The sequence below is a fragment of the Orbicella faveolata genome, unplaced genomic scaffold (genome assembly GCF_042242905.1).
Source record: "Orbicella faveolata isolate gen_17 unplaced genomic scaffold, um_ofav_v1 contig_35, whole genome shotgun sequence".
Classification (NCBI taxonomy): Eukaryota; Metazoa; Cnidaria; class Anthozoa; order Scleractinia; family Merulinidae; genus Orbicella; species Orbicella faveolata.
The window spans coordinates 2087285-2209180 of record NW_028301564.1 but is presented as its reverse complement, the minus strand read 5'-3'; the positions used below and the strand labels follow the sequence as shown (position 1 = coordinate 2209180).

General features: G+C 38.7%; 13 protein-coding genes across 23 annotated transcripts; 7 read left to right on the top strand and 6 right to left on the bottom strand.

Moving 5' to 3' along the window:
• Positions 1-1142: 1142 nt before the first annotated feature.
• On the bottom strand, positions 1143-20758 carry LOC110048432 (uncharacterized). Of its 2 annotated transcripts, none has more exons than XM_089274359.1 (24): positions 20651-20758; positions 19426-19543; positions 18880-19064; positions 18094-18181; positions 17506-17613; positions 16735-16943; positions 15972-16256; positions 14924-15548; positions 11444-14405; positions 10767-10939; positions 9734-10031; positions 9324-9510; positions 8759-8865; positions 8106-8131; positions 7864-7985; positions 6735-6842; positions 6472-6515; positions 6191-6245; positions 6011-6070; positions 4991-5080; positions 4506-4622; positions 4163-4200; positions 4030-4078; positions 1143-2922 (listed from the first exon to the last, which is right to left on the bottom strand). In XM_089274359.1, the coding sequence occupies exons 1-24, from the start codon at positions 20702-20704 to the stop codon at positions 2773-2775; spliced, it is 6258 nt and encodes a 2085-aa protein (XP_089130485.1). In that variant the 5' UTR covers positions 20705-20758; the 3' UTR covers positions 1143-2772. The 2 variants fall into 2 exon arrangements, with proteins under 2 accessions (XP_089130485.1, XP_089130486.1); XM_089274360.1 differs by having other exon boundaries at positions 7864-7973.
• A 1-nt stretch (position 20759) lies between these two features.
• LOC110048350 (zinc finger MYND domain-containing protein 10-like) lies at positions 20760-30763 on the top strand. Of its 2 annotated transcripts, none has more exons than XM_089274361.1 (16): positions 20760-20883; positions 21136-21178; positions 21590-21655; positions 21970-22083; positions 22537-22590; positions 23149-23228; positions 24309-24360; positions 24745-24833; positions 24930-24970; positions 25561-25620; positions 25820-25902; positions 26599-26688; positions 26812-26937; positions 27357-27478; positions 27761-27886; positions 29037-30763. In XM_089274361.1, exons 1-16 carry the CDS (start codon positions 20774-20776, stop codon positions 29104-29106), a joined length of 1326 nt encoding a protein of 441 aa, XP_089130487.1. In that variant the 5' UTR covers positions 20760-20773; the 3' UTR covers positions 29107-30763. The 2 variants fall into 2 exon arrangements, with proteins under 2 accessions (XP_089130487.1, XP_089130489.1); XM_089274363.1 differs by having other exon boundaries at positions 23149-23250; positions 24319-24360.
• A 2595-nt stretch (positions 30764-33358) lies between these two features.
• LOC110048435 (uncharacterized) lies at positions 33359-39581 on the top strand. 2 transcript variants are annotated; one of them, XM_020754234.2, is made up of 5 exons: positions 33359-33572; positions 34092-34417; positions 35482-35724; positions 37590-37752; positions 38433-39581. In XM_020754234.2, exons 1-5 carry the CDS (start codon positions 33374-33376, stop codon positions 38486-38488), a joined length of 987 nt encoding a protein of 328 aa, XP_020609893.2. In that variant the 5' UTR covers positions 33359-33373; the 3' UTR covers positions 38489-39581. The 2 variants fall into 2 exon arrangements, with proteins under 2 accessions (XP_020609893.2, XP_020609892.2); XM_020754233.2 differs by having other exon boundaries at positions 34089-34417.
• Positions 39582-41718: 2137 nt separating this feature from the next.
• On the bottom strand, positions 41719-42775 carry LOC110048437 (protein BTG1-like). The gene has a single exon (XM_020754236.2). The coding sequence runs from the start codon at positions 42485-42487 to the stop codon at positions 41996-41998; it is 492 nt and encodes a 163-aa protein (XP_020609895.1). The 5' UTR covers positions 42488-42775; the 3' UTR covers positions 41719-41995.
• A 5464-nt stretch (positions 42776-48239) lies between these two features.
• On the top strand, positions 48240-53915 carry LOC110048442 (uncharacterized). 2 transcript variants are annotated; one of them, XR_016201787.1, is made up of 2 exons: positions 48240-49023; positions 52969-53083. XR_016201787.1 is itself a non-coding variant. In XM_089272639.1 (2 exons), the coding sequence occupies exons 1-2, from the start codon at positions 51770-51772 to the stop codon at positions 53321-53323; spliced, it is 432 nt and encodes a 143-aa protein (XP_089128765.1). In that variant the 5' UTR covers positions 50705-51769; the 3' UTR covers positions 53324-53915. The 2 variants fall into 2 exon arrangements, 1 of the variants encoding a protein (XP_089128765.1); XM_089272639.1 differs by lacking the exon at positions 48240-49023 and adding an exon at positions 50705-51846 and having other exon boundaries at positions 52969-53915.
• On the bottom strand, positions 53733-65929 carry LOC110048433 (uncharacterized). 2 transcript variants are annotated; one of them, XM_089272637.1, is made up of 18 exons: positions 65632-65929; positions 63941-64545; positions 62684-63064; positions 61721-61897; positions 61092-61391; positions 59925-60239; positions 59238-59309; positions 59054-59124; positions 58882-58948; positions 58138-58286; positions 57604-57639; positions 56775-56926; positions 56392-56462; positions 55962-56020; positions 55610-55706; positions 55357-55470; positions 55212-55271; positions 53733-54429 (listed from the first exon to the last, which is right to left on the bottom strand). In XM_089272637.1, the coding sequence occupies exons 1-18, from the start codon at positions 65725-65727 to the stop codon at positions 54249-54251; spliced, it is 3003 nt and encodes a 1000-aa protein (XP_089128763.1). In that variant the 5' UTR covers positions 65728-65929; the 3' UTR covers positions 53733-54248. The 2 variants fall into 2 exon arrangements, with proteins under 2 accessions (XP_089128763.1, XP_089128764.1); XM_089272638.1 differs by having other exon boundaries at positions 61721-61894.
• Positions 65926-72010, top strand: LOC110048367 (4-hydroxybenzoate polyprenyltransferase, mitochondrial-like). The gene is made up of 6 exons (XM_020754155.2): positions 65926-66537; positions 67959-68080; positions 68933-69018; positions 69614-69747; positions 70445-70633; positions 71000-72010. Exons 1-6 carry the CDS (start codon positions 65947-65949, stop codon positions 71162-71164), a joined length of 1287 nt encoding a protein of 428 aa, XP_020609814.2. The 5' UTR covers positions 65926-65946; the 3' UTR covers positions 71165-72010.
• An 876-nt stretch (positions 72011-72886) lies between these two features.
• LOC110048365 (ubinuclein-2-like) lies at positions 72887-89343 on the bottom strand. Of its 3 annotated transcripts, none has more exons than XM_020754152.2 (24): positions 89037-89343; positions 88800-88898; positions 88608-88646; positions 86288-86350; positions 85525-85625; positions 85314-85365; positions 84962-85065; positions 84096-84632; positions 83758-83800; positions 83169-83255; positions 83035-83074; positions 81904-81988; positions 81287-81326; positions 80990-81070; positions 80643-80716; positions 80238-80325; positions 79635-79690; positions 79422-79472; positions 79292-79311; positions 78705-78751; positions 77639-78525; positions 77061-77362; positions 76154-76246; positions 72887-75321 (listed from the first exon to the last, which is right to left on the bottom strand). In XM_020754152.2, the coding sequence occupies exons 1-24, from the start codon at positions 89190-89192 to the stop codon at positions 75260-75262; spliced, it is 3207 nt and encodes a 1068-aa protein (XP_020609811.1). In that variant the 5' UTR covers positions 89193-89343; the 3' UTR covers positions 72887-75259. The 3 variants fall into 3 exon arrangements, with proteins under 3 accessions (XP_020609811.1, XP_089128761.1, XP_020609812.1); XM_089272635.1 differs by having other exon boundaries at positions 88800-88889; XM_020754153.2 differs by lacking the exon at positions 76154-76246.
• Positions 89344-89961: 618 nt separating this feature from the next.
• Positions 89962-93101, top strand: LOC110048366 (uncharacterized). The gene is made up of 3 exons (XM_020754154.2): positions 89962-90186; positions 91251-91772; positions 92832-93101. The coding sequence occupies exons 1-3, from the start codon at positions 90022-90024 to the stop codon at positions 93084-93086; spliced, it is 942 nt and encodes a 313-aa protein (XP_020609813.2). The 5' UTR covers positions 89962-90021; the 3' UTR covers positions 93087-93101.
• Positions 93102-94536: 1435 nt separating this feature from the next.
• Positions 94537-118428, bottom strand: LOC110048361 (uncharacterized). 4 transcript variants are annotated; one of them, XM_089272593.1, is made up of 9 exons: positions 118124-118428; positions 116626-116857; positions 112979-113260; positions 112057-112359; positions 111356-111643; positions 98087-98137; positions 97355-97450; positions 96588-96719; positions 94537-96178 (listed from the first exon to the last, which is right to left on the bottom strand). In XM_089272593.1, the coding sequence occupies exons 2-9, from the start codon at positions 116708-116710 to the stop codon at positions 95361-95363; spliced, it is 2055 nt and encodes a 684-aa protein (XP_089128719.1). In that variant the 5' UTR covers positions 116711-116857; positions 118124-118428; the 3' UTR covers positions 94537-95360. The 4 variants fall into 4 exon arrangements, with proteins under 4 accessions (XP_089128719.1, XP_089128718.1, XP_089128721.1 ...); XM_089272592.1 differs by having other exon boundaries at positions 116626-116836; XM_089272595.1 differs by having other exon boundaries at positions 118137-118428.
• On the top strand, positions 104192-105882 carry LOC149102628 (uncharacterized). The gene is made up of 2 exons (XM_089272597.1): positions 104192-104593; positions 105609-105882. Exons 1-2 carry the CDS (start codon positions 104345-104347, stop codon positions 105843-105845), a joined length of 486 nt encoding a protein of 161 aa, XP_089128723.1. The 5' UTR covers positions 104192-104344; the 3' UTR covers positions 105846-105882.
• Positions 107229-109416, bottom strand: LOC149102627 (uncharacterized). The gene is made up of 2 exons (XM_089272596.1): positions 109292-109416; positions 107229-108892 (listed from the first exon to the last, which is right to left on the bottom strand). The coding sequence occupies exons 1-2, from the start codon at positions 109344-109346 to the stop codon at positions 108051-108053; spliced, it is 897 nt and encodes a 298-aa protein (XP_089128722.1). The 5' UTR covers positions 109347-109416; the 3' UTR covers positions 107229-108050.
• A 552-nt stretch (positions 118429-118980) lies between the features above and the next one.
• Positions 118981-120822, top strand: LOC110048362 (tumor suppressor candidate 2-like). The gene is made up of 2 exons (XM_020754150.2): positions 118981-119426; positions 120036-120822. Exons 1-2 carry the CDS (start codon positions 119296-119298, stop codon positions 120223-120225), a joined length of 321 nt encoding a protein of 106 aa, XP_020609809.1. The 5' UTR covers positions 118981-119295; the 3' UTR covers positions 120226-120822.
• Positions 120823-121896: the final 1074 nt, after the last annotated feature.

The following is a 121896-nucleotide window of genomic DNA, read 5'->3' as shown; positions in this document are numbered from 1 at the left end:
CTCAGTGGGCTTATAGCTTAAGAAACTTTCAGTTAATTTGATAAAAAATTAAAATAAATCATTGCTGGAGTGAAGCAATATAATTAATGGTTTATAACTTAACTGTATGATATTCGGGATAACGTAGTTGGGGGATTAGCTCAAATGGTAGAGCGCCCGCTTTGCATGCGGGAAGTACCGGGATCGATACCCGGATTCTCCAAATGATGTTTTCTTTTTTTTTCAATTCAATTCTTTATTTACACAAAAAGGTCATTTATATACATTTTATACGGTATAGTAACGAAAATAATGGAAATTAAGAAACATGAAGCCGTAAGGAAATAAAATTCATATGTAAGCAGTGGCCAAAATAGCGAGAGCTTTCTGATTGGACACCGCCATGGTCAAATAAATGGCAGCATAAAATAATTAATTCAGCTAAGCTAGACCTACATATACTACATTACAACATAAATTCACTACATTCACACTTATATAGCAACAAAATCAAACAGCAAAGTAAGACATAGCAGCAGCAAAATCAAGTTTGATTATTCAAAAGGTGGGTTTTTTATTACATAATTTTGGGGCGTAAATATTATCCTCTTTGAAAAGAACTCTGAAAAGAAATTTTTCGGAAGGAATAAGGATATAGCTAAAAGAGTGCGAAGATGCAAATTATGACCCCCGAAAACAACGATTCGAGGAACTTTTTGAGTCAATGTCGCTTAGAATTGCGTGATTTTCCCATAAATTATATATTACATTGTTCCAAGTGCCCGAGACTTTCTACCTACCAAGAATTTTTTCTCGACGATTTTTTTAGTAGCTTTAATAACCTTTTCTTCCAGCTACCGCAATGATGAAATAAAGCGCATAGTAAGGCATAAATGGGGTACGATTGGCCCGTCATCTCTCTTAATCGTACATGGCGACTTATCCTTTTCATTGAATTTTTCAAAACAGTGTTTGGTAGGGAACATTCAAGGAAAGTTTCAAAAAAATTATTCGACAACTTTTATCCCTGAAGAATCACCTTAATGCGATTTGCTGTTAAATTATGGACACTAAAAATATGATATAAACAAGCGGCCGAGCGAGTGAAACTAATCACACTACATTGAATACTTAGCGGGGAACAGTAAATGTCTCACTTCAAATTCTACTGGATAAAACAGCCATTTTTATTGAAATCTGGGTAGAATTACTTACAAAGCAAAAATTACAGGAAAATCCTATTACCTTTCTTTTTTTCCAATTTCCTGTCCTTACCATTTAGTAATAAATTAGTTGAAATCTTAAGTTCTTAAAATTCTATAAATTAAAATTAATACTTTGGCCCTGCTTGATTATGGATCACAGTGTTTCAGCAAGAACAAAGGAGAAAACATGAATACACACGCTTATACTGTTTCCTTCTATCACGTTGAAACAACTGTATGTATAAGTATTTGTTTGTGCACCCGTCTGCCCGAATAAATATTTCTCACACGGTGATCAAGATGTACATACAGACAACAAATTTAACAGTTTTGTTATCCGTTATCGTGTAACACTATTCCATTTACACATGTACCTGGATGTGCCAGCATTTGTTGGTTGTTGACAACGAGGAGATACGTACAAATGTAAATATATTGTAATCTGACGTACAGTATTGATGCATTTTTTGAAGTACCCCATGAATTTCAGGCCCCATCCACACCCTACCCGAGAAATTTGAAAACGCAGTTTTATTTCTACGGTTAGGCTTACCGCCCACACTAATCCGTCACGAAAACGGAGCTTTTCGAAAACGCTCTTGAAACCGGCTTTGCGTTTTTGTGTGGACCGAAAACATTTCGAAAATGATGACTTCATGTTAATCGTGTGATTTCCCCGCCGAGTTTTCCTCGAACACAAGTTCGAAATGACAAAATTTCTCCAGTGTGGTGTGGACAGAAAACATCTGAAGCGTTTTCAGATTGAAAACACCGTTTATTAAATTCCTCCGACAACATGCGGACAGGGCCTCCGGCTCACACGCTACGGAAATATTTTTGAATAACTGCACCAGCAACTGGATTTGGATTTCTCTGTCGAATGTGATTGTGCGACATAAAAGTCATTGTACCAAGCGCGTCATACAGCGCGTTATCTATAATACTGAATTGTCTATCTATTTATCTAAAATCATTCTGTCTATTAATTATTAATTCATTCATTCATTCTTCAGTCCTGCACTTTGTCCATCTGATGAACATGCGTCTGAAAGTCTCACTCTGGATGCCTTAAGCGTTACTTGCTTCGTCACGCAACGCGTCTCTCCTCTGAGTGGAAAGACCTATGTATGTGCGTACTGTAGTCTGTGTCTAATAAATGATTAGTATCACCCAACTAGTGGACTAATGCAAATCCTGCATTTTGATTGGTTACGCTACTAGGGGACTATTAGTAATAGTCATCGAGTAGCGAAATTGGCGCCATCGAGCGTGACGCTTTCTTTCGTTTTATTCCCAAATAAATATTTCTCCAACTTGCTTTTGCTAACTTTATTACTACCTTTTCTGTCCGACTAGCTGGATGATACTAAAACAATTAGACCCTTCGCCCTCAAGGGCCACGGGTCAATAGCCCATTCGGCTTCGCCTCATGGGCTATTGACCTGCAGCCCTTGCGGGCTACGGGTCTAATTGTTAATTAGTCCGTTACGCAAAGCTCGTTCATAATGCATTGCGTGACACCAAAATAGCCGATTTCGAAGGAGACTACCATTAAAGAGCTTAGTTTGGTGTGTGATGGCAGGATCCTCTAGTCATTGCCCTCCAACATGTCCTTAACCGTTCGGTAAGTGCATCTATCCATCTCCGGTCCAATTTCTCTCAATACCTCGTCAACCAAAGCGCGTTGCTTGGGCTGCTGAGAAATGATCAGTTCACCAAACAGGTAAATTCCCATTCCCTGCAAACATGGGTAAAAGGAACAAGAATAAATTACAAAGAAAACCTTACGTGTGAACTAACTCTTGTTCCCTATATCAAAGGTTGCACCGGGGAGGCAAGGATCCCGGGGGAGGGGGGGAGGAACTTCCACATGAAAAGGTCGGGGATGCTCGTCGTAAAATTTGAATTGAATCCCTCAAGAAGACCAATATCACAATCGAGCCTTATTTCACCCGGAACATGTACCACTTTAACCTTTAATGACAGGGTTTTTATTGTTAGTCCTTCGAGTACACCCTGAAAGATACTTTGACGGTTACAAAATGTGGCATTCCTTCCTGAACATCCTAAGTGATTAATCTGTGATTAACGAGCATCTCCGACTTTTCATACGGGAGGTCCCCCCCCCCGCCGGGGGGAAGGTTTAGGAATCGCGCAAAGGTGAGGGCGGTTGTCACCCGGCGTCGTATGAGGGTCGAGTTTGTTTTTCCCTGCCTGGTTCCACTAATCCTATGATTATTCCAGGCAGCCAGAACTCTATTCAACAAATAGAAAACATTTACCGTATTTTTATCAAGAAATATAAAGTACGCTTCGATAAGAATGAGAGCAAATAAAGTTTGTTGTTGTTGGTTGCTCTCGTTCTTGCTGCCAGGGTTTTCCTCGCAGTTCTTAGGTATTCTTCCCTTCACAAAACTAACGTTTCTAATCGGCCACAGGCCGCAGGTTCGTCAAGACTGTTATGTGCCGGCTTTGTTAATTTTCATTTATTGATTTACTTTTTTTTTTTTTCATCTTATGAACACGTATGGTATCTAGAAATCATTAGCCTCTTCCAGACGTTTAGTCAGTTGGGGCGTAGCGCGAGAAACGGCGGGGAAAAATAATTTAATGTTTCCGCTCGCCGTTTTTTGCGCTGCGCCCCAACGAAATAAACGCCTGGAAAAGGCAAAGAAATCATAAGTAGAAAACGCATTAGCTTGGAGCAATCAACGTCTTATTTTGCTATTAACTGTTAAGAGAACAAACGTACAAGAGTGAAGAAAATCAGTAATTTAACACGTCACCAAATTCTCTGAACTATAGTGGAAAGAAATGTAAAGCAACAAGTAAGGAGAATTCATACCTGATCCTCCACCAAAAATCTGTGGACTTCTTGGAGCGCTGGAGTGTAACTATATTGGAAGCAAAGAAAACGTTACATTTTCAATCTCTCCGTGAAACAACACAGGAGTATTAAGTGATGGAATGGTACTTACTTGTGTTTTACAACCAGTTCACACCAGCGATGTCGAATCTGCAAAATAAAATTCACCTTCAGTAACCTTCTAGTAGGCAATGTGTTTCGTTTGTGAGAATCGCTATGTCACGCAATATAAGGAGCTTTATCACGCAATATATAGTCATGTCATGTCACGTTATACCGGGATGTGCGGCGTTATATTTGCGGCTATTTCAGGGCATCTTTACAAAGTTACAAATAGATTCTCTCAATTAGAAATCTTTACAACAGTTGATACAAACGGCAAAACACAGAAACAGATCAATCTCAAAATATCAAAATATATCAAATATCAAAACAGGCGGGGAAAATATACCAACCTCTGCATTTCCATTTGATAAGTTGTAGCACTTCTCTAATTGACGCAATGTGCTGTGGGATATCGTCTCTCGCTCCAAAAGCTTTTCCAGCAACAAAACAACTTGTTCAGCGACATCCTATAATTTAATTAAAAAAAACCCCGCAATTTATTTATAGAGATTATTTTACTTAGTTTTCCACGACACACAACGCGAACCAAGACCGATTGACCGCGGCGAAATATCGAGGCCTAAGAACTAGGCGTTTGATCAATTCAGTGCGCACAGAACCGCACTGGACATGCGTGTCAACGGAATGCTACCGAATAACGTCATCGGCATTTTTCGGGTCGAATCGTGTCAGTCTGAAAAGTGCCGACGATCTTATAACACTTAAAGTATCAAGTAGTTGTTTGCAACCATTAAACTTTCTCTTTTTCTTCTTCTTGAATTAAGGACAAAATAATTTAAGACTGTTTGAGGCAAAATAATTTTTAACCACTCACCAATGTACTGTTTGGAGGTTTCTTCCTCTTTCTAACTTTGAGTGTCTTGTTCCGTTTGTTAACAGAGTCCTGTTTCTTCCACGTTTGAAACTGTAACAATTTGAACGCTTATTTACATACAAACCTACTTAAATGACTCAAATATGAAAACAGTAATACACCATTTTGCTCCAGTCCCTTGTGGGGGCAAAATTTGATCTATTTAATGAATTAATGAAGCCATTTTTGGCCGAGTGATCACTTCTTGTTTCCACAAGGGAATGCAACTAGCAAATATTTGCATTAGCAAAATGGTCTATTCAGTGACCGAGCGCTTAAGTGCAAATCACGTCTTTGCACTGTTTCTTTTTTTGGTGCTTACAAAACTATATATAATTGATTCAAAAACCACGTGTAACATGCCCTAGCCAATCCGAGCAAACATGCTGATTTTTCAGCCAATCAGCAGCCACCAACCATGACTTGACTGACGCGTGTTTTCCCGCGCTCCGCACTCGTTGCATGTCAAAGTATCAGTATTGTTCGCGCGAAGATATAACACATAAGAACATACTAAACACTGTCACCGGGGAACTCCACAGATGCGTGTATTTCGCCGGTTTTACTTGTCAACGCTCGCCAGCTCAAGTTATTAAGCGCTTTTATGCTATTTACAGCAAACCCTGACCACGTTATAATTTCACCAAAACATTCAATGAAATGTTAATTTTAGTTCACACTTGTACAGCAAGCGCCAACAAAACGCAAGAAAACATATTTTATTTTCTTTCTACAGTTTGTGGCTCTGCTCCGTTTTCTCATTAGCTTTCAAATTTAGTGCCAGCGTCCCGCATGTGTCGCTGAATTCTGGGCGACCCCCTTGATTTATAATTCCAGATTAAGCATCGACACAGAATTCGTTTCAACAAACCGTTTTAACAGAAAAAAAAGTTTCAATCAAAATGATGCTTACTTCTCACAAGTAGGAGTTGACCAGATTAACGAATTAGCGTGCATCGCTGGTCAGCAGTTACCACCTACCTCGTTTTCTACTTGCGAGACAAGTTCATTGTCGGGGCTTTCAAACTTCTTCGGGAAGGACTGGGCACAAATAAAAAGAGGTATGAATGAATTAATAGTTATCGAATATACCGGAAACAAACAAACAAACAAACAAACAAACGTCTTTAAAGGATGTAAAATCAAACACTACCCGCTTACTTTTGGCATTCCAGCTCTTTCCAGCCATTCACGAAAAAAATTGTCTGTTGTTTCCCTGTGGAAATAAAAAAGATGAATTACAACAGCTGTCGGCAAGAAAGGAGGGTTCGAAATCAAAACAACCAACGAGCTTCTGTTCAGCGCCGGCTCCCTGTATAGCCTGACCGAATGTTTCAGTTTGATGTGGCATATGCCCACCACGTGATAATGCATATCACGTGGTATGTGAAAATCACGTGACATGTGCATATCACGTGACAGAAGGTTCTAATTTCCCTTACCTTGGCACGTTGGAGAAACTTTCCATAAAGAATTCAAAGAAGTCCTAGAAAACACAAGATACCCAGCAACAAGTTAGACTTGAAACTTTCAGACGGATTACAGTAATGATTAAATCATTGATAGATAGCAAACTGTGCAATATTACACTGACACTTGTTCAGTGTCAAGGTTCACGTTTACAGTCACCCGGGTTCAAAAAATTAATTAGCTCTTCAGGGGCTAACTTGAATCCAAACGGTATAAATCGACAGAAACGACTCACCTCCGATGCAACAAGTTGTCCTTTGAAATGCTGGACATAGTTAAAAAGAAACTCATCAAATTCGTCAAGACCCACCATGCTGGCCAAACGGTGAAGGAGAAAGTACCCCTGAAAAAAAAAAAAGATACCAGGCTAAGGAAAATATTCTGGCGGGGTTATTTCTAAGATCTAGTGCAACCGAGACTACACTGGACATTCACTGCATTGGCTGGGTTCTTACCAGCCGTTGTTCGGCAATCCTTCCCTATTCGGAGAGAAACGAAGACTGGGCTCGAGAAAGCGGCAGAAATTGAGGCTTGGCCTTGCCCTTCAAATAAAATTTTCGAGTTCCCTCAGACAAAACCCATTGCTGAATTTGTCATATTTGTAAGGTGCAACTTAACTTCACGCGATCTGACAAGCTTACGTCTTTTAACGAGAATAAATTAAAAAAATCAAACCCGGCTAAAACTTCACAAGCAAGTTGTAGGTTTGGTTTACAGGAAACAATTTATGCCGTACAGTCGTCGTAAGAAGTAAACTCGTCACCACAGCACGTTTCACGAGGCAAAGCAATAACGCCAGATCAGTCCGTGTGGTCCCGTATGTAATTTTCATGAAACGGAACTAGGAGCCCAACCTTGAGATCAAACTAAATTTTCGGTTTTTCTGAATGAAGGACATTTGAAACGATTCGCTCAACGGATAGAAAACACGAATGATCAAAGTCTCCTAAAGCCGCCCGCCATTTTTATTCTAAACGCCTGAACTGATTGTGGAAGCAATAAACAAAGAAGGCGACGGGAACCGAGGAATTCTGACTACAGACTACAAACTAATAACCTTTATCTACTCTTGGCAGTATGTATAGCACAAAGGCTAGTGGGGCCGAGCAAACAACTGAAGCAAATAATTCAAATTGAACATAACATGGTTAAGTATCCCAATTGGCCGGAGGTAAACCAGTTGGCTATTTACAAGCGTGGCCGAGGATTTGAACTCGGGACTACCGAGAAACAAATCCAGGTAGTGGTCGGAGCGGACCTCGAATCCGGAATCCACTGGATTGCGAGTCCGACGCCCTGACCACTTGGCCGCGCTGACACTTGCTTCCAAGAGTAAAACTGTACATTTTTCAGAAGAGGCAAACCTTGAGGTAGTGAATTTGTGACCATTTTCTAGAGCAGATTTGACCAAACTGTACCACCGTGTGAGGTTTCATGGTTTCTGCTTGACCAGAGTTCCTCTTAACCGCTTCAGCTGTGGAAAGAGCTGCGCAAGATGAAGAAAACAAAGTTTGATCAGTAGAGTACAAATATAACTTTGATACGAGGAAACGAATCACAAACACACACAAAAAACACGTTTTAATAAGGAAAAAAAGATTCTGACCTGATGCGGGTTTAACTGATTTGGGCCTGTATTGAAAAGAACAAAAAAATATTACAATGTTTGCTTGCAGCTTGGTGCTTAAGCATATTATTGTTCTGGTAACGTAGGACTCACTGGTACGAAACCCGTTAAGCTGTTCAATTTTCTCTGCGCTTTGTTTACAACTGCTAGAGTCAATTGACGATTGCAAAGATCTCTTAAACTTGATCGTGTCGTTTAACAGAATTCGCACATAAGATTTCTTTCAGTGACTGCAGCAACCTAAAAACCAGTTAATAAATCAATTGATCGATCAATCATTCGAGCGATCCATTTTACTTCGTTGCTAGCCACATCATCATTTAAATCATAGATAAGGATAAAGAAACCCTTTTACAAGTTTACGCACACCCTCCCCCGCTACGCACAACCCCTACCCCCCTCTTTAGGTAGCTACATATTTTCTTTACAGCCAGGTATGTCCGTACGCTTTAATCGTAACAATTTGGAAGAATAACTAAGCTTGTAAATTGGGCAATTTTGCGTTGATTTTCCATCAAATTCTCAGCACTGAACATTTAAAGAAATGTGCGATTATTATTAACGAGAATTTGCATTCCAATCTCGGAACCGAAAGGTTCATACAGGTATTTTGATGACGCATCTCTCCTTACCTCAAGCATTTTAGATTGTCATCGCACTCTCTAATCTCAGACAACAAACATCTGTGTCTGAGAATTTGCCTGATTTCCCGAAAAAACCTGTCTTTATCCTTGGACCACTGAAAAGAGACACAGTATCAGCAAGCAGTCAAATCAGACAAGTACACCGGGCGCTCGGAGCGTATTAAGTTTAGCCTAAGTTTTTCAAGTTCGTCGTTTGTAATCCGTGTCAATCTTCTCCATCCTTAACCATCCTTGGTCCTTTAAAGATTATTGTTATCTCTTTGGTGTTTTTCTTTCTTAGAAAACTATTATTTGAAGGTTTCGTCCAATTGAAAGGTTTTGTACGTGGGTAAAATAACTCAAAATATACATGCAAGTTCTGGGGCGTAGCAAAATGACAATTCGCAATTTCTGTTGGTTCAATTTTATTTCTCGCCAGAGTTCCTTTCTTTTTGCATTTGAGCACTTTAACTTTCTTTGACGTCCCTCTTCCATGTGCGTTCTTCATTCCTTCCAAAAACACACGAGTTATTATTCTCTATTCATTTGTAACAAAAGTAAAATGTCCACAAACCCGCTCAGCCTTGGATTGAATCTTCTCCTCTATGAATGTCGCAAAGCCTTCAGACAGCCATTCTTCGCTCCAGTCCTTCGCGCCAACCAGCAAACCGAACCAAGCGTGTGAGATCTCATGTGCCAGGCGCACCCGCATACTGGCGTCACCGGAGAGAAGGGACTGGGACAGAAACACCAGGTTGGGACTAAATTTCCACCAAAACAAAAGCAGAAACAAAACGTTCAACACCAGAGCAACGGCTAACGCCAGCACAGAAAGATAACTGACATTCTAAGCTCGTTAATCCACAAAACGCGAACGTGAAGTACGCGATCTTTACGAATTTACTACCAAATTCTCATAACCACCATTCAAACAAATGCACAGTTATCGAAATGGAGAATTAATTTTTCAATCTGTAGACCAACCTTTTGAGTCCCATACAAGCGAAGCACTTGGGCAAAACCAACATATCCAAGCGTCTAAAGGGATAAGGGCCCAACACCTCACACGACGCCTCCAAAAACTTTGGTGCGTATCCTAGCAACTCGTTCGCCGCCGCATCAATCAAACTGGGCGGGGCGAACAAACGACACGTGACAGGCAGGTCAGGGCTGCTGCCATTTTTGGTTTCAGCGTTCCTGGACTGTCGGCATTGCCACCAACCTACTGCCACGGCCAGAGTGGAACAAGGCAGTGGACAGTCCATCTCATAATGGTAGGTCACTGAAAGAGAAAAAATAACGTGCTGGCTACTATATTTAAAGTCTTCTGAACCCACACCACTCCAGTTGCTATACAAAGTAAAGCCTTTTAAGCCATGCCACAATAAGTTTGATTGTTTAGTACATGAAAAGTTACCAATTAGAGACTTGTCATCATCTCTCAATGACCAATCAGACTCAATCCTGGCAAAACTATTTACGTAACATTGCATATTACTTAATTATTTATTATGTTAATCTCTTTCTGACAGTTTATTTCTTATCTTTTTGAATATTAACTTGAAAATGGTGTCATTCGAAACGTGTCGCGTTTATCGTTCGCTTTTATCGTTAATTTTTACTTCCTTTTAAGCCCAATGGCTTAACTTCGAATTCTTGGCTTGAAGTAGCTAGGAGTATTGCTTCACTCCCCCTCCTTTGGATGGGATGCTTGTCCATCGTAAGTAACGCCCCAGCATTCTGTCAGGTTGCCACAACAATTCACCGGTACCCATTTATACACCTGGGTTGAGAGAGGCACTGTGAAAGTAAAGTGTCTTGCCCAAGAACACAACACAATGTCCACAGCCAGGGCTCCAACTCGGAACACTCAGTCCGGAATCCAGCCCACTTCCTGGTTCAGCAATCCCATAATAACTAGTCCTGTCTGTGTACCTTCTTTCAAAGGAAAAGTGCAGCCAGTATCGTCTAGATTCCGCGACCAGGTGATAATTACCAAGCAAACATTAGAGCTTACCTTGATCGTCACTTCCGGTCGTTTTGCCGACAAATTCGTTCCCACTCATGAGTACAACACAGCCCTCAGGCACGTGAATAGACGCCTGCCAGGTTGACATGGCAACAGGAGGCTCCTGACAGGGCATCAGAGATCGATTGTTGATGTAAGCACCGGGCGAGAATACAGAGGGTCTGGTACAGAGAAGAGAAATAATCAATCAATTGATTAACTAATCAATCAATCAATCAATCAATCAATCAAGCAAGCAAGCAATCAATCAATCAATCAATCAATCAATCAATCACATGTCACTTAATTCTCAAGATGTATCAACATCTAGTAACCTCGTCCCCAGTCGTCCGCGCCACAGAAAATGAACTGGGGAAGATGGAAGGGAGAGAAGAAGTCTCCTTCCCATCACTCCCCGCTCACGTTCTGCGCTCGTTTCTAGTTCATCCTGATCGCGCTCCAAGCTCGGCTCCCTTTTGCCGATCGCGCTCCACGCTCAGGAAAAGTCTCTGAAGGAGGGAGATGTATTGGCGTGGGATCCCTCACCATTTGCTATTGTACTCGAATAAAACTGCGACCAGTGACGGTGAATCCTAGGATACCAACTGCGCACAAAGACAAACTCATAAGGTGAATAGCGCTGGGTTAGGCTAGATACACTGATTTTGAATGATTTTCTTACTTACTTGCCATCTTGGTCAGTAGCCCATGTCAGGGAAGTGCCTTTTGGGCTCGTCTGGTACTTAATCCACACACACCTGGGCCAAGCCTTGCCGGTTGCATCAGGTTTCCAAATTTGCACACACCACCCGTACACAGAATACGACAGACCCTTAAACGGCAAAGGAGTATGGGACTTATCACCGAGGATGTTACCAAGGAAACCGTTGTGTACCCCGGATGAAGATGTGTCTTGTGTCAAAGGGGTGTTTTGTTTGTGGCCACAAAATGTCACTTTATAGTCTTCTGGCAGGGCCACTTCACTGACTGACTCAATATCCACCAGTGAACTATCTAAAGTCATTTGAAATTGCTTCTTGGTCACTTCCTCGTTACGAGGTTCAAGAAATAACACTATATTTCCCTTCATAATTTTTTTGTTAAATTTGACGGACAAGTCTAAGATGTAATGATGGACAAGAACTTCATCAACATTAGCCATTAATGGCAAGTCGTCGCTTTTGTCCCAGTTTATGTCAAGAGGTCTTTCAATTCTCTCCTTGCATTCAGAATCAGATTCGTTCCTAAGCTTCTTCACTGAAGGTTGCTCTACATCACCAGAATTATCGATCAACAAAGACCTCTTTTCGGCATAAGCGTCTTCAGAATCAATCTCCATGTCACTGTTTTCCCAAGTGCTAAGTGCATTTTTACTCACAGATTGATCGTCTTTTACATTATCAATTCCCTGTTTCTTACCATCCATAACTTCAAACACATTCAACCCATTTAGAACAGATTCTGTACTATTCAACGAATCAGATGCCAATACAATTTCTTCTTTGTCAGAACTGCCCATGTGACCACCGGTTGAGTCTTCGTAAATTAATTCTGACATGCTTGGGTACACAGTTGCTGATGGAACACAATCAGTTTCCATGGCAATCTGGATCTCAGTTGATGTATTACAACTTTCTAAGTTTCCCGGCATAGATTCTTTTCGAACCTTTTTCTTACGACCTTTCTTTCCCCTGTAGTTACCAGGAGCACCTTCGGAATTCGAGTCTTCAAAGCTACTTTCGTTTGTCTCCGTCTGTTTCTGTTCGACCGCATTTTGTTTTTTACAGAACGTTGTGAAGTTCTGGAGCCAAGTTTGAAGAGGCGAGTCCACTTTAACATCGGATTTAGTCGCTGTTGTCTTTTTACTGATCTTCGTCTTGATCCTTTTTTGGGGTGAGGGTGCATCTGTTGTAACTGTGCCATAAGTCGAAAATTGTTGATCCTCAACAGGCTTATCTTCATCATGAGCTAGCTGCATCACATTTCCTTCCACCATTGATGTGCTTGCACCTGTTAAAATGGCGCTGGTAGTTAAGGATGGGTTCTCGTGATACATTTCATGACCAGACTTCTCAAACCCATCCGCTTCAGTGACCAGGTTTGTTGAACTTCCTTGTTCCGCTGACAAGACTGCACCTGTTGAGATAGATGAACATGGCTTCTCGTCACACAAGACATCATTTTCCTGCTCACCCAGTCGATCTTCATCATCAACAAGACTTATTGCCCTTCTTTGCACTTTTGGCGGAATTGCAACATCCCCAACTGGACTTATGGCAGAAGGCTTGTCCTGAGAAGTTAGGCAATTTGGCTCCTCGCTAAGCCTATCTACCTCATCTGCTAGTCTGTCGGCTTCGTTTGGTAGCAGGTTTGCCTCTTCCTGAATTGGGTCCATCATTGAAGAAGGATTCTCCTGGAAAGATACATGACTACGGAGGACACTGATCCCATTTTCGTCATGGACAAGGTTTGTAGTGCATTCTTCTATCTCCGGCAAGCCTGCATCACGTCTCACGGAGCCGTCGGCTAAACATGGGTTGATGGTTGAAGATGGCTTCTCTTGGAAGAGCATATGACCAGCCAGGACGCCAATCCCATTTTCATCACTGACCAGGTTTTCAGTGCATTCATCTAGCTCCAGCAAGCCTGCGTCTTTCCTCACTGAACTGACAGATGAATATGAGTTGATGGTTGAAGATAGCCTCTCTTGGAAGGTTATCTGATGACCAGGCAGCCTACTGAGAACATTTCCATCTTCAACCAGTTTTGTAGTGCTTTCGTCACGCTCCTGCAAACTAACATGATTCTGCAGTGGGCTGGTAGCTGATGGCGGACCGAAGATTATAGATGACTTCTCATAACTCATTACACGATCTAGCCCTTCATCAACCTCATCTTCATTATCAGTCACTTTCATTCTACCTCCTTCCTCCCGAGGTGTGATTGAAACTTTCCCAAATGGACTGATAGCTGACGATGGGCTAACAGATGTGACATCCAACATTGATGCATCGTTGTTCCCAGTCTCCACAGAAGAGCTTGTAACAGCCATAACTGTATTGATAGTTGAAAGTGACATCTCCTGACATATTGCACCACCTGACACCTCATTGTCTGTCAACCGTCTACAATCAGAACCAGACACTTGATTGTTTCTATCTCCCTCTGAAAAGCTTGTATTCGTGATATCTGCAGTGCTGCTTGAAGATTGCTTGTCTCGGCACATGACACTGAAAGGCTCCTCATTTTCTGTAACGAGTTTGTAATTAAATGCGTCAATGTTTTCATCATCCCTTCGGAATAATTCAAGTGAATTTCCACCACTCATAACTTCGCATTCCTTTATTGGAAATGTTAAGTGATAGGATGGATCTGCTGGCTCCTGAGGCGGGCCACAAGCGGACAGGAGAGCGTCGCTTCCTTCCTTCCGAGCTGATTCTAATGCACTTGGTTCATCTGAACTTGCAAGAACTCCTCTTGGATATGTGCTGGTTGTTGAAGTGGTCTGTACAGGGTTTGATGCCGAAGACAGCAAATGAAGTCCACACTTTCTACTCAAACCCGACAGCACGTGGCAAGTCTCCATGTACACTTCTTCCAATGTCCACGAGGACATGCCGTGACCGACTGGTTTTTTGCTGTACACAGCTGAAAAGAAAACACGATTAACTTAGAAGGAAAGAGTGAGTGTTCCGCTTGATTTAAGTCTGCATTTGTTGCACGATAACACGAGTACAAGGATACTAATCAATAGATACATGCAATACACTCACTTCAAGAACCTCAGTCATGATATTTTAAGTTATTTTGGCCGCATATAGAAATTCCTTTAAACTGAAAGACACTTTTAAATAATCATTTACTAAGATAGAAAAACTCTAAAGAGATAATAATAAACCATAAAGGAACAAGGATGGTTAAGGATGGCGAAGATTAACACGGATTACAAACGACGAACTTAAGAAAGGCTAAATTTTTCAAGATGCTCAAACCGTGACTGAGCTCCTTTAAAAAGGTGATCATTCACAACCAATTTAACGAAAAACATTCCAAGACATTTTAAATAAGAGGATCGGACACATCTGTAAAATATCAAATCATGTAAAATGGATGGCGTATTGAACCTCCATTACAAGAATCCAAATGCGAGATGGTTGGTCATTTACCTGAAGGAATTCCTTTTCCAGCTAATCTGTTGCCGTTCTCACCAACAGCGAGATGGATCATGTAAAGCAACACAGGAAATGAGGCACCACAGTTCCTGTTGTCATTTTCAGTCAGTCCAGTCACTGCAAGATGACTGCTTCGAGTTATCTTTTCCACGTTACTTCCGGGAACTTCAGAACCCTGTATCTCTTTGAGCCTGTTCTTAATGGCATAGGCCTGCATCGCTGTCACATGCTGGAAGTGTATTCCATAACAGATATCACCAGTTCTTTGATCGTTCCATTCCTTTATGAGCTTGATAAGCTCCAAGTTAGGTCTGGAAAACATCGGTCCTAGTGCTATGAACAGAACTTTGTACGTATCGCAAAGCAATAGGTCTAGATGGTTCCTCATGGACTCTTGGACCAGACTGGTTTCACCATGCTTTATCCGTAGAATCATGAACTCAAATTTCACATCTGAGGCCTTGCGCATTTGAAGATTCGCCACCAAAGCGTCAGCGAGGGCAACGTACGAACCAGAATGCTTGGAATTGTCAGGCTCTTGAGATGGCGTACCAGGAAATTCATCTTCCACAAGAAAAACAACCCGCATTGACGACATGACCAAGCCAGGTGGAGTGACCTGAACAAAGTAAAATAAAACCCAGAAGTCAGCACGTAAATAACCTGGCTGTGTCACTGCACAGAGACTACTACGGTGAAACGCTCCACGATAAGGACAATTGAACTGTGAACACTCGACATTTTTTGCACATTTTGTTTTGTTTCAGAACGAAGGCTCTTCATATAATGTACAAGATCAGCGATTTTACAGAGTAACAACGCTTAATACTCTTGTTAATATGAAGAGCTCTCATTCTATGGTCACCAAAAAAATGTAAAAAAAAATGTCAAGTGGTTACAGTTTGAGTGTCATCACTGTAAAAGTCTTAAATTGATCTTTCATTTTCATTGCCGAATTATACACAATTAACAAATCCCTTTTGAGTGCTGTGAACTTAAATCAAAGTTGCCTTAACACCCATTTACACTGTTTGTTATGTACCTCATCCTCTTTGCCTTCTGTTGAAAGCCTTTCATCCACATTATCACTGCCCAGGAATCCCAAACCCATCTCCCTAGCCAGGTCTGGGAACCCTTCAGAGCATGCTCTGTTCACTGCATCCCTCAATCTTGTACCACATGTGCCAGTAGTTATGCTGGGGATCATGGTCGAGAGCATCAAATGCAGATCAGCAACCTGGGAACCAGTCTCATAAACTTCTTTTGTACTGCCACATAGAACAGAGTGCAGTCTTGTCTTCAACCAGTCAGCGTCAACTGGCCAGTCCTGATCAAAAGAAAAGCTTTGTTTTGGACACATTTTTCTTTGCTTCTACATGATCATTACACACAAAGTCACGACAAAGATGTAGGCTACAAAAACAAAAATGTGTTCCAGACATCTTGTAGTCAATTTTTTCTACTTTATAATAATTATTCTACACATTATTTTATGTTAAATGTAGAAATAGCATCAACTCAGAAACGTTCATAGGTTCAGATCTCATCTGGAACTCAGATTTTTTTTCGAGTTGATGCTATTTCTATATGTAACATTCTTTATATTTCTCCCTTTGGAGCATTATTATAAAACTCAGAAAATTTCTTCATTGTGAATGGCTGAGACTAGGCCAGTTTATCATTACTTTTCAATTTGCACTCACCTAAAGGCTTGTGCAAATTTGAGAGGATTTTCAAAATTTATCACTTGAATTCTTGATTACACTTGTATTCATACATTACCTGTAATAACAAGAAAAACTTACTGCATGAGAACAGTCTAGTTTCAAAGTGAAACATGATGAGATGTGGGTAGCCATTAGCACATCCTTCAGCACACTCTGACAGGCCATCACAAAGTCATGTAGTGAACAAAACTCTTCAAATCCAGACTGCTTCCCAATGGCAAATGGAGTGCATGAGAAAACTTGACCCTGACAGCTTGAGTGACAGCTCAACACGATGACGACTTCAACTGTCGTAAATGAACAGACATTAATTACCAATTATTATTGAATGATTATTGCAGCAGATACAACATCTTATACAAGGTTCGTACTCTTTTGAGCTCTTCAAATTCCATGACTTTCCATGACCTTTTCCATTTTTCCATGACCTGAAGTTTAGCTGCCACTTTCGAAAATTTTTAAAACTATCCTTGTTTTAGGGTCAAATTTGCAATTTTTTTGTAATCTCTGAGGTTCACCAAAATGCATGTCGTTCAAATTACCCTAAAAGCGTCTGCATGGGAGGCTAATTGTCTTGTTTTGACATGTAGTCAGTAATGAATGTAAACTGTTATTTGACTTTCCATGTCCAACAATTAAATTCCATGACTTTCCAGGCCTGGAAAATGAAATTCGTGAATTCCATGACTTTCCAGGGTTTCAATGACCTGTACAAACCCTGCAATGTCATCGTCAATTCATCATCCCCATTACATTTTATTTTCTGTTTCAGATAGCATGAGGAACTGAGTTTCTTACTGGCATTTGAACTGCTAAGATAACATGCTAAGAACTTATCAAAATATATACCTGTCGGCCTGTGACTGTTTAGAAACTTCAACTTTGCAATGCATTCCATCAGTTCCCGACGACTTACAAAGTTTTGAGTGATGACTATGCAGTCACTTTGTTGCGTCCCTGCATATTTCAGAAAAAAAATAGAATTTATGATTGTCAAGAATGTTTTAATTTCAGATTAAGTTTGAGCTAATGATTCTTGGCCAGTAAAAGCATGGGTTATTTGTGAGCATGTGTTGTTTATTTAATTCTTTTGTTATCTTCAAAGATCATCAAGGTTCTCATTGGATCCTGCAACAATCCTGCAAAGATCCTCAAAAATCTTCAGAAAGGATCTTGCAAAACAGCTCATGCAAACAATTTACTCAAAAATCCTAGTGAAATCCTCATCTTAACCTTGCAGATATTGAAGGATCTTTGTCAAGATCTCTGTAACATGCTCATTGTATCGGGGCTTTTCTATGACCTTCTGAAGATCCTTAAAGGATACTAGTCTTATTCCAGGCTCTTATCTTTCAGGATATTTGGCATGTCATGCAGGGTAAATTTATCCTGAGGGTAACATATAAAAATCTGCTTTTAAAATCACCATCTTAATACCTTCAGCCATAAAGGCAGCTTTGAAAAACAAGGACATCCAGTCACCAAACTGAGATTGTGGGTCTTTGAGGTTGAATACTGCAAGAACCTGGAACCACAACATAAACAATTTAGGAATAACAATTCAAAACCCAGGAATAACAAATTCGAAACCCTCAACCAGGAATAAAGCAACATTTTCAAAGGGTTGTTAACATTGAAATGTTATTTGATGAATTTCAGTTCCTGATTTACAAATAATGTAGGTTAGGTAAAGTCTGTATACGAGCCAAGTGGCCAATCAGGCCAGAGCTTATCCTGGTTCCTGCAGCATGAAATGACTAGGAGTACTTCCAGAGCTGTCATTAAGTTTTAATTCACCTGTAGCCTTGATCTTCACACTCGTAGCAAACTCGTTACTTTATGAGGGAATGGTATAAACAATAGGTCAGTTCACCCGTAACATCAAGGGCCCATTAAACAAACTCAGCTGTAACAGGTGTTACGGGTTACGGCCCTTATTGACAGCCCTGACTTCTACTACCCCTTGGAAGGGATGTTGGTCTATCGCAGGGTTACCCCAGAATTAAATTCGCCAGTACCCATTTATACACCTGGGGGGAGAGAGGCACTGTGACAGTAAAGTGTCTTGTTCAAGAACACAATACAATGTCCCTGGCCAGGACTCTAACCAGGACAGCTTGATCTGGAGTCGAACCTACTAACCATGAGGCCACTGTGCCTCCCACCAATGTAGGTAAAGGCTAATTATTGAATGGATACACTGTAAAAAAATAAATGTGATACCTTTCTAGTTCCTTCTGGCAGCAGTTGCTTTTCAAGAAGACCTTGACTTTCAACATAATGAGGGCTGACCACTTGATCGTCCCTTCCAGAATCTTTTTCTTTCACATAATCATGGACTTCTTTACCAACATGTCTCTCAAGAACTTTTACATTCTTCACGGTATTAAGAAGCCAGCAACGTTTCCCTGAAAAAAATCAATGGAAAGTTATTTTACATACTATTAGATAAGATTTACAAAATGATCAGTGTATGTTACTCCTATATAATGAAACTTCATTTTTTTCGGAAAAGTTATATGTACCATCTGTCCAATCATTTTGTAAATCTATCTTTAATGTTTATAATGGCTGATGATGGTGCTTGAAACATCGAGAAATGTTCCGAAAATCTAAAAGTGTCACTGTGTTTTTAAAGAAACTTTAATTTATATTTATAATGCAGCATCCCTAGCATCTCCCTTTCATCTCCCCAAACCTGTTTGGATGTATTGAGCACTCATGAGCTCCTGTGTACAATATGAAGACAGGTCAAACGTAAGACAATACCTTGCAAGGCCTCAGCATGTTGCTTGCACTGCGGAAAGTCACATCTAATATATCTTGTGTCTCCAGAGGTGTCGAATGCAAACACAGTACTGGAGTACCGTGCAAGAAGTTCCTGGGCCTGAGTAGAGAAAAAAAAATTCATATTTAGATCATCAGTCTGATGTCCAAATAATAAGAGCAGAAAAATGCTAGCTCTAGGCATTTTGGTCTGTCCCATCGCCTCTTTTTCACTGACGTTTATAACTATTTCCTGAGACCTCTTAATCGCCTCTCAAAAATATATGCCAAAAAATTCAGCTAATTCACAAAGCACCTAATATTTTAGAAGAAGATTTGATATCAAATTTTTTCTCACATGAGTATTCTGTCAAAAAAAAAAAACTGATTTGTAAATATTGAGTGACCTGGTCAAAAATGGCAAGAAACTAGAGCCCAGGACAAGGTACAGCTTAGGAATAATAGTTTTTCAAATTGAGTTTATCTACATTATATATTTCACCACACAAAAAAAAATAATGGGACAAGGAAAGAATTCTCTGGATATGAAATAGGCAGTCTCCATCCAGCTTAGATTTTTAAACTCAGTTTTCCGCATGTTTAGTAATCGATTTAAGTTAGTGCTCCTTTAGTAAGCTTAAGGTTATTCTCCCCCCCCCCCCCCCCCCCCTCACCCCCTCAACCCCGCCTGGGGAGAAGTTGATATGTAACACAGAGCTTCTCTTACAGGGGAAATTTTCAGGTCAGATTGTGTTCAGGAACTGTGTATTTATGAGAATAAAACGACAAAAAACAGCAGCGAGACACCTAATAAGAAAAGCCTGTTGCATCACGCCTGTCCTTGAAACAGACGTAGTTGGAATCAGCTGACTACAAGCAGGCAATGTGGAAAAATATAATGTCAAGTTATGCAAATTAAAGATTGAGCTGGAGAAGTGTCCAGAATAAGACATAAAAAGGGAGAGTTATAACTGAAGACTTGTAATAAAATTCCAGATGCTCTTCAAAAAAAAAAAATAAAACAACATGATCTATAACTTTCAAAGGTTTCTTCGCCAATTGCATGTGACACCTCAACTCAGCTGACGTCACCTGATAATTAATGCCACTCGGAGAGAGAATATAAACCCACACAAGTGAAGTGGAAAACCGTGAATTTCAGTTTTTAGGAAGCAAGGAAAAATAAACAATGTTTTCTACACTCAAAAAGAACCTGGGTTATCCCAACCTTTGCACAAACGCCGTCGTGTTCTTCTCTCCTTGTCTTTGTTTGGTCCGCCATGTTGGACCATGTTTGGTGCCCGCGTTCCGATGTTCAGCGTTATCTCCTTGACTGCAGTTTTCAAACAAAATGGCGGGCGACTCGAACGGAGAAGTAAAACAGGTTCTGCTAGCAACAGAAGCAGAATTGTACATCGAGGAGTTAAAAACGTATCCGCTGAAGGAAATAGGCAGTCCAAAGTAAGTTTCTGTCGCTTTATGATACAGCTATTTTATGTAGTTGTGGTAAAGGGGTCTGTAAACAAAACTTTCTACGTAACAACTTTCAAATTATGGAAAATAATTTCTAATTTTTTGCACGCCTGAAGTTGAGCTTATATTTTGCAGGTGTTTTAACTTAAGCTTTCTTTTCTTTAGCCATTAAAATTTTCTATTTTTTCGACTTTTACCGAAATTTTAAGAAATAAATGGTTCTCTTCCCCATTTTCACAGATGGATGAGTCAACATGAGTTTATCGAAAAACTTAACATGCAAGTAAGCTTTAAATTTAATATCTTTAAAATAACTGATGACCAGCAATTTAAACTGACATTAAATATGATCCAACCAAAAGTGAGAACCCCACCGGGGTTTGTGGTACTCAAGGGAACTTGTCAATGATTCTCCAACCTTCCCCCGCCCCCACCCCCTACCCCCCACACCCCCAACCCACCCACCCCACACACACACACACAACCTCTCCCCACGCCAGCATTGACTGATTGTAAATGTAAATTAAGTTTAGAACTGGGAGTCATCTTTTAACTCACTGGATGGTACTATTTAGTAATTAATAAGTATGAAAATTACATCGGTTGGAACCCAAGTTTGAGATATTTGTTTCATTGGGTAGGTAACAACAACAACAAGTAAACAAGCAACATTTTATGACTGTTAATTTAACAGGCCATCATTAGTGCATCATCACAGGCAGATGAGTTTATCAAGGAGCTGCTTATAACTTTGGAAAAGGTATTGATTGACTGGTCATTAATTAAGTAGCTATACAGATATGCAATAAAATAGATATCATCAAAATTATTAACTAGGCTTTCAATGTAAATTTACATCTTCTTTCTCACGAATTCACTCTTCCCTTTGATAAGATTTCCTCTTGAAAGAATACAAACAGTAGTATTGTTTAATGTTCGCAAACTTGATTTCACAGTAAAAAACCAGAAAATGAATATGCAACTAGAAAAACACAAATTGATGGAAATAATTTCCATCAAGTTACTCAACTGATTTTACAGAGCTATTTTTTATGTGTGACTTTCTTTCTGTAGATCCCTATACTGATTCATGAGTTGCTTGCTGTGGAACTTTGGAAAGACAAGGTGTTTCCAAAAATACTAGAGTCAGGTTATGACCCTCAAACAACCTTACCTGTTTATTTTGTGGTAAGTATAATAATAAGAATATTTATCTTCACCTGATGTTGTTTTGACTGATGATATACTGTACATCTGGTTCATAAAATGTCAGTTTTAACTTACTGTGTATGAAAAACAACAATAGTTATCATTTATTATTGGGGGTCATTTTAGTATCATTTTTTAAAATAGATATGGCAGTTGGCATTTTCATACCAGCTTGAGTCTATACTAAGCACAACAGTATCTACTGTATGGTATACCGACGTTATGTTGTGTCATTCTCTCAGTGAGCTGGGGGTTAGCAAAAAAGAGGGTCCTACTGAACAAAAGCTTGGAACAGGCAGAATGTCACTTTGTATACATACATGACAAATTATTAATTTTTAACTGGCCAGGGATTACTTAATTTCATGTGAACCACTTGCAGTAAGGTACAAAAGTGAATGTTTTTTTTTTCATACGATATATTTTCAACAGTTGTTCCATGAAGCTACAGTAATCAGTCTACTGGAAACTATTCTGTATCATAAGGTAAATTCAAAAGTATTCAAGTTGTATTTAATAGGCAGAGTAGTCTAATGGTTGGCAGGCTGATCTCTTGATCAAGTGATCCAGGTTTGAGCCCTGGCCAGGATCATTGCCTGGTGTCCTTGGGCAAGACACTTTAATCTCACAGTATCTCTCTCCACCCAGTGTATAAATGTATTTTTATGCTGGACTACTCTAGGGTAACCCTGCAATTGATGAGGATCCCATCTAGGGGAGAGTAGAAATACTCTGGCCACTTTGGCGGGACACAGACTTTACCTACCTTTGTATCATTAAATACATTCATATTTGAAACTGTCAGACAAGAAGAGGTAAATTATGTTTACTTATAATTATTTTCAGTAAGGCAACTAAGCTTGGACCCAGTGAGTCCTGGCAACATGCTAATCATTGGGCCACTAGAATATACCGAAAGGCATGGTTAGTGATAGAGGGGGTAGGGGAGCACTGATTATGAGAAATTAGGTTTTGTCATGTATGTAATTATCCACGAAAATATATATTCTACACTTATAATGGAATAGTATTTTAATTTCTTAGGAAGCATGTGAAGCTGCCGGTGATTGCATTCTTGATCTTGCTGACTATTGCCTCAGAAGAATATCACTTCTTTTTGCACGGTACATATCTGCAATGCTATCGGTAGTGGTTTCAAATTACTTGACTGTTTATGAATAATATTTTATTTTATAAGTGATAAAGCTTCAATAATAATTAATAATAAATAATTTAATTGTATGTGGCACTAGTTTCATTACTGACTGATAATAGTGCAAAGTTATGAACGGATAAACAAACTGTTAGATAAATGGTAAAAATGTAAGTTAAGCTCTTTGACTCTTAATGTCACTATTCCGTTATTCAAACTAAGAGTAGATGTAATGCAACCAGGTAAAAGGTAACACAACAAAATACGCAAACAACAATATGGCGTAATTGAGGGGGACACAGCCCTGTGGCAAGATTGACGTGACTTCATGGTAGGTCCACAAACAAAAAGCCTCACTTATTCCCTTACTAACGTGGGTCGAATAGAACAAGAGTATTGGCAGAGCCTTTCTAATCTCCCCAGCACAGCATAGCCTGGATCGGACAAGATAAAGGCTAGGATATAAGATGCCAAGACACAAACAACACCAAAGCTTGGGGGAAGTCACCATGCAGACTTAACTGAACATTAAGGAGTGACCCCAGTTTATTAGCAAATAACAAATAAAAGCCCTTCTCCAAGGGAGGGAGGGTTGGAAATTTAGAGCTTAATTGTTACAAACTGTGTACTCTCGTGCAAGCTGCCACGATAATGCCCTCTGACAGCGCATTGAGATTTAAATAGCAAGACAGTGTCTCAAAGTTCAACCAATAGGTACAGCTGTACTATGAACTAAATAGACGCAATGTGGCAAGCTTGTTAGCAATAAATGGAGCTAACAAATATATGGGCCAATCTAGGAGAAACTAAGATATTTTGCTAGATTATACCACGAGATAGCAGCTAAAATACAGACATGAATTGTGTTTGTGCTAACTACTAGGATAAGGGAATGTTCTCTCATGAATTGAGCACTCAGTATTGTACTATTGTTTATCCTACTGGATTGCTTGACGAAAGTAAACAGCCTAACCCACAAGGGGTGTCGGGTTCCATTAACTGCGTTTTACTGACCGGTAAAAGCAGTATGAAATATTCAATGTTATTGCAGACAAGAAGAGGATCAATCAACAAATGGTAGTGATAACCCCTCAAGCATAGAGGTATTAGTTAGTTGAATAATTAATTAGTTCAATTCGGTAATTATTGAAAGATTTGTAACAAGCTAAGCTGGTCACAATGCCAATTTATTAACTAAATATTTAATTTTAGTTAAGTTCATTATATTACAAAAATATTCAGTTGTCAGTTTGTTGACAGGGTATTTTTTGTGTTTTTCGTCTGTTTACAGTTATTTACATGTAATTTTAGCAATCAAGTAAAGGCTGTCAATTGTCATTCTCCAACTTCATGAATTTTTTTATGCTACCAAGCCTAGGGTAACTGAATGTTGAATGGCCTTCACAACGGCATGACCATGAACATTAATAATTTTATTTCACAAATTTCCCATACAAGATGCTGATTTGTAATCTAACTCCTTTCAGGAGCTGAAAAAGCAAGAGAGAACAATATTCTTTACAGTTTGTGTCAAGTCTGTTTCAATTCTTCGTTACATCACAGATTCTTTAGCTAGGTAAGAGCAAAGCACTTCTCACTCCATTCCATTCCATGTAACTCAGTACATTTCTGACAGGCCTTTTTAAACTAAACCTCTACCTTTTCTTTGTAGTTTACCCTTGAGTGTCATGACACGACTTCTAAACACACACAGTAAGTATCTGACTGTTTCTAGAGTGTACATCTTTTCTCAATAGATTAAATAGAGTGATTTCACTTGAGTGTCGAGAAATAGATTGTTTTGTAGTATGTACTATGCCCGGATTTCCTTAAAAACACTGACACAACTTTTTCATCAATTAGAAGTAAAGCCAAAAACAAACGTGTTTCACTTACACATGTTTTCCCACACTTCGCATCAGCCACATGCATTTCCTTCGCATTTGGATTGGTTCATTGGATTGCCTGTATCCTTTGTGATTGGTCAGAGTGATTAAATGATTTTGGCTTTATGATACTCAATTGAAGACTGCTCTATTATATACCTGCAGGTCATCTATGATTTGTTGACAGAATATTTTGTGAATTATTAGACGTATTTTATAATAAGATAGAAGTCTTTCTTCAGCCTTCGATGATTTACTAAGTTTAATTTTACTTTTACTTGGATGATTTACTAAATTACTGATTTTCAACATTTAACTCTGCTAAGCTTAAGCACAAAGTGACTGGAGGGTAAACAGACAAAATAGAACAGAGGTTTCTGATGATGTTTGATTGTAGTTGCCCTGTTTCACTTGCAGACACTCCCGTGGTACTCGTTCAGTTGGTGGAAAGTCCACCGTGGATAAAAAGAGATGGTGGTGAGTTTATACATCGATATTATAATTCTGTTTAAATACATGACTTGTATGCACATTTGTAGTGGTATGCAGCTGCAGCACAACATGACTTCATATCTTCTGTTTGCCATCTGATCTACATCATGGAATTTTGAGCATTTATGTTTAATATTGGTTTTACAATTAGTGTTGCATCTGACTTGTCATTCTGTAAATTAAGGAAAATTGATGAAATTTATTGATAACACATGGAAAGAGATATCAGAAAGAGGAAGACTACAACTCAGTAAAACAGAGGGTCAGGTAAGTTAAAAATGACATTGATTTATGGTAAATAATTTAAAACAATATTATTAAAATAATTATTAAAGTAATTATGACTACTTAGGAACGTCCATGAAAAAGGTATGACTGAGGCAATGTGTATCCCATGGTTAAATTCTCCTCTTATATAACAAGTAGAATATTCTACTTGTTAGTATAAATATTATAAAATTAAAAATGATTTCAATTATTGTTATCAAAAATAGTAGATAGAACACAGCCAATCTGAGGGGCATTTTTCCTTTGTGACATTTGTGAGTTTTATGGCTCCTCCCCAACAATTGGGGTTAAGTATTTAGGGTGTATATGATGACTATAAACAACAAAAACAAAAAAAATGACTGAGCCAAGTGCCCTGGTTTGCCTGTTACTAGTTACAGCCCTGTTGTACGTATTCAGCGTGGTTGCCCCGATGGGTTCGAATCCTGCTTGGGAAACAAAGTTTTTCTTTCATTTCAGAGATGTGCCAAAAGCTGCTTGTAAGTTATTTAGGTCTTTTTATCATTAATGTTTATACTAGATTAGAATTTAACATTGCATCAAAAGGAATACGGAACTGTATTTAATTGAACATTTTAGAAAGGCTGCATTGCAGAGTCCTCTCCAGTCATCAGCATGTTAACATGTTGCTGGACAGTTTATTGAAGCTGTATAATTTGTATGTTTCATGTTTAGGTATGGCTTGCTGTCTATCAACTCCTTATGAACGAGGATTGTCAGAGAAAGTACGAACTTAACTCTTATAGCAAGGAACAAATTTTAAAGGTATCTAAAATTTGGTTACTTTTTGTTACTTACCGAGGCAATTTTGGCAGAATTTTTTTTACAAAGTGTAATTTGTGAGGTTTCATCCAGTTCTCAGTGGAAAGATTTGATTATTTTTTTCAGCTAAGAGGTTTTATGAATGAGGTACTTCTAGACCAGATTCCCAGCTTAATAGATCTACAAAGATACCTTGAACAATTATCTATCATGGAACCACCGGCTATGAAAAAAGATATTATTCTGGAACAGGTAAATGATCGTTGTTTGTTTAAATCACTAAAGGGTTGTTTGGGGTAGATTTGGGGGGGGGGGGGGGGGGGAGGGGTTTGTGGGGGTTCAGTTGAACCCCTAAATTATAAAAAATGAGACATTATAACACACTGACTTGGCCTCAGAATGCAGGAAGTCCGATTTCCAAAGACCTCCATTTTAAAAATATTCCACTGGAAGATGCCCCTGGACACCCCTACAGGGGACCACTTTCAACGGTCTGTATCTTGAGCCCCTTTCTCCGCCTTGGGTTGCTTTCTTTGATAAACTTCATAAGCTATTGTTTTTCTTGTCTAAGCTTTTGCAATGCTGCTTCATCCTATAAAATATGCTAGGCAAATAGAGCTATACTTGTTTAATATTCACACAATATTTCTACTCCTTAAAATATCATGTAGGTTCCAGAAATTAGAGAGAAACTTGTGAAAGAAAACCAGGGCAAATGGGATAAGATTGCTAAATATCAGAAGAAAGCTTTCTTTTCGCCTACAGCAGAGGACATTAAAAAACAAGCTAAAATGTGAGTATCAAAATTGTTGACAGTTATTTTTTGTTACAGGTCTTTAAATGTTATTCTCTGATCCCATTTTATAATCATTTACACCCTGAGCTGTGCAAACCAAAGTCATTTTGATGATGTTTCAAAACTTCTTTGGTAACATAATGTTTCTGGCATGTAAGTCAAAAACGAAAACTTCTGAGATGTTTCATTCAGATGTAAAAACTCATCCATATTTGAATGCAAGGACTACTAGACTATTCTTTGTGTGTACCCTGGAACTTTTATACCTGTGTCTTTTAGGTGGGCAGACACATATAATTTGGATATGCTTGAGGAACTTGTCAATGAACCTCCAAAATGTGCCATGTGTGGCCAACCAGCAACTAAACGATGCTCAAGATGTCAAACAGAGTGGTACTGTAAAAGGTATTAAATACTTTTTAAATGAGTGTGAAAGCAGATTTGTCATTCTGTTTGTTGGTTTACCAGTGGCTTTGGGTCACTATGGTTAGCACCCAAATTGCATTGTCAAGGTCATTTATGGCATAGAATAAACACTGAAAAGTAGAAGGAGCTATGCAAACCTAAGCTGCCTAACTGAAAGTGAAGTTAACATGAAAATAATAGTTTACAACAACAAAGAATGACAAGGGCAGTTGAGAATGGTTGAAGCCCCATCCACACTAAGACAGAGGAATTTCAAAATGAAGGTTTCTCTCTGTAAATGCATCAGATGTTTTCCATCCACACTACACTGAAGGAATTTAAAAACATAACAATCACCAGTCATTTTGGATTTGTGTTTGACAAAAACTCGGGCAGGGAAATCACATGATTACTGGGAGGTGATCATTTTCAAAAAGCTCTGTTTTCAAAATGTTTTCCATCCACACAGAAACAAAAAGCCGGCACTTTAAAATTCCTTTTCTTGATGGAGTAGTTTACACGATAGGCCTAACTGTAGAAATCCCGGGGGGGGGGGGGGTACTTTGGAAATTTCAAGGTGGGGATGTGCTGCTGAGACCCTGGAACCCTTAGCCTATACCAGAGCTAGTTCAGCTGAATTTTGCTAACCAATACTAGAGTAAACTCCCCAAATTCCCCATCTTTCGACACTGTTGAGGCTGATTTGCATAAATTTAAACTTGCCAATTTGATTTTTTTATATTTTTGAGTGGCAATTCCTGGTTTTCTTACTCTGGATAAAATCTTCAACCAACCGGTCAGTTTTGTGAAAAATGACACCCTATTCTAGACCCAAATGCTCTGATTTATATACCCTGTCCTAGAGTAAACTGCTTGAAAACCATACCCTTCACAGCGGCACATACCTATATAGCCCATATATGGCAGTGCCCCCCCCCCCCGGGGTAGAAATAAAGCTGCGTTTTCAAATTCCTTTGGCGTAGTGTGGACACTGCCTAAGATTTAGATGGATTTCAGACAACAAACTCTTTCTTCACACCGTAATTTAAAAACTTGCTCTTTATCAAACTTTGTTACAAAATCCCTTTGATCAAATTTTACTGTGGTTGAGCCGTTTAGACTGATATCTTTTACCTCATTCTCCTTCCAGGGAATGCCAAGTCAAACACTGGAGAAAACACAAGCCTACTTGCAATCTGATAGTGGAATCTAAAACATAATGATACAATCACCCGGTTGTTAGATGTTTACAAATTTTGGTTGAAAGGTTGCCCATATTTGCCAGAGTGTACCCAGTGGAATATCAAAGTGACTCAGAGGCACAAAGGATTTTGAGGGGTACAAAGAGGGGTGGCAAAAAGTTGTTGAGGTGTCTGGGTATTCAAGGTTTCTGTAGTCATAGCTTCATTTGCACTTCTGTGTCTCTTTTTACCTTGACTTCCCCTCCTGGTTGGGGGTGTGGCAGCCTGTTAATGTGTTGTTCCAGAAAATGTCCATACCCCTAGAGGAGGGTAGAGGGTTTTTGGATTGACCCACCCCCTCCCTATCCCTCTGGAAATACCAGTTTTGGTTAATAGTTTCCCTTAAGAATTTTGGCTTTTGAGGCCCCCCTCCCCTGTGGAATTCCCAAAAGCCTTTTTTCAGGGTGATTTTGGATATTTTCTGGAACCTCACAAAACAGCAATGTCTTATCATGTCCCTGATGTGATGTTATTGGATGAGAACTGGTTGAATAGGCTGTTCTCGATATATTAAAACTTCAGCTTGGCAGTGAGGCCTAGAGGATGCAAACAAAGGGAATTGAATGACCATGTTTATTCATTTCTTTTGTTTGCGTCCTCTTGAACACAAACAAGCTGAATTTTAATATGTCAAAAGTGACCTATTTGCAGATTAGAATTATTGTCAGTAAATATTTATTTTAACCTTGTACATTAGCTAAATATTCCTAGAATTAAGAAAGGAGGAAGTCAGGAACTCAAATGCTATTTAAAGAGCAAAATATCAGAAAACTGTAAGCACTAGAATTGTTTTGGGAATTGTTATTGTGCTGTGAGGGAAACCAATCGTGCCTGTGGTAAAGACACAAACATGTCAAAGTCAAAATAAGACCAGAAGTGTCCATGCTTTCGCTTGTGCACAGTAACCATAGAATAGCTGTAGATCCTTTATTAACCAAGTTTGTTCGATCAAAATGGATGGATAATGCAGATAATGGCCTCGTTTTTTTGCGTGTTTATGGTCGTGACCCATAAACACGCAAAAAAAGAACTTGGCCAATATCCAGCTATCTTGACCTCACGCTTGGTCAACAACCCATATACGTATTTTGTTTTGAAACTCAACGGTCCAAAGAAGTTCTGCCGGATGTTTCCCTTGGATCGTATCCGCGTAATAATTTCCCGCCATTTGCAGCCTGTGTAGCTGGTGGAATCTGTTTTTCTGTCAGCTCCATTCATGACGTCATGTCTCTACAACTGGCTAGTTTCTGTATTTTAGAGAGGCCGCGAAAGACAGTTGTATTTTAAACATTAAAATTTTAAAGTGAACGTAGAAAGAAAAAAGTATCGAAAAGTGTCCTCTTGTGAGAAGTCAGCGTAACATGTTGGGCATAGCCCTTCATCAGTACATTTTTGGGAAGATAGCGTCTGCTACAGTTACTAGTAGCAAAATTAAGCTTATACTCAGTAAAACCTAGCCTGTGAACACAGACGGATTTCCGGCTTAAAGCTGGCTTAATTTGAGCTATCAGAAGGATCCATAAATCGAGATTCCACTGTACCAGAATGCAGTGCATGGACCTGAATTTTGATCCAAAAAATTCTCTTTTCCTTCATACAGTTGTATATAGACCTAATAAACGCGTTTAAAACGTCACCTGTTGTCTTGTTTCTCCTAGGAGGTTTCCGAAAGTCGTTGTGAGTGAGTTTCTTTTCAATGGTCGAACTGTAGCGTATTGTACAAACGCTTCAGCAGAAGTTTTGACGCAGGGTTAGCTAGGGTTCTCAGAGGGCCCATTAGGAGGTGAGGGGGGGGGGGGGTGACGTTTGAGTATCCTACAAGCCGTTAACTTTTGACCCATATATCGCGTACCTGGTTAATTCTAGTTACAAAAATTAACGATTTTCCTGCTCAATATCCTGTTTTATCTGATCTTGATATCCCATATTCCATTAATTCCCTCCCCCCCTCCGCCCACCAAGTATCGTACACCTTTAATTTATTTTTACCCAAATATCCCTTACTCCGAATACTCCTAATAGGGCCTCTTCTTATGGTGCTGGAATGACCATAGTATTGGGAAAAATAGTTTTCAGCGATTTCTCAGCTACCAGTAAACGTTTCATTCCATTTCTGAGTTATCGGTCAATTTTGCAGATCTTGGATCTCGGCTATCAGTTAAAAAACGCGTCATTTCCAGAATAACAGTTTAAAGTTTTAACCAATTCGTAGCCATCAGTTAACCCATCCAGACCCTCGTCTTAGCGTAGCTTAATAAGTGTGTATAAACTCTTGGTATTTGGCCATCGTAGCTTGATTAAAAATATAACACAAACAGCGGTGATAAACATTTTAAAAACATGCATTTTATGAACTTGACGTTTCGTATGCTAGTCAACATTTTAAATAACTTTTCAAAAAATAATTTAACGGTTATACTTTTAAAATGTACGTTGACTAGCATACGAAACGTCAAGTTCATGAAAATGCATGTTTTTAAAATGTACACCGCTGTTTGTGTTATATTTTTGATAAAGTGTGTATGTGTGTAAGGGTTCAGATATGTTGCGTTTACGCAGTCTTGTGAGGGTTACTTGATACCCTTCAAACACATACACTTCAAACAGCTTCCTTAAACTGATTCTTAGTTTATTTGTTTAAATGGCTTTCTAGGGTCGCATACGGACAGGACATATCATCGAAGGTTGTTGCGGAAGACTGTAATGCCCAACAAGAAAAGCCACTAGTTCATAGACTCTTTCTTGAAGGCTACCAAGGAGCCAAACTTTTTTCTTAGTCCTTCGTGTGTCGCGCGGTTTCTCGCGCGTGTTCTTTCGTGTGGCCCTCGAAGGAGCTGCTCGCACTAGCTCGTAGTCAATGTTCTTGCCGGTTGCATTTGGTTGGCGCGTAACTGCCGGCCCCGAACATGGGTTAACGGACAACCTTACTCGAACTTCCTTTTAGAGATTATTTAACGGATTCTTCTGGCAAGAAAAGAAAAAAAACAATCCCCTACAGTGAAATCTGCATTAAGCGGACACCCTTGGGACCCTCACTACTGTCCGCTTTATACAGGGTGTCCGCTCTAAGCAGGTTGTAACATATTGTGCAATAATAGTTAACTGTTAACCCTTTTGCAACTCAGTGTAACACAGTGTAAGATCGAAGACTGCTCATAGCACAATGTCTGCATCAATCTGGAATAATCTACAAAGCTTTGAAACGATATCGCTGAACAGTGTTAAAGGAGTCTGAGCTGAGCTTTTAAAAGAAAGCCCTTGAAGTGTTCGCTTATTGTGCAACAAAATGGCTTAATATTGGTGTCGTCGTCCGCCTGACAGAGGTGTCCGCTGAATGCAGGTTTATTTTACAGTTAATGTGGGAAGAAAATTTTGGGACTCAAGCTGGTGTCCACATAATAGAGAGTGTCCGCTTAAAATGGGGTCCGCTTAATACAGATTTAACTGTATGTTACTGCTATTGTACTCATTTCTGAAAAAGATTGATGTTTGATAAAGATTATTTCTTTGACAGCAGACTGAGGCTTAGAGTGTCTAATCAGTTAACTAGGCTGCCAACAGACGTGTTTTGATCTGTTCTAGAAAAATCGGGGGTGGGGGAGTGGGGGAGGAAAGTCGTTCAGCAAAGTACCTGGATCATGTGTAGAGTGCTGTTTTCCTTTAAGTAACTTGCAGTTGAGCCAAAAATCATAAACAATAGCCTCCATTTTTCGCGATACTTCCCAGTTCAGCTGGGAAATAGACCAATCTCAAGCGAAAATATTTGCTAGATTATAAGGTCAGTGTTTTCGCAGTGATGTCTCGACAGCGGGGCCGGTGTTGTTTTGCTCAAAAATACTAAAATAACTGAAAAATAATATTTCAAAGCGTCGACTTGTTTGTTTTGCGATCGTTTCGGACCGGATTTTGCAAGTTGCTTATGAATTCAATTCATTTCAATTTATTCAAACTTTAGTCACCTCATTGTTTTTCAGTTCCCTGGTGTAGTAAGGTAGTCTTTTCAAAAAAACAACAAATTAACCTTGGAAGAAAACACCAACAGTAACAGCAAAAAAACCACTCCACATAGCGAGCTGAGAGGAACGGGTTGAAAAGGCGGGAAAGACAGTTTGAATAAATTTTAAGACGGGATAAAAGAGAAAATCCTTTGATAGACAAGGTTTTGTTCAGGAAAAAATAATAGACACTCCTTTAACGCAATATGACGCGCGACCAATGGAACTGACGTCTAGCCTGGTACTTACGCATGCGCAGTAGTAAGCGTCAGGCCAGCCTCGTGTTTGTCTTCATACAAGCGTCTCTTCCCTTGTGCTCTTATACTGAGAGAAGCAGAGAGCTTGTGAAAAAGACCTTGGCGGATCGAGCTTTCCTTCGGCGCAAAGTCGACAAGAGCAAGAAAACAAGTCATTCCACATCTGAAAAGCGCAAATCCGGCGAGATGGAAGGTAATTCTGAGATTTCGATGCATTACGGCAGTTTTATTTTTAAATCTCAGTCAAACTCTTTATATGAGCGCCTCCATGAATTGTTCTCCCTTGTTGTCTTATATTTCCTACTAGCCTCATACGAGGCCTTATAAAGCCTATAGGACATATGGAAGTGTGCACCACCGAAGTCAGCTCCGAAATTTCTTCGGTTCAATCGACAATTTAAGCTCTGATATCCTCTAGTTTTGTAATATAGACATCTCTACCTCGACTAAACGGCAAAAAATGTCCGCTGCGAGTAATTTCGAAGCGCTTCGCTCGAAGTTTCTTTATTTCAATTCGCGCTAAGAGAATATATAGGGAAGTATAAATTATGCCTCGGGGACCTACTGATCTCTAACACTAACCTAAAGTTTCGATTTTTGCGTCCAAAATATCGCGGCAAAGGGCTTTAATTTTCGCACAAACGATCCTTAAGCTGTCGTTTTGACCTCCAAGTTGCGAAGAGATGATGTTGTTCTTCTTTACTCGAAGCAGCGAAGTCTAAGAAACGATCCGCGGACACAGCGCTTCACAAGTCCAGGTCTCCCAAGAAATCCAAGACTGGCAAAGAAGGCAAAAGAGGGAAAAAAGCATCGAAAGGCGACGGACCACACGTAAAAAGAGCTTCCTCGGCCTACATTCACTTCACGACTGATTTCCGAAAGAAACTCAAAGAGAAATGCGAGAAGAAAGGCGATCCACTACCCAAAGCAAACGAAGTCGCGAAGATGGCGGGTGAAGCGTGGAAGAGTCTCTCGGACGAAGACAAAACGCCATACAACATCAAAGCCCAGGAAGACAAAGATCGCTATATGAGAGAGGTAAGCAAGAATTCTGCGCCAAACCAAGCTGAAATGCGGAGTTAAATTACTCCTTTTTGAGCAGTTCATCATGGCTGCCACTCTCAACCGTTCCGTGTCAGGAGCCAATGTGATGTCACGTGATATTTTTCTCCTGGGGAAGGAAAATTTTGTTTCGAGAGTATTTAAATTATTTCAACCACTGTGATTTTAAAGTCCAAATAAATTTTTATTCAAGTTTATGGGGAAAAATATTTTTGAACTTTCATTTTTCAAAAGAATGCATATTTTTCAAAATCTCTTATATATGCGATTAAAACTAAACTTTATGAAAAAGTACACTGTTTTAAAATTTGATGACTGCGTTGTGTATTTCTCCTCTTAATCTTTCTAAAAAAAAGGGATTTTTGCATTACATGTGAGCTTTGCATGTTGAAAGCAGAAAAAAGGAAATCTTTTTCATGTGCTGTTTTAGTGCTAAAGGACAAACTTGAAAGATGTCTTAAATTAATATAGTTTTTTCAAAAGCTACAGAGAAAACTCTGGGAGGAAGAATAAATTCTTGTTTGAAATTTCACAGTTAAATTCGGGAGATTTTTATGAGGCAATTTTAAAATCTCTGCTCAAGTCAGTTAAAACTATTTAAGTTTATAGACTTTAATTAATATTAAGCTGGCCCATTGATATCAAAAGGAGCTGTGATAAAAATTAACATGAAGAACTTAGAACACATGTACATTGAATGTAATTACAGACAAAAGCACCATTTACGCTGTATTGAAAAAGGATTACTTTTTGCAATCAAACAATGAATTTCAGGAAACAATAGACAAAAAAGCTAAAAACAGTTAATTGATGATTTGAGTTTTGGAGTTAGTTACCATTTCAGATATGTCTAACTCACTGAAAGTTAACTGGAAATTAGCATGGTCACTAGAAAATGTTTTTTACACTCAGGTAATGTACAGTGTACTTCTAGTAGCAATAATTTTCTTCTTTTTCAAATAAATGGTGAATGTTGTAACCAAGGCCTTATACTTTTCCCAGGTTATATAAGACTAACTGATTTACTTCTCTTCACACAGAGTGGAAAACTGGCTAAAGTTGAATCTGATAAGCCAAAGCGTGCTCCTACAGCTTATTTCATATTCCTTGCTGAATTCCGAAAGGAAATGCAAGGTAAAAAAACAGATAGTGATCAGAAAATCCCAGCCCTTGCCGGAGAAAAATGGCGAACCATGACCGACAAAGACAAAGAGAAATACAAGCAGTTGGAAGCGGTCGCTAAGAAGAAGCATGAAGCCGCTATGGAAGAGTGGAGAAAGAAGGTTAGTACAAAGGTGCACTGTGGAAGCAAGCTATTTAAATAACAGGTCTCCCTCTCCAATTGTTAACATTGTTAATTATTTATATGATAGTTTCATCCAGTTGGGAATCTTAAGTGTTGCATTAACAGACTCAACACTATCTCTAGCACTAGTTAAGATTGTCCGATAGTTGAAAATATACACGTACACTAGCATGGCTGAACATGAATGTTTTAGCTTTACCCTCAGACCAGCTCAATCATGGATTTACCAACCTGAAACTTTTCTAACTAGCCCAACAACAGTGATACACAGCTGTATGCTGTAGCTATGAATATACTAAACTGGCTCAAAAACAAGTCCAGCCATCTTTTCTGGGCTGGTCACCTTCAAAGTTACCCAAAGTCTTTATTTTCTAGTGAAATTTCAGCCAGTGATCAGTGAGCTATCTTTAAACTGGTGATATTTGCTGGTAGCCAGGTCTTAGTTATATCCCTGCAAAAATTACAGTCTAAATTAATCAAGTGATTATTTAAACTAGTCTTTGTTTTTGCCCTTTGGGAAAGCAAAAAACAAAATCCACTGGTTTGGTGTGAAGATCCCTTAGATAGCCCTGCTCTCCCGGATAATTAATGCAGGCTGGAGCCAAGCAACATTTGTTTACGTCAGCTGAAACTAAAATTCACTTGGGCTCTATGCAGAGATGATTTCAGCCTATAACTCTTCAGGGGACCAAAGATTCCATTCACACTACTGATGCTATGTTGTTGCTTGTGTTTTTCCCTTTAGACTAACAATGTTTCCTGTAACTGAGAATAATATTACCTGACCTCAGAATGCTAACGAAATGGATACTATAAATTTCCCCTGTATTTTTCCATCACACTGTACATAGACTTTAATTTGTTTGGAGCATTTCAAAGAATTAGTAATTACGCATTTTTGTTTGTGTGTTTTATATAGCACTGTCTTAAGTAAAGTAATTTTCCCAATGAATTTGATGCTCTGTAAAATATTCCCTTTAAAAACGACCTGAAAGTACAGGCTGTAACAGATTGTTTACTGCAGTAAGGTTAAAAAATGCCAAATGGGGTTATAGTAAACTAAGAGGGCAACAAGGAGAGTAACACCTAGAGACTGTGCCTCCAATGTAACCTTTTTAAAATAATTATCTTTGTGTAAGTGTGTTTGTAAATTGCAACTGTATCTGTACATGTAAGTCTAAGATTTAGAAATCATCTTTATTATATGGCTGTGTCTCACAAGGACTGGGAACTACCGAATTGACAAATTTGATTAGCTGAAATTGATATTGCGAGCGGTCTAGACTTTGCCGTCTAGTTCGGTAATGTTTTGGGGTGAAAAAGTTGCAAACTAAAATGCAAAAATATTGACTACCGGTATTTTCTTGTGTCGATATTTATTTATGGAAGTGCCAAAAAGCCTGATGAGAAAAAAAGTAAAGAGGACAAGCAAACTTTAGCAGAATTAAGTTCATCTCATCATTGTTCGCAAGCAAAATGTCAGCTAGTACAAACCAGTCACATTAAACAAATTAAATTGTTCTTGTTTGCCATATAATGACCATCTTATTAAGCGAGCTTAGTCGGTCTGTATGGGAGAATCTTGACCTCTGCCGTGTGTACAGACCTCACTGCATTCGGTCTGTACTCACAACCTCGGTCAAGATTCTCCCATACAGATCTCCTGCTCGGTAAATAAGTCCTAAGTAAGAAATAAATAACTGAAATTGGTTAATTTTTTTTAACACAAGTGATCGCATTTTCCCACTTCCTGTTTACAGATTGTTATCTTATTATCTTAGTGATTTTCTTCGTTGTTGGTGAAGTTAACATGTTACAATATGCCTTGCCTTCTTACTGTAGAATGCTGGAAAAGAACAGGCTCAGCCAAAGGCAAAACCAGAGAAAAAGAAGCCACCACCCAAAAAGGAGCCCAAGCCATCAGAATCGGAAGAAGAGGATGACGATGATGAAGATGACGATGATGACGAAGAAGAGGAAGAGGAAGTTGAGGATGATGATGATGGTATGTTAATGTTAGTGCTTGCTGGTAAATTTAACTCCGGTCAAGTTTCAGAGTACGGTAGAGACCTCAATTTTTTTAATCTCTCGATAACTGGAACCAAACGTCATTTCCCTTCCCTCAGTTGAACACCTGATTTTCCAAACATGTTTTTGTTTCCCTTGGACGTTAAAAAAGTCAGGGTTTCCACAGTAGTTGTAATTAAGGATGTCACCAAAAGTCCACTTTAAACAGCAGCTTGAGCTTCATTCTTTTAATTACAGATTACGTAGATGTTCTCCTTTTGAATTAAACAAATCTGAAGAGAAACCACTTAAACAACATGTTGGTCTTGATTCTGGTTTTGTTTCTTTTTAGAATCGCTGAAGTGTTTAGTGTGGAATATATTACTTGCAAAAACCTGGTGTACATGTCAAAGACAACTGCTCCATTCCAAAAACTTCAATCAAATTTGACATACTATGTATATCAATCACTCATATTGTTGTGTTGAATTTTTAGCACATATCTTGCATCTTTATAGACCGTAATATTTTCTTCCTTGAGTTACGAAGGAAAAGAATTAGAACAGAGAACATGAGGGTATTAACTTGATATATACAGTTGTATACAGTTACACCAGTGTTATTTGAATTCCATGATATCTTACATGTATCTTACTTTGTAAACTGGGTTATTTTTAGGCGGAGACGATGACGAAGACGACGACGATGATGATGATGATGACGATGATGAGTGAAAAACCTCGCATTCCACTTGCATTCTTAAAAAAGAGAGCCATTCCCATTGAATTTCACTTAACTGCTCATTCACATTACCTTTTTTCAGTTTTGTTTTCCTGATTTCAAATTCTGACAAAATGTGTTCATCACTATATCATTAATGTATTGAAGATATTTGTAATGTCACCACATTTCACTTACGCTTCCTCTGCATACCTGCAGCTTGTGTTCTGAATATCTTTTCCTTTATTTTGCCTTTTTGCAGTCATAGCAGTGACTAGTCCATTTAAGTCATTATTTTATAGTTTGGAGGTAGGGAAAGTACAGAGTTCCTACTATCTTTCTGAAGGCTCTGCAAAATTAGTTTGCGTGGATCCCATTTGTTCATTAACAGCTTAGGGAGTTTAACTTTTGTAGACACGAGTGTGAACGTGTTGCAGTTGTGTTGGTCTTAAAGGCCTGTTTATTTTACCTTTAGACAGACATGCTTTTGTTAAATAGTATTAAATAACATCCCTCTTGGTAGCTATTTATTCTGATTTAGTCAGGTCTGTATAATCAAAAAACATTTTTTTGTGTGTTTACCAGTACCAGTGCCAACAGAACATTTTCAAAGCTAGTATCTTTTGATGGTCTATTCAGACAGGTTTGGGCATGTGTTGAACTTCCTTGTAATCAGGGGGCGACATGTATTTTTTGTTGCATAACATAATTGTCTATCTTTATTCAAAGTTCTTTGACAGACAGTGAATTTTCAGGGGTTTTTTTGGTGAATAGTGAGTCTTTATCACTTGTTCCAGATCAAAATGTAAACTTCTAATGTGGTTAATTACTTGGAAGCATCTCATATAATGCTGGATGTCCAGGCCTTTTGGCTAAGATCAAGTGTAGTAATTTCACCAAAATTGTACTTTACTGAGAGATTGTGAGTATGTGTTAGAGAAAAGCTCATGAAAAGTGACCATCGTTATCTCATGTGACCATGAGTTTACAGGTGACATGAGCCCCTTTTTTCTCCCTACTTGCCTTCTGTTGGCACACTTTGTAAACAAGGACCGAGTTTTTTTAGTTTGTATATGTATATGTTTTAAATAAAGCTGTTGTTTTCCAGCGGTTGTTCCCATATTTATTTTGCTTGTAATTAGGCATTCCATTAAAGTCATCATGAATAGGCCAGTTTCCTATTCTCAGTATTGGGCTGGAACTAGCTTGCAACTGAGGCTAATGCCGGGAGTCTTTTCAAATGCAAATGACATTCATCTCTTTTTAATGATATTCCTCTGCATTGAGCCTCCATAGCAAACTAGTTCCAGTCTAATGCTGAGAATACGAAAATGGCCTAGTTTGCAGTCACTGTGGTAAAAAACCTTAGCTGAAACTGTCAGTAATTGACTGTCTTGAATAATTTATTGTCCCCTATCCTTAGGGATCGGCATAAGCAAGTTTGTTTATTTCGCCAATAGTGCCAAGACAGGATTATGGATTGCCTGCCAGCCAAGTGACAGCATATACACTGGCCCATAAATGCATTATCTGATTTGTATTTCTTCTGTAAAATTGGGGTGGGGGTAGGGAGAAGGCAGTTGAGTCCCTTGAGTAGCACTAAAACATTTGTGAACAAGGCTAATTAAGGGTGCCATGGTCTAATTTGCTCCATAACAAGCACGCTGAAGCTCACAAAAGTGCTTATCTGCAACTGAGCAGCCTAGCCATTATTGACAGAAAATTTAACACAAATCAAGCCAAACATTGCAACATGCTAACTATATACCAACTTTGTTGAGACTTGACTTTCATGGTATTTTATCCAAAATAAATTACGTTGAGTATTTATTGAAAAATGTAATTAACTTTAGATTCTTGAACAGACAAAGCTATATTTAATGCTGCCCAGGCATTTTTCTACATGTTTACCTAAACACTAGTATTCCAATACTTCTTGTTCTGGAAACGTGTCACGGTACTGTAACCTGCTTTCTGAATGTCAACATTGTCTCTTCAAAAATGGTTTTTCCCTTTTATAATGCAACCATACCATCACCAGAAGAATAGATATTTGAAATTTTTATGTACAAGTTTCTTCCTGTAATTTTGGTAAACCGAATCATTTCAAGCACTTTTTAAAAATAAATGTTACAAAACGATTGTAGTGAATACGTTAAAAAACCCGCTATTCTCTAACAAGAACGATTCTCTCATCAAAACAAAAACCCGGCTATGCTCAAAAGAAAACAAAAGAACTTAATTAATGAACACCTCTTTGTCTTTTTGCACTCAGTAGTTTAAATCTCACAGCTAAAATTAGACTGTTTTCAGCTCTTTCTTCAAACAAAACAGAGCCTACAGGGTAATATGATATCGGCTCCTCGTTTGCTTCTGTTACGAACCATTAGACCTCACAATGAACTTGCGTGCTTTATCCCAACTCAATAAAAATAACTTTAAAGTTAGTTATAATCTGAGGTTATTGAGTACCTGAAAAGCCAGTTGAATGCGGTGCATGGATTTATTGGATTCGAACCCGAAACCAATAAATAGCCCGCACGCGATATCAGGACGTGACATCTTCCTCGAGTGTCACATGATTTGTGATGGACGCTGACAGCGAATTATCCGAAAATAGAAACAATGGACAAAGTAATAACAGATGAGTAAGGGGCTTCCACAGAGACTCGAGGGAAATCTCGAATTCTTCGTGGATATCAAAAGTTTTTTTAGCAAAGGGAGTTTAGCGGGCCTTGAAATACAATAAAAGTTATTCGAAAGATTTCGACATAGATGAATTTATCGTGAGTGCGGAAAGCCATCAAGCGCATCACTGCACTTTCGGTTTCTCAGGATTTTTATAAGCAAGGTATTTTCGAAGGACGAACACTGAGAAATCGGACATTTTTAACCTTCTGCCGCCTGTATAGCGATCGCAGACTTCAAGAATTTTAAGTGTTGGGAATATTCGGAAGGCTTGTATCCAATCTGATCGTTTTCTGAACAAAACAATGTCCTATTTACATCGTTTTGTCAAACACATGGTGAAATCAGGTGACTTACTTGCATCTTGATGCTGAATAATTCAACAGAGACATTTCTAAACAAACACCCATAAATCCTCAGTTCCTTGCTTTTGACTTCCCATAGCCTTACGAACAGGAAAACATATACATAAATATCGCTAAGATATCCTATATTGGTGTTTTTTTGAAACGCGCAAATATATCCTCAGATAGAAAACAAAAGGTTAATAAAGCTGTTTCAATGTTTTAGACTCCAATTTTATTCTTGCTGTGAACAGCAAACTGTACAGACTTTACAAAATTCTATACAGTTAAAAATACAGGTCATAGCTCTTATCTTACAAAAGTTCCCAGCAAAAGAAAATTATTAAAGCCGAGCTCTGTGCCTCTGTCTTTATACACCAACACAACGCGAGTGAATATTCGATAGAACGAGAAATTTACATATCTTTGAATACCAGAAATTTATATATGCACACAATAATTTTGCTCTAGAGTTTCTTTTTTTTTACCCTAACACGGAATACACGACGAAACTGGAAAGCTGACCACATCTTTAGTGCAATTTAGGAGATTCATGCTACTTCTCTTTCTTCTTTCTTGATTCATGGAATTCAGTGCTTCTTTCGACGGCTTGTTTGTGTTTTCTTGCGAAACCATTGACTCGTCTAGGTCGCAAATGGATCCATTTTCACCAATTCGAAACGCCACCGATTTCGGGTCGATCCATAGCGTCAGCTCTTCAGGAAGCGATAGATCTTTGTTTAGAAGACCGCTCGCTTGGGCTGCTTCAGCGATGACAGGATCCAACGAATGGTTGATTCTAATACAGCGAAAACCACTTCCTAACAAAGGATTCTGAGGGTGCCAGTGATGTTTGTATCGCGCACATAAAATCTCCTTCATCTTCTTATGAAAAATCTCTAGCTGCTTGTCCGATAGCCTTCCATTACCTCTTAACATCTTGGTAACAAATCTACAAGCCATTTCCACTTCAGCCTTCATGTTTTACGACTATCTTGAGAAACTGACTATTTATCGTTGAGCGCCCAGAGTTTATAGTTTCGTTTTCGTTCGTTTGGTATTGTTCCAAATCGCAGTGTTTCTCTCAATAAAGTTACTTTCTCAGGAGTCCCAACCCAAAGTCTTACTAGCAAATTACCATCTACCACCAGCCACAAAAGCTCCTTCTTCAATCTCGTTCTTCTCCAAGCTTTCTTCCAGCTATTTATCGCATGAAAACTTTTGCGGAAATAATAACCTTGCGTCTGGTAAAAAACCCACACCGTGACGTCATATCAGCGACCAATCACCAGCGAGAATATTACAAAAGGCTCGAGTCAGGTTGCTAAGCGAAAGGTCGAAATGTGAATCGCCTTTTGTTGTAGGAAACAGCTTGTCTGTTTCCCGTCAAGAGCGCAAGCTGAAGCGCGCAAAAAAAAAAGTGGGCATTCTTCACATCTAGCTTTGTTTCGTAGCAATTATGTTCAGTTTTTGTTATTTGCGTTGTGGATTGACTTAAATCGTCTTATATTGGGGAGGTAAATTGGGGTTTTGTGTTCGGACGTGATCGAGCTTGTTATGAAAAAATCGATTCTAATTCATGCGTGACGTAGCAAATAAAAACAGATGAAGATTTAGATAATTTAAAACGGAACGCCATATTCGTTCATTGTTTAATTGTTCCCTCTTTCTCTTACTTGGTCGCTCTACACAATTAGCAATTCTTTTTTGTTCTTTAAATAATGCTGAAGCAGTAAAGTCAATCCACATATGCGTGTAAAAAAAAAAAAACCCTCGACTCTCATCATCGCTTTTGAAAATGAAAGTGAAAGGAAACACCGCATTTGTTGAATTATTCATGTCATATCCGTTTGACATGCTTATATACACTCTTCACTCATGAAACGACCCACGATTCCTAATTTCCTTTGTGTGTGTGTGTGTGGACTTCCTTCTTCAAGGATTTTTACATAAAAAGCTTTACAAATGGCCTGGCGCCAACCAACAACTGAACAAAGCACATCAGGATTTGAGGCTTTGTTTCGCCACACAAAAACGTTCGAAAAAAACATCGACAAACTATCGGAAAGGCAAAGAGGAAAACAAAATATGCTGGTATTGTACTTAAAGGGCTTAATGCTGTCACTGGCACTTTCGAACCATTGATCACGCATGACTGAACCCGATTAAAAATATTGCGAAAAGAAAGCCATTATCGCTCCTGCGACAACTCAAATACTATTAGCAAGCAATTGGGCCATGGTGGAGTGTAGAATATATTAAACAACATATATTGCTATCCGATCGTTCATCCAAATAACTTTTCCTTTGTACGTCCGATGATAAGAGTACAGACACTTGTAAATTAGTCGTAACCTCTAACCCTGCTTCAGTCAAAAGGTTTCTTGTTTCGTGATATAATCGCTAATAGTGATTTTTATGTGTCAAACGTTGTTGCAAATAATCTTTAAAAGATACACTTTCTAACGAAAAGGAAGGCGTGATTTACGTTAGAGACTTCTACTGCACGTACAAAGTATGCCACTTGCGGCACTCCGCTGGAAAGATCATTCATGTCTCGAATAACAGCGGGGTACAAGTTATTGGCCATTGGCCCCCGGTGTTCCATTTTATAACAACTCAAATGGATGATCATAAACAAACTAGATTGCAAGGTTAAATTACCCGAGATGCCAGTTTTCTAAAGAAACATTTTTGAAAGCGTAATTCAAACAGAGATATAAACAAAGTTCAACAGATTTTATTGCTGTCTCCTTTGTTCTAAAAAAAACACAAAATAATCGTCTCACACCTTATTCAAACGAAAGCACGTTTCTAGTGAGAATTTGCCCAAGCGCAACAGATGGCATAAAGAATGGCATTTCTGCTGGCCCTTGATCATTGTCATGGATTTACGAGGATTTAGTAATAATTGATAATTTCGGTTTATTTGCGCGAATACTAGGCTAGATTGTGCCAGAGGCTGCTAATCGAGCCTAGCCGAACACTTAAGGAGTCCTAGAGCCTTTTTCATTGGCCTCAAGCTTTAAAATGGGAAAAAAGGAAAAATATATATCATTTTAATACCGAGCAGCGAGAAATGTAAAAGTATAATAATAAATTGTACAACAGTCTTTTTATCATTTAATGGCCAATTTTATGCAACAGTCTGTTCTCTTTAAATAACATTACAGTCAGCTGTCTCTATCGTCCCTTGTCGAACAAAACATTGTTGCAAAGGGTTTTTTTTTTCACTTTTTATTTTAACCCAATTAAATCAGATGGTCGACAAGCAACTCGGATCCAATAATTTTAAATGAAGACAAATTACGGGTACGGATGTAAGCCAACTCAAAAGAAAACCATTTGAATGAACATAAATACATTAAACTGAACTTTCTAACGGCTTCTCTGAAATCCACTTCCATATAGTCCTCTTTTATCCGGTTTACTGTATAGCGGTTCAGTATGTATTCGCCAATTTGTATGATTCAACTGTATGCTTACATGGTTTAGTTTAATAGAGCGGAGAACATTATGTAGAGCGTGTAATTTATAGTGGTATCTTTAAATTATTAATACTATCGTATATTCTGCGAAGTCACAGTTTCTCGGACAAAACATCAAAACCTTGACTTATCTGAGTCAGAAGGTGTTAGCCGAGTTAGCGGTTTGAAATCTGGGACTGACTGCGGTGCCTTGAGAATTAGTCCGTGCCACTACTAAATCTGTTTTGCAGCAATCTTGTTTCTTAACCAAAATATTCCACGTTCTATATCGTGTCATTTTCCGTGTAGCAGGTTCGTCTCCTCTCGGCCGAGCGAAAAACAACTCTGTGTAAGAGGGTGAGATTGTCACCAAGGCTATCATCATTTACTAGCTCACAAGAGTTTTTTCGGCTATTTTCAGTTACGCTTGTTTTCCGTTTTGTTGTTTTTATTTTCTAGTGTTATTATTCTAGGCCTTATACCAGGTGTTCTAACTTAATTTTAGTGAACTTGTAACCAAATTTCGTTTGTCCAACTCCTCCGCTTGTTTATTTATGGCCAAGAAACGACGTAAAATGTTATGGATCATTTTACCGCAAGAAAACTGTCGCAGTATAATCAACACTCCTTTTGTTTCTTTATTGAAAGAAGTATGTAATTTCAATTTAGTGCCCCTTATATTGGCAGAAAGACAAATTTAGTCTGCACGGTATATTGCAAGCCAGTGCAATACAACTACCGACATACACCTTGTTGCTATTGTGTTATTTTCGTAATGTACACACACACGCACATGGATTCTCGGTGAAAACTGAGCCTTTGACCTGACACTGTTAATGTTGTTGTTGTGTTTGGTTGAACTCGCTGCGATTTCTATGGTCACATTTTTTTTAAACGCATACTGATGCGTCGCAACGCTATAAGCCATAAGTGTCAGTTATCTGGTTTTATTTCACACCTTGTTCTACAAAAGGGTCCCGAGGCCATTACAAGTACCCCACGTTCAGTTCTGATACCAAGCACCGAAAACTCTGGTCAACGGCTTGAAATAAATGCGCAGAGGTGCTGGAAGAAAGACAAAAATAAAACCCTTTCAAAACAGTTGTGTATTTTCTTGCTATTTAAAAACGACTTCTTTTAGAAATAACTTGAACTCCTAGAAATTAAATAAAGGTATGTGAATATATAGTTCAGAGAGTTTGAACGAGGGTAACCGTAATGTAATTACTCTCGCACTACTTCTCTCCGTTCAGGAGAGCAAAGGGATACCTACGTATTGCTGGGGCAACATGACAGAATAGAGTAAGCTGTGATGGACTAATATCCCATCCAGATGGGAGTGGCAATGCTCGCCTCGTTGCTTAATTAATGCTTTAGAAACTCCAGCCGTTACTGTAAGCGCTGCGTATGCTAAATGGCTTTCTTGTTTTGGTTTTAATCAAGTCCTACATTTAAATCCTACCTTTATAAGTGTACTCATCGTAGATAAATTATTGATTTATTAAGAAAAGCTAATTTTCGGTAAGGATAGAAAAATGCCTGTGAGTGAAAAGTGGAACGCTCTGCATCTATTTTAGTCTTTCGCTGACCACACTGTTTTGAAATCTGGTTCTGAGCCAGAATATTCTGTGTTCAATGTTGTTCTATTTCCTGTCGCGTCGTTTCTCAGCGTGGTTTTGTTTCGACTTCGCTTGAGGGTGTGTGTTTGCAGCAGAACTGTAAACCAGTCGAATTATGACAACCGCCGGCACAACTAGATGTGTACTTTTCCGGCTGTATTAATATTTTAATTTGAATTCAAAGAATTCTTTCCTCCGCGGAAACAGTCCAAACAGTGACATTTTCCCCGGTTTATCGATATTGCAAAACTAACCATACCTGTTTTGGAAAGATAAAGATATTAAACATTGTATTATTGAGTGAATTTATTTTTGCAGAAGCGCAACATTTCAAGTTCACACAGTGACTTACTTTGTCGACGCTAGATTCCGTAACAAATCGATGCTTCTCAAGTTTGAGTAAGAATTAATTTTACAGTTATATATATCGCAGCCAGAAGTACTCTAGGGTGTACTAAAAACTTTGTTTCAGCCATTGTATGGCATGGATACAAAATGATTTTAGTTCGCTGCTTCCATTCGTCATCAGTGATATGACTGAGTTATATTGCATGCTAGACAGAAAGTCGGCAATGTGTTTATTTTTGCAACATTCATTCACGTACCAACTCAAAAACAAAATCGTATACTGGAACACAGAAAAATCCACGCCCGTTGTGCTTTTCTAATTGTAATTAATCGTAATTCAGTCAAAACTATGCGACTTAACGGTAACACCGGATATCCGCATTATCTGGGAATTGGACAAAGGATATTAAAACGAGTTCAGGTATGAAAATAAGCTGAAAACAGCAGAAAAATGTAACGTAAACTTTTAAAGGGTCAAAAAATGACTGGTCAACACTCCTTCTCAATTATCTAGAGCAGTTTTCCAGACGCGATCACTGGACAAACTGGGTCGAGATCCGAGATGTAAGGAGTGGAAAAGGAATGCAATGAAATGCTATAATATGACCTAGAAATGTCACTGACTAGGAGGGTTATGAATAAAAAACAAAGACAAAAAGCGCTGTACTACTTGCTCTTTGCTTAGTCACTGGGATGATTCGGCTCAGATTATACGAACAGCATTCACGGTCCTGTACGTTTCCTTCGTCGTATTCCTAGTTCCCACCATACAAGCTTTCCTGTGCAAACCCCTATATTTCGGTTTCTTGAAATAATCCTTCCCAGTTGCGGCACAGTAGAGCTCCATAAGGCCATAACCAGCCAGCGAGTGGGCGTTTCTATCCGCAAGGTGGGGGGAGGGGGGAGGGGGGGGGGGCTATTTAGGGGTCGCTTTTTCCACCCGCCAGAGAAAAGGCTATATGATCGCAGGCTGTGTCAACTACCTCATCAGTGGGTTTAATGTGGCTAGTTCATTTATGGAACCCAATTTACTGTTTAGAACTGTGCCTAGGAGTTTATACACAACGGAATCAAGTAATTTGAGGTTTTGAACCAATTTCGCAAAGTGGAATGTGGAGATAAAGAGCTCCCGCGGTTTTTGTCATTCAATTACAGTGGAACCCCGTTAATCTAGCCACAAACGGGCCACAAAAATCTAGTTGTATTAAAGAGGTTCTTTAAATAAGAAAATGACTGACTGAGCATTTTTCGGGCCAGAATAAATTGGCCGTAATAACAAGGCCGTATTAACAGGGCGACCGTAAGGTGGGGTACCACTGTACATCTTTCGGCTGTTTCCTCCGGGGCTTATGTATTATTTCGATCAGTCAATACGTCCACCGCTGTGTTTCAAAATGGTCGCGTCCAAAGTTTGATCAGGCATCACGCACGGACCAGTGGATTCGTTAGAGCAAGTGTCTCAGTAAGAGGTGAACTCCTCAGTGAGATCTGCGGGGGACTGAGAACCTGTGATCAACCCACACCTAGTCTGAGTACCACCTCTGGTGAATAATAAGAATATCACCCAGGAATATCAGACCGCTCAAAGTTAAAGGGCTCAAGCTGGTTGATAGGTCAAACTTCCCACGTACCAAATATTACGAGAACCACTTTCTGGATCAGTTTTGCCGCCTTATGCAGAATGTGAAAACTCGCATGGCAACTGAAAGTTGAGTTTACTAACAGTGAAATATTTTACCAAGTGCCTCAAGCACCTACTAAATCAAGGCACGATTCGATTTATTTTTACAGACAATTCTTTGATCCTCAAAAACATGCCGACAATAATGGTTTGATTTAGCCAAACAAAGCAAAGCAACGGGCAGGAACTCTAAGGAAGTGACAAAGTCAAGCGAGGGCGAGAACGGAAGGCTGAATGAAAAGATAGACCTAGTTTTTTTTTTAACTGTGCTTGGTTTGTTTTGAAATGTTGTTCATTAGATGAAGTCCACAACTGACCTAAACATTTTCTGCGTTATTAATTGCTACTGTGATATTTTTCTTACGATAAAGCACATAAAAAGATGGAGGTCAAAGCATAAGTGTGAGTAACCGGCATATTTGAAAGCGCCGTCGAATCAGTGACGAAGGACCGTAGATCCAGGTGCAAACACTTTTAAAGCCTACTGAAAGATTCTAGTTTCTCATCAAGGGAACACAAACACGAACACCAAATTACAAATTTTAACGCGCCATCTCTTTAAATTCAATTTCTTTTACCGATGTTACCATCATTAACGGTCATTCAGTCGGTTCTTTCCAGCAGATCGTAAACACCGCAATTTAAGGTGGCCGAACACAGTTTTTAAGTGCCTATGCCTAATTCAGCATCACTTTTAAACTATTTATGCTTTGGTGCCCATTTTTTGCAAGAGTCAAGGTTAACCGCAGAAGGGTTTATTCCCGCATTTTGGCTAAGGTGTGTGCTGTTGCCATGGCAACGGGGTTGGTCAAAAACAAGGCTTAAAAAATAGTTTTTGTTTATTTAAAGAAAATCCAGTCGTTAGATTTTTTTCATTATTTGCCCACCACGAATTGACATTAAATCCCTTCTGTCAACACTGTTCTAATAAAATTTTGACGTAGACGATTTTCGTAATTCGCCGTAAATCGTTTTCACTGCATGTTCTGAATTATTTAAAATTCCCTATGTCAAAATTCAGATTTTTTGTAATAGATCATTCACGTGGTTTCTGAACTATTTTTTTGCCAAATTTCTTGAAATTCTAACGACTGGATCGTTAGAAATCGGCAAGTTTCTGCAAAAGCAATCGGTCTCAATTTTTCAAGCAACTGCGCATGCGCTGTATTTAACTGGTTTCTTTCGGTAACAAAGAAAAAGCTGAGAATTACTGGGTTCTTTGCATCGTTGCCTTTTCTAATATATCTTTGTAACAAAAGACTAAAGCCATCAATACACTGCGTTCAAATATAGAGAAAAATAGCACAGATAGTGCGGGTGTTGAGTAAATAAAATGATCGCTGGATCGCTCTATTGACGGCATATTTGTTTTCCCAATCCTTGTGCGCGCGCTCAATTGCATCAGCAAAAGCGCGCGCGAAAACCGTGCTCGGCCACCTTAAATCGAAACCGAACCGAAAGCAACCCGCGAAAAGCGCCAAATCACTCGGCGACCTGATTGGTCAAGAGAAGGACATCTTGTAAAACGCAACTGGACTCAAATCAAATCAAATTGAACGAGAAAAAACACTTGACTCAGTTGTAACTATGCTATAGAACGTTAATAAGGTAGCTTTCTTTCGGGCAGGTTCTTAGTTTCCTGAAAGCTTAACAATTCTGCAGTTCCTTTTGCATGTAATAGCGAGGACCGAGCGAAGTCCACTTCGGTCATAATAAGAGTGATTTTAAACAAACCCGGACGATCGTGAAGCGAAAGTCCGATTTGTTTTTAAATGACGAGTATGATTAATAATGCTAAAACAGGACCTGCAAATAACCAGTCAGATTCGAGAGTTTGTTATTATCTATCTTGGCTTACAACAAAAGACCGCTAATAGCCATAAAATCGGAGAGAGAATTCACGAAAATCATTCGTAGCTTCTCCTGTCCTTGCTTTTACTTCATACCTTCTTGAACTGTACTGGCGACGACTTTTCTTTACCAATTATCGGATACGTACAAAATTAAAATAAGAATTATGTCTTTATTCATTGCGAAAATTATAAGCCAAAACGACACAAATCTTTCTTAGCCTTATTGTTTTAAGTCTGCGTTTTAATAAAAATTAACCTGCACTTCGATATTATTTGCATTCGCTAGAGCCAAGAGAAAATGAGTGTGCTAGAGCCTAATCAGCGGGTAATTAGATTTTTTTCGTGTTTTTCTACCCCTGGTTGTAAGCCTTCAAGTCAGTGATATCGCGAGGCAACATTTTAAGACGGCTGTCAATGACAGCAACACAACAATAGCTTCATCTGGCCGATTAAAGTAGCCTATTTTTTTTTTTTCTAAAGGTCAATTATTTGATCTTGGAATTGCTACTTCCTTGACACTCGATATTTCGTGTCAAGATTTCCATAAACACATAAGAGCACAAATCTTTCTTTGCATTTTAACCAACTGTTCAATCGATCTGCACACGAGAAATGATGTTATCTTTTTTTAGAGTTGTTTTTCTTCATCAGCTGCAGAACGTTTGTTTTGTTTTAAAAGTTTCCACCTTTTGTATAATTTACCGGCTAATAAAATTCAGGTTTAATTTGTCTTTGCGAGATATCTTCCTTGTTCTGAGGTCTAACTTATTTCCCTTTAGAATTAAAATCAAAGGTTTTTGCCTTGCCTACAGCGTTCTTTGAGTATTGTTTAAAACAATCTGGCAAAAAACAGGATGTTTTTCGAGCGATGCCATGCTTTCTTAGCACAATACTAAACGGGTTCCTTTCATTTTCGTTTCCTCACAACACCTGCGTTTCGAACAAAACAGGTCAAAACAATACAAAAAAATCAAAAATTCAAGCATGCATGCAACTTTATCGCCTGGAAGCACTAGAAATCACAAGCATTTGGTATTTCCTCTTCAATGTTTCGCCCATGGGCCGGTTCCATGGGTGATGCCACTCAAGAATTTGGAAAGCGTTGAAAAAAATCGCATCCTTCGAATGCCTTCAACGAAACAATTCGCTCGGTTCAGTGAATAGCGAATGCATGAACGGGCGACGCACATTAAAAGTTAGAACCATAACAGAACGGAGCCAGTGATACGAATGAACACAAGTGAAGCACTGTAACACGATACTGTTCTGAAGACATTTGAGCCGCGCCTAAGAGGATGAAGTTACGAGGCCCTGTAAATACATCAGCCCAAAGTGTTCCCACCACTACCAAAGATTTGGCACAAACCTTAAGGTAATTTAAGACATGCGGTTTTCAACTTGATATTGTATTGTTATGAAAACGGACCTATACGGTTCACTTTTCACGTCTAAAGTTCACTTCATGCGACTTGAGAAACAATTGCAGCTCTCACTATTTTACCGCCTGTTCGCTGAACATTTGTTTGGAAACAAAGAGCATTTTCAAGTCTTAAAACGCTGTTTGAACAGCAGGGGCCCTCGCTCGATTAGTGAAGCCCTCAGTTTAATTTGATTGGTGATGTTTCGTGTAGAAAATCAAATAAATCGCTGCGGCCATTTTATCTTCAAAGTCTTTCACAACTATGAGAACAGGTTTTCGGGTAGCGCGTTTTCTTTTTCTGTTTTTATAAACTGTGTTTTTCCGAAAAGATTTTAATTATACGGTGGTGCATTGTTACCTAATTAAAGGACATTGTTTATATTTTAAACGGAAACTTATTGACCGGTGGACCCCTTGTTATCATTAACAATTTTCTCAGCGTTTTTCTTCGACAATTTACATCCGGCTGTTTCTCTAGGCAGTTTTAATTTATAATATTTTTTCTCTTTTATAATAGAAAATTCTTTGAATTTTCCAGTTTTCAGGCTACAATTTTCTCAAGGCGAGAAATTCCACTTAATTTTCTTAACCTTTTAGTACACGAACAAACACAATTCCTGAATATCCGAACTTTGTTTCGCGGCCGGTGTGTGTGAATTTAAAATTGTGACAATTTAAAATTGTTGAATTTGTAATTTGAAAACGTTTTTCATCCGTTTTACAACTAAATAACTTAAATCAATAACTAGATTTTCCATTGAAAACTGTAGAAAACTCATGATTGTGATTGTGAAACGACCACTTTCTAACTTTCTACTGGAGAGATTGTTCCTAAATTGAGTTCCAAAACTAACGGGTTTATTATTAACATCATAATATTAAATCGCCCTATTGATTTTCATAAATTGCTATTAATGTCAGTGAATCAGTAACCTTTTTAACTGATAATGTTATTAGTTCTCCTGGCCCAAGAAAAAGAATATTTCACGTCCCTAATTGACTGGCCATTTGCTTGACAATGTCGTGTGACGTTTTGGACAAAGCTTCATCTAACAAAGCTTGTCTTTCTTTCAGTACACCCCCAAATGGCAAGGCCCACAAGAGATCAATTCGTCGTCAGGAGCGAGAAGGCAGTCCAAAATGCTACCACTGTGACAGGGACGAAAACATCACTGTGGAACATTTCCTTGTGTCATGCTCAAAGTTTGAAGAAATCCGATCAGAGCTTCTCAGTCAGCTGAGAGGCGAACTTGAGGCTATTGGCGAGAGGGGCTTTCAGGTGTGGCAAAGATTCACAGCCAGCAGCCCAGCCTGCCAGTCGCAGATTATACTTGGAGCGCAAAGCTTTGGTGCCTTAGAGGACGAAGCTATAGATCACTTTCGGACAGAGTACGTCGCGAGGGCCTGGAGCGAGAGAATTGTCATTTGAGGTCGCTGATGAAAGTAACCTCGTTTTCAGATTTGTTATCCCGGATGATATTTTCTTCACTTTGTCCTTTGAATTCGTGTACTCAAGATATTTAACTATCGTTAATACCAGAAAATAACTTCTAAGCGTTACTGTACAAGCACTACTATTTGCAAATCCTAGATAAAACCTCATGAAAAATCTCCTTTTCTCCCGCGACTGTCGAACACCGGGCGCTAAGACGATTATCAAGTCATTCATCTCATTCATTTCTGTTTCGTTGCTTTAGCGTTGGGGTTTTTGAAACCAAAAAGAAATTTGAACAGATTAAAATTCAACGCGCTGACGAAACAAAAGAAAAACAAGAAAACAAAACAAAAGAAAGAAAAAGAAAAAATGAACAAACGGATCATAAAAAGAGACGAAAAAATACTTGTGAACAACAACTTTATTAAAAAAATGCTCAAATTTGACATAACAAGACAGATTAAACATAATTACACAAATGTAATAAGAAAAAAAAATTATATTTAATACAATGCTTCAATAGACTTCTATATTCCTATACTCAGTATGAAAACAACTTTGTAGTAATAAAATATGCTGAAGGACATTTGCCTTGGAATTTTTCTTGCTGTCATTTTACCGTAATTACAACCACATATAATGGGATATAATATATAATGTATAATATGCAATATAATATATAATTTCCCAATAGACTATGACAAACACGGCCAACCAAGTCAATCGAAAAACGGTTGGCAATAAAAGTGTCGTTTTGAAAATTTTCAAAACAGACGCTCTTTGATTCAAAGAGCTGAAACACAGTATTTTAGGTCCTTTAGTAACACAGACAATCTCTTTTCCAAGAACGTATTGGGCATTCACGTACAACCTTCTCCGAGTGTTTGGCTTTTCAATATCGAGGGTTCCACAGCGCTTGTTATGTGGTGCTCACTTTGGCGAATTCTGAACTCAGAGCTTTCATGACATCCTGGTGTGAAAATCTATCATTGTCGCTCTTGATGCGTGCGTAGTTCTGCTTGACAAATAACGCAAATTTGCTAGGAGTCCTTGTCTGTGGTGTTCCGTCCTTCTTTAACTGAGGAACAAGTTCCAGCCGGCTATTTGAAATGAGAAAGGTAAAGGAAGAACCATAAGGAAGAAACATAATATTCTCGAGGAGGGCTCGGGCAATTTCTTTGAGCACGATTTTTTTTTTCAGGGTAAGGGAGTGCGAGAATTTTTTTCAGGGTGAGGGAGAACCTTTTGTTCCATGTGTCTACGCAGGGTTCGTACTCTTTTGAGCTATTCAAATTCCATGACTTTTCGTGACCTTTTTCATTTTTCCACGACCTTAAGTTTACCTGTCACTTTCGAAAATCTGCATTTTTTGTAATCTCTGGCATTCGCTTAAGTGCGTGTAGTTCAAAATTCGGTAACCCGCCTTTAATTTATTTTGTTCTTGTCTTGACATGTGCAGCGATGAACGTACCACACTTAACTATCATTTTCCATGACCAGCAAATTAAATTCCATGACTTTCCACGCCTGGAGAACAAAATTCTTGAATTCCATGACTTTCCAGGTTTTCAATGACCCGTGCGAGCCCTGTCTAAGGCGTGGCTCGCTTTGTACGATTTGTTTTGTCGCTTTATCTTGTACAGAATTTTTTAGGGTATTCCCCTTCCCGCCTCTCCTACCTCCCCCTTTATCTAAAATATAACGGCCCATCCCTTACAAAGCTTTAAAGCTCTCGGTTGAAACCGTTATTATTTAGGATGTTGCTTTGTTGCAGAAACTTTAGCAGCGTTCAATGTAATGGCTGTATCGAATTCACATGTCAATCACAACAAACGAAAAACACGTAGACATCTTGTCAAAAAAGTGAAAAACTTAAGTTTACCTGTGGCAATACGCACATCGGCTTTTCTCCAAATTCACTGACTTAGAATGCCGCCCAAATCTAAAAAACAACAAAAAATTAGCAAGACTCACTTAGCGTGCGGGTTGGATAGCGTTGTTAAAAAGGCTAATTCTGGCGTACTCACGTGTTGGCGCAATTGTTGTTGGTACATCTGTACGTGTATTTAGCATTGATGGTGTAACTGTGACATCGAGATATCGGCGGTAGGTCTTGGTGAGCACGGTTAGCTCTAAGTGTCCTGCAAAGGATTCAAGACAAGACATTGCTTCCCAAACGTTTTTCTACGCCATTATAAAACGACAATAGTTCAAGATTTAATCATAATATTTCGTATTTTCTGACGAGGAAAGATTCCTACTAAACAAAGAGAGTCTCACCATTTTTTCCACACAGCTCCGTGACCGGCTTTGACTCCGCTGATCATCCAGGCGGCAGCGTGACACATCTCGTGGATAAGAGTGTCACGCAATCGGTCTGATGAAAAAGAATCGCAAAGTAGGGCATAGTCGAGGGCGTTTTAGTTTCAGATAAAAAAAAAAAAGTTCTGTATCACACGAACATAAAATCGTCCAAAATGACACTTACAATCTAACAAGTTGTCTTCCAGTTCATATTTCAAGCAAAGGCGAGGACAAAAATTATAAGTTATTTGCGTTTCTATACAAAACAGACCCTAAAATGCTTTCTATATTCAGCAAGTATAGCAAGTACCACACAACAGTTTCATACCTGCCGAGTCTATGACTTTGTCTGCTAACTCAATCCTGGCCACACGGAGGCCATTTTTCCTGAAAAAATGAAACAATATTTAGTGCAACTGGGAGTGAAGGAAATCCAAGGGTTCAAAGCAAGCCGGGAAACAGTTAGACCGTTTTGTGAGCCCGCGTTCCTTGCCCCACACCACGGATGTGACGTCATGGACAAGCGCTACAATAAGAACCCAAAGTATCGCCCCCAGACAACAAGCCGCCCAGCCAAAAATAGATGAAAAGCTATGAAGGATTTGAAGCAAAAACATGCAATCGGTAATCAGCGAGTGAAAACCGGAGAGACAAGTCAAAACAAAAAACAAACAAACAAACAAACAAACACGCAACAACCACAAAACACGTTCGCCACGGCTGGATTATGATTGAATTACGAAAGAAATATAACTTACTTGCTGTAATAGCAGAATCCTGCGGTGCTACGCATTCTCGGATTCCATGTAATCTGGAAATCTGACGGCATCTGTAGAGTAAGGCAAATTTGGTATTTGCAGTCCTATTTTTGAGATTCAAAAACTTGATATTCTATTGCAGAGTTTTCCGCACAAAAAAACCAATATAATCTCAGAAATACGCACAGCAGCGGGAACTATAACAAGAAACAGGTAAAAAACGTCAAGCGCGGGAAAAGTAATAATAAAAACGCAAGAGCGCGGGAAAAAGAGAAACTGGCGCCAAGCGCAGGGAAGAAAATGCAGAGGCGCGGGAAAAGTCCCCCCCCCCCCCCCCCCCCGACACCTCCTTAAAAACCATGACACTGCTGTTATTTTTATACCTGATTATCGAAGACCGTTCGGTTGTACAATTCAAACAGTTCCTTGACAAGTTTATCCTTGCTCTTCTTGAACTCTTTTTCAGTGGAGTATGGGACGAGAATGTTGTCCAAGATGCTTTTAGGACGGGAAGAATGGTTGGACGACAATACTCCTAAAAAAGAGTGAACCGGCCAATACAAAACCAACAAAAACAAAAAGGGGTAATTAAGAGATCAAGGAGATTACGAGATCAACAAATGTAAACAAAACTGGACAATGAACATCTTTATTGTTTACATGAGCCTTTGCGCTCTCGGTTATTTTCTATCTTGTTAGTGTCTGTGCCTTTGTTAATACATAGTTTCAAAATGAAGCGCTGTTTTAACAAATCTTGGACAATCTGTAATGATTATGATCTACATTTAACTTAGCATATTACGTAAAAATCCCTGAATTAATCTTACTTGCAAGTGATTTGTGTACGTAAGAAATATAAGGCATTGTAAGTAAGTAATGTTAGTAACATAATGTAGTGTAAGCGAGGTAATGTAATGTATTGTAAGTGATGTACGTAAGTAATATGTAGCATATTGTAAGCAACTCAGTAATTTTATGCAACGTTTTGTAAGTAGGTTATGTCGTATGTAGTGAGTAAAGTCTGGAAGTAAGTAATATGGCGTACTGTAAGAAGTTAATGTAAAATAACATTTTGCAAGTGATAATTGTTAACTAGGAATGTAGCAAATTATAAGTCGATTTTAGTACTGTGTTGTAAATTGTAAGCTTTGTAATGTAAGTATTCTGTGATTGTAATGTAATATGTACAGAGTAAATAAATAAAAATCTTACTTGAAGTAGGTGTCTTAAAAAGGGTAGAACTTGTGGCTGCAACCAAGGAAAAATAAAAAAAAATAAAAAATAAAAAACAGAGGAAGCAAGCTTAAAATGCATGACTTGAAAATCTCTTGTAGTAGTAGTAGATCCACAGTAAAAATAATTGTTTGTTTAAACTTGAATTGCATCTTTATACTGTCGAACAGCTGGGCAAGAGACAAATTCTTTTTGTTAAACAATGCTAGCATGTAAGCTTATGTTTTTTTTTATCTCACATTAACCTTACTTGATTTAGGACTATTGAAATTCAAAGGAGTGTGATAAGTTGAGGCTGAAAAAAAAAAAAAACCACATTTTGCGAGGAGAAAGCTTAAAATGGATTTCTCTTCTCTTGGGATTTGGTAAGTTAAAGTTGGAGGGTAGTGGGGGATGGGGGTGGTCTTTAAAACATCTCTAGGTCCTGGTTTTAGTCATGGCTGGGTCATTCTTTCTGGGTGGGTCAATTTAGGAAAAATTTTTTAACAAGATTGAATACTCCAACTAATGTACCTGGAGTTGCTATCTCAATATCTTCATTTTCCTTGCCATCATCAGATATTTCCTCCAGTTCTGGGGTGAACCCAGGATCAAAAAACATGTCATCTTCCTGATCTTCATCATCATCATCATCATCATCAGCCACAATAAACTCATTTGTGCTATACCAATGGAAAAACACCATTGTGAAAAAAATAAATAATTGGATCAATACCATTTCTTGTATCAATTGCAACACATGAACTTTTCAATTTTAATCAAACAAAATTTAACAGAAAGGGATCATGTCTACTTAAGTCATCTGCGGTTGAATGCCCATCAATACGCTCAATCAGCACTCGATTAGCACTTGTTCAACATCTCAGTTGACAGTTGGTCGAGAGTCAACTAATTTTTGCAGACGTACCATTGAGTGTTGATCGATGCATTTGAGTCAGTCTACACTCGGCCAACTATCGTCAAACTGTTGATCAAGATGTTTGTCAAGTTTTTATTGAAGGTACCAATCGGCACTCGACCGCAGAGGCCTTTAGTTCACATGATCCATGGAAAGCTAGTGCAAATTCTTTGCTATAATTTAACATGAACTTTTTGTTAGTTTCTGGGGAAGTTTACACATTGCAAGTTTAATTATAATAATTATTGATAATATTAAGCTCATTTAATAATAATCATGTTATCTAAATGAGTTATTTAGCTCTTGGGGAGCTTCCTGCTTTGTTTTCAATCAATGTTTGTAAAAAGAATAAAACCCACCTTTCTTCTCTTTTTTTCCTTCCATCATACAACTCTGATGGTTTAGGAGTCCTAATTTTCTGCAAGACTAAAAACAGCAATCTCAATATTACCAAATGAATTGAAAATGCCAAACTGAGAAACAAAATTATTTAACAGAATATACTTATGATAATATGAAAGATGTACATACAAAGTTCAAAGTCATCCATGTCGCTTTCACTCTTCTCTGGATTATATTTCTTGAAGAGCCTTGCACTTAAGCTATAAAAATCAATTAACAAAATTATACTTGCAGTTTATATTTGCGAATGTAAAATTTCACGATACAGCTCTTTAGTCCACAGCCAAAGGAAGTTCATAGATAAGTTGATAACCTGTGCATAGATTTTAATGGGCTATCAGGAAATGAGGCATCTTCAATTCCATTACTGCTGTCATCATTCATGCTGTGGAAAGAAGGTAAAACAAGACCTTAAACAGGAATTTAATTTGCAATTTCTGACAATATGCTTAGAACTATATAAAGAGCTAATTCACTGAGTAGGAGGGCCGGACAAAAAAAAAAAAAAATTTGTTCAAAGCCTTTCAGTTTGGCATGAACCTTAGTGCCCTAGTTTGGTACAAACTGATTGAGAAACAAATATTTTTCCCCCCTGGCCCAACATGACTCAGTCAGTTATTACGGTACTGATCTTGAGTTTGTTGGAAAACCTTGAAATGTCTTGGTGAACTACTAATTGTGCGCATGTGCTAGATAAATAACTGGCATTTGTAGGATGTCGTTTTCCAGGTGGGCTCACATTAGCCTATTCTTGCATCACAGCTTGCACTATTGTTAACTTTGCTAGCATTGAGTTAGTGAGGATGTATGGTGGCATGATAACTAACATTATTGTACCTGTATCTAGTTGGCCTCTTTTGAAATTTATATTGAAGCAGCTCAATTGCATCAAAATTGTACCTTCTGTTCAACATTTCTAATCTGACACAGGCATAGCTCCAACAAGCACAGTTGCGAAATAACTCAAATTTATCTTCAGCTGATATTTTAATTTTCTTACCTAGACTTGGGTCTGGTTGAATCTGTTGATAAGTTACTTTCATCGTCACCATTTCCTTCATGGGAGTTAATCAAGAGGGATGCCAAATGGTGTGACTTTGCTTCATTATCCTCGATATCTTCAAAAACATCGTCTTCTTTCTCATAATCATCATCAATGCCATCATGTCCAGCATTGTTGTCTTCATCATCAGAGCACCTTTTGCTATTATTATGAGAATAAGACTCCTCAACAGTGGACACTTCACCAGTCTTTACAGGACTGTCTGAAACACTAACATCTTCAATCATGATACATGTGTTACTGTAATCACTCCTGAAAAAATGCAAAAGCTCAATTAAAGAATAATTCAATACACATCCAGAACTTGAAAGGCTTATTGAACACCTCTTTAGAAGAAGACTAAGATGCTGGGAACGATCATATCGTACTTCCAGAAGCCTACAAAGACATTGCACAAGCATGAATTACATGGTCATGCTTCCAAGCTTCGCGTTACGTTACTTTAAGACAGCAAACTTTGCTTTCATATCACTGATGAAGGCTTAAGCATTAGCCGAAACGTCTGTCGAAACATATCAAGAGTCAGTGTCAAACCTTTTTCCATAGAACTTATGACATCTCCCAACTACACTTTTCCCATTTTTAAACACAAGACTAAGTTAAATCTTTGGGTAGAACCTTAGTGTGTGACCATTGACATGTAAGCTTATTGAACACCGTACGTTCATGTGGTACTGTTTATTATGCTGCACAAGGTGGTTCTAACTTTTATGTCTGAGGATGAAACCCTACATGTAGTGTGTAATCATTTGGATGAAAGCTATTGAGCAGTACTTTGATGTGGTAATGTTTATTATGCTGCACAAGGTGGTTCTAACTTTTATGTCTGAGGATGAAACCCTACATGTAGTGTGTAACCATTTGGATGAAAGCTATTGAGCAGTACTTTGATGTGTTACTGTTTATTATGCTGCACAAGGTGGTTCTAACTTTTATATAGGATGAAACCTTATTGGGCAGTACTTTCACGTGGCAAGGATGATTTCTCAACTTGTCTAATTTATACCCAGAGAAGCAGCCTCATTTTTGACACTTTTAATCTCACTGACAATCATCACAGTCTGACGCTTTCTGTCTAATTATTGGTTCCTTATGGTGCCTTACCTAGACTTAGGAGGGTGGATTAAGTCTGTCGATACGTCACCTCCACTACCACCATCTATTTCATTGGACTTAACCAAGAGCGACGCTAAATGGTGTAGATCTTGTCCAGTACCCTTGTTCCTAACATCTTCATTAGCATCATCGTCATCATCATTGTCAGCGTCATCATGTTCATTGTTACCATTTCCATTGTCACAATACTCTTCATTGTAACTATGGGAACCCAATTCCTCACTAAGGGACACGTCTCTGGTCTTTACAGGACTGTCAGCACTGTTGATATTCTCAATGATGTTATTGCTATGATCATTCCCACATTTAGTGAAAAAAAAAAGACAAAAATAGTAAAACATCAATTAGGGAAAAATTGCATTTTACAGCCATGATGTCAATTATATTAACATCCTCTGAATGCTGAAGTTACTTTGCTGAATTTCCTCTTATGTTTAGATTGTGGATAGATCCATACTGCCCGTCTATTCAAATGAAAGCTCTCAAGCATAGGACTTTCATGTGGTGATTATTTTTCAATTTGCTCTGTTTGTACTTCCTAAGCATTTATGTGTTCAAAACTTCTAATCTGACGTACCAGTAACAACAGACAGTTCTGAAATCTTTAATTTGCTCACCTGGATTTGGGGCTGGACAATTCTGTGGACAGGTCACTCTCACTGTTACCATCTCTTTCATTGAAGTTAACCAAGAGGGGTGTTGAATGATATTCTGCAACACTGGGCATCTTGTTTGGATTTATAAGACTAGAAATAATGATGTCTTCAAAGTTGTTATTGCTCTGATCATTCCTGCTATAAAGGGGGAATATAACACAATGTGACAGGTAAATTTTAATTAGCACTTTAAACTTCATCAGCAGATACCAGTCTGCAACCTGACAAAGTGTCTGCTAAGTATAGGAGACTGTGCATAGAAGGTAACCTTTGGAAAAGGCTCAACTGTAATTTTCATTGTACATTAATATTTATGAGTGGAATACTTTTAATTAGTAAACTTCCTCTGTGTGTTGTACATCACTTTATAAGCCCAACTAGTGCTTCTGACATGGAGAAACATAATGTTGTATCCCCGCCACTGGATGAATTTGTGTTTGGTGGTCCCAGATTCAATTCCTCCACACTTTGTAAATAGCCAACCGGTTGTTCTCCCGCCAGTTGGGGTTTTTAAAAAGTTTCTGTTTAATTTACAATATTTTTTTGTTCATTTCAGTGTTCTCAATTAGCACAATAGTGCTAAAGACTTTGACAATTAAATAAAGTGATTTATTTATTTATTTATTCACAGAAAGCTACTTTCACATGACAATTGGCTATTTTCAGAGAAGCAAGACAAAATCTGAGGCAAGTTTCATCTTACAGTTGCTCGTGAGAATGTTACTGGAAAAAAAACAACTACAGATGACAAAGTAATGGTCCCACGAGCAACTGTGAGATGAGGCTTCCCCAAGATTTCTTTTCACTTCCAAAGTGGTGAGTCAAAGGTAAGTTTTGAATTTTTCACTTTAATCCGACACAGGCATACATGTAGTTCTGAAAAACATGGCTCTGAATTTATCTTGGTGTTTTTAATCAGGTTACCTGGACTTAGGGCTGGTTGATTCTCTTGATAAGTTACTTTCATCATCACCATCTACTTCATGGGAGTTAACCAACAGGGGTGTTAAACGGTCTGGCTCTTGTTGAATTTCATAGCTATCGTCAAAACACTTATCATTGACACTGCAGATGTCATCATCTCCTTTACTGTCATTTAAATTGTCGAAGTACTCTTCACTGTTGCTATGAGAACAAGATTTCTCAACACTGGACACCTCACTGGTCTTTACCGGACTATCTAGAGAGATACTGATGTCTTTGATGACATTCCTAGAAGATTGTGCGATATAGGGAACATCCCTGCTTTGCACAGGACTATTTGAAATACTGATAACTTCAATGAAATTACTTTTGTGGGTCCTCCTGCAGAGAGAAAAAAGGTAAAATATGTAAATAACTCCTGAAGTCCAACCAGAACTTCCAGTCTGTGGATAGAATTCTAGGATCATGTGTACTAAAAGCATCCGCAGTAGAATGTTGATTGATTCCCTTGTCAGATCGACCTTCGATCAACACTCAATCGATATCTCAATCAATACTTGATCAACATCTTCACCAATACTTGGTTGACACTCGATCAACATCTTGATTGACACCTGATTGACATTTGATCAATTATCGATCAAAATGCGGCTGAATGTCAACCAACTCATATGTATCAATTGACACTCGCTGGCATACTCTCTCTGCGACAATTACTCGATTCTTGACCGATGTTTGAACGAGATATTGTTCAAGAGTCAATCGAGTGTCAACCAACATGTCAATTGAGGGTATCGATCGACACTTGACCGTGGACGCCTTTAGTACACATGATTTGAATTCTATTGTGTGGTGATGTGGTGATCTCAGTTTTTCAATTTTTGAAATTTGGCAGTGTTGTGTTCAACCCTTTGAATCTGTTGTCTTTTAGTGGTGCAGCTCTGAACAGCAAAGCGATAATTAACACTTAATTACTGGTCCTGAGGGAAACACTCAATTTTGTTTCCTGAGAATGTCAATGTAGCGGAGAGAAACGTTCAGATTCGGGGAGAACAAAATTAAGTGGTTTCCCAAAAGACATCTTATTAAAGTTACCTGTTATGTAGAACAATGGACACATACAAAGATTTCACATTATACAGCTGTTGGCAATCAACTTTTGTGGGTAACAGTTACATCCTAGGTTTTTCAATGTTGACCCCTCAGCCTGTTCCAGCTATATAACTATCCAGTTTGTTCTCTTTAATTCTACCTTACCTGAACCTGGGTCTGGTTAATTCTACTGATGAGTCACTCTCAGAGTCAGATTTCACAGCGTGTGTCTCTCCTTCAACAGATCTGTGTTGTAAATCGTTATAAGCATAACTGTCATTATCATTACTATCACCCTCCTCCTCCTCCTCATCATCATTATCATTGCTGCCAGTATGCCCATTATCGTCATTACTACTATGCTTTCTCTTGTTATGAGAACTGAATTTCTCAGTTTGGTACACCTCACTGATTTCTGATCCATTTGAGTGTTCCACCATTTCTCCATTGAAAAGGCCCATCTTGCTTGACAAAGAACTTTCCTTCTGTTCAGAGATATCAAGTTTTGTTCCACAATTAATTTCACCAAAGCCATCTCGATTTAAGTCAGAAAAACTTCCTATAGGGTCCTCAGCAACATCATCACAACCAAACTCATCCTCATCAACCTCGTCATCATCACCATTATCACTACCACTATCGATGATATCAAAACTAGTGTTACTTTCATCAACATCTATTACTTCTTCATTGTCAATATTTGTAAAAACTGTCTTGGACTTTTTAAGAATGCTGTTACTGGCTCCTTGGGATTTTACTGCTTTCTCCACCTGAAAAAGAACAAAAGAGCAACAGGCAAATCAATGACATGACTGAAAGTCAAATCACACAAGTGAATAAATGTAAAGTGTGAGCACTTTGAACTGACTTTGTGGTGTTGTGTTGCAACCAAGCAGATGACAGATGATCCACATGGGTAATAACCCCCTGGAGTGAGTCCCTTTTTAATATAAAAATGAGGAGCGAGGTTCTTTTTCTGTGTGCTTATGGGCCTCAACTCTGTCTCGGTCCATAAACACGCAAAAAGAGAACTTGGCCAATATCCAGCCTTATTATATGGAGAAGAGTGTTTTACTGGGAACTAAACCACTCGTAGATTCCATACGCCACTTCATCCGGGACGTGAGTGGTGTATTTTCCATATGTCACCTTTGTGAGTGTCGTATCGTTCAATGACGTCACGATTCCCGCCATTTGCTTTTGTTGAATTGGTTTCTCCATATAATAAAAAGAACATTACACATTGGCTCGAAGATATGAATTTTATGTTCTCGTGGCAAGAACAATATCTCACTCGTTCGCTTCGCTCACTCGTGAGATATTGTTCTTGCCACGAGAACATAAAATTCATGTCTTCTCGCCACCGTGTAATATCCTCTATATCTTGACCTCACACTTGGTCAATAACCCATATATATATATTATTCATTTGAATGAGGGCCCGGGGGAGGTACTTTGGGAATTTCTGGGTGGGGATGTGCTGCTGGGACCCTGGAACCCATAGCCTATACCAGAGCTAGTTCAGCTGAATTTTGCTACCCTATTCTAGAGTAAACTCCCCAAATCCCCCCATCTATCGACACTGTTGAGGCTGATTTGCGTAAATTTCAACTTTTTTTGATTTTTTTATATATTTTTGAGTGGCAATTCCTGGTTTCCGGAGTCTAGATAAAATCTTCAACCAACCAGTCAGTTTTGTGAAAAATGATACCCTATTCTAGACCCAAAAGCTCTGATTTACATACCCTATCCTAGAGTAAACTGCTTGAAAACCATACCCTTCACAGCGGCACATACCTATATAGCCCACATATGGCAGTGCCCCCCCGGGATGTGGGGTCGGGTCAATAGCTTACCTCTTCAATCTTGGTAGACAAACTACGCTTGTTAAACCATCTGCGTTCCTTGCCTATGTTAAGAAAACGTTCTCTAACAGACGCACGTAGATACATATCTATAATTTAACTTTTCTTGCACCTTATTTAGAGTAATATGAACAAGAACGTTGAGACAGACTCACAGTGACTTACTCGAATTTTGGCGCTGAAAATGAACGGAGCGAATAGAAGAGGCGAGGTTACCTTAGAAAATAAGCTGATTGGCTCATTGGAATTGATCTAACCAATAAGAAATCAAGTGTGTAACTAGGCCTCATAACGCTAAACACTAACATGGCGGCCCTGATGGACTTCGCAGTTTTCCGAATTTGCTCATCTGTTGTGCCCAATATGTTGCCTGGATGTACTTCTAAGACATCGTATTTAGTTGCTAGAGTGTTTCCTGTGCGCCATCTCTGCGGATCAACCATCCAAAGTAGAACTTCTTGGCAAGAACGACAGGATTCTCACAAACATATGAAAATTGATCCGCTTCAGAGAACTCGAGCGACATTTGTTCAAAATAGGGGCGTCCCTGGTGTGGAGAATAGACCAGCAGCCACAAAATTATCTTGTGGTGTTGATTCTAGGTATTTTAAAGTAAAAACAAACAGATGTTATCACTCTCGTAGATATGTAAACACGGCACGCATTGTGGAGGCCTGTCCGCCCGCCATTCAGCCTTATCTTCGGTTGATTCGCTTTGACAAACCAGTAGGAACATGGCTACTGTATTCACCATGCACATGGAGCATAGCACTTGCAGCATCTCCTGGCTCTTTTCCAGACCTCAAAATGTTGACTCTTTTTGGCATAGGAGCACTGGTAATGAGAGGGGCTGGGTGCACTATTAACGACATGTGGGATGTAGATTTTGATAAGAAGGTAAGGAGGTTAAGTACAGTTGAACCTCTCCCTCCTGGGGGGGGGGGAGCTTCCATATAAAAAAGGACAGGGTTGCTTGTCGCACCTTTTAGGGGTTAAAATAGACGTTTTTGTTCCTCTTAGGCTGTTCAGCCTCAAAAGGCCCACAGCAGGAGCTTGTGTGGTATTTTTTAAAGCATTGAGTTGAAAAAATATGACAGGAGATTATATGTTATGTAAGAGTTGGTACCTCTAAGGGAGGGGGGAAAATTTCGGGCTACAACAACAAAACAGGATCTTGGTACCTCTTAGGGGTTCTTTTTCAAAATTTCGAACAAGCACCCCTGTTCTTTTTATATGGGAAACCTCCCCCCCCACTGACCTCTCCAAAACAGTTACCTTGGGGACAGAGGAAAGTGGCTGTTGTTGAGTGTTGTTACGGGCAGTAGGGGTATTATATGACACCTGTCTTTTGGGAGGGAGTAAAAAGGTGCTTATTGTAACATAAATAGGTAATGTAATCAAAATATTTACATATTAAAAAAAAAAAAGAAAAAAAAAAACAGAAACCAAACAGAGACAAATGTGCGGTATGGATCAAGTTTTGTGACCTTTCCAAACGAAATATGAGGTTTTGTATACTCTATTTGTTAGTCATTGACTAACTGGCTATTAAAAATAGACAAGCAACCAGGGTTAAACATATTAAAACAATTAAAACGTTCTCTGGCTTAAATATTTAAGTTTATTTCAACTTAAATTTAAGCTTATTTTAACTGAAATTTTTCAGCCAGAGAACGTTTTAATTGTTTTGGCTATTGTTCTGGCTATTGTTGAAACTAGGTTATTTTGGCTGTTAGGACACACTTTAGTGGCCATTGTTGTTTTGGAGTGATGGTCATTGTAGAGAGGTGAAAATAAAAGTAGTCTGCAAGCAGGCTGACTTGTTTGGGTAGGGCATTGTGGGGAAGGGCCGTAATTGAGAGCTGGTGAAGCTGGCGAGAGGAATGGTCCTCACCCCATTCGTCTTGCTGGCTCTCGGCAGCTCTGCCAACCTTGCCTGCGATACCCTACCCAAACAAGTGCGCCTGCTTGCAGGCTACAATACAAGTAAATGTATGGACAGTCCACTGGGACAGACAAAATGGCCATTGCAGAGAGTTGGCCATTAGTGGAGGTTTGACTGTGAACTAAATTTAAAGTTACAGAAGTGAGATACCCAAAACTGGGTTTGGACCATATTTGCTGTGAAAAATGGAATAAAAAAAACTGGAAGTTTAAATTATTTCTGGCTCCAGCCTGTGACAGAGACATTTTTAGAATTGAGCTAAAGGCACATTATACTCCAGATGCTGAGGTTTCATCTGATTGAGACAATCCTATAGTCTGAATGAGAATACAGTACCACAAGCTGACTTTGGTTGATTTTATTGCCCATATAGGTGGCACGCACTATTTCCAGACCACTAGCCGATAGTTCTCTTACGCATTTCCAGGCCTTAGTATTTCTTGGAGCGCAGTTGAGCATTGGGCTCTCAATATTACTCTCGCTAAACAACTACAGGTAACAGTACTTGGTTTTTACAACTTGCTGCACACAGTATGTACTGTGTGGTCCATATCAGTTAAAATTAAATTATTTTCAAAATGCTATTATTCTCTAAGTCTGAAAAAATTCATGGAAGTAACTAGAGTGAGGGCCATTGAAGACTGATGCCATAGGGTTGCCACTGGACAGACCTTTAAATTGGTCTGACAACTTTTGACAAATCAAAATGCAGGAACTACAAGAGGCAGAGTTGTCAAGCCAGGGCTCTCAATGAGCACCATAGCACCTGTTATGGCTGAGCATGCTTGATAGACCCCTGTAGTTACAGGTGAACTTGCCTGTAGTTGATACAGTTCACTCCTAAAGTAACAAGTTTGTTATGGGGGCAAAGATCAAGGCTACAGGTGAATCAAAACTTGATGACAGCCATGCAAACCCCCATTCACACTCTGATGATTGTCCTCTGTACCACCGACAGTTCTTAGAATTGGATTTGGTACATCAAAATTTCTCAAATTATTTAAAACATTGTCAGGTGGCAAGGTAATAGCAATCCTCTTGGTCTGTTTCAGTTGGGCCAACCAGAATATTCTGGACCACCTCCAGAGGTGGCCCATTTTAATCGGTCTGACTTGTCTGACCGAAATTTGCTGTTCTATTTTGAAGAATCAGTTTGTTCCCTTCAGTGGATTTTCAGTTGTGTAGGGGATTGAGGAAAGGAATAGAAAATGGCAAGAGCCATGCCTTTCAGTTAGCCACGTTCGACTGAAAAGTTCCGTTTTCCTTGGTCTGGCATAATGCAAAGCACCCCTTGTGTCTTCCCATAGTAAATATCTACATTGATCTTCTTTCTTTTAACACTGACAGTATAATTCTTGGAGCAGCATCCCTTGGACTTGTAGTGACATATCCTCTGATGAAAAGAATCACTCACTGGCCTCAAGCCTTCCTTGGTGAGCAGTTTTCTGCTCGTATTCACCGTTTGAGGAGCTGTATCACAATTTTTATGCCATTTTTCTGTTGAAGAAAATTGCTTCCTAATAGGCCATTTCCAAGTTGCTTTTACCTCTGTTTCAAAATGAGTCTTGGTGCACAACCTGTCATATTGAAATGAGATTTTCTTGCGCATTCATTGTATGACAAATCAAACTCATTAATATATGAAAGGTTGTGCACCAGGACTCGTATTGAAACAGAGGGAAAAAGCCACTTGGAAAGACTTATTGAAGCTAGAGATATAGATTTGTGAAGATAATAGATGACAGTTTTGTAAATAAGAAGAAAACACTAAAAATATCACTCACGGATAGTTGTTATTAATGAGGAAGAATAAGATGGATTGCAAATGACAAAATAAAAAAAAAATTGAAATGTAGTTGAAATTATACAAGGATTATTTTGGATGGATACATTATTACAACAACAACAGAACTTTTATTTGACTATTTTTACTTCAGGTGGCTCATCAAACATCTGGTGCTGTAAGAGGTTTAAAGTCTCTGCAACAATATTATTATTTATAGTATTTGCATGCTGTGTTTTATGTAGGTATGACATTTAACTGGGGTGCCCTACTTGGCTATGCTGCAGTGCAAGGGAGTTGTGATTGGTCAGTTTGTCTGCCGCTATATTTTGCGGGAATCAACTGGACACTTATCTATGACACTATCTATGCCCATCAGGTAATAATTGAATTAACTCTCTGAAAACTTATGTTTAAGTATATTATCTGTGCAAAATTCATCATGTGCATGATAAATTCCCCTTAACCTTGGTGTCAACAGACAGGTTCTCATTTTCTTGACCAATAGTGCTAGTTGAAGAAATCTCATACACACTGCAAGGCAAATCTAGGCAACAATATTGTGAGTTAAAATACCCAAATTGGCAATTACATGTAGCCAACTAGAAGCTGTGTCTACTGTCCTGATATCCTGCAATATCAAGTCACTGACCTGATATGGCTATGATATCATGCACACTTGGCCAAATTTGAGTATGTAAAATATTAATACCTAATAATTGTGCCTTTTTGGTATGCTTTGACAGCATATCAGACTCGTTTGTTTTCGCCGTGGGTATTTTGGCTTGACTACATCTCTGCAAAATCTGAACCATGGTTCAAACAAACTTCCCTGGTATGCCACAAAGCATACAAGAAGGTAGAATTAAGTATCAAAAGTTTATAAGATTATCGCTATTCAGGATTACTTAAGATTTAATAATAGACAAACTACACAGAAATCCATATGAATGTAATTTTTTTGCTTTTAAATTAGTTTGACATCAACATAAACATCAGAGATCAAGGGGAAACTGAATTCAATAATGTTTATGCATCTGTTGGTAGAATGCATCAATTGTAATTTTTTCTTGTAGGATAAGGCAGACGATGTCTTAATCGGTGTCAAGTCCACAGCACTGCTTTTTGGGGATCAAACAAAATTTTGGCTGGCAGGATTTGGTGCTCTATTGTTGAGCAGCCTGGTTCTTGTTGGAATAAACAGTGATCAGACATGGCCTTACTATGTTGGACTGGGTTGTGTTGCTTCTCATCTCGCATGGCAGGTATATAATTTATGCTAAAATAATGATTGCAATCATTACAACCAAATGCCTTCAGAATTTAAAATGTGATCCAAGACTTGTAATCTTTTGTACTGATTACACTTCAATCCACGTGGTAGTAATGATAAATTGGCAGCCCTAATAATTTTCCAGTATACCATTTATACTCCTGGGTTGACAAAGGCACTGTGAGTGTGCCAAAGGACACTCGACACATTCAACCTGACAGATTTGATTTCCACAAAGACTTCTGAATCCTGACACACTGTTAGTATACAGGCCATTGTGCCAACAACAAAAAAAACCGGCGAATTTTCAGGTGATGTTTGGCAGGTTTCATGAATGTGCTTTACTTTTCTTTTGTAGATTAAAAATGTCGATCTCTCCAAGTCATCTGACTGCTTGTCAAAATTCAAGTCCAGCAAATGGCTTGGATTGATTCTTTTTGCTAGTATTGTTGGTGGAACACTTGTGAAGAAATCCACAGACAGGGAAGAAACAGAAGAAACACAAAGCAAGACGAAGTTATAAATAAATTAAAAAGTGGATTGAATTATATCTTTTGCAAGTAATGTACTGTTGGTATTGTACTGTTAGTATTATGTAGCAGCTGATGTATTTGATTGTAATGTCAAAAAAACATTGTAAGTTATGTAATGTCTAGCAATGTAATGCAAGTATTGTAGGTAGCCAACTGTTAGTGTTATAAAACTATTGTAAGTAATGTACCGTCAGTATTGTATAGTAAGCAATGTATTGGATTGTAATGTTATAAAAAATGTACTGTAAAAAAAAGGTTTGTAATTTTAACAAATTGTAAAGTATGTCATAATTCAGCTGCTTCGGGGGCTGCAATCTGCTATCTACTTCGGGGGCTGCAATTACCTATCTACTGGGAGCTTCAAAGAAAGTTTGTCATCATATGGTTAGAAAGGGCAGATGAGGCTTACTAAAAGCTCTAGTAAGAGCAATTTGAGACAGTGAAAGACATACCTTGGAACTTTTGAATTTTGCATTCAAAAAGACAATCTTCTGTTGCAGTAAAGTATAAACTTTGCATTTCATTAGTCTCTATTAATCTTTACTGATATTTTGATGGTTTGTATCTATTTATTTTGTTTTGTTTTGTATATTTACTCTTGTACCAAGTTTATATTTATGTGTACCAATGTATTTGTTGTGCCTCTTTCCTGACTCTCACATTTTTAATTATTATAATTATGGTCACCCAACTAGTTTAGCTTTTTAGTTATTTTGGGTGTCCCACTACTGTATGTACTGTACTGTTTATTTATTTATTTATTTATTTAGAACTATAATCTTGTAAATTCTTTTAGTTGTTTACAGTAGTAGAAATAAACTGTTGTAGCTTGTAAACAGACATGTATGTGATTACAACCTGAATAATAATAATAATAATAATAATAATTTTTTTTTATAAATAAGAAATTCAAAATAATAATAATAATAATAATAATAATAATAATAATAATAATAATAATAATAATAATAATTCCAGAGGATAATGGGGTGAGAGAGAAGGAAGATGAAAAAGTTGAAAAGTATCAAGATCTAGCAAGAGAAGTTCGAAAAATGTGGGGTGTGACGACAAAGGTTATTCCAGTGGTAGTGGGAGCATTGGGATCAATACCACTAAAATTGAAGGACAATCTGAGAGCCATTGAGGTGGGCATTCCTGTTGGACTGATCCAGAGATGTGCATTGTTGGGGTCGGCAAGAATTCTTAGAAAGGTGCTGGAGATGTAGAAAGAAGAGAAAAAGCAAACAAGGGGTGTTTCTTGGCTTCCCTAGGCAACTTGTTGTTGCCTGGAGCCAATGACGAAACCAGCTTCAATATCATCAATAGCTGTGCGAATCTTTAATAATAATAATAATAATAATAATAATAATAATAATAATAACAATAATAATAATGATAATGATAATAATAATAATAATAATAATATTTAAACAGGGAGCCCACTTGATTGAGAAATGCAGAGGTAAAACATTCAGATTGCAATCTGAATCTGGTTTGGTTCCAGTTATAGAACAAGAGCCAAGTTGCCTTAATGGAAGAAATAATTATATCAAACACAACGGACCATGTTTTACCACATTTCCAAAAACCAAGACATTTGAAAAAAGACACACAACAGGGTATTTTAGATGAACTTCAAGGTGTTTGGAAATGTCGTGAAACACTGTCATTTCAGTTCCCCAGTTCAGAAACAACAAGAATTGAGACAGAAGTAGATTATGTGCAAATGTTTATTCATTTTTCCAGAATGCAGCTCATAATAATATCATTCAAAAGCTGGACAAACAAACACCATCAGTATGGCTACTGAGTTCATCCACTTGTTTAGAATTGTCAATAAATTTGTGGAAAAATAAGTTATTTATAATCTTGATAAGGACATCACTACAAAGATAGCACTTTGAAAAAGTCACTATTCAGAAGACAAACAGCATCACACATAATCCCGCAACATTACATTATTGGCACTTTCCATTTTTTTCCTGCACCATAAGAGGCCTATTCTTGAAGGAGAAAAAATTATTTATTTTTCTCCATTCAGGGGACTGTGTGAAATGCCATTCACAGGGGATTGCAGAGTGAAAAATGGAATGTCCCACATTAAGTGGAAGTTCAAGGAGTTTTCAAAATATCGGTAACAGTTTTCTGTACAGGTTGTCAAAATTTTATAACATCTTTTCAGACTAGTAGGTTTGAAGAAAAAATAGATTTGTTTCATAGCACATTTAGAAAATGAAATAATTATTGTGAAAATTTCAAGTGTTACAGTAGATAGGTACAGAGTATTTCCAAGCATATGAACATTATAATAATTATATCTTAACTAGTTTCTGAGGTATATTCATTACCTAACCATGATTTGATTACATTTACACTAGAGGAAAGAACAGTGTCAAGACCCTTTAGGGGGAAGTCAGAAATTTCATTTACATTTGGTCTGATCTCAAGATGTTAAAATTGTTTATCAAAAGGATAGTTTGACTCACATCAAACACAATAAATTATGCACATAAAGGAATGTACCAAGCATTGGAGTATGAATGAAAGTTGTGTGAACAAATACTGACAGCAGGTTTGAAAAGCGATGGACCAAAGAATAAAGACTTTCTATAGCTTGAGCGAGTAACTTGTTGCCACCCTCACATCGCAAAAAAGGAAACAATAGCATGTCATTGAAAATACCTATAGCCAAGTTTCAAATTCTAGTCTTGTGTGTGTTACATTTATTACACTTAGAATTTGCAAAGGTTTTCAATCTGCTATTTAGCTGTAGCTAGCCTTAAATTCCCTTTCAGTTTGGCTTACATGTATCATCTGATCCCATCCACAATATCATGATGTCTAAATGTAGACCGATTAAACCTTCACCAGTGTATTATTTAAGTCAAACATCTACTGATTACATATCCATTAGGTGGACACTTCATCATTTTTAACCTATCATAACCAAACCAATGGCAACTCTACCTGAATTACTTTGAATCCATTTTTTAATGATATTTGTCATCGTTGGGTGCTTACAATTTCACCAAAAAATTCCAAACTATTTCAGGAAAAAATCAAATGGTACAGAGACATTTTCATGCAGAACATTTTGAGGTCCCTCCAGAGGTTACTGCTCTCTTCCCATTTGAAATGGAAGGCAGACCATCCTGTATCATTTCTAGTCTCCCATTAACGGAAAACAATAATCAGAAACCAAAACATAAAATGTAAGTTAGTTAATTTGCACATTGTGCAAAAACTACTTATCACTGTTCAAAATTCAAGCCAACTGGTCCTTTCTGGCAATCATAAGCACCATGCATGTCTGTTGTGTTATACTGTTTAGTTGAAAAACCTGGGATGCTTTCCATTCATCCAAAAATGCAAGTTTGAATTTCCAGAAATTTCCAGTGACAAATGGAACAGCATTTTCCAGAATTTCAAGAAAAGAGGACAACAAAAGCTGGTGTAATGAAATTTTCAGAAGATAATTTCTTGCTGGGAATTTCTGTTCCATTTGATTTTTCTGTGGGATTTTTGGTTGAATGGTTTGCTTTTTAAAAATTCAACAATTTCCAGATTTTCTGGAAACTTTCCCAAAAAAATTTCTGTACCATTTGTTCCAGTTTCAAAATTTTCAGCATTTTTGGTTGAATGGAAAGCGTCCCTGACCTGCATTACCTTTGTACAGATGTTGTCGACAGAAATTAGACCATGGTCACTTTGGAGGTTAAAACCTGCTCAACATGATCCTAACTTGCCAATCAATAAAACATTTGTAGTAAATAGTGCGGTTTTCAATTGAGTGTTGTAAAACCAAAACCAAACCAATTACTTACCAATTAGACTACTCAGCCAATCTCAAACCGTAGTAAAACCAAAACCAAAACCAAAACCAAAACCAAAGTAATTGTCTAATTACTTTCGACACTCAAATGAAAACCGTTCTATAACTATCATTATTTCATACCTATTAATTGTTTTTTCCGGCTAATATCCCTTGTATTTATGACAAATATTAAATTGCATTCAAGTATAAAATAGAAATGGCAAAAATTTAAGCTGTACAGAGAATGAATACATCTGTCTTAATTACAAAATTAGCTGAAGCGAGGTAAAAATGGTGATGGATGAGTTCCGCTTGAAGTAGTTTGGTTTGGATCTACAAATAACAAAACAAAAATACATCAATTACATATTAACAACAGCCTCCATTTGGTACAAAGATGTGTTTGGATATTTGTTCGAGGACGTTATCTGTTCCAAGAGAACAGTTTTCTAAGAGAGAAGCACAAGGACAATGGTAAGTTTCAAGGAACAGACAATGATCAAGGACAAATATATGAGAATATTTTTTTAAGTCAAATGGAGGCTCTCATTTTTGTTATCCTTCAAATGTTTTTTGCAAGGTACGTAATTGCGTAATATCACTCGGATATCCCCCAGTTTTTGCTGGCCAGGGGCATATTTAGTAATGTAATGCGTTTAGACCAGTCATGCGCAAGCGAAAATATTTGATGCATTATAACTATCAATAACTACTTTTGACCATTAAATTAATGCTTTGACTTGAAAGATGGGCTATTTTATGGGAATTATGTTTTCTTGAGATTTAAAATTACTCTCCACATTTGTGTTACTATGAGACAAAAAAAATTATAATCATATTTTGCAATTCTTTGTGGAGATCAGTTTTGCATATTTATATTTAATTTGACACAATTTTGATATTCAAAGAATTTAACTTTAATGAGAGCAAAGGCATTTTAACTTTCAGTAGTAACTAAAATCATTGTTTAAATTTTTTTAATTGAACTGAATTTGCAAATCAAAATATCTCAATTTTGCCTTTAATCTTGTTTATTTTGAAAAAAATATATACTTAAACAAAAACAGTTACATTTTAAAATGATTAACTTAGGGATAAATTGTTCCATTTGTTTCCCCTTGGAAGGAATGAATGTAAAGACATGGAAGAAGTCAAGCCTAAATACCTTGAAATACAGGCTGATTGGACAGCAATGCACCATGGGGCAGCTGTAATGAGGGCAAGCTCTGGTTGGCTGTTGGGTTCATCCCCAAGAGAACTGTTGAAATTTAAATGAACATGTCTCAAAATAGTGCTACAAGTTTACAAAATGAATTTAAGTTCTCTGTTGGAGGTTACTGGTAAATCGTTTTTGAAGAAGGTTACAAAATTAGGCAATATTATGTGTCATCTGTTTATCAGTGAGATATGTAGTGTAGATGACTATTGTAATTTGATTACTTGTGGCCTGCATAAGATTATAATAGTAATAATAACTACATATTTAACCAGAGTAAATTTGTCAGCATAAGCTGACAGGGCAACTGTAGAGGGGCAGCTGCTTGTCTCTTGCAGTACTGCCTAACTATTGGTGAGTCCAGTATGTGGAATCATTCCATGACAGTTTTGAAACATGATCTATGAAATCCAGTGGTCATTGCCAAATGGCAGTTCTTTATGATTAGTCAAATAAAATCAATAAATATTATTGCATGATGTCAATCTTCAATACATGATTAACAAATTGATGTGATCTTCACCAACTGCCAGTTAATTTTATTAAAAGCAGGGTTAATAAAATTGTTTATCAAAAAAGTGTCCTTCTTTAGATTGCTTTAAGACATTTATTGGTAATAGTTTAATACACTTTTCATTAATACTTATTTATAAACATTTTTAAGTATAAAAGAGAGGTGGACAATTAAGCAAAATGTACTGTGAAAGAACACTTTTCTATCACATTTCCTAGTAGGCTACTAAGCTAGAAATAAATATATAGTAAAAATGTGCAAAAGGTAAATGAGAATTAGCAATGGAAAATCCACTGTCTTGTAGAAGGCGGAAAACTGGGGAACCCAGAGAAAAAACAGTACCTGGATTAAAGTGATTTTGTGGGAGTACAATGCCAGATGGTTGTTCTTGCTGTTGTCGAGACAGGTGAAGCATAGCAGATTGTAGATTGGATGGGACGATCCCTATATGTGTCAAGGGTGTGGTGGCCTTGCCGTGCAGATTGGCAGCAGCACCAAACAAGGTGAGGTTAGGAGGTTGAGGTTGTGGCTGATGCAGTGCTTGTGACGTCATGGGAGAGCTTAGTGACATAGCAATGGATTGAGGTGATAATCCCGGGACAAATCCTGAATGGGTTGCTTGGCAGCTTTTGAGATCCACTGGTCTAAAAACATAAAACAAACCAAAATTATATCAATCATAAATTTTGAACAATGATTTCTCTTCATGTTATCAACAGCATGTTTTTGACTCAGCTAGTTTCAAGACAGGCTGTGGAAAATGACGATGCAGTTTAAGATCACCCTGGTGAGGAATACAGTTGACCCTGCTTGTTATGGCTGTGGTCAAGGCCATAACTATACGACTGCAGTGACAACTGTGACTTGAAGTAGTTATTTGCACTGCAGAGCAAAACAGACAGACACATGTATTCCCTCACCTTCTTGGTGAAGTGATGGTGTCCAAAATTGTTTGAGATGGAGTAGTAAGAGAGACAGCTGCCTGTTGTTGCTGCATTAGTGAAGATGCTGCTAGATCAATGAACTTGTTCGGTAACCCTTTTGCCGCAAGACTCCCAACAGATGCCGCCATCAATCCTGAATGACTGGTGCTCTGAACAACTACAGGAGAGGAACGAATTATTTTTGGTGGAGACGACATGGTGATTTGAGTTCGTGCAGGTGAAATGGTGGACGATTGGATTGGAAGTGAAATTGTTGTTGTAGTAATCACAGAACTTGGTAGATGAGTTAACAGTTGATCTCTTGGCTTTTCCTTGGGTGACGCAGGCATCTTGTTGAGAAAAGAAGCTAATGGCTGCTTTGGAGGAGTAGCCTGTTGAGAATGGAGCAATTTTGATGCTTCTGTTTGCCCCTGGGGCATCATCATGTCTGCAAAGTCTAATATTGTAACAGCAGGCTTTGACTGGAGACTGTCTGACAATGGAGGTGATTTCACTGTAACAGATTTTTGAGCAGTATCTTTCTGAGCAAGGTTTAATTCAGCGATTACTGATACAGTTTGAGGTTTCTGTTCAGGACCTGATCTGCTCACTGCAGTGGTTTCCATTTTGGTCACACTGGCTGTAGTGGTAACAGGTTTGTGTACCGGTATGACAGTGGCCAGAGCTGCTATAGTCGGCTTGATATCTGCAAGTCTGTCTGACTGTGCAAGGTTCTTCAAAACCGATAAAGCTGTGGCTGTTGTTGCTAATGAAGCAGAAATTGCTGGTACTACTGCTGGTGCCGTGGTTGAAGAGGTAATTCCAGTGCCTACCACTGATGGAGTGGCACTTGCCACGTCTTTTACATCAGCATTGCCGACATTCTAAAGGGGTATAAGAATAAAAACATAAACCTTCTCGCATTTCTTCAATTGCATGCATTTTTTCATGTTTGCAGTGCACAAATGAACTCTTGGCAAACAAATTTACTTGTGATAAAACATCAACATGATGAAACAGATGACCATGTATTCTCAAACAACATGTGACTGGTTTAACTTACACTGTCCTGGTTTTCTGGGGATTCCCCTTGCTTCTTAGGGCCAGGTGCTGAAAAAGCAAAGATAATCAAGGAAAGAAAGTTATAAAACAGTTTCGGAACTAAAAGAGAAAAAGATAGCCACTAGCAGAGTCATATACAAATTGCATGCAGTTAAAGTATTACCTCATTGAAAGAAATTATGGGTTTGATGGTACAGGCTAGGATAAAATTCACCTCCTGCTGGGATTGACAAGTAACTCATGCCTCAAGTATATCTGATAGGTTTAATTTCCCTACAGATAGGTCCCAATAGGCAGGGAAAGAACATGTATAAAATTCAGGCTTGATTCTCACCCTCTTCACTGTGACACCACACACAACAGCTGTTACCCAACAACACCCAAGTGAACTAATTGAAAGCAAAAAGTGAGAAGGGAACCCAAAAAGATGAAAACAAAAACACAACTGTTTTGAGTGCACAATACTAGCTGGGAAGTCATGGGTTTGAATACCATCTGGAACTAATTTTTCACCTAAATATGTACATGTACGAACAACTGATGATTGTCAATGACCACTGACCATCTCGACTGGTTGTTGACACTTACCTTTTTTATAGACTCTTGCTCTGAAAGACAACAACAACAACATTGAACATGTTAGGTTCAGAAATGAAACATTCAAGATCTGAGGATTTTGCTACACGGCAGTTCCTAAAACAAAACAAGAAACACTTACGGAACACTTGTGTATTTTCCATGAGCCTGCTTGCTTTCTTTGAAAAGAATTCTGAAGTTGGAGAGACATCAACATTAATTTTTTAATATCATTTTCATACATCATTAATGCAATGCTATGTTTAATACCAAGTGAAAGGTAAATACTATCCATAGGTCCCCCAGGGTCTTAAGAGATTTTGCAGTTAAGTATTGCTGTGCCAAAGAAACTCACCGGCTTGTCATCCAGCCCTTTGGCCACAATGGTCGTACATCATTTTCAAAGAAGACCTGAACAGAGAAACAAAAGTTTACAGACAATACTGTAAAGTTACTAAGAAAAGAATCCAAAAAATGGAACGACATTTCTGTGTCACGTTGGCACCATTATCAAGTGAGGAATACAACCGAAAAGACAATTTATACTAAAAGTAAAGATGTGACATAGAATAAATCAATTAAGAACAAAATTATCTTTTCTGTGGCATTCTTCACTTAATAATGGTACCAAGATGACACCAAAGTGTCATTCCGTTTTCCCACTTTTTTTCGGTATTTCTAAATTTAATCTTAATAAAAGAATCAAGGCAAAAAAGACAACAAAAATTCTTATGACAAACCCTCAGTTATTTTATAGTGGTACAAGGAAATTGTCAGAAGCAAAGAAGGCTTCAAACTGAACAGAAGACATTGTTATTTAGCTTGACTTAGATTTGCACTTCGTCATGCTAGTCAAACCCAGCAGGTTTCTAGAAACCATTAAATTATGGTGTGTTATGACCATCTCATCAGCCTATGAACAGAAGACATGTGTGATCACAAAATGCACACATTTTACCTTCAAATGCTCCTCAGCAGACTGGGCTCTAGTCTTTGACATTTCAAAGATTTTGATCTTCATCTCGACAACATCACACAACAGCTGCCTGGTAATTATTTAAATATGCACCAATCAAACTTGCATTAAAAATAATATTATGTGTCATCAATTCACCACTCACTTAAAATGTAAACATAAGCAAACTAAATGCAATAAATAGACCAATTTTGATGTATTAAAATTCTAACTTGGCTCTGAGGCTTAGCAGAATAAAACAAAAGAAGTCACATCGAGGATGAGGGATGAATAATTAATTTCTTATGTTTTATTCCCCTGAGCCCCGGGGCCAAGTTAGAATTTTAGTAGATCGAAATGGGCCTTTTAGAACATTGTGTATTAAAAATTACATGTAGCAGTATTTACCTTAACTCATCAGTCCAAATGAATTTTCGCTTAGGGACATTTTTCTTTGTCTTATCTTCTGGCTGAGCAGGTGCCTAAAGTCAATACAAACTAATTATTATTAATGATTCCCTTGAGTTAATAAGACTTAATTTACTCTGATTCAAATAAATGTGAATTTGATGATATTCATCATTCTAGAACGGTTTTCAACTGAGTGTCGTAAAACCAAGACCAAACCAGTTACTTATTAATTAGACTACTCAGCCAATCTCAAAACGTAGTAAAACCACAACCAAAACCAAAGTAATTGCCTGATTATGTTTGACACTCATTGGAAAACCACTCTATTCAGTAACCATTCTTACATTTGGATCTGTAGGAGTTGTGATCTCATCACTTTTCTCACTTTCCTCAACCAGTTCCATTGCTGACTTGAAAAGTTCCTTCTGTAATGAAAAACATTACAATAGTAGCATATCCACACACAAATAAATCACAAAAATTATGCACATTTGTTCTGAGTTCTGCTAATTTGTGCAGTGACTTTACTTCACAAAATGCTATCATTCAAGGAAATATTGTCAGCCAGTAGTATTTTAGTTTCACATCAGAGTACTAAAAGTCAAAGGAGTATTTATAAAATAAAACACCAAGTCAAATACCTTATGATCATCTGCATTTTCTCCATCTTGTTTGGCACTGCTATAATAAAATAAGCCACATAAAATTTCAAAGCACTTCCAGACTACAAGTGAAAAGTTTGTTGGCATATTTACCAGAAATGACTAAGGCAAGTAATATTATAATAGTTAAATAGAGTCATCTATTAATCATCTAACATGTCTTTTGCAGTCAAATTTTTCATCATTCTTTCTTATGATATAAAAGAGATGGTAATTTAAACGAAAATCAAATGTATTCTTACACACGTTTGGATTTTTGAAGGAAGCTTGCTAAACAAAACCTGAATCTGGAGAGAAAATAATTTTGGCACAAGAAAGGACTCAGCGCACGCTATTGCCTGCAAACTACAAATGAGCTTCATTTACATTTTTTCTTTCTTTCTTAATTTTAAACGTAAATGCATTTGTATTACAATTTGCTGGCTGAAAAACCCTATTCTTAACAAATTGGTGCAGCTAAATCTAAGATTTGTAAGCTTGCAACTGCCAGGTCAAAGTCATTTTAAAAGTACGAAACACAAATTGTCAGAACTAACATTTTAAAAATGGGGAGTACAAGGAGAAATAACATTTTCAGCATACAGTTATAAAGTTACCTTTGTCTTTGACTTTCCTCTTCCACATGTCTCTTAACCTCTTCTTCAAATCTCTTAACTTGCTCTGGTATGACTCTATCCACAGCTATGAAAAACAGGCCAATGATTTGTTAATTGATTTGACTTACACAAGAACAATGATACATTTGTCTGTGCTTCTAAAAGGAAAGAGACAGAGTTTGGGAGAACAAGAATTGCTTTGGAAACTGAAATTGTTTTGAGCTTTGAAAGTTGCCATGTGTTCCCCATAAGCTTTGTGGAAACAGAGACACAATGTTACTTATTTCCCTTAGAAAAAAGTTAACAACATTAAACTGTACATTTTAACGGTTTTTCTCTACTGTTACTGACAAAGACTATTAGCTAACTATTTCTGTTAGGATGTTCCAAAGCTACACTACAGTCATTTTACTGAACAATACGTTCTCACTGCTTCAATTCTTTCAGTGAGTAGAAGTTTGAGATCATATAAGAAATGCTAAGGAAAAACAAGATGTAGGTGACTGTTTTTACAGCTGTTGCAAGACTTCCCAATTTACCCAATTCAGTGTTCCTGTAGCTCAACAGAAACAGGACTGTATCTCCTGCCATAAACAGCCACACAAAGAACTTGGCCAAAATCCAGCCATCTTGACCTCACAATTGCTCAATAAGCCACATATAGTGGAACCTCAATATGACAAAGGGCCAGGCAACTGACAAAATATGTTTGCTATAACAAGGTTTTGTTATATCGGGAGTCTTCTACATATATTTTACCATTATTGGGCCAAAGAATATCCTGCTCATTATAGTTAGGATTTTGTCAAGAGAGCTTCATTAATTAATCAAGGTTCCACTGTATCATAACTCTATAAAACTAGCAACTGAAACATATCTTAAATGTTAAAGAAATAACTATAGAAACACAGCATCCTCCATTTCATTGTTTCCATGGAGTTTCAGAAACACTCAGGAAAAAAAGCTGTTAAAACATAGAATTTTGTTTCCACAGCTTTTCCCATCTGCCAACCATACCACTCATGTTAGGCTTACTCTATGGCAACAGAACAACCTTTCACTTTTTTAATGAAAAATAAATGGCTCCCATCACAGCTACACAAAGATTAGTAATTGAATTACAAGACTAACCTGCTTTGAGTTTAGCCATTGGCTCTCTCAGTCGAGCAGCCTAAACAATAACAAAAGAGTTTGAAACAAAGTCGTATGTTAATATTAATAACTGTAATGGGAACAAAACTAGTAAACTAAAACACTATTTTCACCTGTTCATTTATAAGAAGATTCTTTGCTCTTTTCTTCAATGTCTCCTTGGTGCATGGCAAATAGTAAGCCAAAAATTCATAAATACCCTAGAAATGCATGGAGAACTAGGGTTAAATTAACATGAATAAAATCTCCTGTGACTTCATATACAAATTTAGGCAATAAAGCATAAGAAAGCAAACTCATATTGTATGTAAAACTGGACAATATCCATTATAATCCATCAAATATTTTTGCTCAGACTCAATCGGTCTAAACATGTCACATGACTGAATATACCCTAATTAGCTAAAACTGGGGAATATCTGAGCAATATTCCCCAATGTTTGTGTTGTGAAAAATATTTGAAGGGTAATAAACACAATAGCCTCCATTTGACTTAAAAACATACTGGGATATTTGATCTTAAACACTGTCTGGTCCTCCAAGCTCACAGTTTTCCACTGTTTGCTTCTTGGAACAGGAAACGTCTGTGGACAAATTTCTGACCATCTTTGGGTGTCAAAGGAAGACTATTGTTGATTTAACATACAAAAATCGGCATTTAAAAAAATAATAATACATTTACTTATATTTACTATGCCTTACCGATTGCACTTTGCCACTAAGTGTTCTTGACTTGGTTTGGAGCCTACAACAGGACATTAAATTTTCAATTATACTTACAATATCAAACAATACATCTATTCTATCATTACAACAGGATGTTAAGTTCATTGTTTTAATACTTGGTTATCAGACTAGACTAGTATGTACCTAGGTCTTTGAGTGTTCTGGCATGGTTGTTCATGTTTGTCGTGTGGTTGTCAATGCTCAAAAGTCCACCTGCTAAAGGTACCATGGGTTTCTCTGCAGGTAGCATGCAAAGTTCAAAACCATGACGCTTTAGTATTGAAAAGCAACTCTTGGAAACAAAATATACTCACTCCAGCAACATATGGTTGACATCAGAGTTAAAGAACTTGCATTTCCCCTCAGTTCCACTGGCACTTCCAGCCTGCTTCAACCTCAGGATACAGCTTTCCAGGTCCGCAGGTAAACATTGTGGAAGAGTTGGTTCTACCACCTCTAAATTCCCATCTCCCGATTGTATTCCATTTTGAAGCGAAGTATTGGAAGGAGCACTAATAACTTTATCAGGTTGCGTGCTAGACGTACTTTCTGTGGCTGCAACACTATTGTTACCATTCACATGTACCATGACTGAATTCCCTGGCTCAGTTTTTACAACTCCATGATTGCTAAGCTGTGAATTCAGTGATTTTGCAGGAGAAGACTGGCTGGTTGAAGTGCTGTTTGGTCCTTGTGAAACCACACTAGGACTTAGAGCAGGATTTGAAGAGATTGTTCCAGAAATTGAAGTGTTCTTTGCAGTGGAAGAGGGAGATGATAAAAGGTTTGTAATGTTTGCATTTCCCATGCTAAGCTTCTTCTTATGTTTCTTTTCTTTGTCTTTTTCACCACTTAAAAAAAAAATAAAATAATATTTCAACAAAAATGTTACAAAGTAATACACTGACATCCATGAACTATCTTGCAGCATGACATGGCAAAATGTAGATAAGCTTGTAGAAAAACAGCTTACTGTGCAGTCATGCCTTTTACATTTAGTGCTGCATTAATTAATCCCCAAATTCCTGAGATTAATCAAGATCAACCGTAAAATCACTAAATAGTCCAACAGTCAGGTGACAAGAATTAAAAAAAAAATCTTCAAGATGTTGAGTTAATGGATGGTTAGTTTTCAGTGCCAACATTAGAAACAAAGCAGGAATTGATCTTTTGAGCTTACCTGGAGCTCTTTCGTGGCTTCTTCTCTTTGTCTGTGGACTTTTTTCTTTCTTTCTTTTCACTGGGGTCCTTGACCTTCTTGACTTTAGGCACCTTTGGAATTTTCTAGAAATCATTACAGCAAAATATAAATTCCAAGATTTTCATTGCAAACTAAAGGAGCTGTCATCAGTAGTTGAAACATGATTTACATCCATTCCAGCCTTGATTTTCTGGAAATTCTCATAATCTGGATTTTTTCCTTATAACTTGAATTACACAAGTTCTTGTATGTTACATTACAAGTACATTAGAATATTTGATGAACTGTTCAATTGCAGGCATGTATGACTAATGTTGATAAATATTCACACCTTGGGAGTCTTAGTTTTGACTTTCTTTGGTTTCTTGAAGTCTTCATCCTCACTAAAATGTAAATGAATGTAGTTACATATAGACAAAAATCAAGAACAGACAATTCTTTTAGCACAGAACAGCATATCATAGTAGGGTTCACTTGCATAATCATTACCAAGAAACATTAAAAATAGTCTCAAAAAAAAAACTATTAACATAAACGTTTACCTTTCACCAGCTGGGGATAGTGGCCTAAAGTTTAGGATACCCTGATTAATGTAAAAACCACCATGTTCTGTTGTCCAGTCAGCTGAGATAAACTCATCATGCTAAGGAAATCAAATCAAAAATTAGAATCCAAAGTGCCTCTTACAATACAATCAGGAGAACACTTACATGTACTGCAATACCTATTAAATATATTAAATGTATTCAAGCAAAAGTACTTATTTATTATTCTTCAATTATATCATTTTACCATATCAGGTCAAAAGACTAAGAAAAACATTAGCCTGTGGAGTCCAACTGTAGAGTAACATATTCTGTTTTCGCCTGTTGTGCGCACTTAATATGACTGGTACAATTTTTAGATGAATTGTGATGAATTTAAAACTAGATGCCAGAAGACTAGAAAATGACATATTGGTGGAGTTATAAAACCTTTATTTGATGGTTTAACATTTAATGTGCAGACATTTTGCTCATTGCTTGTATTTTAGCAACTCGCAAAATATCTGTGTAAATTATATATGTTATTTCTGTAGATATGGTGTATTTATAATACTTCTAAGCAGTCTAATTTTTGCTGGATATAAGGTAAAGCTTTCAGAGATACTGTATATTTGTCAAGCGATAAGCAACACAACAAAATTAGTGTGCTCTCCTCACATTCTTCAAGAATGAGATGGATACCATTTTTTGATTGGTAACATTTGCCTAAACCTTGTCAAATCCTTAGTAATATTATAACAAAATGTAAAGTGGAACTCACAGCCTCACTGTCGTCAACAAACGGGTCAGTCTCATCATAGCCATAGGTAACATCAATTAAATCCTGGGACAAAGGGAAAAAACAACAAACATGTCACTAAACAGAAGCGGTTTCACTGGACAGCAACTGATCTTCAAGACCTTGCATCTGTTTGGCTCAAACAACTAACTTGATTTTCAAGTTGTAATGTGAGGTTTGACTGTTTTTAGAAAAACAAGTGCAGGACAGGCAGCTTAATGGAGCAAAGTGTGAAGCACAATTCACAAAAGCATTAAGTATGATGACAGGCACAAGATGGTCTTTTTTTCTTTTTACACATACCGGTAGTTGTAAGCTGGGTTTTGAAATGGAGGTATATTCTGTTTAGATTTGAAATCCAATTCATAAAGAGCACATTCTTGTGGTATGGAGAAATTTAGCTTGTTTTGTTGTAATTTAGAGTGCTATGCACATCCCTATAGATGAGCACTACACTGTGAGATGGGGACATGGAAAAATAGAGAGTCTATTTAACAAATTGAAATCAGTTTTTCCTGTGTCTGTCCTGTTATTAATCTAGAATTTTGTCATAAACATTGTCAAAGTAGCCGTAGACAATGTTATGACAAAATTCATTGTCGATAACAGGACAGACACAAACAACTGACGACAATAATAAACTGTCATATTGTTCGCTCTCACTCGTTGCATGAACTTTGCATAAATTATAAATTCATGAGTCTGTCCGCTTATTGACAATGAAAATTTGAAAATGAGCGCACAAGAATTTCTGAAGTTATTGTAAAATATACTATAACATAAAACAATTTGTGATGTAAGGGGAAGGGGGAAGTTTATACAGGTCCACATGGGGTAACAAAGGAAGAGCACTTTTCTGTTACAAGATGGGTGGTGATATATGGAGATGTATTTTTTTTTGGATGGTGATGTAAGCAGAAGGACTTACTGGGATCTAATGTTGGAGAAAGATACTCCTAAAACACATGCTTGTAAGGCCTGTTCCTTCTACTTAAGAAATGTTTATCCTTAGTATGCAGTCTACAGTTTGTACAATGCCTACATACTGGATTTTCCACTTCTCATACCTCCCTGCAAATTTTTTCCTATTTCTGCTAGTTTCAGCTACCAAAGAGATCCCACTTCCCACACTCTCTTTCCCTCCTTCCATAGAGTTTCTGCCCCCTTCACTCCCTGGTCGCTGCCCCCCCCCTGTCATCCTCCCCTCCATGTGTACAGTCTTCATTATCAAATATTGACTGAAGATATGACACATGGTCTGTGCTTTGCTCAGAATTGCAAAATTGCAGTCTTATTACCCGAAATAATAATTCTGTGATACTGAAATATTTTGAACAAAATGTTGTGATGTTCTAACCTTAGATTATGAATAACCTCACTTAAAACACAACTTTTTACTGTATTGGGGCTCGAGTATAAAACTAGATAGAAAGCACCAGTTTGAGTGATATTGTTATTGCTTCAAAACAGACTTATCTGAACCAATGAAGGGTTCATAGGATTTTGTAGAATCACTGCAGCAAAATCCCCCACACAGAGAGAATGGTTCGTCTTCTGGAACGAAATCTTACCCTGGCTTTCAACCGGAAACAAAATTGGCCTGACTCTTCCGTATTAACTATTCAAAGAAAATCGATTGCGAGCTAAAAATATTACGATAAGAAACTAAAATTCTAAAAATATTCAGTTAGAAACATTTCATCACAAACACACTTCAAAGGAATCAAGTTGAACATTGACGTACACCACAAAGAGAGAGAAATTTAACCGGTAAAGTGAAACCGACAACGTTGTAAATAACGCAAAAAAGCCATCATCGTCATGTAAAAATATCACACATTAAAGGTGTATTGTAAATGCTTTACAAGAGAATTTAATACACAAAACCAAGTTTCTCAACATATCAATGCTTGCCAAACAATGGGATAAAGTCAAAAACGTTTTACACTTCTCAGAAAAAGGCAGTTACGAACTTACAACAACAGGGTCATGTCATAAACATAATGAATTAGTCAAGTAACATAAGCGCTACTCAAAACAAGTGATTCAAATTATTTTAACGCCGATGGAATCAATACGCCCCCATAAAAGCAACGGTTTTCGTAGTATTTCCAGGCTAGAGGCAATTAATCTACTCCTAATCCATGTTGTGGCATAAGTTAATTTAAGCTTACACAAGAACGACAAAAACACTTGATCAAAGAAAACCAACTCGGTTAATACGCAAACTTGTATAAGCTTAAGCTTAACAACGTTGACGAAAAATAAATGACTGGGCACTTTACTATAATTTTTACTGTACCTCCACTCGATCCCGTCTTCGCTTCTTAGATTTGGGTGCCTGTAAAAGAGTAAACGTGTTCGATCTCCATTTCAAAATAAGTTTACTATATACGCATCGCGCATTTCATGGCTTCGACGGCACTGCGGTTTCTAAGGAATCCGGAGTGTTGGACAAAAAAACGCGCTGAGCTGACAGAGGTGCACAACTTACATATTTCTCCTCAAACTTCTTGGCCAAAGCTCTTAGATTTTCTTCCTCTCCATCTTCTTTCCACGGGGTTTTCTCCGGAGTATCACTGGACTTCGCGAGCTAGAAAAAAAAATTAGGGAATCAAAAATCACGGGCATGTTTTAACAACGACAAAAATCAGCAATAAATTGATGTGCTTTATTGATAAAATTGCCTCCGCTCTGAAGAAGAGCCCTGGAGAGCTTAAACTTCACCCACCGTAGAAGTTTTTACAAGGTCCAGAAACGAAAACTCCGGACACTTCTTGTCATCGCTTTCCGTAAGAGGGAGCTTGAAGCGCAAAGTTCGGACCGTTTCTGAATTTTTCCAGTGTGCATCCACTGTCTCCGAAGGAAAAGGGTTAGCTTTTTCCATATCCCATCAAGAAGAACCCAAAAACACGGGCCGCGGCCGTGGAGCCTTAGTTAAACCCCATCGACACGAACCTTATCCATCTTGAACTTGCCCGCTTCTCGCTCCAAAATTCAACACTTTGTTCAACTGCGCATGCTCAATGGCCAACTGCGCAGCCGCAGTGCGATTTTTATAGCGAGGAGGCTTCAAAGTTTGTGTCTTGGTGGAAATTACAGAGAATCTACAACAAATCGAGCAATCTTCCGAATTTCGAATTTTGCCTCGGAGTGGGCTGAAAACGTGGAGAACGGCCCCAAATCGGCCTAAATTCGGAGAAAACGCGAAAAAGATTGTTTAGACAAATTTTAAAAATATGGTTTTCTGCTCCCTTAAACTGTCTAAAATCTCAAAATGTGGTCCTTTTTATGTCCAAAATGGCGAAAAACGCGAAAGCGTGTGCGAATCGGCCCGCTACGCCCCACCCGGCGCAAAAGAACGCACATGTTTCCACAGAATCGCTAGCTTAACTACATTATGCAAAGCCCCCATTGTTTGCCCCTGATCAATTTTTCAGCGCTACATGTACCTGATACGCGCTTATGCTTGCGTGAAAAAAGCGCTTTTGTTGGCTGATCGCGGTTGAAAATGACAGATGCTATACCAACCGATAATTGTAATTGGACGCATTCTTGGCCGTGTTTACAGCTCGAAAGAGAACAATATTGCGTGATATGCACAATTTACTTCCGGTTTACGGGAACAGCCGCTGAGCACGTGCAGGCTCAAATTATTTAATTTCTTTTCATATTGTTACTGCTGATTTTACTTCTCATAGAAATTACAAGTCAAAATGCCTATCTCTTTACACAGTCATAGTGGGCAGTTCTGTAAGCACGCTTTCTGTTCATTAGAAGAGGTTGTTGTTAGAGCGATCGAAGCCGGGTTTACACATTACGGGCTATCGGAACATATGCCGCGATATGAAATAGAAGATTTATACGAGGAAGAAGTGGAGGTAAGTTTTGCTTTCAAGTCAAAACTGAAAGATCAAGATACCCGTATTACACAGAGTTTCATATATTTACATCTAACGGAATAACATCAGTGTAGAGAATCTTTCGACACGGGTATAATTAAGCTTATTAGTTTCTTGAGGATGGACATAAGAAGTTTGAATGCTTTCATACATTGAATAAAATAGCTTAAAACCCTATATCTTTTTTATTTGATCGCTCCCTTATCTATTCTAGTGATATTGGCAGTTTAATTCTAGTGTAGTCCTATGGGTCCATTTGGGAAGCCATTTTATAGTCCATTGACCTGGTCCATATTATCAGGGTGTTCCGTGGCTGGCTGTCCTACTAGGCTGTTGATTTCTGAAAATCCTGCAAATTTCACAACTAACAACTGCACCATACCCGAGTTCACCCACTCAATCATATCAGAAGCCCTGTCTAGTGTCTTGATTTCCTGATATCTTGCAAAGTTACTTGACATCGCCAAACTTTTGGCTCAAATTCTTTGGAGACGGTAAATACCTAATCATACCTTTTTGGTACGCATTGGCAGCATTGTAAACGTTTTTGTCCCATCATGGTTATTATGGCTTACTGAGTTTCACTTTAATACAATCCATGGCTCAACCAAACTTGCCTTATGCTGCTGAAGCATACCAAAAAGATACGATCAGGTGAAAGCATTGGCTGGTATCAGGAACACTTTAAAATTTGATGTTGTCACAGTGACAGAAACACTTGATTGATCCTTAATATGTTATATGATCCTTATTATGTTTAATTAATCAATCAATGTGATAAATCTTCTCACTGACTGAGTGATTGATTAACTAATTAAATGTGTGACTAACTGACCAACAAATAATCTGACTGAAGGGCTTACTGTGTGACTGACTAACCATTCAGCCTGTGGGCTGACATATGTACTGACAAATTGACTGATGACCTGAACACGCTGGAGGTGGATGGACCTACTAGTCTGACTGAATTACCAACTGGCCAACCACATGACAAGTGCACCCTACTCTAGTAACAGGAACTGACATGATTCTTGCCATTGTAGGAAAATATGACACCTGCTGATCTCCAGAACGTGTTTGAAGATTTTGTAAAGGAAGCAAGGCATCTTCAAGAAAAATACAAAGACAAGATTTGCCTAATTGTTGGCTTAGAAACAGAAGTTATAAGAGAAGATAGTTTTGATCGGATTCGCAAGTTGAAAAAGGACCTGAAATTGGATTACATAGTAGGATCAGTTCACCATGTTGATGGAATTCCGACTGATTTTAGCCGTGAACTTTTCAAAAAAGCAGAAAATCAGGCTGGTGGAACAGAACAAGTGATGTGCAGATACTTTGATCTCCAGTACAAGCTAATGGAAGAACTTAAACCTGAGGTCATTGGTCATTTTGATGTCATCAGACTTTATCGAGCTGATTTTGAAATTACAGATTTGATTTGGGAGAAGATTGTTCGGAATATAGACTTTGGGAACTCCTATGGAGCTTTGTTTGAGATAAATACAAGTGGTGCATCACCAAGAAAGAATCTGAAGTATCCATACCCTCACACACGAATTCTTCAGGTAAGAATAGCGAAATGATGATTCAGTACTGTATTTGGATTATATCATGTTGTAAGTATAAGATTGCCTCTACTTTATAAAGGGAACTCAAGTTGTCATACTTTTTTTGTAGAGGAATGAAATATCTAGTAATTTCCTTAACTAGATACCTGCTGTTGAAATTTTAATATTGGGCAGTAGTTTTAGTTCAAGTCAAGCGATGATTTGCACTCTGTTTCTCAAATTCCCAAAAAATCTTGTTGATCAGCAAAACTTTTAAATGTCTCTCTCCTCCACAGAGGCTCAAAGGATTTTTTTCGGGTGGGGAGAATCTGCTGAACGATGCAAGTGCAGGTGCAGGGTTAGGTGAAGGGCGACGTCGGAGATCCATTCAACTTTGTGCCTGCACTCACCTTGCACAGTGACTCTCTATAATGAACATTTTGAACCTCTGCAGAGGACAGAGTTTAGATGTAACATCAGGAATTTAAACAAGACTGGAATTACTAAGTTTTCTGTAGTCATTGATTCTTGGAAAATATAGTGTAATGCTACATTGTAGTTTCATTTCTAAAGACATAGCGCAGCCAATTCCTGTAAATAAAAAACTTAGATGTTACAAATTTCTGCCCACAGCAAAATGCCTTTTCTGATTCCAAACAGCCAAGTGCAGGCTATGACAAAACACAAATCAAAATTATGTTAGCCTGTTAACAGGCTCTCTAGTTGACAATGGTGTGAGAGAAAGTGGGAATAAAGAGGAGAGAAGAGTGAGTTGGGGAGAGAGAGGAGGAGAGCCACCCCAATCCCCACCACCACCCCCAGCCACTTCACTATCAACCAGTTCTTTCTTGGCCCTTTTAGCCGTAGTCAGACCCTTCCAACCAGAACTTGTTCACAGGCTAAAATTATAAAGTTATGTATGGAGCCAAGCAAGTTCATTTAAGTGGAGTTGCTAATTTTCCATAACGTTTACCAAAAACAGATCAAGTGAAGGACACTTAGAACTTTTCTTTATCGCCTAAATCTCAGAACTGACATAATTATGATAATTATCATTTGCATCTTTTTTTCTCATAGTATCTTCTGACTTCTGGAGCTAAACTTACACTGTCTGACGATGCACATGGTACTGGTGATGTAGGTTTCTGGTACAACAACTTGCCCCAGTACTTAGCTACTCACAATGTCAATGAGCTATACTATCTGGAGAAGGCCCTGATGACTAATCCCTCCTCAGAGCATCAAGGCAGTGTGGTGTGTAAGAAGATGGCAGACTGTTTAAGCCATCCATTTTGGACTCGCTGCTCTGACATTTTAGAAAATGACAAATAAAATTTTGTTTCCTAATCTTTGGTCATTTGTTTGTGGGGCTGAAACTCAGTGAGGTAAACTTTTCTACAGGGAGGTTCTTCCCCGTAGTCCAAACCCTTATACTTTTATATACTGTTTTTGACAGAAAAAGTAACCCTTTCGTACTCAATTTATAGAAGTGACACCCATTTTTTTATTGTGTAGTATCGCTGGACATTTTTATTCTAACATTGTAACTTTGAATAAATGTTTATTATCGGAAAATTGCCACTTGTGAAAAAAGATAACTAGGTTTTCGTCACCTAGTTCAAAAAGTTTCTCCAATAAGACGCAAGATTTATTTCAGCTTATCGTAAAGTTCAAACAAGTGCAATCTACTTTTTCTACAGCAGGTTACGCTTTCTGGTTAGTTTAGCAGACTTTTCGATATTTGTTAACACTTGTAGCTCCGGGTTTCAGGTTTGTGGTGGTGGTTAGTTGTTACAAAAGTGTGGTTCGTCATGCTTTCACCAAACTAGATTGAGATGTTGTCCAAAGATACCACTTGGGACCAAAAGAGTCGATCAAAAATTCTTCTATATTTAAGTTAATTGAATAAATACAAAACTTGACCCGTGTACGGATATCAAAATTTATCTCCTCTGGTGGGATAAAAAATCAGAAGTCTGTTTCAACGCTGCAATTCTAGACGAAGGCACCGGAAACAGAGTGACAAATCTCTCCCTCAATAGAACGCAGGCGAGTACCGTAAAATTGACAGACTCGCCTTGTTAGAAAGGGAAACGGAATTTTTCAATGCGCTTCATTTCTTGCGCGTTCTATTTTCTTTCTGCGTTAAGTCGCATTGACGCGCAGTCATGTTCAGAAGTGTTTGCATTTTGGCTAGACTTGCCGCAGATCATTTTTTTTGTCTCTCACAAGACTGAAATCTTTTCGAATCTTTAAGACGATACGTTAGACGTTCTAAGCCGCCTCATTTGAATGGGTTTTTAGAATAATAACAGATACGTAACATGGTAAATTAAGAAAAAAAATTAAGATAGATAACATGGTCGGTGTTTGTGGTCGTAGGTGGTTGCTAGCTGTCTGGTGTGGTTAATCAGGTTATGAAGCTCGTGGGCGTTTTTGCAGAAAAGTTTGTAGGCGTTTTAGCAGTTGTGGGCACCGCGGGTGTTGTGGTTGACGCCCGGAGAACGGACCACAATGCCCACAACGGCAAGGGCGCCCTGACTAACAACATAACACCCACATCTGCCTCAACACCACATGTACAATAGTCAAGGCTTGATAGCAGATCTTTCTTTGGATCTTCTAATGGCGAAGGCAGTAGCTTATTGATTTAGCTGTTCAGTTAAAACTTCCGTTCTATTGCCAACAGCTCCCTCGACTGGTAGTTGGTTCTTTACAACTTACTTGCGTTAAGCCATACATTTTTTTTTCACTTTCTTTTAATTGCATTAACCACACAGGGTGAGAGAAGAAATTACTCTCGACTTTTAATTTGCAAACAAATAAGCCCACAAATAAGTCTGGGAATGACACGACTATATTTTATAACTCAGTTGCAAAATGAAGTTATACAGTCCAATTAACTCAGTTATAAAATGCAGTCGCATTAATTCAGCTAAAAAATACACCTAACTCTTCCCGCTAAATTCATTGTCTCTTTCTTGATCTGGGTTAATGACAAGATTCAGCACGGTGAAACTTTATCCTCTCAATTCATTTAAAGAACTTTACTCAAAAAATATTCTCGCCGGCCTATAACAATACTCTTTTACTTTTTGAACATTAAATTTTAATTTGTTTACAAAAATATATACTTCTGTATTTGCAGTGGGTTCCCCAGCCTCCAATGGACAAAATTTCCCGCGAAATCTAATTCGAGGCTTACGAGTCGTCCCGACTTAAAGGGAACAATTCTATTCATTTTTTTCCGACTTAATGTAACAACTTGGCTTATTTTACGGAAGACCTGTTCCGAAGACCACTTGGTTGTGCCATAGCCTGCGAACAGGCTCCAGCTAGGTTCCAGGCAAGATCGGAAAAAAAAATTCGGCGACCGATGCGAGCCGACGAGCGCCAAAAAAAACAAATGACTTTCGGCGAGCGAAGCGCTTCGTTCGCTCTATGTTTTCTCTCCACCCTCGCCGGGAGCCTTTTCTCAGGCTAGCTTTGATATTGTGCTACTCTGATCCGGCGGTGGACTAGACGACAGGAATTCCGATTCGTAAATGATCCTCCAAATGACCGTATTAAAGGATTCAAGCGTCGTGTGTTTAAAAAGTTTGTAATTTAAATGGGACTTGATTCATTCTGCTCGCCCCTGTCAGCATTGTCGGATGAAGCTCTGATATTCTCATACACAGGATCCTCTGGGTGCTTCAAACCGACGGTCTCGTAGACGTGTTCCTTATCTGCGACGTTCTGGTAATCAGGAACATCCTTGGCAACCCTTGTCTTGGGCGTTTTATAATAAACTTCTGCCTTGGGCGTTTGATAGTGACCGTTGGGAGTTTTATAATCAGCCTGGGCCTGTGACGAAGTTTTGTCACGCGTGGCATCGATTTGTTCTTGCGTGACATAACGCTCTTCGTCGTCACTTTTCCCGTCGTCGCGTCTCGTTTCATTGGAACACCCAGCTTTTCCAAGAGACTCAATACTCTCGTACAATCCTGAAGCGCGTCCTTCTTCAAGTTGTTTTTGCTCCGCGCTCAAATCAACTCTCAAATGATCGCATTTGTCAGAATCACCAGCTGTTATCAAAGGGACATCTTCTGCCTCCGCCCTTGGTAGGAAGCCATTTGCCTCTTGTACAGCGATAACAGGTTGATCCGGTTCGTCCGCCGTCTGCAATAGCCCCTCAGTCATGGAGTCGCTGCCCAGCGTAGTGTTTCCCGAGGGGGTTTCATATCTCACGCTGAAGGCCCCCCATGTAACAATGTCTTTCGACCTCTTTCTACGTTTCGACTTCGTAACCTCACCGTTTTGATGCAATTGTTTTCTCTTGCGGGAACGCCCGATGAACACTATCAATATAATTAACAAGAGGAATGCGCAGGCCAGCGGAACTCCTATCAGTAAAATCTTGTTCCCTTTGGTTATTTCTTCACCTGAAAATGACCAAATAATAAACGTGTTATTCTCTGTGTGCTAAAAGACTAATGTTAAGAGACAATGGGGCTCACATCTCTAGGGTAGCCTTCGTTGCAGGTGCAAACGGAGAAATAACACGGGAGGCGAAAAACGCCCGTTCCTCCCCCCCCCCCCCCCCCTCCGCACTCCTCCGTACCCGCCTGCTACACAGGTTACGCTAGGGGAACGTAACAGGAGAGAAAATGCGACATTTTTTTATGGGATCAATGCAACACGTGTCCCATTCTCCCTAGGAAGCCCTCAAAGGTAATGATTAGTTTTTAAGTTTAGGCTAATCTTGGTTACAGCAAGCGGCATATATACATTGCACTAGGTGCGCCTCGGACATTCAACCAAGTTTACTCGAAGCACTTGAGCACAACTTACCTGTACCAACCGAATCAGCTTCTGACGTGGATTGATGAGAGTGATCACCCGGCATAGAAGACACTGAAGAAACAGATGATCGCCTGATAGCTGTTTCACCCGGTGAACGAGTCGATGTTTTAGCGTAGGGATCTGTCGGCAAGACATGTACGAAAAAAAAGAAAGAAGTTTTCACGTCAGCAAACACTGCATTTCTCAGCCGTTGGATCGTTTATTAATAGTTCAAGCCGGCTGTATCTCGTTAGCAAACAGCTTACCCTGGAAATGCTTACTATTCCCTTTGTTCCTGCCTGCAACAAAGGAAGTCGTAGACGCCGTAGGCAAAGCTACATCCACCATATCTACTATAGAGTGCAGCGGGTAAGAAGAATGCTTATGCATATCGATTAGACTTCGATGTTAGCATTATTTAACAATTAGATTATGAGTTCGAGATTTCTTTTGTGTGATAGTTGACGATGGCGCAGCCCTTGTCAACTATCACGTGTAGTAATCGAGAGCGAATAATCTAATTGCTTTAGTATAAATCTACTAGTCGTTCAAAACTCTATCTAAATACTCTACACAGACACTTCGAAAAAGCCAAGAAGCGGCCGTAATTATGTTAACAAGCGCGCACTACGCTACTCACTATCTATTACAGAATAGGTAGTGAGTAGCGTATCCAATCAGAGAGCGGCATTCGTGATAGAAGTTATTAGATTTGTACTAATTAAAAGGGATTAGAAGAAAGTAAATGAGTCAGCCTGGAAATGAGCTCTACCAACCTGTTGTATTACTAGGGGCTTCAGTGGACACACTCTCTACTGTACCAATTGTCTTTACAATCGCTGTTCGAGAGGTGCTGTGTGGCTTTTCAGAAACTGTTGTGCAAGAATAAAAATCAGATATTAAGCAGGTTAAAATAGTACCTTGCTTCCTTACTCTTCTTCGAAGCACACGCCACATAAGGAGGTTTGTTTTGTTTTGTTTTGCTTTTTACAGTTTAGTTATCCTGCAGAACAGCCAGTTCAGCACAGTACACGACAGCGCTGCCCCGCTAAAACGCTTGATCTAAAGACAGCAGTTTAGTCTATGGATAGATCTTGGCAACATTTTCTAACCAATGACTTCGTTTGTTTCAGACCGGTTATGGCGTTTGCAAACGCTAAGGAAGAAAACTTTGCGATAATTGTTATTGTTTGTTTCGTTGGCGTGCCTGTCGATTTGGCAGTCGAAAAAGCTTAATTTTGAAATAAGAAACGAAACGAAAAAGTGCCATGTCAATTTAAATTTGATTTGGAATCCTGAAGCTTTAACGAGCTTCATTCCAAACAGTTTCATTTCAGGTCCAATTCGATCATTTGCATGGGTGGGAGAACTGGAGGCGAGGTTATGGTTGCACTTCGCGAAACATGATTTTTGCGCCATGAAATTTGGAAGTAAATAAAGCTCTGAGCCGGACAGGATTATAAGAAAACCTATATGGATGAGTAAGCGAATAAAGTAAAGAAAATAACCTGTTGTTAGCTTTTGTGTAGTAACCTTTCTTGTAGTAGTGATAAACTGGCCTGAAAACAAAAAACATGGTGCACATCAGTAGCTAGATGACAAGTGAGATTAATTTTCTGTAACTGACGTTTCATCAAAATTTACACCATATAAACATTGATCGAGAGACAATTACAGCGTTCGGCTTGTAGCATTTTAACAAAAAAAACCCCTCTTGCATCAATAAGTTATCGTCAAAGCAGCGACGTTCTTAAGGGATCCGAGATATTTCACCCCAAAAATCTAATATGTTTTAAAAAATTTCGCGCGCAACAACCATTTCTTACTGACACACTACACGGATCTGTCCGAAGCGAAGTCATCGGTATGGAATGTTTACCACTTGAAGTCCATTCCAGAGCAACAGGCGGATAAACTGCCGATACCGTTTCAACAATCTTCTTTTGAGCAGATTTATCCATTTTGTAAGCTTACATTTAGTTTTCTTTCCGGCGTTAGTTTTTTTTTTTTTCATCGTATCATTTAAAACAGCGCATAGACTCTTTCGCTGTTGTTTGCAATAATTTTGATTAAATTAAAGGGAAAACGTTATAATTCGTGTTGTTTAAATGGTTTTCTTCTCCATTTGAAGATGTCACACGTCGTGCAAACGAGCTTACTGAACAAGGAGTGAGAAATTTTGCCGGCGGCGAAGACTTAATCAGTGCCACACTTCTGACTGTTTCAGGCGTATCAGTTCGACATAAAAAATTCCGATTCAAATGGAGGTTAATATTGCGGTGCTTAGTCATCAAAACTTCAGCTATTGTTCAGTGTTCTTCAGTCTATCTGGAGCCGGTTGATTTTATCCTATTTGCATTAATTTCGGATTTTTTTTTTTTATCGGCCTACGTATTGCGGTTTTGACTGGAATTTGTTAATTCAAGAGAGGGTCAAGGTACTGAGAAAAATGCCTTACAGGAAGGAAGTCGTTTTTCAGTGAACGATTTTCAAATATAAAATAAATTGGATAAAAAAATTCCATAGTGCAAATTGGAACAAGTGTTTGGGCAAGAGGCACAGGATTACAAGCATAGAAGCATATTACGGTTCATCACTTTTTCTTGGCTTGTTTGGCTTTCATCACTTCTGGCGCTTTTTCTTTCCGTTACCAAAATAATAACGTCCGATGAATAAGCCGGGACTGAGTCTCCTTACTAAATATGAGGGAGATTTACTATGTAAAATCGCACTATTAATTGAATACTTTCATCTCCTTTAATTAATCAGTACAAAAGGGTCATTAAGCAATCTGTTTGATTTGTTTCAGCTGATAAATTGTTATCACTGCAAGGATAGCCAGATCTACATTATTCTACAAAACTGTAAAACCACGGTAAATTGCAAGTCTCCTCCTGTTTCGGTGATATGTTTTTATCCATTGTAGTTGCGACTCGATTTCAGCGAGATACGACAAAACATATGGCAAGTTTCACCCTTCCCTAAAAGGTCGAATTTGTTGAAATGAGACCAAAGAATTCCGGGATGCCACAGTAGTGCTGAAATGGGTAATTTTCAAGGCAGTTGTAACAGGTTGGGAAAGGGAGGAATTTTCTTTCCAACGAATGGTTGAAAAACGACCAGCCGGGAAACAGAGAAACTTTGAAAGTCTAACTCATGTCTAAAAGAGCAGCTTTGATAAACAGCACCGTATCTGAACAGAGTGCCGATTTAATGTGACATCTTCAGTCATAACATGTATTCAACTCGTTACTCCAAGGAGGATCTTGGACTGATGATATTCTTTGTGAGTTAAATCTTTTTTCACTTTTTAATTAAGGCCATTAAGACTCGTGAGAAAAAACGTTTACGTCAGGCTATCGTGTGAATTTTTAAAAATAATATTAAAACAACAACATCCGAGAACCAATTGAGAATGAAAGGTCATGGGAAAACTCAAATATTTGATCTCGGGTAAATCCGAATGAAATCCTAACTTCAATATGGCTATCAATGTTTGAACCGGGGAAGAAAAAGGTGGCTCACGAGTACTCACATCAAGTACAAAGAACTTTTAACACTTCCTAAGTTAGTAAAAGAAAATTGTCGCTTATACTTACTGTTAGAGGCCGAGCTAAATCTTGCCAAGCTTATCATACCACAGGCCAAATATATTGCCACGAAACGTCTTCCAACTTCAAACATGTCGATAGTCTTGTTTCGCGCTTCCTTCAAACTGATCTGTGATATCTGCTGTACACTTCAGGTTGTTGGGAAAAATCGAGAAACCACAAATCCACACAAAGTCCAGGGTTGGTTTCAACTCAGTTCCTATTAGGAGTACAACTTCCCCTATAAGAATACAAAGCTGAGAAGGCGTGCGCTTGTAACTTGAGCAGACAATAAAACGCTAAAGAATACAATAAGTTGGTATTTTTGGCAAACTTGCCAGCAGAAGTCAAGGGTACGGTCTTTCGCGCGACGATTTTTAACGCTCTAATGACTTTGTACACACAGAGCTTTACAGAGTATTAATCTAAGTCATAAAAAGTGTTCGAAAAATGGCGATAATATGAATCTTCTTTACAAAGGTGCGAAGATTTAATTTCTACTGACACATACTAATAGAAGGATGACGAAAATCTAAATCGGTTCAATAGAAAATAATGAACGCGCCAGAGAATTTGAACAAAAGTGTGAAGGGTATCTGTAATCAAGGGCACGTTTAGCTTTCAGTTTTCGCCATTGAGTCCTAAATGTTTCCTGTGTTGTTGTAATAAAATCACGATTCAGCAATGAATCAGTTGAAACGTAACTTCCGATTCAGAGTTCCGGGAAAAGCAAATACAAACATTCTAACTATATGGGTCTGCGCCCTACCCCAAACACATGAAACCCAGTTTAACAGCTTCCTCTTGTAGCCCCCTTCGCTCCGCTCCCTCCCCAACCATTGATAACACGACATATACAGTAAACACCCGCATATAAGAACACACAATTTCAGAGGTCAGACTGATTGTGTTCTTATTTATCGGATGCTTAGTGAAAAATCAGCCTCAGGATGTTCTTAAATGTTCTTAAATTTTTTTAAATTCAGTGCTGTACAGCATAAAAAATGTTGCTAGAAATTTTAATCATGTTTTTGGACAATTACATAAATTGATGGAACAATAATTAAAAACCTAATGTTCAAATAGGTCTACTGTAATCAGTAATGTAACAAAACAGTAACAAGAAGGGTGTATGTATAGTTCTGTAGATATTCTGAGGAGAACAAAGGTGCCCAAAACTTAGCTAATACCATTGGTCAGCAGGTGTGTTTATGGTAATTTGTGTAATTTTGACACCCTTCCCATTTTATAAGAACATTATTTTTTTTCCAGGCTGATATTGTTCTTATAAAAGTGGTGCTTTATTTGCCAAATTTCAGCCTGATGTTCTTAATCCATGTGTTCTTATATGCGGGTGTTTACTGTAATAGACTGCGAGCAGTCTTTCTTTTGCTCGAAATTTCGTGGGAAAGAACGCGAGGAAGAACGCAAAATAACATGTCATGCTCGCACGCTCACTTGTTTTGCGTTCTTCCCCACGGATTTTCGAGCAAAAGAGATACGAGATAGCTTGAATTACCACCCCCCTCCCCCTTGCCTCTTCCTTTGTATTGATAATTTTTGTGACAGAACTTGAGAATAATGCCGAGGGCTTTGATTTCTGAACAGTTTTAGTGAAGCATGGTGTTTTTTAAACAGTCAAACTATGTTTTCCTTCTTAATGAATTAAATCTAGCCCGCTTATCTCGGCAAACAATATCTTTCGATTTGTGAGAGATTTGTCAACATAGCACGTTAAACCATTAATTCGCAAATTTGACGGTACACTGAACATTTGCATTCGATTGTCATATAAGTCAAAACGGCTGGCTGGCCTAAAATGATGACAGCTTTATCGCGACACAGTAAAATTCTTCAAGTTAAAATTACTGGTTCGCGCCGAGATCTGCCGGCCTCAAGAACTACTAGCTTCGCCTTGAGTTTATTGTTTAAGCGACACACGGGCAATTTTTCCAGCTTGCTTCACACTACTTAGATCTGCATACACCTAAAGCAATTAAATTAAACAATACACTTACCACTGTTACTTACTTGAAGTCGTAAATCAGTATTCAATCACGATTTCATTGTGCACGAAGTACCAACTTTCATTGTGAAGGTCTACTAATACGGTCGGCTGTATTCACGAGCGCCTCAGCAAATTCTACTCTGGCACGCTTGTTATGTTTGATTGACAACCCAAAAACACGTTAAAACATCTTGTCTTAATTTTAGACAGCACTGTACAACTTCCGCCAGTAATGGCCAGTAATCAAGCAGATGAATATTCGAGGCGTCTAATACGCGATGTGATGAGAAAATAAAATCGAGGTGCCTCAAGTGTTTTGTCACTCAGTGTGCTCAGCGTCTTAGTGGCGTTGTTGGACACCCACTACGCAGACATTAGGCTGATTTAGCAAGAGAACGGGAACGTCACTTGACGACGGCGCGCGCAGTACAAATACCCAAATATGGTCAAATTAGAACAGAATCCAGGTTATTCCGCGTGCCCTACAGTCGTCATCTGACCATATTTGGGTATTTGTACTGCGCGCGCCGTCGTCAAGTGACGTTCCCGTTCTCTTGCTAAATCAGCCTATTGTTTTAAGGCACATCACGCAATCTTTTCTCCTTCAAGAAGAAAGATTACTGTCGAGGAAAAGGTTGTTGTTATTCATCGTGGTAGATGCAATAATAAAGTGTATTATCGTTTGTCTCACGATGTAGTCACTTGAGATGTAGATCGCGACGTTTCGACTGCTTACTGCTAGTCTTCTTCAGGCGATAAGGTCGACTGATTGCACGGTATCATTTATATCACAAAGGTCGGCTGTGATTGGTGCATTTCGATCCTCCTATTGTTCCATTATTCCGGCGAGTGGCTGTTCCCTCAGTGGTCCGCTGTTGTACCGTTGTCCTGTTGTTGTGTTTCTTGATCGTGGGTATCCATGCTTCAGGAATTTCAATTCCACTATCCCTGTTGATGTTGTTAGGGTGAAGTCTTATGTGAATAGCTTCCTTGACCCTACGTGTGTACCAGTGAGGATCTCGATCAATAAACTTGACCTCATTCCAGATAGGATAGTGGCCGGTCTCGTGGGTGTGTTCAGAAACGGCGGAGGTCTGGGTACGGGCGAGTCGTATATCCCTGTCGTGTTCTTTGATCCTCTCCTGCATAGATCTCCCTGTTTCCCCGATGTAGACTTTGCCGCACTCACAGGGAATCCTGTAGACAACACCATCTTGTTTAGCCGGGTTGACGGTGTCCTTTGGTCGCACTAAGTGTGACCGAAGTGTCGTGTCGGACTTAAAGACGGTGCGAATGCCTTGTTGTTCTAGGCAGCGGCGGAGAGACTCCGAAACTCCTTGGACATAAGGTAAAACGGCGGTGGATTTAAATTCCGCGACAGGCTCTCTTCTTGGGGTTGTTCGTGCCTTTGTGATCTTCTGTACAAAAGAGGAGGGATATCCGTTAGAAACAAGTACAGATGACAGATGTTTCTTCTCTCCAGCGATTACTGATGGTTTGGTGACAAGACGTTTAGCCCTGTCGTACAGACACTTCACAATACCGCGCTTTACTGAACGAGGGTGGTGTGAGTCATACGCTAGGTACTGGTCAGTATGTGTTGGTTTCCTGTAGACACTGGTGGTAAGGAAAGAACACGACAAACGATAATACACTTTATTAAGAAAGATTACGTGATTACCCCAAAGAAAATTCTGTACTCTAACACAGAGCGTGGGAAGCGACCCGAGAAGGAGAAATCACCGAAGTTTCCACTCGCGCACTTGTAGATCAGAGGGGTGTGCGTAGAGAAAATTTTTGCTCCAAAAGGACAGTCAGCTAAAAGAGTTTTGCACGATTTCGACAAGTTTCAATAGAAACTAAGGAAATGTTCAAAATAAGTCAACCCCGTTACTGTCCATTCTCGATTTTGGGAGTTGTGGTTTTCGGTTTTACGGCTTTGAATCATTTTCAGATCGGTGTTTCAGTTTTTGCACTTAAAAATTTCTGGTTTTTAGGTTTTGTTATTTTTTTTTTTTTTTCACGGTTTTCAGTCTTTTTTTTTTTCCTTTTAGCACTGAGATGACGCAAATCAGATTAACAACAATGGACTGCGGCTTGCCTGTTTTTGGTAATTGTTGATCCAAGCAAGTCCAGCATTGCACCGATTGCAACTAAATTTGGTCCAGATGTATTCTGGTCTGTTCTGCATGAAGTTTAATTCTCATTGTCAAATGAGTGATTTCAAATCATTTTGTCACTTTGATGTCATCAGACTTTATCGAACTGATTTTGAAATTACAGATTTGATTTGGGAGAAGATTGTTCGGAATATAGACTTTGGGAACTCCTATGGAGCTTTGTTTGAGATAAATACAAGTGGTGCATCACCAAGAAAGAATCTGAAGTATCCATACCCTCACACACGGATTCTTCAGGTAAGAATAGCGAAATGATGATTCAGTACTGTATTTGGATTGCCTCTACTTTGTAAAGGGAAGTTGTCATACTTTTTTTGTAGAGGAATGAAATATCTAATAATTTCCTTAACTAGATACCTGCTGTTGAAATTTTAATATTGGGCAGTAGTTTTAGTTCAAGTCAAGCGATGATTTGCACTCTGTTTCTCTAATTCCCATGCAAAAAAACTTGTTGATCAGCAAAATTTTTAAATGTCTCTCTCCTCCACAGAGGCTCAAAGGATTTTTTTTGGGTGGGGAGAACATGCTGAACGATGCAAGTGCAGGTGCAGGGTTAGGTGAAGGGCAACGTCGGAGATCCATTCAACTTTGTGCCTGCACTCACCTTGCACAGTGACTCTCTATAATGAACATTTTGAACCTCTGCAGAGGACAGACATTTAAACAAGACTGGAATTACTAAGTTTTCTGCAGTCATTGATTCTTGGAAAATATAGTGTAATGCTACATTGTAGTTTCATTTCTAAAGACATAGTGCAGCCAATTCCTGTAAATAAAAAACTTAGATGTTACAAATTTCTGCCCACAGCAAAATGCCTTTTCTGATTCCAAACAGCCAAGTGCAGGCTATGACAAAACACAAATCAAAATTATGTTAGCCTGTTAACAGGCTCTCTAGTTGACAATGGTGTGAGAGAAAGTGGGAATAAAGAGGAGAGAAGAGTGAGTTGGGGAGAGAGAGGAGGAGAGCCACCCCAATCCCCACCACCACCCCCAGCCACTTCACTATCAACCAGTTCTTTCTTGGCCCTTTTAGCCGCAGTCAGATCCTTCCAACCAGAACTTGTTCACAGGCTAAAATTATAAAATTATGTATGGAACCAAGCAAGTTCATTAAAATGGAGTTGCTAATTTTCTGTAACATTTACCAAAAACAAATCAAGTGAAGGACACTTAGAACTTTTCTTTATCGCCTAAATCTCAGAACTGATATAATTATGATAATTATCATTTGCATCTTTTTTTCTCATAGTATCTTCTGACTTCTGGAGCTAAACTTACACTGTCTGACGATGCACATGGTACTGGTGATGTAGGTTTCTGGTACAACAACTTGCCCCAGTACTTAGCTACTCACAATGTCAGTGAGCTATACTATCTGGAGAAGGCCCTGATGACTAATCCCTCCTCAGAGCATCAAGGCAGTGTGGTGTGTAAGAAGACAGAAGGCAGACTGTTTAAGCCATCCATTTTGGACTCGCTGCTCTGACATTTTAGAAAATGACAAATAAAATTTTGTTTCCTAATCTTTGGTCATTTGTTTGTGGGGCTGAAACTCGGTGAGGTATACTTTTCTACAGGGAAGTTCTTCCCCGTAGTCCAAACCCTTATACTTTTATATACTGTTTTTGACAGAGAAAGTAACCCGAATAAATGTTTATTATCGGAAAATTGCCACTTGTGAAAAAAGATAACTAGGTTTTCTTCACCTAGTTCAAAAAGTTTCTCCAATGAGACGCAAGATTTATTTCAGCTTATCGTAAAGTTCAAACAAGTGCAATCTACTTTTTCCACAGCAGGTTACGCTTTCTGGTTAGTTTAGCAGACTTTTCGATATTTGTTAACACTTGTAGCTCCGGGTTTCAGGTTTGTGGTGGTGGTTAGTTGTTACAAAAGTGTGGTTCGTCATGCTTTCACCAAACTAGATTGAGATGTTGTCCAAAGATACCACTTGGGACCAAAGGAGTCGATCAAAAATTCTTCTATATTTAAGTTAATTGAATAACTACAAAACTTGATCCGTGTACGGATATCAAAATTTATCTCTGGTGGGATAAAAAAACAGAAGTCTGTTTCAACGCTGCAATACTATACGAAGGCACCGAAAACAGAGTGACAAATCTCTCCCTCAATAGAGCGCAGGCGAGTACCGTAAAATTGACAGACTCGCCTTGTTAGAAAGGCAAACGCATTCTTCCAATGCGCGTCATACCTTGCGCGTCCTATTTTCTTCCTGCGTTAAGTCGCATTGACGCGCAGTCGTGTTCAGAAGTGTTTGCATTTTGGCTAGACTTGCCACAGATCATTTTTTTTTTGTCTCTCACAAGACTGAAATATTTTCGAATCTTCAAGACGATACGTTAGACGTTCTTAGCCGCCTCATTTGAATGGTTTTTAGAATAATAACAGATAGGTAACATGGTAAATTAAGAAAAAAATGAAATTGATAACATGGTTGGTGTTTGTGGTCGTAGGTGGGTGCTGGCTGTCTGGTGTGGTTAATTAAGTTATGAAGCTCGTGGGCGTTTTCGCAGAAAAGTTTGTAGGCGTTTAAGCAGTTGTGGGCACCACGGGTGTTGTGGTTGACGCCCCCAAAACGGACCACAATACCCACAACGGCAAGGGCGCCCTGACTAACAACATAACACCCACATCTGCCCCAACACCACATGTACAATAGTCAAGGCTTGATAGAAGATTTTTCTTTGGATCTTCTAATGACGAAGGCAGTGGCTTATTGATTTAGCTGTTCAGTTAAAACTTCCGTTGTATTGCCAACAGCTTCCTCGACTGGTAGTTGTTTTTTTGCAACTTACTTGCGTTAAGCCATACATTTTTTTCACTTTCTTTTAATTGCATTTAACACACAGGGTGACAGAGGAAATTACTCTCGACTTTTAATTTGCAAACAAATAAGCCCACAAATACGTCTGGGAATGACACGACTATATTTTATAACTCAGTTGCAAAATGAAGTTATACAGTCCAATTAACTCAGTTATAAAATGCAGTCGCATTAATTCAGCTAAAAAATACACCTAACTCTTCCCACTGAATTCATTGTCTCTTTCTTGATCTGGGTTAATGCCCAGATTCAGCACGATGAAACTTTATCCTCTCAATTCAGTTAAAAAACTTTACTCAAAAAATATTCTCGCCGGCCTGTAACAATACTCTTTTACTTTTTGAACATTAAATCTTAATTTGTTTACAAAAATATGTACCTCTGTATTTGCAGTGGTTTCCCCAGCCTCCAATGGACAAAATTTCCCGCGAAATCTAATTCGAGGCTTACGAGTCATCCCGACTTAAAGGGAACAATTCTATTCATTTTTTTCCGACTTAATGTAACAACTTGGCTTATTTTACGGAAGACCTGTTCCGAAGACGACTTGGTTATGCCTTAGCCTGCGAACAGGCTCCAGCTAGGTTCCTGGCAAGGTCAGAAAAAAAATTAGGCGACCGACGCGAGCCGATGAGGGCGAAAAAAACAAAAGACTTTCGGCGAGCGAAGCGCTTCGTTCGCTCTATGTTTTCTTTCCACCCTCGCCGGGAGCCTTTTCTCAGGCTAGCTTTGATATTGTGCTACTCTGATCCGGCGGTGGACTAGACGACAGAAATTCCGATTCGTAAATGATCCTCCAAATGACCGTATTAAAGGATTCAAGCGTCGTGTGTTTAAAGAGTTTGTAATTTAAATGGGACTTGATTCATTCTGCTCGCCCCTGTCAGCATTGTCGGATGAAGCTCTGGTATTCTCATACACAGGATCCCCTGGGTGCTTCAAACCGAGGGTCTCGTAGACGTGTTCCTTATCTGCGACGTTCTGGTAATCAGGAACATCCTTGGCAACCCTTGTCTTGGGCGTTTTATAATGAACTTCTGCCTTGGGCGTTTTATAGTGACCGTTGGGAGTTTTGTAATCAGCCTGGGTCTGTGACGAAGCTTTGTCACGCGTGGCATCGATTTGTTCTTGCGTGACATAACGCTCTTCGTCGTCACTCTTTTCGTCGTCACTCTTTCCGTCGTCGCGTCTCGTTTCATTGGAGCACCCAGCTTTTCCAAGAGACCCAATACTTTCGTACAATCCTGAAGCGCGTCCTTCTTCAAGTTGTTTTTGCTCCGCGCTCAAATCAACTCTCAAATGATCGCATTTGTCAGAATCACCAGCTGTTATCAAAGGGACATCTTCTGCCTCCGCCCTTGGTAGGGAGCCATTTGCCTCTTGTACAACGATAACAGGTTGATCCGGTTCGTCCGCCGTCTGTAAGAGCCCCTCAGTCATGGAGTCGCTGCCCAGCGTAGTGTTTCCCGAGGGGGTTTCATATCTCACGCTGAAGGCACCCCGTGTAACAACGTCTTTCGACCTCTTTCGACGTTTCGACTTCGTAACCTCACCGTTTTGATGCAATTGTTTTCTCTTGCGGGAACGTCCGATGAAGACTATTAATATAATTAACAAGAGGAATGCGCAGGCTACCGGAACTCCTATCAGTAGAATCTTTTTCAAAGAGTTCTCTTTGGTTACTTCGTGAGCTGAGAATGACCAAATAATATATATGTTATTCTCCGCGTGCTAAAAGACTAATATTAAGAAACAATGGGGCTGACATCTCTAGGGTAGCCTTCGTTGCAGGAAGTAAAATAGCACGGGAGGCGAAAAATGCCCGCTCCCCCCTCCCCCCCTCAACCAGCTCCTCCGTACACGCCTGCTACACAGGTTACGCTAGGGGAACGTAACAGGAGAGAAAATGCGACATTTTTTTATGTGATCAATGCAACACGTATCCCATTCTCCCTAGGAAGCCTTCAAAGGTAATGATTAGTTTTTAAGTTTAGGCTTATCTTGGTTACAGCAAGCGGCATATATATATTGCACTAGGTGCGCCTCGGACATTCAACCAAGTTTACTCGAAGCACTTGAGCACAACTTACCTGTACCATCCGAATCAGCTTCTGGCGTGGATTGACGAGAGAGATCACCCGGCATAGAAGACACTGAAGGAACAGATGATCGCCTGATAGCTGTTTCACCCGGTGAACGAGTCGATGTTTTAGCGTAAAGAAAAGAAAAAAGAAAAAGAAAAAGAAAAAGAAGTTTTCACGTCAGCAAGTACTGCATTCCTCAGCCGTTGGATCATTTATTAATAGTTCAAGCCGGTTGTATCTCGTTAGCAAACAGCCTATCCTTCCTAGCTCTACTATTCCCTTTGCTTCTGCCTGTGACAAAGGAAGCCGCAGACGTCTAGATGTAGGTAAAGCTACATCCACCATAACTACTATAGAATGCAGCGGGTAAGAAGGATGTTTATGCATATCGATTAGACTTCGATTTTAGTATTACTTAACAATTAGATTATGAGTTCAAGTTTTCTTTTGCGTGATAGTTGACGAGGGCTGCGCCCTCGTCAACTATCACGCATAGAAATCGAGAGCGAATAATCTAATTGCTTTAGTATAAATCTACTAGTCGTTCAAAACTCTGTCTAAATACTCTTCACAGACGTTTCGAAAACGCCAAGAAGCGGCCGTAATTTTGTTAACAAGCGCATTACGCTACTCACTATCTATCACAGAATAGGTAGTGAGTAGCGTATCCAATCAGAGAGCGGCATTCGTGATAGAAGTTATTAGATTTGTACTAATTAAAAGGGATTAGAAGAAAGTAAATGAGTCAGCCTGGAAATGAGCTCTACCAACCTGTTGTATTACCAGGGGCTTCAGTGGACACACTCTCTACTGTACCAATTGTCTTTACGCTCGCTGTTCGAGAGGTGCTGTGTGGCTTTTCAGAAACTGTTGTGCAAGAATAAAAATCAGATATTAAGCAGGTTAAAATAGTACCTTGCTTCCTTGCTCTTGTTCGAAGCACACGCCACATAAGGAGGTTTGTTTTGTTTTGTTTTGCTTTTTACAGTTAAGTTATCCTGCAGAACAGCCAGTTCAGCGCAGTACACGACAGCGCTGCCCCGCTAAAACGCTTGATCTAAAGACAGCAGTTTAGTCTATGGATAGATCTTGGCAACGTTTTCTAACCAATGACTTCGTTTGTTTCAGACCGGTTAAGGCGTTTGCAAACGCTAAGGAAGAAACTGGAAGCGAGGTTATGGTCGCACCACAGGGAGCACACAATCTTGTTGAATAGGAAGAGAGTAAATAAAGGAATGAAAAGAACGAATATTTTACCTTTGTCTCCTGTTGTTATTTCTTACCCGACCTTACAGAGAAAACCGCTACTTACAAGTCCTGCGTAACACTGTAGCGCTGAACTCGTACTTAGGCCTTTTCGCGCTCTGCAAAAAAATTTTTGGCTTTACAGTCAATGTTATATGTAAAGCGAAAAAAAAAATGTTTTGCAGAGCACGAAAAGGCTTGTGGTTGCACTCCACGAAGCATGATTTTTGGCGGGAAAAGTAGTGCGATGAAATTTGGAATTAAATAAAGCTCTGGGCCGGACACGATTAAAAGAAAACCTATAGGGAAGAGTAAGCGAATAAAGTAAAGAAAGAATAAAGGGAGAATAACCTGTTGGTGGCTTTTGTGTAGTAACCTTTCTTGTAGTAGTGATAAACTGGCCTGCAAACAAAAAACATGGTGCACGTCAGTAGATGACAAGTGAGACTGATTTTCTGTAACCGACGTTTCTTCAAAATTTACACCATGTAAACATTGATCGAGTGACTATCACAGAGTTCTGCTTGTAGTATCTTAACAAAAAAAACCCCTCTTGCATCAATAAGTTATCGTCAAAATAGCAACGTTCTAAAGGGATCCGAGATATTTCACCCTAAAATCTGATATGTTTTAAAAAATTTCGCGCGCAACAACCATTTCTTACTGACACTCTACACGGATCTGTCCGAAGCGAAGTCATCGGTATGGAATGCTTTAAATAGATTGTCAAAAGTTCCTCGAGCGCTAGCGGGAAAATTGATATTGAGCGCGTAAACACTAGGCGTCTTTTTTCGTTAGGCTGGAAGCATCATGGAAATATACTACCTCCAAGAATAATACTTTTTGAACCGGATCTGGTTCCTCGTCCCATCTTGGTATATCCTGCTACTTTGACGGAATACAATTTTCCGCTTGTCAGACCAGTCAGGTTTTGAGTATAGACCAGGCTCGCATCGATTTCAGACCATGACACAGAAGTACCTTCACGATAGAACACAACATAGCCCAGAATGACACCATTACGATCATCTTTAGGGATTGGGCCCCATGAAACCTTTATGGAAGAGAGAGTACTGGAGACGACTTTGACGTTGGTTGGTGGTTTAGTTGGGACTGGAAGCAAACAAAAAACAGCGGGTTCATTATAGACAGCGGAAGGAACCAACCAGAACAAAATGTACGTGCAAGTCTTGCAACCTGAGCCATGCTCGGGAAAAGTAGAGAGATTGAAATCACGATTTATTGTCTAGTTGATTAAGATCTTTACATCTCGGATTTAATTACTTAGAAAATGCGGGACAAAGTTCTCGTGCCAATAGAGAATGATGGCCTTGTTGACCAATCATAGGGAGACCTTAACTATCACGTGGCTCAACCCGCGCGACTCAGTTCCCGCGCTTTTCATCAGCTGAGCATTGCAAACCTATTACCCAGGACCTCACACTCCCAATAGGAGACGGGGCCTTGGTTGAATTGGGAGGAAAGATTTTGTTTCGAGAACTAGTGATTGCGAGCGCAGCTCTTACCTGATTCATTTGTTTTGATTGTCAACGAGTCCGACCACGAACCAGCCACACGGTCATTGAACACTTTATAGCTTTTGACCTGTATCTCATATCTTGTGTTTGCCTTAAGAGTAAAAGAAGCTTTTTCTGTAGAACTTTGTATTTGTCTTGTCGCTTTGCTTTCTACGTTCTTGAAACGAACATAGTAGTTTAATCTCGATGTATCTGTTATCCCAGTCTTAGTAACTGATGGACTGTTCCAGACGACGGTGATTCTCAAACGGTTCACACTGGACACACGGAGATTGATGGGTTTCGCAGGAACTGTACATGAAGAAAAGTTTATGTCAAATAATATTATTATCCACTGGGAGACATAAAACACGACATACAATGTGTATGGCAGATAGGTGCAACAGATAACTTCAACATCTTGACTATAGCCAGACAAGCATGTTGAGCAATTTTCAAAAGAAAAAAAAAATTCCTTCACAGCAAAAACTGCTAACAAAAAAAAAAAAAAACGCAGTGGGAGCCATGGGGAAAAAATCGAGCAGTGCTGTCTACTATAAAGGCCCTGTGTTTGACTTTGAAAAAATTCTTGAGCAAGCTATTGTCTACCAAAAAAACACTCACAACCTAAAGGTGACTGAAAAATTTCATGCCCCAGAAAATAGCCCAACTCTCACCCCTTCACCACGCCTCAAATAAAATAATGGTCAGTCCCTTAGAACAGATAGAATCGCGGTTTCCTCGCGCGTTTCAAAGTTGACAATGTTTCCACTTAACACATTGTCGTCGTGTTTGATAAACTCTGAAGTCAGATGTAGGGCCATGTAAATCGGTCTCTCTCCCACAAAATAACCATGGAGAGTTTTATCCATAGAAATTGCAGCTTTTAAAAAGCTTTCTTTCGAGGGAGAAAATACGAGTCCAAACTCACCCAAAGTGTTAGTATGTAATCCAAAGACATCCGACCAAGTGCTTTGGTTTGGTCTAACGGCTTTAACGTAAATGTTATACTGTTTGTTATCTTGTAAGTCAAGTTCAGCGCTCTCTGATGTCGCGGGCACCCGTCTTCCGGGGCCGCTCCCAACAACCTGGTAGGACACCATATATGACAGAACTGAACTGTCTGGTGCGCCAGCAGTAGTCAGCGGTCTCTTCCATTTCAGCATGATCTTAAGGTCGCGAACACTTGCGACTCGAAGGTCTGTTGGTTTACCTGGAGCCACCAAAAAAAAAAAATGAAAATACCTTTTTGAGAATTTGCCGATACACGGGGCTTTTTGTTTGAAGCGAAAATAGCTTATACCTGACGCTAAGCGCCTCTCACAAAATCATTAATCAGCTGATATCGTGTTAATGTGTCTGACGACTAAATAAACAATGAAACCTCTATTATGCTGATTAGGCCGGATATTTATTCGCGGATATGATGATCTGTTCCGTGAAAAGAACAGTTTTCTGAGAGAGTTGTTCGAGGAAAAAGATAAGCTTTTAATTATTGTTTTTTCTACCTGTCAATCAAATGTTTACCTCTTAAAGTCCATTCTACAGCGAGACAAACTAACTTCCGAGTTAGGATTTCGAGTTGGATTTTCGAGTTAGGGTTTCGAGTTGGATTTTCGAGTTATGATTTCGAGTTGGATTTTCGAGTTAGGATTTCGAGTTGGATTTTCGAGTTAGGATTTCGAGTTGGATTTTCGAGTTAGGATTTCGAGTTGGATTTTCGAGTTAGAATTTCGAGTTGATTTTACGTTTAAGGATGTAGAGTCGGTCTTTTCGAGATGGTTACTAGTAATCCAGCTGCAACGATCTCAGCTAGTTTGTCCGTGAACCGTCTCGTAGATTTCCAGTGCAATGCAACCAACAAAAGAATTCCTGTAGGGGTGGGGCTAGTGATTTGCCTTTTTACTGCGCGTAAACAGCTACATTTACGTGGTGCCAGAACGACCAAAAGGAGGAATAAACCTCAGCTGTACATCGTGCTCGAGAAACATTAGCTCGATCAGATCGATAGCTGCAAGAAACAGAAGAATGTTTCTGGAGAAACGTATAGCTTTCTCGAAGTAAAGCTACGGCGTCTCAGAAGAAAAACGTACAAGGACATGTCAAATAATATAATGTCCGTGATAAGAATCTACCCACTATACTTGCAAACAGTTCTAATCAGAGCCGGCCCGGCGTCACAATATGGAATGCAAGTAAGCAAAATTTTCACGGTAAATTTCATATTTTGTACCTCGAAAGCAAACACTTGGAGACTTTAAAACTTATCTTGGAATATAAATGAGCCTTAAAAAACATAAACACATGGAAAATTACAGGGGTGTCAAACTCGACGAAAGGACATGCAGATAAGAGCGGAACTGAATCATACAGACCTATGACCTCTAAAAATTTTGCTATAGCACGGTCTTACGGCTCAACTTTACTTAAAATTCCTTCTCATAACACAGCATGAAGTGAAAAAACACGAATGAAGCAACAAAAAGGTCGAGTGACCGAACAGAGAACGGCAAATGTACAAATGTCACAAACCATAGGAGTCGTGTTGGCTTGTCAACTGCATTTTACACTGATGCCACAGTTAAGCCATCGAGTGCCTAGAAATCTAGAAAAAAATGCCGTCAAAGAAACACAAAGTAACGAGGTCGAGCTTCAAACTAATAAGGATCGAAAAGTACATTACGCCATTGGCTAGCTCTATCTTGACCAATAGGAGTCGTGTTTGGCCTGTCAACCATTTAAATCATCAAACCACTGAAACTTTATTGGAAATCCCACCGAAAAAATCCCGCCAAAAAATCCTAACTCGAAAATCCAACTCGAAAATCCAACTCGAAATCCAACTCGAAATCCTAACTCGGTAAATAGACAACCTCTTCTACAGCACCAGGCCGATAAAACTGCCGATACCGTTTCAACAATCCTCTTTTGAGCAGATTTATCCATTTTGTAAGCTTACATTTCAGTTTTCTTCCGGCGTTAGTTTTTTTTTTCATCGCTTCATTTAAAACCGCGCGTAGACTCTTTCGCTGTCGTTTGAAATAATTTTGAATAAACTAAAGGAAAAACGTTATAATTCGCGTTGTTTAAATGGTTTTCTTCTCCAACTGAAGATGTCACACGTCGTGCAAACGAGCTTACTGAACAAGGACTGAGAAATTTTGCCGGCGACGAAGACTCAATCAGTGCCTCACTTCTGACTGTTTTAGGAGTATCAGTTCGACATAAAAAGTTCCGATTTAAATGGAGGTTAATATTGCGGTGCTTAGTCATCAAAAGTTCAGCTATTGTTCTGTGTTCTTCAGTCTATCTGGAGCCGGTTAATTTAATCCTATTTGCATTAATTTCGTATTTTTTTTTATCGGCCTACGTATTGCGGTTTTGACTGGAATTTGTTAATTCAAGAGAGGGTCAAGGTACTGAGAAAAATGTCTTACAGGAAGGAAGTCGTTTTTCGGTGAAAGATTTTCAAATATAAAAATAAATTGGATAAAAAGATTCCATAGTGCAAATTGGAACAAGTGTTTGGGTAAGAGACACAGGATTACAAGCATAGAAGTATGTTACAGTTCATCACTTTTTCTTGGCTTGCTTGGCTTTCATCACTTCTGGCGCGTTTTCTTTCCGTTACCAAAATAATAACGTCCGATGAATAAGCCGGGACTGAGTCTCCTTACTAAATATGAGGGAGATTTACTATGTAAAATCGCACTATTAATTGAATACTTTCATCTCCTTTAATTAATTACAAAAGGGTCATTAAACAATCTGTTTGATTTGTTTCAGCTGATAAATTGTTATCATTGCAAGGATAGCCAGATTTACATTACTCTACAAAGCTACAAAACAACGGTGAATTGCAAGTCTCCTCCTGTTTCGGCGATATGTTTTTATCCATTGTAGTTGCGACTCGATTTCAGCGAGATACGACAAAACATATGGCAAGTTTCACCCTTCCCTAAAAGGTCGAATTTGTTGAAATGAAACCAAAGAATTCCGGGATGCCAAAGTAGTGCTGAAATGGGTAATTTTCAAGGCAATTATAATAGTTCGGGAAAGGGACGAAATTTCCTTTCCAACGAATGGATTAAAAAAGACCACACGAAGCCGGAAAACAGAGAAACTTTGGAAGTCTAACTCGTGTCTAAAGGAGCAGCTTTGATAAACAGCACCGTATCTGAACAGAGTGCCGATTTAATGTGACATCTTCAGTCATAACATCTCTTCAACTCGTTACTCCAAGGGGAATCTTGGACTGATGATATTCTTTGTGAGTTAAATCTTTTTTCACTTCTCAAGGCCATTAAGACCCGTGAGAAAATACGTTTACGTCAGGCTATCGTGTGAATTTTTAAAATAACATTAAAACAACAACATCCGAGAACCAATTGAGAATGAAACGTCATGGGAAAACTCAAATATTTGATCTCGGGTAAATCCGATTGAAATCCTAACTTCAATATCGCTATCAATGTTTGAACCGGGGAAGAAAAAGGTGGCTCACGAGTACTCACATCAAGTACAAAGAACTTTTAACACTTCCTAAGTTAGTAAAAGAAAATTGTCGCTTATACTTACTGTTAGAGGCCGAGCTAAATCTTGCCAAGCTTATCATACCACAGGTCAGATATATTGCCACGAAACGTCTTCCAACTTCAAACATGTCGACAGTCTTGCTTCGCGCTTCCTTCAAACTGATCTGTGATATCTGCTGTACACTTCAGGTTGTTTGGAAAAATCGAGAAACCACAAATCCACACAAAGTCCAGGGTTGGTTTCAACTCAGTTCCTATTAGGAGTACAACTTCCCCTATAAGAATACAAAGCTGAGAAGGCGTGCGCTTGTAACTTGAGCAGACAATAAAACGCTAAAGAATACAATAAGTTGGTATTTTTGGCAAACTTGCCAGCAGAAGTCAAGGGTACGGTCTTTCGCGCGACGATTTTTAACGCTCTAATGACTTTATACACACAGAGCTTTACAGAGTATTAATCTAAGTCATAAAAAGTGTTCGAAAAATGGCGATAATATGAATCTTCTTTACAAAGGTGCGAAGATTTAATTTCTACTGACACATACTGATAGAAGGGTGACGAAAATCCAAATCGGTTCAATAGAAAATAATGAACGCGCCAGAGAATTTGAACAAAAGTGTGAAGGGTATCTGTAATCAAGGGCACGTTTAGCTTTTTTTTCGCCACTGAGTCCTAAATGTTTCCTGTGTTGTTGTAATAAAATCACGATTCAGCAATGAATCAGTTGAAACGTAACTTCCGATTCAGAGTTCCGGGAAAAGCAAATACAAACATTCTAACTATATGGGTCTGCGCCCTACCCCAAACACATGAAACCCAGTTTAACAGCTTCCTCTTGTAGCCCCCTTCGCTCTGCTCCCTCTCCAACCATTGATAACACGACATATAATAGACTGCGAGCAGTCTTTCTTTTGCTCGAAATTTCGTGGGAAAGAACGCGAGGAAGAACGCAAAATAACATGCCATGCTCGCACGCTCACTTGTTTTGCGTTCTTCCTCACGGATTTTCGAGGAAAAGAGATACGACATAGCTTGAATTACCACCCCCCCTCCCCCTTGCCTCTTCCTTTGTATTGATAATTTTGTGACAGAATTAGCTTGAGAATAATGCCGAGGGCTTTGATTTCTGAACAGGTTTAGTGAAGCATGCTGTTTTTAAACAGTCAAACTATGTTTTCCTTCTTAATGAATTAAATTTAGCTCGCTATCTCGGCAAACAATATCTTGTGATTTGTGAGAGATTTGTCAACATAGCACGTTAAACCATCAATTCGCAAATTTGACGGTACACTCAACATTTGTATTCGATTGTCATATGAATCAAAACGGCTGGTTGGCCTAAAATGATGACAGCTTTATCGCGACACAGTAAAATTCTTCAAGTTAAAATTACTGATTCGCGCCGAGATCTGCCAGCCTCAAGAACTACTAGCTTCCTCTTGAGTTTATTGTTTAAGCGACACACGGGCAATTTTTCCAGCTTGCCACACTACTCAAATCTGCATGCACATAAAGCAATTAAATTAAACAATGCACTTACCACTGTTACTTACTTGAAGTCGTAAATCAGTATTCAATCACAATTTCATTGTGCACGAAGTAGCAACTTTCTTCGTGAAGGTCTACTAATATGGTCGGCTGTATTCACGAGCGCCTCAGCGAATTCTACTCTGAACCTCCAGGAATGTGATACAACACTTCTTTGATTTGTGACCTTTTCGCTGAAGTGAACACTACGTGCTAGGCAGTTTTGGCACGCTTGTTACGCTTGATTGACAACCCAAAAACACGTCAAAACATCTTGTCTTAATTTTAGACAGCACTGTACAACTTCCGCCAGTAATGGCCAGTAATCAAGCAGATGAATATTCGAGGCGTCTGGTACGCGATGTGATGAGAAAATAAAATCGAGGTGCCTCAAGTGTTTTGTCACTCAGTGTGCTCAGCGTCTTAGTGGCGTTGTTGGACACCCATTACGCAGACATTGTTTTAAGGCACATCACGCAATCTTTTCTCCTTCAAGAAGAAGGATTACGTGATTATCCCAAAGAAAATTCTGTATTCTAACACAGAGCGTGGGAAGCGACCCGAGAAGGAGAAATCACCGAAGTTTCCACCCGCGCACTTGTAGATCAGAGGGGTTTGCGTAGAGAAAATTTTTGCTCCAAAAGGACAGTCAGCTAAAAGAGTTTTGAACGATTTCGTCAAGTTTTAATAGAAACTAAGGAAATGTTCAAAATAAGTCAACTCCGCTTCTGTCCATTCTCGAGTTTGGGAGTTGTGGTTTTACGGTTTTGAATCATTTTCAGATCGGTGTTTCGGTTTTTGCACTTAAAAATTTCTGGTTTTTAGGTTTTGCTATTTTTTTCTCACGGTTTTCAGTCTTTTTTTTTCCTTTTAGCACTGAGATGAGTTTGGTGGATTGATATGTTCGGTAGATTTTATGGCCGTTTTTCGGTTTTGAAGGAAATCCGCTTTTTTTCAAGGCTCCAAGTTTTCAGGACACCAAAACCTACTGCGCGCAGTCTAGGAGCCGAGTTCTGAACCTGCGCTCCTCGGCCCTGCTAAAAAATGTCCCTAGTTCCAGTCGTTCTCCAATGACCGCCATTCGAGATTGACTGAATCGAAAGACATTGCTGGGTTTTGAATCGAAATTAGTGTCTGTGCTAATGGCTTGTTTTCCAGTAGATGTCTTAACATCAAGATAGCAGGATGGGATCAGTCGTTTCTAATATGTATGGTGGGTTTCAGTACATGCTGAGCTGTGGAGGAGAAAATCAAAGAGGCCTTGAAAATGGCGGCTCATTAAAATCTGCGACGCCATTTGTTTGGAAACGTACAAGGTATTTCAGCTTATTTCGTCTTTCTGTCGTATCATTTGGAGCTTTGTTTCTTTTCTTCGAGGTGTTTTGGATTCCTAGCGTGATTTTGTGATTAACGAAATTGAAAACTGTTTTTGCGCTGTGTCAGGTCACAGCAAATGAATAATTTTTTTTTCCGACACGAATCGGTGAGTAAAATTCGGAATGCGATCTCATAAATTGGTATTTAAAATAGATCAAAAGTGAACACTTTTCTCTATATTTTTGCAAACAGTTGGCGTGCTATTTGCTTTTGGAATGGAAAAAGCTTACAAATAAGCTATGTTAAACTGAGTTTGATTTATTAAATAAATTAAATGTACAAAAGATGGAACGATCTTTGCCTTCTTTGGTCGGTGAAATGCGTCACAATTCCTTATCAGTAGTTCTTATTCATGTAAAGAAAGATTAACGTGTACTTATCCTGTCTTGCTTATACCAGTATTTTAATGAAACAGCTTTTGTACCCACACGAAACAGCTTATTTTTGGACAGTTTATTTGCGAGTGTTAACTTTGTGTGATGCTAGTAAGCTTACTTGCAAGCTCAACACTCGCCGACCTCAGATTTTCGCGTTATTTTTTTCTACAGCTCCATGTACTTTGATGAAGATGGCGACTTAGCCCATGAATTTTACGAAGAAGTGAAGCCCAGCAAGAAAGGCAAGAAATTCTTCATGAAGAAAGTGACCCGTCGGTTGCTACCTCAAGGACTGGTGGACTTGCCACATCCAAGACTTCATGTTGATTTTCCTGTGGTTATGTGCGAGACATGTTACTAGAGTAATAACACCATGATATTGAGACCCAGCCTGTGGATTTTATCAGAAGACAATCACTGTTAATGTCATTCATTGAGAAGAATCGCATGTAATAATGAAAGAAACGTAAACCACATGGATTTAATGAGCCAGGCATGTCCGGGCCAACCATTTTGAAAGCGGGGCCAGTCAAAACAGCTTGCATCACATCAGTTCTATTCACTCTCGTGAAGAATGCTAAGAACTCTTGCCTTACCGTTCTTTAATTTATGTGAACTGTTTTGAACTCTTGGAAAGTTGTATCGGAAAGCAGTTTAACCTTGTGCTTCAAGCTCATCTCCATCAGATTAACATGCCTTAAGGGTGCATGTGATATCCTGTGATATCCTTGTTGCCCGGGCCTGGTTGGCTCTGGTATGCAGTAAATGAGGAAAATTAAATAGGTAACTTCTCACGTCCAATGACCAGCAGGCTTGTTACATCAAATGTTCTAAGCGTGAATTTTTGTCTTGCTGACCAGTATTTAGACTGTCATCAATGGGAAATAAAACAAGATTAATTTTACAGTTACAATTGTAATATAGGGTAAAAAGAGTAATTAAAAGCATTTTAACCCAACTAGCTTTTAAATCTTGGTGCTTAACTTTAGATTCTGTGACGTGAAGCCACTAGAAGTACAGTACACCCTGGATGAATGCAAGTCCTTCACAGGTCTGTCAGGTTACCTGCCAACATTTTGCTGGTACTCTTGCTCCTAAATGTAGGTGCGGTGGCTTCATGATTAGTGCGCTCAATTCCGGATTGAGCAGTGCAGGTTCAAGACCTGGCCAGGGACATTGTGTTGTGTTCTTGGGCAAGACTCTTTATTCTCAGTGCCTCTCTTTACTAAGGAGTACAAATGGGTACCGTCAGAGGCAGGTGATAAGCTTCTGGTACTGGTGAATTTAATGCTGGGGGTAACCCTGTGATGGACTAGCGTCCCATCCAGGGAGTAAAAATATTCCTGGTTGTCTCATGCTACAGAACCTGGGATAAGCTCTGGCCTATTGTGCCACTTGACTCATATGCAGACTTTACTTTTACCTTAGTGTGAGTGTCTTGCTCGAGAACACAGCTTCATGACCCTGGCCAGGGCTTGAACTTAGACTCCTTGAATGATCCAAAGTCATGCACGGTAACCTTTAGGTCACTGCACTGCCCATAGTTAACTGCAGTATCCTCTCTGCAGTGAACTTGGGTTGGTGGTCAGGTCTATTTTGTACAGCATTAGACTAAAAGCTCAAGTTTAGTGCGCTCAATTCCGGATTGAGCAGTGCAGGTTCAAGACCTGGCCAGGGACATTGTGTTGTGTTCTTGGGCAAGACTCTTTATTCTCAGTGCCTCTCTTTACTAAGGAGTACAAATGGGTACCGTCAGAGGCAGGTGATAAGCTTCTGGTACTGGTGAATTTAATGCTGGGGGTAACCCTGTGATGGACTAGCGTCCCATCCAGGGAGTAAAAATATTCGTGGTTGTCTCATGCTACAGAACCTGGGATAAGCTCTGGCCTATTGTGCCACTTGACTCATATGCAGACTTTACTTTTACCTTAGTGTGAGTGTCTTGCTCGAGAACACAGCTTCATGACCCTGGCCAGGGCTTGAACTTAGACTCCTTGAATGATCCAAAGTCATGCACGGTAACCTTTAGGTC

Coding starts and splice junctions, on each gene's coding strand:
- LOC110048432 (XM_089274359.1), bottom strand. CDS start 20,704: ATGGCGGACCAAACAAAGACAAGGAGAGAAGAACACGACGGCGTTTGT. Junction 17,614..18,093: donor AGCTGCCTTTATGGCTGAAG/GTATTAAGATGG, acceptor TGAAATATGCAG/GGACGCAACAAAGTGACTGC. Junction 6,516..6,734: donor GACAACTTGTTGCATCGGAG/GTGAGTCGTTTC, acceptor TGTGTTTTCTAG/GACTTCTTTGAATTCTTTAT.
- LOC110048350 (XM_089274363.1), top strand. CDS start 20,774: ATGGCGGGCGACTCGAACGGAGAAGTAAAACAGGTTCTGCTAGCAACA. Junction 24,361..24,744: donor ATAACCCCTCAAGCATAGAG/GTATTAGTTAGT, acceptor AACTCCTTTCAG/GAGCTGAAAAAGCAAGAGAG. Junction 24,971..25,560: donor ACGACTTCTAAACACACACA/GTAAGTATCTGA, acceptor TTTCACTTGCAG/ACACTCCCGTGGTACTCGTT.
- LOC110048435 (XM_020754233.2), top strand. CDS start 33,374: ATGCGCAGTAGTAAGCGTCAGGCCAGCCTCGTGTTTGTCTTCATACAA. Junction 33,573..34,088: donor CAAATCCGGCGAGATGGAAG/GTAATTCTGAGA, acceptor CTTTACTCGAAG/CAGCGAAGTCTAAGAAACGA. Junction 37,753..38,432: donor AGTTGAGGATGATGATGATG/GTATGTTAATGT, acceptor GGTTATTTTTAG/GCGGAGACGATGACGAAGAC.
- LOC110048437 (XM_020754236.2), bottom strand. CDS start 42,487: ATGAAGGCTGAAGTGGAAATGGCTTGTAGATTTGTTACCAAGATGTTA.
- LOC110048442 (XM_089272639.1), top strand. CDS start 51,770: ATGAAGTTACGAGGCCCTGTAAATACATCAGCCCAAAGTGTTCCCACC. Junction 51,847..52,968: donor GATTTGGCACAAACCTTAAG/GTAATTTAAGAC, acceptor TCTTTCTTTCAG/TACACCCCCAAATGGCAAGG.
- LOC110048433 (XM_089272637.1), bottom strand. CDS start 65,727: ATGTATCTACGTGCGTCTGTTAGAGAACGTTTTCTTAACATAGGCAAG. Junction 55,471..55,609: donor GGAGCTGTGTGGAAAAAATG/GTGAGACTCTCT, acceptor AATCCTTTGCAG/GACACTTAGAGCTAACCGTG. Junction 55,272..55,356: donor AACAACAATTGCGCCAACAC/GTGAGTACGCCA, acceptor GTTGTTTTTTAG/ATTTGGGCGGCATTCTAAGT.
- LOC110048367 (XM_020754155.2), top strand. CDS start 65,947: ATGGCGGCCCTGATGGACTTCGCAGTTTTCCGAATTTGCTCATCTGTT. Junction 69,019..69,613: donor CTGGCCTCAAGCCTTCCTTG/GTGAGCAGTTTT, acceptor TGTTTTATGTAG/GTATGACATTTAACTGGGGT. Junction 69,748..70,444: donor ACACTATCTATGCCCATCAG/GTAATAATTGAA, acceptor TTTTTCTTGTAG/GATAAGGCAGACGATGTCTT.
- LOC110048365 (XM_020754152.2), bottom strand. CDS start 89,192: ATGGAAAAAGCTAACCCTTTTCCTTCGGAGACAGTGGATGCACACTGG. Junction 83,075..83,168: donor ATCTTCTTATAAATGAACAG/GTGAAAATAGTG, acceptor GTTATTGTTTAG/GCTGCTCGACTGAGAGAGCC. Junction 78,752..79,291: donor AGCAAGAGTCTATAAAAAAG/GTAAGTGTCAAC, acceptor TTGCTTTTTCAG/CACCTGGCCCTAAGAAGCAA.
- LOC110048366 (XM_020754154.2), top strand. CDS start 90,022: ATGCCTATCTCTTTACACAGTCATAGTGGGCAGTTCTGTAAGCACGCT. Junction 90,187..91,250: donor TATACGAGGAAGAAGTGGAG/GTAAGTTTTGCT, acceptor TTGCCATTGTAG/GAAAATATGACACCTGCTGA. Junction 91,773..92,831: donor CTCACACACGAATTCTTCAG/GTAAGAATAGCG, acceptor TTTTTCTCATAG/TATCTTCTGACTTCTGGAGC.
- LOC149102628 (XM_089272597.1), top strand. CDS start 104,345: ATGTATTCTGGTCTGTTCTGCATGAAGTTTAATTCTCATTGTCAAATG. Junction 104,594..105,608: donor CTCACACACGGATTCTTCAG/GTAAGAATAGCG, acceptor TTTTTCTCATAG/TATCTTCTGACTTCTGGAGC.
- LOC149102627 (XM_089272596.1), bottom strand. CDS start 109,346: ATGCCGGGTGATCTCTCTCGTCAATCCACGCCAGAAGCTGATTCGGAT. Junction 108,893..109,291: donor AGCTGATTCGGATGGTACAG/GTAAGTTGTGCT, acceptor GGTCATTCTCAG/CTCACGAAGTAACCAAAGAG.
- LOC110048361 (XM_089272593.1), bottom strand. CDS start 116,710: ATGTTTGAAGTTGGAAGACGTTTCGTGGCAATATATCTGACCTGTGGT. Junction 112,360..112,978: donor ATTACATACTAACACTTTGG/GTGAGTTTGGAC, acceptor CTTCATGTACAG/TTCCTGCGAAACCCATCAAT. Junction 97,451..98,086: donor TACACAAAAGCTAACAACAG/GTTATTTTCTTT, acceptor CTTGCACAACAG/TTTCTGAAAAGCCACACAGC.
- LOC110048362 (XM_020754150.2), top strand. CDS start 119,296: ATGGGATCAGTCGTTTCTAATATGTATGGTGGGTTTCAGTACATGCTG. Junction 119,427..120,035: donor TTTGTTTGGAAACGTACAAG/GTATTTCAGCTT, acceptor TTTTTTCTACAG/CTCCATGTACTTTGATGAAG.